This window comes from Rousettus aegyptiacus, unplaced genomic scaffold, assembly GCF_014176215.1.
Source record: "Rousettus aegyptiacus isolate mRouAeg1 unplaced genomic scaffold, mRouAeg1.p scaffold_m13_p_13, whole genome shotgun sequence".
Lineage (NCBI taxonomy): Eukaryota > Metazoa > Chordata > Mammalia > Chiroptera > Pteropodidae > Rousettus > Rousettus aegyptiacus.
In genome coordinates, this window is record NW_023416288.1 from 13,085,931 (window position 1) to 13,210,469 (window position 124,539).

A 124,539-nucleotide genomic window follows, 5' to 3' on the forward strand; every position below is an offset into this window, starting at 1 on the left:
GGATATTCTAAAGGTAAATTCCAATTATTTGTCCTTCCCATTTTTTTAAGTTCCATAATCACAAGAATGTGTGACATAAGGTGAGACTTCATCTCATCTCATGGTAGATATAAAAACTCTTAAAAAGTACTTGGAAATTTTAAGTGTTAGAATTTAATTTAAGTCACAAGCATGATAGGCAAAAACCAAACAAAACAAAAAACTGGAGCTCAAATTGTTAAAGGTACCATGATGAAATAACACTGAATAACATAACACTTTCTCTTTCGTATAAACCCATAATATTTTCTCTTTGATTTGTGATATCCTTTCTGATATATGAAGATTTTGAAAAAGCAGAATAATGGTTAAGTACTCAGAAATATTTTAAATAATGAACACCAATATACTTAAAACGTACATGTATTTTTAATAGGTAAAGTACTTTATAAGATGTGTATCAGAATATGAGGCATACACTAATATGAAATGCAAATTTTAAAAAGACAAAATATTCAGTGTGTTACAAAGGTAACAAATTATAAGTCACCTTCAAAATCTAATATTTTTCCCTTAGCACATAATGCTGATGGATAAATTGAAAATTTTTATATTGTTAATGGTACATATCATTTGTTAATTATCTAACACAATTAAAAATTGAAAAATATTCCTAAATTTTTTTTTTTTTTTTAAAAAGGTCACATTAAATGTCAGGTTGATCACCCAGAATTCCTTAGTTGACTATTTTCTCTGATTATTTTTCAAAGTTAGATTCTTGATAATTTGCCTAGAAACATATGGCCTGTTGATTAGCTCCCACTGATGTTTCACCAGAGGGCTAACCACGGTAGCTTTTTTGTAAACTATAGGGTAGTTATTTTAAATAAAACCGAATAATACTGGTTTCTTTTTAAGGCTACATGTACATCATTTATTTTCTTGGATGTTACATTTTGGAAAAATCTCCAGATACATATTAACATAAATATTATGCAATATGATTATAAACCTAATGTTATTAATAAATATTCATATTGAACTTCCCATTTGTGTGTGAATACTTTTTTTCCTCATATCTGTATAATTGAAGATATAGCTTCATGATAATGAAAAGACCTAAGAGCATGTACTTCTAGTTCACTAACTAGATTAGACTGGTTTCTCAGAATCACATGTTTAAACAAGGTACTCTGCCCTTTCTAGCTATGTTGCAAAGTGCCGTGTCCTTTGAAATGCAAGAGAGCCAAAATAAGCAAAAGAATCTTGAAAAAGTAAAACAAAGTTGGAAGACTCGAACGTCCAGATGGCAAAAAAAAAAAAAAAGAAAAAAAAAAGCAGTAATCAAGACCACATGGTACTGGCTACGACAGACATATGTATGAATCAAATAGAGTGGAAAGTGCAGAAATAATCCCTTTCATTTACAGTCCACTGATTTTTAACAAAGGGGCCCAATCAGTTCGATGGGGAAAGAATAGTCTTTTAAACAAATGGCACTTGTACCACTGGATTTCCACAAGCAAAAGAATGAATTTGCACCTCCTACTTCACGCCACACATAAAATATAAGTTAAAGTGGCTCATAGGCATAAGTATAAGAGCAAAAACTATACAACTCTTAGAAGAAAATACAAGAGTAGGTCTTTATGATCTTAGCTTAGGAAATGATTTTAGCCACATCAAAATCACATGATAAAAGACAAGATCGATTAGTAGGCCATCATTAAAATTAAAAACATTAGTACTTAGAAGGATACTATCAAGAAAGTGAAAAGACAACCCATAGGAGGGGAAAAAATATTTGCAAATCACATATTTGATAAGGAATTTGCATACAGAATATATAAAGAACTCCTACAACTCAATAACAAAAAGAAAATTAACCCGACCAAAAAAGGTATAAAGAATCTGAACAGACATTTCTCTAGAGAAGATATACGAGTGGCCAATTAGCATAGGAAAGATGCTCAATGTCATTGTCTTCACAGATATACAAATTAAGACCACAATGAACTAACATTTCCTATCTATTAGGATGGATATAATAAAAAAGATGGAGAAAAATAACGTTATTGTTATATTGTTATTGCTATTAGGATGTGGAGAAATCGGAACCCTATGAAGGTTTCAAATGTATAATGCTGGTGGGAATGTAAAATGGGAAGCCACTTGGGAAGTAGTTTGGCAGTTTTTAAAAGTGTTAAACATAGAGTTGCCATATATCCCAACAATTCCATTCTTAGGTATACACCCAAAATAATTAAAAACGTGTTCACACAAAACTTGTACATGAATGTTTATAGCAGTGTTATTTATAAAAAATAGTAACAGTCCAAATGTCCATCAACTCATGAGTAAACAAAATGTATATCCATACAATGTGATACTATTCAGCCATAAAAAGGAATAAAATCCTGACATATGCTACAACATGGGTGAATCTTAAAAATATTATGCTAAGTGAAAGGAGTCAGTCACAAAAGATCACATATTGAATAATTCTATTGTATAAAGTGTCCAGAATTGGCAAATCTACAGACAAAAAGTAGATTACTGACTGCATAGGTCTGGGAGGTAGGGGTAGGGGTGGATGAGGAGTAATTGCTAATATGCATGATGTTTCTTTTGGGGATGATTAAAATATTCTAAAATTATATTATGGTGACTGTATAACCCTGTGAATACAGTAAAAGCCATTGATACTTTAAATGGGTCAACCTGATGTCATGTAAGTCGTATCTTGATAAAGCTGTTAAATTTTTTAATAAATGCTTTGTTCTGTATAGTAATAACATTTTTTTCTGAAATATAAAAACATAGTTGTCTTAATTCTTCCCTAGGATTTTGGGGATAAATTTTTATGTATAGTAAACATCATCAAAGGCAAATAAATGATTAGTGCTGAACACAGACCCTTTGTATGTTCATCTTCTGTTCGCAGTGGAGCTCATTTTTAATGTCAAGTTGACTTCTCTGTACCTGGCATACTTTAATTTGCTTTGGCTGCTTCCTAAAATGACCACCCTTCTACTGCCTCCTTTCCGCCATTAAAAATAAAAGATCACATAGTTATTTCTTCAGCATGTTCATTTTACACATCAGAATGAAAGGTTAAAGATCTGTCCTGTAGATTATACTCCACCTAATTTCTTAGTTACAAGTCTTAGTAGTAAGCTAGCTATGCAAATCAAAATGTAAACCTCTAGTATTTTTATATTGTTCATGGTGGAACTTGTCCACATCCACCTACAAGAGCTTTTTCTATTCATGGTTTACTGAGAAAGAGCTACATAGGACTAAAAATGAAAGATCTTTTATGGCAACTTAAAAAAACTTATTATCCTTGTAGTACTTACAACTTTTTCTCCAAAAAAATATCCCTTATTTGCCTGAACATCTTCATTAGCCAGAATCTCACACCCCACTCTAAGAAATGCAGACTAGTTCAAATTTAACCTGAAAAGAACATAATTTGGAATCTGCCATTAAAAAATATATTATGCATTTTGAATAAGAACAAATCAGTTATAAATGTTTCTTGGGATTATTGGTACATATGCTTATTAGTATATTTTAAGAGATTATCTTTTCCACCCTCAAGTCTGTTCCATTCATTTTCATTCAGTCTCACAATTTTTTCTTTTTCCAAGAAACCAGAAATCTTTACAAAAATATCTTACTTCCCTTTAAATATCAAGACTAGGAGAAAGGGAAGCTAAGTGATCCTAAATTATATGCTACCAACAGACATTAAACATGGATAAACTTTTTAAGGAGTGCCAGAATTCACCAGAAAGGAGAAAAAAGAACAATGAAGGTTTCTGAGTAGCTCTTCATTATTCTGTTTAAGAATACTAAGCCAATTTCAATATTATCCACAACACAACGCTTATATACTGAGACAAAAGTTCTTTATCACTTCAGATGTTACTAATCCAAGTTTACACTCCCATATCTGAAACACTTTTGGCCTGACATTTTTAAGAATTCTGAACTTTTACTAGAAAGGTGTGTTTGCCATATATTTTTCAACACCTCCAGCAAGGGCTGGAGCTGCACTGTAATCAAAGCATTAATATTTCTGTAGAAAACTTATGAATATTCACGTCAAGTGACTATTCAGTTATATATAGCCTCGGTTCCATTCAGGTCAGATTTTACTACTAAGGAAGTTAGGAAAGACAGATAAAGGATTAGGACCTGTAATGACAAGATAATTTGAAGTCCAGTTCTTTATATTTGACATCTAGTTCAGAGCCGCTGTAAATTATCGGTATTTTCTTTTACACACACAAAAATGGACAGTGTATTTACAATGAAACAGTAAATTTAATTTCAAGAGGTAAATGTAAAATAGATTAATCTGTGAAACTAAGTTAACTACATTATGATCTACCTCTAGAACTTGCCTAGCTCCACTCTGGTTAAAAACTCCATTTCTTGGCGCTGTAGTAAAACATCAGATCAAAACCAAACTGGCAGTGTGAACATCTCTACAGGCTTCAAGGACCTTGGACAGCTTGAAGACTTGGAGAAGGGTACTGAGGCCTGGCATGGCGCAGAATGAATGCTGCAGCATGCATACGCTGGGCAAACCAAAGCCTCTGGATAAGTAAAAGAGAGGTCAAGCCGGTGTCAGTGTGATCCGTTTTCTTGCCAGGACACAGGAACAAGATTTCTTTAAAAGCCATTGGAATAACTCCTTGATTCCGGGCTGCAAAAACGATTGCACTGGGACGGGAATAGCGGCTGGTAAACCAGAGTTGGGACTAGAAGAGGAAGGGAAACAGGGCGTCCAGGCTTAAATGAATTGGGTGAAAATGGGTCTGTGCCATAGTTCCTGCCACCATCCGGGAGGGTTAGTACCCGAGTGTGCGGAGGGCAGCAGCGTCCCGGGCCGGGGCGCTGTGCCTGTCTGCAGCAAATAGTTAACTGCTGCCCAGCACATTTCGGACCGTTGACCGGGCGCCCCGCGAACCCTTTCCAGGCCCACAGTCGGAATCAAGCGCCAGCACAGGATGTCTGTGGGAGGAGGGGCCGGGTCCCAACAGACCGCAGGCCCAGCCCGCCCCCGACTTCGAGTACGGGGCGGGACCCTCGTGGCTTTCCGTCCAATTCCCGCCTCCTCGGCCACCTTAAGAGAGCGGGCTCGCGCAACTGTCAGCTGCGGCGGTGCGGGCGCAGGGTCCGGTGAGGGCCAGCTGGCGGGGAGGTCGCGCCCTCTTTTTCCGGTGATCCGCCGCGGGTGGGGGAGAGTTAAGTCTTGTAGAAAGGCGGAGGCGCCAGATGTCAGGTTAACAGACATCTTGCCTGCTGAGGTCGGAGAGGTACCCCTGTCGTTGGGCCGCTTGGCTGGCCGGTCGTGATGCTTGGTTGGATTTCTTTCACTTATTGGTCTCTCGAGTGTGCCGAGCAGCCCTTGGGCTGGTGGGAGGAGCCTCCGAGCTCTTGTCGCCCTCGGCGCAGCCTGTTCTAGAGCCAGATTTAGAACTTCTTGTTGCCCTGGTACAGGGCACCGGCATCAGATATCGGGCCACCGGGAGATTCGTTGTATCCCGTGGACTTGCCTAATGAAAGGGAGTGCTGTTGTCCGAAACTAGTTAATCCTATAGGAATGTGTATCCAGCTTTCTAGCAGATGGAGTTTTTGCATATATTTGCTGTGATTTCCCCAAAGTTTGAGTCTTGGGGCTTCCCAACCTGTAGATTGTCTGTCCTCCACCTTTTACTAGTTTTTGTTAATCCCCTCGCTCCCTGGCAGTTGTTAAACCTGTTTCTTCCTTTCCACAGTCAGCAGCCTAGTTCAGAACTCTGTGATCTCAAAACAGAATTGTTGCAACAGGCTCCTGGGGATCCTAAACAATTCATTTTGTGACTGGTATGTAATAATCTTTTTCTTTTTTTTTAATTTACTGTTCCTGATTTTCTTTTGCACTTTGAGTTTACATTTAATTGCTTCCAGGAAGCTCGCTATAATTAAACACGGGGTCATTTTCTTAACGCATATATAGATTCTTTTGGAATTGTATTTCATTTAATCTTTATGATTGAGAATTCAAAACAAATAATCCTTTATGAAAGAATTTGATAATTCCTATTTTTTAAAAATATGTACATCTCTGTTAAGACCACAGTAGGTATTGAATTGGTTTTCTAGAGTCTGTTAAACAGCACGGAGGTACACTGATAATAACTTCTGTTTCCTATATATGTGTATCAGTTTCCTCTTGCTGTCATAACAATTTATCACAAACTTAACAGGTAAAAAAAACACAAATTTATCACTTCACAGATCCGTAGTCCGGGTAGATTTAGCTGGGTACTCTGCTTAGCATCTCAAAAAGCTGAAATAAAGGTTTCTATAGTTATGGGCTGTTTTCCGGAGGCTCTAGGGAAGACCCTCCCACCCCCCACCTCCAGGCTTGTTGAAGTTTTTGGCACAATTCATTTCCAAGCGGTGGTAGGATGGAGGGCCCCATTTCCTTACTGGCTGTCAGCTGGGGCCTTTCTCAGTTCCATAGGACCACCTGCTCTTCAGAGCCAAACAGCAGCACCTCTAGTCCCTTTTATGCATTTAATGTCCCTGACTCTTCTGTTACCAGCTGGAGAAAGCTTTCTGCTCCTAAAGGCTCAAGTGATTAGATTATGCCCACCTGGATAATCTCACTATTTTAAGGTCAGCTGTGCTGTATATAATAACACAAATCACAATCATGGAAGTAATCTCGTATCAGGTTCTGGGGATTAGAGGAGGTGGAGTCATGGGAGCTGTTCATAGAAATTATGGTTGTCGCAACAAGATTTTTTTTTTATAATATGGTTTTGCAGGCATTTTTTAAAAATCCTATCTGACTATATGATTATCCTCTCTACAGATAAGGAAATTCAGTTAAAGTTAGTTGCCCAGGGGCACATGGCTAGAAAATGGTGGAGTTGGTATTTGAATCCAGATCTACACTTAGTTAAGTCTAAAGTCGTGTTTAGGGATGGTCAAAGTGAAGTGAAGCCAAAGTCAGATGGGAAGAAGCTGAGGAACTATGAGATCTTTGTTGTACCTCATTTTTTGATTATCTCTTTATATTAGTAGTGTAGGCTAAGCTCTTCTACCCTAACAAAGAAAGCCCGAAATAATGAATAAGATGAAAGGTTTCCCCCTGTATATGTAGAGGGAGCAGTCCAGGGCTAATAGGAAGATTCTGACAACCTGAATACCAGCATCCCTCATTTTATTGCACTTTATTACACTTTACAGATTTAGCATTTTTTACAAATTGAAGGTAAGACTCTCCACTGGCAAAATGGTTACAATTCAATTTACTGTGATACTTGCTTCGTTGTGGTCTGGAACCAAACCAGCAATATCTCCAAAGTAGTCTCGTACATGGCTTCCATAAATGGGTCCAGGGTGCTCATCTGGTTGACACTACCTGCTAGAAGTGAGAGGGAAAGAAAGCACAGGGAGAACATATGTGATCTTTCATAAAGGCATGACCAGGAGGTAACACATACATCACACAGCTGTACTGAGCTCCAAGGGAGGGTAAGAAAGATATAGCTGTATACGCCGCTAAAACTCAGAATTCTGTCAAGAAAGAAGGGGGAAAATTATATTGGCCGAAAACAGTGTCTATCACACCCTTGTTTTTGATAATGCTTTATTCTGTAACCGATGCTATTTGTTCTAAAAGGTAGTATTTGAAAGGCACATATCAATGTTCCTTGATTTCTTGTTGTTTTAATATATAATTTATAAAGGGTCTTTTTTGAGAAATATCATTTTTCATTTAGTACTTGTATACCTTATTCACATTTTGGGTTAATTTGAGTTCTCTGATGAAAATACATTGTGGAAAGTGTTCAAGATTGGTTTGGGATACTTCAAACTATTCTGTGTGGTCTTCACAATTAGGTTACCGCACTTGTCATGCGATTTTATGTGTTTTTTAATATTATGTAACTGCAGTAGAAGGTCTCCATACCTTCATACTTTGCTCTTCAAGGTTCTCAGCCCATCCTTTTCTACAGATCTGAATTCTGCCTACCCATTTAGACCTACTGCAGGTTCCCTCCCTCAGTATCACATAGCCTTGGTATAGAGGAAAGATTGTGGTCAAACAGATCTGGGTTTGAGTTTTTGGTTTGATCTTAGACAAAACTAAATCTCACCGAATATTGGTTTCTTCATATGTAAAATGATGGTGAATGCCACCTTTATGAAATAATATGAATATTAGGCAGATAACACATTTTTTTGATACCTACTCCAGTACTTGGCAAATAGTAGGTGCTCAATAAATGTTAATTATACTGGCCTATGATCACTCCTTGACTTCTAGTACTTTGAGTTGTGGGGGAGGAAAAATTTTCCTTCTGCCCTTCTAAATTCTGGTTGGTCTAATAATCAAATTGACATGAGACAGGTTATCAGGAGAAAATAACCAAATTTATTATGTATGTACATATGGGGGTTTTATAAGAAAATGAGATCTGAGGACAAATCTGGCAGTTAAGGTTTATATGCCATCTTGAAAAAAGGAGAAGTGGGGGTTGTAGTTTGGGACTTCAAAGGGAAATAAGGCAATTCACATCGAGGTGAAAAAGCAAATGTTTGGTAAATATTTGCTGGGCCATCTTTAATAAAACATGGAGAGGTCTTTGGTCAAATGCCTCATTAGGTTCCTTCCTGTCTGTCACACTTAGTTCATGTTAAACTATAGTTATCTGTGATAACTTCCTGGTGCAGGTCCTTTATCTAAATTATTTTAGGCAGTTAGAGGGAAGGTCACAGGTTTTTCCTGTATCTTTTCTTTCTAGTTTAACATAATATCCCAAAAAAGGCATATTTAGGGGTGGCAAACCCTGCTTCTCTTCAGAGTCTACCGTTTTTAAATTGGTTTTCTTTCTGACAAGTTTAGAAATTTATTAAGGACCCAGACTAAGTCCTGGATATTCTGTAGCCCCTAAATATTGATTTAGTGAATTATAACTAGCATGTATAAGAATGTTTATGAGACTGAAGTGAGGGCTGTCTTTTTTCTTTAGTTTTTCCTATTGTGATTACATCATGGAAAATCAATTGGCTAAATCAGTGGAAGAACGAACATTTCAGTACCAGGACTCTCTTCCATCACTGCCTGTTCCTTCACTTGAAGAGTCATTAAAGAAATACCTTGAATCAGGTACATTTGCAATCTTTTAGTATAACTATTGTTATCAATTTAGAAAATTATGAAATTATTAGAAGTCGAGAATCTAATTGTTTTTTTCTTCTAGGCTCATGATTAAATGTCCTTAAAATATCCAAAAATTTCTTTCTCTCTTGTGTTAATTTTTCCATAGTTTAAAAAAACAGATATCACTGTTAGGCTTACTGTAAAAAGTAGTAGTTCTCTGCCTCTTCCCCCTACCCCTGCAAATCTCACTCACCCAAGCAAGCATTTTCAAATATTTTATCGGTTTCTTATGTTGTTTATCTCCAGGTTTAAACTATTTAAACTTCTTGTGCTATTATTTCTTAGATTTTTTTTTTAGTTATTGATATTATAAATTAGTTCCTAAAAATTTGTGGATTTAGCTCACTTACACCCCCCTGACCTCCCCACCAACATATATGCAATCCAGCATACCCACATTTTCCCAATCATTCTATAAATATAGTTGTACAAATCACTGTTTGGAATTAAATTAGTATTTACTTGATTTAATTTAGGGTTTCACTTGATTTAAATCAGTTTTTATCTGAATTAATTTACCTGACCATTAGGGTTTATGGTTTTGCAGTTGTTCACCAGAGAACAATTCAGCGTATTTCATTTACCTTTTTAATGCATTTTTCCCCTCATTTTTTATTTGCTTAGTTTGCTTTGTATTCAAAACTAATTCACTCCCAAAAACTTCAATACACTGACAATTCCCAACTGTTTTTAAATATATAAGATATGTACTCTGTTTCATGCCATTTTGGAGGCATCCGTTTGGGGGCTCTCTACTTTCTTGCTCCAGTCAGCATTCATTTTCCTCGAACCAGCAGGACAGCTGTTACTCTGGGACTTTCCTTCAGCCATCATCCTGACAGTTCCCTTCACATCTCTCTTCTATGTTAGATTCTTTGGTTCCTGGATTCTCTCTTCCTCTTTTTTCCTCTTCCTTTTCCTCTTCCCATATTTGGGAATAAATCTTCAGTAGACACTTGAGAAAGGGTATCCAGAAAGAAAAGAATGTAAGACCTAAAAATGTATTTATTTTGCCTTCATACTTGATTGTTTGGCCGAGTGTAGAATTATGGGCTGGAAACGATATTTCTTAAGAGTTTTGAAGGCACTATTTGTTCTTCTTGAGAAGTCTGATGCTGTTCTGATGTTTAGTCCTTTACATGTGACCTGTTGTTTTTTACTCTGTGGAAGTGTTTGGCAACATTTTTCTTTATCCCTACCATTCTGAATTTCTCCATGATGTCTCTTAGCATGTAGTTATTTTCATTTATTCCTCTGAACACCCAGCGAATTCTTTTAGTTTAAAATGTCATATTCTTCAATTCTACGAAAAGTTAAAAATAATGGTTCTTTGATACTTTTTTCCTCCCTTCTTTGTTCTCTCTTTTTGGAACTCCTATTACTTAGATCTAGGTCCTTCTGAGATAATCTTTTAATTTACAAATGTTTCCTTTTCTTTATTAGTGTGTTAATTTCTGTTGAGTTCGTTCTGACTCTTGGCAACACTACAAATGAGTGAGGTCGACAACGTCCTATCCTCAACAGCCCTGCTCAGCTCCTGTAGACTCATGCTTTTGGCTTCTTTTATGGAGTCAGTCCGCCTCATGTTTGGTCTTCCTTTTTTTCTGCTGTCTTCTATTCTACTTAGCATTGTTGTCTTTTACAAAGAACCCTGCTGTCTCATGATATGCCTGAGCTAGGACACCTTCAATTTTGTCCTTTTTGCCTCCAGTGATATTTTGGGCTTAACTTGCTGTAGGACCCTCTCGTTAGTCTTTCTGGTGGTCCAGGGTATCCATAGAGCTCTCCTCCAACACCATGTTTCAGTTTTTTTTTCCTATTAGCCTTCTTCACTGCACAGCTTTTGCAATTGTACATAGTTATTGTAAGTATGAGGATGTAGATAACCTTGGCCTTGGCCTCTAATAACACATCTTCACTCTTGGTAATCTTTCCTAATTCTTCCCTTTCTGCCTTTCTAAGTCTCAGACTTTTCTCGATTTTCTGGCTTCAGTCTATTTGAATTGATGACTGAATCAAGGTAAGCAAAATCTTCAACACTTTTGATGTCTTCATTATCTGTGTTAAAGTTGTGTATTTCTTTAGTAATCATGATTTTTATCTTTTTGATGTTCAAATGCAGTCCTGCTATGGCACATTCTTTCACTTTCTTCAGAAGTTGTGAGAGATCATTGTAACTTTCTGCCAGTAAGAAGGTGTCACTCTGCATATCATAAGTTATTGATATTTCTTCCACCAGTTTTTAATCCTCCTTCCTCTGTGTGCAGCCCAGTTTTTCATATGGTAAGTTCTGTGTACAGATTAAATAAATAGGAAGATAAAATGTATCCTTGTCTGACACTTTTGTCTATAGGATACCATCTTGTCTCTCCATATTCTGTCCTGACAGTGGTTTCCTGTCCACAAAGCAGGTTACGCATCAGGACAGTCAAATGCTGAGGCATGCCCATTTATTTCAGAGAAACCAGTAGCTTTTCATGAGTGATGTAGTCAAAGGCTTTACTGTCATCTATAATACATACTAACCTTCTTTTGAAATTCTTTGGAGCACTGCAGTATCTAATGAATGCTTGTAATTAGATTTCAAGTACTTCCTTTTCCGACTTCAGCTTCAACACCTGACATTTCTTGTTCCACATAATGTGGAAATCTTTGTTGCATCACCTTGAGCATCACTTTCCTTGTGTGGAAAATTAGAATGATGGTCTTATAGTTACTACATTCCTTGGTATCTCTTTTCTTAAAGATTGGGCCGTATATTCATTATTAGTGCCTTTCTCTTTTTAGTCTTATTTACTGTTTGGTATCACCAATCCTTTGTTCTGCTCTCTGACTCTCATGTGAGAGGCTGTCCTCAAAAATTTGGCACTCCTTAGCCATTTGTATTTGAGTCAGATCCTAAGAAGCTGACTGAGAGCCCTGTGTGTGTAGGCATAGCTTGGCGACTAGTGGGCCTTACAGTGAGCCTTGTAGGGTAATTGGGCAGAGAACTAGCAGTCTAGTTAGAGCATACCCAAATACTAGTACTCTTTTCTCTTAGACCGATCAGTTTCCCCAAAGAAGAATCCTCTCATCATTTGTTTAGAAGACATTAGCCTGACCGCTGATGTTTTGGGAGCTTAGTAGAGGAAGGAGACTGGAAGAGGCATTGTTTTGGATGTATACTTTCTTTGTAATCTCTCTTTTTTCAATATGGTCTAGAATCCAGATATTCTACTTGTATAGTTCATCTCCTGAGAGTAAACCTTCACTTTCTACTGGCATCGGGTGGAAGTTGCCTGGCTTTCTGGAGTGGGAAAGGAGATCTAAGGGGCAAATGTGGATGGGGTAGTTGTCTGTTGCTTCCAAAGACTTTCAAGCACTCCTGTTTTCAGCCTCTTTCTGCTGCCTTTGGAAGTCCATGTCTCCTGAATTCTTGACTCTTTCTGGGATTATACCGCAGGAATTGGCTTTTGGTTTGCAGCTAACTCTATCTCTTACTACCTTCTGCTCTCCAGGCTTTAGATAGTTTCTCCATTTTACAAAGTCAATTGCCATTTTCTCATGTGTTTTCTAATTTGTAAAATGTTAACTTAAGTCGTCTGCTGTCCCCTCTTTTTTCATTTTCTTTGTCTTTAAGGATTATGCATTTTTAATTTCATTTTAATGAGTTTCTGGAAGTAGAGAGGTAAATGTATGTATTTAGTTTACTTTGTTTAAATGGAAACACTCCAATTTTTGAAATTCTTTTTCTCTTCATCTACTTGTATCTGGGAATTCTGGTATCTTTAAAAAATTCACTGATTATTCACTCTTTTTAATTATACACTTATACTCTATGAATACAGATATTTAAATTGATTTTAACATAATGCTTTGAAGAGGGAAAATAAAAAAGGAAAATGTAAATATCCCTAGATTTCTAACATTACTTCTATCTGTAGCTTATTTTTCAGAGCACTGGCTTTGATAGACTAGGAACCCTGTATCCTTTTTCCTTGTTCCTTTTTAGCTATTTGTATGTTGTAAATTCTAATTTATTGGATTGCTGTGAGATTGATACATAATTGCTTTATATAACTGAGTCTCAAGAGTTGTGTAATTATTGAGGTGAATTTGTAGTACTTCATGTCTAAGTACTTTAATGCATATTTTTTCTTTATAGTAAAGCCATTTGCAAATGAAGAAGAATATAAGAAAACTGAAGAAATTGTCCAAAAATTTCAAAATGGAATTGGAAAAAAATTGCACCAGAAATTACTTGAAAGGGCAAAAGGAAAAAGAAATTGGGTATTTATGTTATTATACTTAGAAAATTGATAATGCTTAAAGAATAAAAAAACATAAATACATATAGCTTTCATTTTTAAACTATTTCTGTAAAAATCTTTGCCGTCATTGTTGTCCTAATCATCATCCAAAAGAATTCATGAATCACTTAACTCTAAGAGTTTTGAGTGTTGGGGGTGGGCTCCTTTTTTGATCATATGGGAAACTTACTAAAATGCAGATTTCCCGGGACCAGTGATTCTGATAAAGCATCTCTGGAATGATTCAGTATCACACTGAATCTCCATGTGGTTCTGCTGCTGGTTCTCACACTTGAGAAACATTTTGTCCGGGTAATCATAGCCTAAAAAACCCTAAAGTACTACTAAAATAGACATGTCACATAGGTGGCCAACAACCTACGAAAAAGAGAGCTTTTACAAAATTGGAGTGGAGAATGATTATGAGTATTCTGTGTTTCAGTTATATTGAGAAAATGTTGGTATAATAATTATTAAGGATTTTAGTATCCACAAAGAATCTTCTTTGGCTTCTTCAGCTAAATTTCTTCTGTAGTATGAACCAGAAGATGGGTTTTTATAATTAAAAATCATTACTTTAGTCTAGAAATAATGATTGTAACTATCTTTTAGTTTTAGAAATAAAAAGCAAGCTGATCTTTTCATCAGCCATTGATACCTATGATGAAATAATAAAGTTTTACGCTAACAGATTTCTTCTCAGTCTTGAGTCTTAAGTGATTTTTGACTAGAGTAAAGGTAAAGAAGTCGTTCTGCCTTTATCCTTTTCGTTTATATCTTTTTCTGAATGACTGATTATAATGTCAGTTTCTTCAAAAAGAACAGGTAATTTGATGAGATCTGCTTATGTATGAAATTCAAGTGCATATTGTGAAAGAGGAACATAGAAAGCAGTGTCTTTGAAAAACCCATAGTTTGAAGCCTACTGAAAAATTTTTACATTCCTGATTTAGTATTTCAGTTTTTGCCTGGGAAAGGAAAATTGTAAATCCCTTAATAATTGTTTTAATTAAGCGAGGATTTATTAAATATCAGTTGTATCTCGGGTACTCTGAGAAAATACACCTGAGTACTTTATTGGGTACTTGTGACTTCATTGTGATCTGTCTGAAGGTGGTTTCTTGTTTTATGTTTCTGATAATGTAGTTAAACTGAATAGTATTTAAGATTCTACAGTTCCAAAGGAAAAAAAGAGAATAAAAAAGAATGTATAGTAGCTTTTTTGTTGTTGTTGTTAGCTGTTACACACTCATATATTATCAGTACCTTTAGGTTGATGTTCTTTATTTTAGCTGGAAGAGTGGTGGCTGAATGTTGCCTACCTGGATGTTCGTATACCATCACAACTGAATGTCAACTTTGCGGGTCCTGCATCCCATTTCGAACACTACTGGCCTCCAAAGGAAGGCACTCAGTTGGAAAGAGGAAGTATAAGTCTTTGGTATAACTTGAACTTCTGGCAGCTGTTAAGAAAGTAAGGATACTTATGTGAATTTAGTAATAAGAGATTTACCCAAAGTCTCAGGTAGCAAAAAGTTGAGAAGCTTAATTATTTGGGGATGAATACTACAGTTGTGACTGTACTTTATAAGTTATAAAATTACTTCTTGATCAGAATACTTTTTTTTTTTGTCTTTTTATTAATAGAGAAAAATTGCCTGTTGATAAAGTTGAGAATATTCCTCTAGATATGAATCAGTTCCGAATGCTGTTTTCTACCTGCAAGGTTCCAGGGATTACTAGAGATTCAGTTGTGAGTTATTTTAGGACTGGTAAGTAGAAAGTGCAGATACTTTCTTTGGTAAAGTCACTGGTGTTTGGGTAGTTTTGTTGTAGTTTCTACTCTGAGACTGTGGAACGGACTATTTTGAAGATATTTCTTATCGGATTTTGACTAATCAAAAGCTTTCTATGAGCCCATCTTTTCAGTCATTCTGATTAATTGGATTTGATTTATGGGAATGGATTTTCTAAACTGTGTCTTATATGGTTTTATATAAATCTAATGTTTACTTTGCATCATTTGAAAATTTGAATTTTAGTTAAAGAATAGGGTTATGAATCAGAGTATCAGGAAATCTGGAGCATATGATTGGAGCCTTCTATTTTCTACTCTCATTCCTTCTTATTCGAATTTTCTTTTTGAGTGTTTGCTTATATATGCTTTTTTCCCCTCTTACATGAGGTGAGAGCCTAATATCAATCTTCTTGAAGGCACATTGGTTCAGAATGACCCATCATAGTTTTTGTTTTTTGTGTCAGTTTAATGGCATTTTTTGGTAGGTGTCCTTGCATATCCTGAAATGGAAAATTATTTTGTAGTAACTGCTCGTTTCATTACTTCAGGAATTTTATCTTTCTGTAAATTTAATAAATCATAATTACTACAGAATATAATTATGAATGGGTTTTTTTACATAAAATTTTATTTAAAAGTAAAATTTCTATAGCTAACTTCACTTGTAGTGAGGGGTGTGAGGCTATTGTCATGTAGCACCCAGCTCCTCTTTGTAAACCTTTTTAGATGCTTGAGATAACTAATGTTCTCAAGCCCACACATGTTTATTTTGATACTGAAAGTGAAAGAATTAAAAGAAAGGATTAAGGAACCTGGTAATTTATGGCATAGAGTGTAATGCTCATATATGAGTGGAAAAGATAAACAGGAGAAAAGTGGTATGAGAATAGCAGCAGCAAAGAGAAACAATATGCACATCAGTTAAGAATTAATATCTAGACCTGGTTTCGAATTTAGTATTTATCATGTAGTTGGCATGTCCTTAGATGAGGGAACTCCTTTAAATTACAGTATGTAAATGGGGATTTATTGATTTAATAATGTGTCTCTCGATACAGTGGTTTAAGCTTTCACGGTTAGTGTATTCTTGAACTTACAGCTGTGTGATAGGTATAGACAGGAATAATGGTGAGGGAATGAGTAAACATGAAAAAATATCGAAGTTCGTGACAAATACAATATAGAGAATTCAAATAACATGAGTAACTAGGTGGCTGTTTTAGATTAGATAGTCAAGGAAAGGCCTCTCTGAGCATCTAAATGGTAAGATGATCCAGCACAGTTTTTTGGCTTTTTATTTTTGCCTTTGTTTGGTTTAGTTTGTTGTTTTAGTGTCCAATTGAGCCATAATAATGATTACTATTAGGGTGGTAGCATGGAGGTGGTGAAAAGTTATTAGATTCTGGATATATTGGATTTGGGCTTAGCATAATTAGCTTTTTTTTTTATCTGTTATACATTCACGTATTATGAATTACTCATAGATTGGTTGTGAGCTTCAAGAGAAAAACAGGAATTAGCGATGGCTTAAGATATTTGGAATGCATAGCTAACAGGGTAGACAAGTATGTTGGTTCATGAGGTGGGAAAAATTGAGAGGAGATATTTAGGGAGGAAAATCAAGAGGTCTCTTAGAATATGTTAAGTTTAAGAAGGCTTTTAGACATTTAAATGAGAATGTTAAGTAGACAGGTACAAAATTTGGAGTTTGGGAAGAATTCTGGACTGCAGGTAAAGATTTAGGAGTCATTGTTAGCAGGCCTAGAAATTGTTTTTAAAGCCGTAAGAGTAGTTAAGGTTACTTTTGGAACATATAGATGAAGATGATTGGGGAACGCGTACTGATTCTTATTATCATCAAATGCAGTATTTGGTGATTAGAGGAGGAGGAACCAGCAAAAGAGACCAAGGTAGGACAAAAACAAGGGCACTAATCTCCCAGAAGCCAAGAGAAGGTAGTATTTAATGTAATGCTTCAGAGAGGTCAAAAAAGTTAAAAGTGACCGCTGGATTTGTCAACATGCTGTCCTTGACAAGAGCAGCCTTAGTGGAAGTTGGGAAAGGGGAGCTCTACTGCAGGAGATAAAAGCAAACAAGTGATTACAACATCTGGGAATAATGCTTGTGAAAAACTTTTGTTCTGCAGTAGATTTAAAAAAAAATTTTTTTTAAAGGATGGATTATATTATAGGAATGACACAAGAGAAAAAGAAAAGTAGTCTTGAAGGAGAATAGGTAAGGAACTAAAGTCATTGAGAAGATAAGAGCTGAGAGGGTCAAGAGCAGAAATGGTAGAGGGATTGGTCTTTGACAGGAGCAAGGATGAGAGGAAACGCAAAATGTGTGTGTCTGGTTGCCAACAGATTGGCCAATTTTGCTGTAGGGAGTTAAGGAAGTCCTGTGTAGTCATTGTATTTTTCTTGGTGAAATAAGAACCGAGGTCATTAGCTATGGTGGAAGAGTTAAAGAGAAAGGAGAAGGTTTGAAATAGTCATTTTGGAAAGTGGGAAAAGCAAACATGCTGTGGAAATGTAGGGTGGCCGAACAGTGTTGAGTGCCCATTTGGAATGTGTGTTAATGAATTTAAAGTTAGGGTAGATGGTATGTTATGGTTTTTTCTTCAGCAACAGTCAGGAGCAGGTGCAGAGGAAGAGGGTGTGAATGATTTAAGGGTTTTTGCAAAGGGAAATTATAATGCTGGACCCTGGAATCTATTCTAAATAAGGAGAAAGTTGAAGAACTTATGTGTGTTGAGGAGGGGGAACTGTATGTTAAGTTTTGGCTAAGTAACTAGTCTCAATAAGGAGACAATAGTGAGAATAAGGTTTTTTGTTGTTGTTGTTGTTGTTGTTGAACTTATCACCTAAAAGAGCATTAAGACTAATTCAGTCATGCTTTTCATCTGTTTACCTAATTTTTCCCAAGAAATTCAGACTTCCCATGTCATCTCTCGTCATCTGGATTCATGGATTTGTGCATAGCCTAATTTGATCTGGGTTTCCTACTACTGTGACTCACTCCCAACCCCTTCTTCAAACCCCTTTGCTGTACTTTTTGGAGCTGACAGTCAGCAAAATTTATTATTTTCTCAACCTTTTATCTGAAAGTTCCTGTTTCCTTCTGGAAGGTACTGTTACTGAGACCTCATTATCCTTTGAGCTTACTACTTTCCCAATAACCACCTCAAGTGGAGATTTTTTTTTCTCTTACACTTTGATACTAGCAGGCACGTAGGAGATCTTGATGTCCTCTTTATTTCCCACTGCCCTTTCCAATTTTCCTTCTTCCTTACAGTTTGAGCTCTTGGGGAAAAAATGCTACCAAGTTATATTACCACTGCCTGTCATTGTTCCAGTGTCTTTCCTTTTGATCATTCTTCTTCATTGTTTTAACACCAATTTCACTGTCTTTCCATCATACTTCAGTCACATTCTCGATGACTTGAACTTCCAGTCATAGATGATCCATGGCCTCTCCTTTTCTTCACTTTCTCCCTCTGGGAATCTTTATCTCTACTCTCTCTCTCTCACTCAAAGCCACCCACTATCATGGTCATGCCTTAAACCTTGTTATTATAAAAAACTTCATCACCTCTAACATTGCGTATATAAACATCTCAGTCTAATATCCACCTTCTCTTCACAACTTGCTTAGTAGTCCACCTCAGCTGCTTCTTTGACCACTTTGTGACTTACAGTTCAGTTACCCTACAGTCCTTCATGGTTTCATCCCTCCCTCCCCCACCCCCAATTGTCACTTCTTTCTGTGGTCCTTCACTGTAACCACTCCCTTGCATACACATTGTAATTTCTGCCCATCTGCTTCCTCCCCACCGCACCCCCACTTTAACACTGTTTAAATTTCAGTCTTCTGTTCTACTTCCACATAATAAAGATACCTATTCCAGCAATTTACTTGGCCAGGGAAAACCACAAAACCTCACTTATTTTTTCTGAGTTAAAACTCAAGTGGTCCCATGGCACTATCTTCCCATATTCTTTTGACAGGTTATTTCCAGAAAAGACTGTTTTGTGTTTTTTTCCTTATTCTCAGCTCAAGAACTCTTTTATATTCTCAACAAATATAAAGCAATCTTTCCATCCCTTAATTTGCCAGCCTATCTAGTAGGCAGAAAACGTTTCTTCCCTCTACCCCCAGGATATCTCTTCTAATCCTTGAAATCTGTTGAATGTGTTAGGTTACATGGTAAAGGGGAATTAAGGTTGCAATGAAGTTAAAGTTGCTAATACATTGACCTTGAGATGAGGGAATTATCCTGGATTATTCAGGTATGCCCAAAGTAATCAGAAGAGTTCTAATAAGTGGAAGAAGGAGGCAGAAGAGAGAACCAAAGAGATGGCAGCATGAAAATGCCGTGATTCCTCTTTGATGGCTTCAAATATGGTGGAAGGGGGCCATGAGCCCAGGAATGTGGGCAGCCTCTAGAAGCTAGAAAATCGAAGAAGACAGATTTTCCTCTAGAGCCTCCAGAATGAACACAGATCTGCTGACACCTTCATTTTTGCCCATTAAGACATATTTTGAACTTCTGATCCACAGACCTGTAAGATTATAAATTTGTGTTGTCAGTGGTAATTTACTACTGAATTAGTGGGAATTTGTTATAGAAGTCATAGAAAAACCTACTCATTCAAGTATTTGCTCATCCTCCAACCCCCTTGCAATATGTTATTCCACTGTCATATATTTTGCCTTCCCCTTTAAAAAATGGACGAACTATTCTGACCCCTTAGGACAACTCTTCTGTGTGGTGCACTGGACCCTTCCTCCTCTTGCCAATTCAAAGACCTTGCTTCTGGATAATCCTCTCTCTCTGTGCTGCATTACCAGTTTTTCCTCTTTTGCCAGATTGTTCCAATCTGTAATATCTCCCACTTAAAGGGAAAAAAAAATGACCTCTTGTTGCCTTCAAGTGTCACACCCCAGTCAAAGCCACCTTTTAGATCATCTCACCTGGATCACTTCAGATACTTCCTAACTGATCTTGCTGTATTTTCTCATTATTCTTATAATCTTTTCTTCATATAGCAGCTGGAATGACCTTTTTAAAGTTTTGGATTGCATTATTACTCTTCTGCTGAAAATGCTCCACTGGCTTTCTTCCCATTACACTTAAAACTGAAAGCCTTTTCTAAGGCCAATATGCCTGGCTCCAACCATTCTACTCTTTTGTCTGTCTGCTACATCTGCACTGCCTTGTTTTCCTTTAAGCAAACCAGCTCTTTTTTGTCCTGATGCTTTTGTGCTTGCTGTTTCCTCTTCTTGCAGGTATTTCCATGGTTCGCTCTTTCACTTCACTGAGTCCTCTGCTCAAACATCCCCTCTTGGGCTCATTCGGAGGTGTCACCCTTCTCCGAACCATTTATTATTTTGGCATCAGGCTTACTGTTTTCTTTTCCAGCCTTAAATTTTGGATAGGGTGTGGTTAGTAGATGACATGAGTGAAAGGTAGGAATGGTAAATGTAAAAGGATATGGAGGTTTTTGAAGGGAAAATGGGTTGGGAATAGCTAAGGGGGACAAATAAAATATATACCTCAACTCCTAGGACTTGAGGAAATGAGGTGTAAGGGAAAAAATAGTGCTATCAGGGGATGGCCCTTCATAGTTGAAGAATAGATTTCATGAGATGATGTGTGTAAAGCATTTAGCACAGTTTTTTTGTACATAATATCAAACAGTAAATTTATTTCCAGTGGCAATATATGTCTTCTCTAATTTTTCTTTTTCTTTTCTTTCTTAGAGGGAAAGAGCAGGAGCAGGGGTTATATAGGAAGACCTTTGTCAAAGGGATTGGTATTAAAAAATGGGTCTAAATCAGAATAGTCTGAGGCTTACCACAAACAACTAGTTATTGGGGAGTTAAAGTCTGCCAAAGGAGACAATCAACTATCAGGGGCTTACAGGGTGTTATCAGAGCCTTAAGTAAAACTAACAGATTGGACAAAATTCTTTCTCCTTGCCACTCAGACATACAGTGCCCTTATTCTACTGAAAACTGTTTTCTTGAGAAATCTGAGCTAGATAGTACCGCAATTAAATTATCCAATGAGCAATGAAATTAAAATAATCCCAAAGAGAAACTCGTTAAATCAAATAGCTCTCAAATATTTCTTTGCTACCCTTTTCCCTTTCCCATTTCTATCCATAAATAAAACTAGAAAGCTCTTTAGTAGTTGTATTTATATGGTTCTTAAGGTGTACAAATATTTGAAACTCCCATGGATTTCTAGATGTTTCACAAGGATAAGTTTCAAGAGCATGTGTTTATATCATAACTGAAATTCTATCACCTTATTAAAGTATTTTTGTTCATATGCTATATTTGATGAATATATGATAAGTAAAATACTTTTTTTCTATTGGTCTTAAGTATGCAGCTTTACTCTCATTTCACTTTTAGAGGTGTGAGTCTTGTGTTTTCTGTTTCTTTTTGCAGAGAGTGAAGGGAGTTCCCCAAGTCACATTGCAGTATTGTGTCGAGGCCGAGTTTTTGTCTTTGATGTACTACATGAAGGATCTTTGATCACCCCACCAGAGATTCTCAGGTTTTCAGACTACTTTCTTGAATCTCATTAGGTCTTAAACTTTTACTTGAGTTAAAATTAAATGTTCAAAATTGCCTATTTATATGGTGACAAAAAAATAAGAATTTTATATATGCTGATTTTTAAAAAGTATTTCTATTTTATTTTTAATTTAAATTAATTTTTAATTTTACTAGACATATATTCTATTTGGAGAAAAGGAAAACATTGCAAATACCACCAATCTCATTCCCTGCCCCAGACTTAATCACTGTTGCTAGTTTGGTGTATTCTAGCCTTCCAGATCTACTTATATACACATATAGATTTAAAAAATATATATCTGTATATTTTATATGTAATATGTATTACACACAATAGAGTGTACATATAGTAGTATATAGTATGTATATATGGTATTATTTTGTATGTGTATTTTTAATAGTGTATTATGGAAAATTATAAAACTTGGAGGAAATTGTATAATGAAGCTCTTCCTTGTACCCATCCTCTAGCTTCAGGTTATCAACTCTTAGCTTTAACAACGATAAATTCATAGTCTTGTTTCAACTATTCCTCCATGCTGCCCCTTACTCCCCCATGGGTTATTTTAAAGAAAATCTTAGACATAATATTCTTGCACTATAAATATATTCTTAATTTGAATTTAGTCCAATTTATTAAATCTTTTATGAATTGTACTTTTTGTGTCCTGTTTTAAAAAAATTTTCCCTAACCCTATGTCAAGAAGATATTTTCTTATATCGTTTTCTAACATTTTATGTTTTATCTTTTATATTTTCATTATCAATCTGCCTAGAATTGATTTCTGTATGTGACATGAGGAAGGAATAGTTGCACATATTTTAAAAAGTGTCATTTTAGCTATTTTCTGCAGTTTGTTTCTTTTAGTCAGTAATAAGACTGATATTTTCATTTTGGAATAGATATATCTACTTTTTAAATTGTTGCATAGAATTCCATCACATGAACATATTATAGTTTGGTCATTTCTCCATTAACACACTGAAGTAGTTTCTATTTATTGCTATAACAAACACTGAACATTTTCAAGTGTGTCACTTTGCATATTTGGGAGAAAATACCTGTGGTTTGATATTAGAAGTGAAATTTTTGGATCGCAAAATACTTATATTTTAAATTAACTCAAATTGTCATCCAAAGAAGCATTGTGTTCCCTGTCAGTATTTTATGAGGATACCCACTTCACATCATTGCTGAAACGGTGTAATTAAACTTAAAGCATTTGAAAAACTGACACATGAAAAATGGTTTTTATTGTGGTTTGAATTGGCACATCGTTAGTGAGGTTGAATATTTTTATATATGCTTATAGGCCATTCGTATTGTCTCTTAGTTACTTTTGCCTGTTTTGTTACTGGCCATTTTTTTTTTTTAATTCCTATTGATTTGTACCAATTGCTTATGTCTGGACACTAATCCTTTATAAATTATATGTGTAGCAAACATTTTCTTCTAGTTAACTTAAAAAATAGTTTTGGTAATTGCACAGGCATTGTTAATTTTGATGTAGGCAAATTTATATATCTTTTAGGTATTTTGCTTTTGTGTCTTGGATAATATTTATGTGTGTTCCAGTTATATTTTTTAATTTGTTTGGTCCAAATTTGACATATGATTATTATATCAGGCTTTTTTTAAAAAATTTATTATTTAAATTATTTTTAAATTATAGTTGGCATACAGTATTATATTAGCTTCAGGTGTACAACGTAGTGATGAGACAGTTATATAACTTAAAAAGTGATCATCCTGATAAATCTAGTACCTATCTGACACCAGACATAGTTATTACAGTAGTATTGACTACATTCCTTATGTTGTATTTTATATCCTTGTGACTATTTTGTAACAATCAATTTGTATTTTTTAATCCTTTCCCCTTTTTCACCCACCCCTTCTATTTGGCACCCCTCAAAATGTTCTCTTTGTCTATGAGTTTGTTTCTGTTTTTTTTTTTTTTTTTAAGATTCCACAAGTGAAACCATATAGCATTTGTCTTTTCTGTCTGACTTACTTCACTCAGCATAGTACCTTCTAGGTTTGTCCATGGTGTTGCAAGTGGCAACACTTCATTATTTTTTTTTTTATGACTGAGTAATATTCCATTGTATATATGTACCACTTCTTTATCCATTCATCTGTTGAAGGACAAGGTTGCCTTGTTCACTGTAGTAAATAATGCTACAGTGAACATATGGGTGCACATGTTTCTTCAAAGTAGTATTTTGGGTTTCCTTGGATAAATACCCAGAAGTGGGATTACTGGTTTCTTGTCTCTGTTAAAGCCTATTTTAAAGTTTATTTTGTCTGGTATAAATATTGCTACCCCAGATTTTTTTTTCCCACTTCTATTTTCATGCGATATCTTTTTTCGTTACTTTCAGTCTTTGTGTGTCCTTTGATCTGAAGTAAGTCTTTTAGGCAGCATATGTAAGGGTCTTGTTTTCTTATGCATCTAGGCACCTATCTTTTGATTGGAACTTTTAATCCTTTTCATTTGAAGTAATTGTTGATCTGTAGTTGTCATTTTATCGTTCATACTTTTTATTTTTCTTCTTAAAGAAATCCCAATAACATTTCTTGTAATATTGGTTTGGTGGCAATGAACTCCTTTAGTTTTTTCTTGTCTGGCAAGCTGTCCTTCAATTTTAAATGATAACTTCACTGGTAGAATGAGTAATCTTGGTTGTAGGTCCTTGCTTTTCATCACTTTGAATATTTTGTGCCAGGCCTTTCTGGCCTGCAAAATTTTTGTTGAGAAATCAGCTGATAGTCTTATGGGAGCTTTTAAGATTCTCTCTTTGTCTTTAAGCTTTGATATTTTAATTATGTTTCTTGCTGTGGGCCTCTTTGATTTCATCTTGTTTGGGACTCTGGGCTTCCTGGGGTTTTATGTCTGTTTCCTGTACAGCGTTAGGAAATTTTCATCATTTTTTTTCTTTAAATAGGCTTTCAATTCGTTGCTCTCTCTGTTTTCTTTCTGGCGCCCTTAAGATGCAAATGTTGGTATGTTCGATATTGTCCCAGAGGCCCCTTAAAGTATCCTCATTTTTTTAGATTCTTTTTCTTGTTGCTGTTCTGATTGGGCGTTTCATAGAGTAAATCCTCTTTTAAATATATATGCACATAGGTTTTAGTTAGATAAGATGTGCATGATATTCGTGAGATTATTTACCAGAATATATTCAAGTTCTCCATTGTTTAAGGGGTGTTTACTTGAATCCCATAAGTGCATGTAAATTTTGAAAGTATATAGTATATCAGCCAAACACCAAATTTATTTACTTAAGTTATTTTCAAATACACTTTTGGTGTTAGTAGGCCACATAATCACGTTAAGAAAAATGTGGTGTGGAAAATAATTGCTATTGAGATCATAATCCCTTTCTTTGGGTAATATATAAAAACATTGAAAAACATTATGACCTATTAAAGGCCAAAGTAGCTAGTGATTTTGCCTTGCTCTTTTTGAATCCTCTTTCTTTATCTCCCTTAAGGCAATTGACATATATCTACAAGAAGTGCCATAATGAACCTGATGGACCTGGAATAGCAGCATTAACTAGTGAGGAGCGGACTCGATGGGCTAAGGTTATAATTTACACTTTAATTTTTTTTATTGAGGTTTAATTGACATATAACATTGTATTGTTTTCAGGTATACAATGTAATGATTCATTATTTCTATACATTGTAGAATCATTACCATAAGTCTAGGTAACATCTGTCACCATGGTTACAGATTTTTTTCTTGTGATGAGAACTTTTAAGATCTACTCTCAGCAGCTTTCAAATATGTAGTACCATATTATTAACTGTAATTTACATTTCTCTAATGAAGTTTCCCCTATTTTGAGATTTTCTTGGATATTTTATATTTAATCATTATGCTTTTGCCCTTTAGGCAAGAGAATATTTAATTAGTCTTGATCCAGAGAACTTGACTCTGCTAGAAAAAATCCAGAACAGTTTACTGGTATATTCTATAGAGGATGGCAGTCCACATGTAACACCAGAAGATTATTCTCAGGTACTTAACTATCTTGTTATGTTATTTCTTCCTACCAGTTTTTCTGGAGGATTCTTGTATATATTGAACATGAGAAGATTTTTTTGTTATATGCAGGCTCTTGAAACTTTTCATAGCTATGATATATACATGTACCAAATTGAGGCTTACACATAGGTAAATAATGCTTGGTAAATTCTTTCCACATTGTTTAGATCCATTTAGATATATCTTATGTTGTATAAATAAGTGCGACTATTTGTGCATGACATATCAATGTTTCACACCCTTTTTATTGAATACATATACAGAAAATTTGCACAGGTCACTTGGCCAAATAAGTTTCTCTTGCCAAAGGTGACATGAGAGCCTACCTATAACTCACACTAGTGTGCCTCGACACCTTAGTGAGATCTAAGAATTATATTACTCTACAATTATATCAACTATAAATAATTGTATCATTTGATTTTATTGAACATACTGACTTTAGTGAGTTCAGGGGTAAATGTTACCTTACTTTTTCTTTTTCTTTTTTTTTTACTCTCTGTGGTAATATCATTTCCTGGGAAATAATAAAAGGTAATAGTCATACTTGTAGAAGTCTCGTAGTCTTTCGAAAACACTTAAATTATTTCAGAATGCAATGTTAAATGATAGGAATAAAATAATATAGGACTGAAAAACCTTGTAGCTAAAACTAACTTTTCTTCTTCTTTAGCTGTATTTTTTTAATAGAAGAATCATCAAACTTCTTGAGGAAAAATATATTTTAATGCAGTGTTCAAACCTTTTTTAACTGCAACCTACAGTTAGATATACATTTAGATTGTAGCCCGATAAACACACATGTATAATAGAAGTTTCACAAAACTAATTACTTTTACTATCTGTGACATACTCTGTTATTTATTTTATTCTTTCTTTTTGTAAAGAATGTTTACTGTGATGCATTAAATAATTTCATGACTCACTATTGGACCACAACCTACTGTTTGATAAATAAGTTTAGTGAGATATGAATTCTCAAAATATTTGCCTCAAAACTAGACTTTAATGACTAAACTTATCAAGGCCTCTTACACTATTCAACTTGCAAAATGCTGTCTTTTCAATTGTTTCTTCTCTAAACATCCATGAATATTCTAACAGCATTGTCTTTTATGGTAGTGTTTTCTGAGATTTTAAGAAATATCTAAAATCAGGGGCAGAATTATTTTTATCTTTTGAGTATAACCATTATCATTTATTAAATTTGGCTAACCTGAAGAGGAAAAATGAGACTGTATACACACACATACACACACAAATATGTATACACATATACACATATATACACACATATGTGTTTAAGATGTAAATACTTATAAACCAATATTAAACTCTTTTAATTTGGAAATACTAAATTTATTTTAGTTATCTGCAATGACCCTTACTGGAGATCCAACAGTACGCTGGGGTGACAAATCCTATAACTTGATATCCTTTTCTAATGGAGTATTTGGCTGTAATTGTGATGTAAGTAAACTACTGAAATTATTTTTTCCTTTCAATCTTTTAGGTTAATTTAATGGCAATAAACTACAATACTTATGCTGTGCTGTGGTAGTCCAAATAAATACTTCTTTTGTTTTATGGCATTATAATAAAAGGTTTAGTTATGAATTCTCAGTGAAAATATTGGACAAGTTATTTTCATCCGTAGAAAGGCTAATAGTTTGGTGTGAATCTGCAAAGTGGAATTCGCATGTATTTTTATGTGGTATAAGCTCTTTAAAATCTACAATTATCTGTTGGTTGAGAATTACACCCTATTTTAAAAGAGATTGATTGGATAACATATATGTTCTATGTACAGAGATATATATTTGGACATATTTCTAGATTTACCTAGTAATTTTATAACTATTTTCCTAAAATGACACATGATATTTGGAACATTATTTATTTACACTATGGATACTAAAATGTTTGGTACTTAATACCTTTTTTTACCTTCATTAGAAAGAAATTTGTTTCTATTCTGTTCTCATTTGGTCTTCCTCATTAGCTCTACCTTGCCATTTTCTGATGGACATTCAGGAGATTTATGAACCAAGAAAATTTAAAAATTAACCTAAGTCAGAGTTGCAATAGATACTTGTAATCTTGTAATGCTTTTCATAAAGTATATAATTGGTGTAAAACAGTATCAGGTAGATTTTTTGTTTGCTTTTGGTGGCTTTTCTCTAAAAACATTTAGTGACCAAAATACTAAAAAGACCTCTTACATTGATCTGGGTTCAATAGTTGTATTAATTAGTATTATTCAGTTTTAGGTAATAGAAATCCAAGTCAAACCGCCATTAGCTTAAAAAGGTATTTGTTGGCATAGGGGTGCAACTAACTTTGGGTAAGGCTGACTTCTAGTATCCAAATGCTTTCATTAGAAATTACTCCATTTTGGGGTACTACCTTACTATGTTTGGCTTTATCTTTAGGAGGCTACCCCATGTGGGTTTTGTATCCATAATCTCATATCTTCACAGCTTTCTTCATAGATTAGTGTTCTCCATGGCAATAACCAACTTCCTTCCCATACCACCCCCTGCCCACACACACACAGGGTTCCAGCAAAAGTCCTGGGAACAATGCTCATTGGTTGTGATTGGCATATGTGAATCATGTGCCCATTCCAGGGAATCAGGTGCTCTGATTCACCTGATCTGAGTTACATGCCAAACCTTGGGACCTATGGGGTAGAATTACTCATTCAAACCACCACAGAGATATGTGGTAGTTTCCATAGTTATTTTCACAGAAGAAGCCGGAGTAGTTGATGAGCAGGTAATAAAACTAGGTGTCTATGAAGAGCAGCTTATCAGAGTGAAAGGCTCCCATGAGTCATTTTGAAGATTTGTTATCTTTGCTCTTCCTGAAAGTGCACTGTTGACAAAATGTTTCTTGTTAATTACTTCAGTTTTCTTCAGTGTCTTATTTGATTTATTTTACTTCCTCAAACTGGTTTATGTCCTTACTGTTCCCTAGAAACTATCTTTTGCAAAGTAGCTGACTGCCCTTTGCCTTCACTTTTTCATTGACCTGTCTGCTGCAGTTCATTACCTTCTTTTTACTAATCTGACACTGTCTCTTTCCTCTTAACAGTCTTCTCCATCTGTCGATACTAAAACTGACCTTAATATTAGTCATACTTTCCCCCGTGCCTACTCTTTCCTGGTTTAGTAGTTTCATTGGCCATTTTTATATAGGTAGTTCGCAGTTAAAATTTTCAATTTTTTACCTATTATTCTCATTTTGAGAGTTTTGTTTCACCGTATATTAAATTGTTCAAACTGGATATTATATTGTTACATGAAGGTAAGTTGCTCTCATTGAGAACTCACTGTCTTGCTTTTCTTCCTCACTCCTAACCCCCCAAAAACCTCACACTACTTTGATTTTTACTAATACCACTAACATCCTGCTGTTTGCTCAAATTCAGGATGAAAATAATGATCTTTTCTATCTCTGAATAAAGGATATAGGTCCCATAATGAGCATATATCACAGCACAACTGAGTTGCTTTTCTGTAGTAAGTGTATGGACATGTTTTATGTGTATGCATTAACACCTATATATTTTAAAAATCAATTTGATTATCTCCACTTGATATGCTTTCAATTCAATGTAGGTTTCCCTTGTAACCTAAGATGATCACAGAAAATGAAGTTTAACCTATAAAACATCATTAGTAAAGTATATATACCATAAAGCTGTTCTTAATTCAGTGCCATGTTGCTGCTCTCTTCCTTTGGTGCTTGAATATTTACTTTTGTGATTATATTAACTGCATTTCTCTCTTGGGATTTAAAATCCTGGGGTTAACTAGTTTGCTGTATATAGGTTTTATTATAGAGCTTCATGAAGGGTACATAGGAAGCATAATAAACAGCTGTTAGAAGTAATAGCAGTTAATAATTATTGCTGTGTGCCAGGTTTTTTAGCAAGCACTTATAAGCATTATTAAAATAATTTTTCATAACAGCTGTATGAGAATAGGTATTATTATCCACACTAACAGATGAGGCAGTTTACTTGAATTAAGTAACGTCCTCATAGTTACACAGTTAGTAAGTGGTGGGTTTGGACTCAGAACCCAAAGTCCACATTTTAAAACAGTATGTTAAACATTCTATTTCCTAACTTATTTTTTAACTGATTATTAGCTTTCCACCAGGAGATGGGTAGGTAGAAGAGACACATTCTTCGGTCTTGCTCCTTCTTAGTGATTCCAGAAAAATAGTTCAAGATTAATACTGTTGTCTTAAATGAAATAATGTATATGATATCTGAAAATTCTTTGTAAAGCTAAAATGTACTATATAGTTGTGAGATGCAGTTAGAAAAGGGGTTCGTTAGTGACTCGTGATCCTGTTATGTTGTGCTGTTCCTAACAGGTGGGATGAGCTGCTCATGCATCTTGTATTGACCCCTCTCATGAGACTTTCCTGATGTTGTGGCTGCCACCCACTTGATAACAGTATGCACTGTGCTTCTAGGCTCTTTTGGGCCATGATATAGAGCACCAGAGCTGTGTAATGTTAGGGTGATATTTAAGACACCTAATTATTCCCTTTGAACCAGGAAGGCTGCGTTTTTATCTTAATCTCTCTTCTTTCTCCCCAAGGCTAGCAGCGTCATATTCAGTTCATAAATGTTAACTGTGTTTAATGTAAAGTGGTAGCAGTAACAGAAGAAAACCGTCTGATGTAATAATCATCAAAGGAACATGAAGAAAATAAGGCAAAAAGTTTGTCCTTAAAAATAAATGATGGAAAAATGTACTAGCTGCACTTCCTTTCTCTAAAAATAGCTGTCCAAACTATAACAACCTGCAACTCAGCCTATCTTTCCCACATTTCTTAAGCATTGAGAATTATTTCTGCCACATCTGCACACTTGTAGATGCATACCAAAAATCATTATGCTTTTTAATACTCATCTAGTGGCCTATTGTCTTTATCTAAAGAAGGTCATACTCATCCTTAGGTTAGCCTTCAGATAGTCTGCCCTCCCTGTCCACTTTTCCACAATGCTCTTACAATTCCAGAACATCTTAGCACTGCATACATACATACCCCTGCTTTGACTGCCAGTACTTCCGTACTTTATTACATACACATTGACACTGGAGGAAAAGTGAAAATAAAATATCGGATAAAGTATAAATTTGATAAAAAGTATTCAGAATCTTGTGTATTTTCATTTTAGCATGCTCCTTATGATGCAATGGTTATGGTAAAAATCAGCTACTATGTTGATGAGAAGATTTTTGAAAATGAAGGAAGGTGGAAGGTATGTTATAACAAATATTTTATCCCCTTTTTCCTCATATTTTTATAGATATAATTTTTAAGTTCTTCCCTACTTTCAGGGTTCAGAGAAAGTACGAGATATACCACTTCCTAAGGAGCTTGTTTTCACTGTGGATGAGAAAATATTAAATGACGTCAACCAAGCTAAAGCTCAGTTTCTCAAGCAGGTAGATTTTCACTTTTCTCTTAGATAGTGATGCTTTCTCTTAACTACTATACATAAAAATTTAGCTATCATCTAAGCATGACAGCATGAAACATTTTAAAATAATAGCTTTAATACCTTTATTTATGTCTGATAATTACTTTAATGCAAATGATAATTGATTATCTTTAGAGTATTTTCCTCAGGTCATATATTTCACTGTTCTCATTTAATTCTTTTCGTTAGGCATCTGATCTACAGATTGCGGTGTATTCCTTTACATCTTTTGGCAAAAAGCTAACCAAGAAGAAGAGGCTTCACCCTGATACGTTTATTCAGCTTGCACTTCAGCTGGCCTATTACAGACTTCATGGACGGTGAGGACTATTTAATTTCCACTTTCAGAATCTTGAACTCCAAGGGTATATCTTTATCATAGCTATTTTATCCTAACTCACAGTGTTTTTCCCTACTTTTTTCTCAATTGGCGCCATGTCCGAATTTGTACTTGTATCAACAATAACCAAACAATGGCAGGTTTCAATTTGTGACACTTTCATAGTCATTCTTTGTTTTTCATTACCTTAACACTTTTGAAGTATCTGCTCTCTTCTAAGAGGGGTTTGCACATTCTTTGGAATTCAGATCACTTGGTTTTCTTGCAGCCTAGTTTTCAGATGGAGTCATCAAAAAAGGTATGATTTTGTAGATTATCTAGTCTTTACTCATTTTTAGGATAGATAGTATATTGTGACTTTCTACATCCTAAGCAGAAGTGGAAGCTCCATGATCTTGCTTGTTTTAATCCAATCTGAGAATATCTATCTGTCTTTAAATGGGATGTTTAAATCATTTACATTTAATATAATTATCAGTAAGGTTGGGTGTAAGGCTACCATCTTGCTGTTTATTTTCTCTTTATCCCATCTATTTTTGTTCCTTTTTACCTTCTTTTGAATTCATAATTTTTTTAATTGTTCTATTTTATCTTTATTATCAGCTATATGGGTTTTTTTTTTAAATAAAACTAGCCATTTTAACCATTTTTAAGTATATAATCCAGTGGCATTCACTAATATTCACAGTATTGAACAAACATCACCACTATCTTTTTCTAAATTTTTTTCATGACCCCAAACAGAAACTATATGCATTAAGCAATAACTTCCCATTCCCCCTTCTGCCCCAGCCCCTGGTAACCTCTAATCTACTTTTGTCTGTCTAAATTTGCCTGTTCTGGATTTTTCCCATAAGTGGAATTATATAATATTTGTTATTTTGTGTATGCCTTATTTCACTTAGGTATGTTTTGAAATGTGGAAGTGAGAGTCCTTCACCTTTGGTCTTTTCAAGATTGTTTTGGCTATTCTGAGTCCCTTGAAATTTCATATGAATTTTACGATGGGTTTTTCATTTTTGCAAAAACATCATAGGATTTTGATAGAGATTACATTGTATCTGTAGATCACTTTAGGAAGCATTGTCATCTTAACAGGTCTGCCAGTTAAGATTCCAATCCATGAACATGGGGTCCTTTTCCATTTATTTATGTCTTTTAAATGTTCTTTTTGCAATGTTTTGTAGTTTTTGGTATATGAGTCTTTTCACCTCCTTGGTTAAATTTAATCCTGAGTATTGTATTTGATACTATTGTAAATGGAAATTTTTTCTTAATTTTCGTTTTAGCTTGTTCATTGCTAACGTATAGAAATTGATTTTTATGTATTGATTTTGTATTTTGATACTTTACCCAATTTATTAGCTGTAACAATTTTTTGTAGACTCTTTAGGGTTCTCTAAAGATCAGGTATCCATGAATAGAGATAGTTTTGCTTTTTCCTTTCCAATTTGGATATCTTTTATTTTTTTCCCCCTGACTAGAACTAGTACCATGTTGAACAGAAGTGGCAAAAGCAGGCATCCTTTCTTTTTCACTTAGGTGGAAAATTTTCAGTGTTTTGTGTTAACTATGGGTTTTTCGTAAATGCCATCATGTTGAGGAAATTCCCTTTTTTTTTTTGAGTGTTTTTATTGTAGAACTGTGTTGGGTTTTGTGAAATGCTTTTTCTGTATCAGTTGACATTATTATGTAGGTCTTTTTCTACATTCTGTTAATGTTATTGATCGTTGAAATACTCTTGCATTGCTGGGATAAATCCCGCTTGATGATGACGTATCATCCTTTAAACTGCTGAATTCAGTTTGCTGGTAATTTGTAGAGGATTTTTACATCTGTTTCATAAGGGATATTGGTCTATAGCATCTTTTGTTGTAGTATCTTTGACTAGTTTTGATATCAGGGTTATGGTAGCATCATTATAAGTGAGGAAGTATTCCCTCCTCTTCAGTTGTTGCTGTTGTTTTGTTTGTTTGTTTGTTTGGAAGAGTTTGAGAAGATTTGGTATTAATTTTTTAATTGTTAGAATTCATCAATGAAGCCATCTGGTCCAGGACTTTTCTTTATTGGGAGGTTTTTGAATACTGATTCATCTCCTTGTTATTGGCCCAGTCAGATTTTTGTTCTTGAGTCATATTTGATAGTTTGTATTTCTCAGAGTATGTCCATTTCATCTAGGGTATCCAATTTATTAGTATACAGTTGTTCATAGTATTATAATACTTTGTATTTCTGTAAAGTCAGGAATAAAGCTCTCTTTCATAACTAATTTTAGTCATCAGAGTCTTATCCTTTTTTTTCTTAGTGTAGCGAAAGGTTTTTCAATTTTGTGGATCTTTTCAAAGAACCAACTTTTGGTTCAGTTCACTTTCTGTTTTTTATTTCTGTATTGTGTTTATCTCCCCTCTATTTTCCTCCCTTTGCTAGCTTATGGTCTAATTTGTTCTTTTTTTAAAATTCTTTAAGGTGTGCAGTTAGTTTATTGATTTGTTATCTTCCTTCTTTTTAATGTAGGTATTTACAGCTATAAATTTTCCTCTGAACACTGCTTTCGCTTAATCCAAGAAGTTTTGGTGTGTTGTGTTTTCCTTTTCATTCATCTCAAACTATTTTCTAATTTCCCTTGTGATTTCCCCCTGACCAATTCGTTTTTTAAGAGTGTGTTTTAATTTCTTTATACTTGTAAATTTTCCAGTTTTCCTTCTATTATTGCTTTCTGGCTTCATTCCATTGTCATTGAAGAAGATACTTTGGTATGATTTCAGTCTTTTAAAATTTATTGAGGCTTATGCAGCCTAATATAAATTGACTTTTCCATGTGTATTTGAGAATTTTTATTTTGCTATTAGTGGCATATTCTATATATGTCTGTTAGATCTGGTTATTTATATAGTGTTCAGGTCCTGTTTTCTTATTGATCTTCTATCTACATGTTCTATCTATTATTGAAAATTGGATATTGAAGTCTCCAACTAGTATAGTAGAGCTGTCTAGTTCTCTTTTCAATTCTGTCAATATTTGCTTCATATATTTTAGGGTTCTGTTGTTTGGTGCATATATTTTTATAATTGTTATATCTTCTTAATTAAACCATTCAATATGTCTTGTTTTCCTCTTTTAATCTTTTAACTTAAAATCTACTTTGATAATAATATAGCCACTCCAACTCTTTTTGTTACTATTTTCATGGAATATTTTTTCATTCTTTTACTTCTAACCTCTTAATATCTTTGTCTCTAAAGTTAATTTCTTGTAGACAGCATATAGATGACCATGCTTTTATAATCCATTCTGCTAACATCTGAATTTGATTGAAGAGTTCAGTCTATTTACATTTAAAATAATTATTACTAAGGATAGATTTGCTTTTGCTATAGCTATATTTTCTGTACGTCTTACATGTTTGTTTCTTCCTCAACTTCTCCATTACTGCCCTTTTTTGTACTTAGTTGATTTTTTGTACTGTATCATTTTGATTTCCTTCTTTATCTCTATATTCTTTAGCTATATTCTTTGTGGTTACTTTGGAGATTACAGTTAACATCTTAAATTTATAGCAACTTGGTTTGAATAATACTAGCTTAGTTTCAGTAGTATACATTCAGCTTCTATACAATATGAACCACCCTCTTTATTTTGTTATTGTCACAGGTCCTATCTTTTTACATTATGTGCCCATTAACATAAATTTATGTAAGTGTTTTGTGCACTTGCTTTTAAGTTAAAAAATACTGTTAAATATGTTGCTCTGTCTCTTGTTTTCCTTATAAACTGGTATTTAGATCTAGAGACTTGAGAACAATAATCAGTTATTTTTATTATTTTTTACAACAAAGAATGAAATAGTCAATGTTACTAATTTTCTATTTTATCCTTTAAGAATGAGAGTGGGTTCAGTTGTTAGCCAACATCCATTATAAGTTTACTCTCTGAGTTTTTTACCTAATGTTTTAGTAACCATTGATGATTATTATCAAGATCTGTTATTCTGTTAGAGGTTGCAGAGTAGAGATAGTTTGTCATTCATTTTTATCACTTTTATTTTTAATGTTTTTTAAAGAATGTTATTTTAGTTCTATGTTATTTTAGTTTTATGTTTTTATTTGCACTTTCTTCACATTTTGAAAGGATGCTATTTTATTTCAGGAAAGACTGCCTTATAGAAACATGGAACAGAAGAGGCTCAATTACTCTGTTAGAGTCCTCTTAGGTCCCACATTCCAACCTTTTACTCTCACTCCATTTAATCTCTTTAACTCAATTCCAACTACCAAGAAAGTATGAGAGCTTTGTATCTAAAATTGTTATGTCATTCTCCAGCCCAGGAAAACAATTATCACTCTAGGGAACTTCTTAAATCATGCTCTTACTTAGTTCTACAGTCATTTATGTTTTATATAAAGGAACTAAAGGCTAAGGACTCTGTATTACCTATTGCTGTATGACAATTTACCCTAAAACTTAGTGGCTTAAAACAATAAACATCTTTTAGCATCTCACATTTTCCGTTGGTCAGGAATTCATTTGCAACTTAGCTGGGTGCTTCTGACTTTGGGTCTTTTGTAAGGTTGTTGTCAGGGTGTCAGCCAGGACTATGTTCTTATCTGAAGGTACTCCTCAGAGAGGAACGACTTCCAATCTCACTCACTAATAGTTATTAGTAGGGTTCAGTTCCTCCCAAGCTATTGTCTAAAGGCCTCCTTCAGATTCTTGCCATCTGGGCCTCTCCATAGGGCAGCTTTCATCATGGCAGCTGGCTTTTCTCAGAGTATCAAAGTAAGAAAGTGAGAGCAAGAGAGAGTTCTTTTTGCAACCTAATTTCAGAAGTGACATTTCATCACTTTGGTCATATTCTTTTTATTAGAAGTAAGTCACTAAGTTTATCCTCTACTCAAAAGTGAGGGATTATACCCAGGGCATAAAATAGCAGGAGGCAGGGATCACTGGGTGGCATCTTAGAGACCATCTACCACAGACTACAGTTTACTATATAAACTGACAGCAGCTAAGCCTTTGAAATGTTCCATATTATACCAGGCCCTGTGCACCAAAGTAATTTTTGCTCCTTGATTTTGAAAATGGCCTCTTTGTTATTGAATATTAACTGTAGTTAATATTGTAGAACTTAGTCTCTGACAAAACCAACTTTATTAAGTAAGCAAACTCTCTTTGTAATAACATTAGAGCATTTTCTTTCTTATGTTAAATTCTCTTATTCTCATTTTTTTCTTGTAGCCCTGGTTGCTGCTATGAAACAGCTATGACAAGATATTTTTATCATGGTCGTACAGAGACTGTGCGATCATGTACAATAGAAGCAGTCAGGTGGTGCCAGTCCATGCAGGATCCTTCTACCAGTGTGAGTATTTGAAAGAAAAAATTTACAGCATTTGTTTAATTGTTCTAAAGAACGTTGGCCCTTGAATAAGTAACTTCTTTATCTCAATCCCCTGGATCAGTAAAATACTTTCAGACATTCTTCTTTAAGTTTTCAAAAATTTTGTTCATTTTCCAGTTGACTATATAGTTGGAAAGAATAGGAAATTGGAAGCCCATTTGTATCATTTTCTAGGCAAAGTATCTTCAATACCTTGAGAATTTTGCTACTATTGATCTATATTTAGAATAACACCAGTAAAATACAGACTCTTCCAAAATACCTTTTAAAGGAAGCTTTTCTTAATGTGGTTGAACATTTTTGAAATTACAGATTCTTGTTTTCATGAATTAGTATCAGAACAGTTTTATACGTTTTATTTTATACCATTCTTTCAGAAGCATTTAGAAAACAGGGTAGTTCTTTCCCAGTGCTATTTTGGCATTGCATTTGTTTCTTTAGTTTTGATAGACATAGTTATGTACATGTCAATTTGTTTTCATGGAACTGCTTCAGTATCGTTTTTGTACAGCTATTCTCTAGTTTGAAATCATAGTTGCTTCTTTCTTTATACTTGTTAACGTCACTTCAGTGCTACCCACAAGTTTATGTTTTCTTGTACTGGGAAAGAAATAATCAAGGTACAGGGCATATAGGAAAAAAAGGTAGTGGAAGCAGGGAAAGACACAGAAGCTTGTGTCTCAAGGTCTTCCTAAAAACTTTTTCATTCCCAAATTACCCAAATCCTAATTACTTTGAGATCAGGTTTTTTTATTTATTTGGTTTCTGTACAGCTCGTTATTGAAGTATCTCTTGATTTTTAACACAGCTTTTTGAACAGCAGCAAAAGATGTTGCAAGCTTTTGCAAAACATAATAAAATGATGAAAGATTGTTCAACTGGAAAAGGTACTTCTTTGGAATTATTTTGACTTAAAAAAAAATTCTCAGGTTGAAAAATTTTTTCCAACTGCGGTTTTGGGGTTTCATTGCAGGATTTGATCGTCATCTTTTAGGTCTTTCACTCATAGCAAAAGAGGAAGGTCTTCCTGTTCCAGAACTCTTTAGAGATCCACTTTTCTCCAGAAGGTAATACATTGTAGTGCTTTATAACTTTACCAGTTTCTTTCTTCCTGAATGTTAAAAGCTCTTCAGAAACAATGTAAACATCTGTAGGCCTGGTATAATATCTTTTATTTGTGTTACACAGTGGAGGAGGTGGAAACTTTGTTCTTTCAACAAGTCTGATTGGTTATTTAAGAGTCCAAGGAATGGTGGTTCCCATGGTACACAATGGCTATGGATTCTTCTATCATATCAGAGAGGACAGGTGAGGCTGCTCTTTTTATTTTTACTGTGCTACAGAGTAAGAAAGCTATCACTTTTCTTGTTTGAATGTCTTTCCTACACTGTGATTCTTATTGTACTGTTATCTGTCACTTGCTAACGGGTAATTATTTTTACCACTAGATTTTAATGTGTATTTGTTTCTCTGTCCTGCTTTTGAGACTTTTGTCAAATTAGTCCTTTAGGTGTTTTGTGCAGAACACTGTTTAAGGTTGACTCAGCGATCATATCATCATCCTCCTCAAAAAACCAGTGTACATATTAGCATATTTGTTCTGTCCAAGGTATTTTATAGTAAGTTCAGGTAAAATTAGCCTGTAAATATGTAATGGTTCATGGAGTTATAGATAGCGCTCATGAGACCAAGATAAGAGGCTGGATGTATGTTTTTTAAAAAGTTTTACCAATTCAGATGCATTTCATTTGGGTTGTATGGGGTTTGACTTAAATGTGTAGCAAGAGTAAGAAAGAAAATGTTAACCTGGTAGGGGAAAAAGAGTACAAGATAATGTGGGATTGACAGAAAGGCATGGAAAAAGGTCCTCGTTCATGCAGTCTGACAGTATCTTCAGGAGTCTTTCAAAGCATGGGAGGTTTTATTATAGGAAAATAACAATAAAAAATAATAACAACAAAATGTTAAAAAATAAATAAATTTTAAAAATGTGGCTGCATTGAACACTGAATAAGAAGAGTGCAGGATTAGAGGCACTTCCAAAGGAATGTGAAAAATTGGAATGATAATATATGCATGACATATTTCAGTTTCTAATATATTGTTTTTATACTTTTCCCTTTTTAAAAAGTTTATAGTGTTATTTTTTCAAAATTTTATCGTCCTCTTTCATGCCAAGTGTGATAGTCTGTTATACCAGTAATGCTTGAATTTGTTGGCATCTAAATCCTTGGATTATATATTCCCATGATATTCAGTTTGTGTACATTAATATACAAATTAAAGGTTGAATGAGAAAGATTAAACATTAATCTTATCATTATTTCTCATAATAAAGGGTCAGAGGTCTAAAATTATTACCAAATACAGAGAATAAGTAAGCATTCTAATAGAGTCCCCGACAAGTCGAGGGTCCCATATTGCATGCAATAATAAATAGCCTGGCTCTGATTTTTTTAAAAAATACATTTTTAAGATCCTGGGGCAGAAGTTACATTCACTTATTCAGAAAGTATTTAATGAGAATTTATAGTGTGCCAAGGATTTAGGTACTAAGGACATAAGACAGATAAGATCCCCCCCCTCTTATGGAGTTTTACATTCTTTTTGAGGAAAAGGGAAAAAAGCAAACCCATAAGCAGGATAATTTCAAATACTGATGAATGCTGTGAAGGAAATAAGCAAGTTGATGTGGTAATAGAGACTAACTGGTAGGGGGATGGAACACTGCTTTTATATAGTGTGGTCAGGGAAGGTGTCTGAGAAGTGACAAGGAAGATAAGATGTTAAGGACGAGAAGGACTTAGTCAAATGAATATCCAAGAAAACAGCTCTCCAGAATCTGATTACTGCTTACTATGCCCAATGCTGCCACCCAAGCTGAGCCACTGTCTTCTCCCACTTAGGTTATTGCAACAGGTTCCTATGTGGTCTTCTTCCACCTTTCCTTCCCTACAGACCATTCTCTACACAACAGTCAAAATCCTCCAGGGACTTTTTTTTTTTCACTCACAGTAAAATTCAGAGTCCTCCTGTGAGATCCCACATGCTCTAGCTCTCACCTCGCTGACCTTAGCTCCTACAGCTCTCCTATTTCACTTTACCCCAGCCACACTGGACTTCTTGTACCTTGAACAGACCAAGCAAGTTCCCTCCTCAAGGCATTCACAGTCACGATTTTTTTTGGCCTAGTATTCTCTTCCTTGAGACATATGTAAGAAGCATTCCCTTTAGACAGATATTTGGTGCCACCTGAGAAGCCTTCCCTGACCATTTAAAATAGCACTTCCTACTTCCTCGCACATACCTGCTACATTTTAACACTTGAAACTACCCAATGCGTGTGTGTGTGTGTGTGTGTGAATGTTGTGTGTCATTTATCTCCCTTCCTAGATTATAAGCCCACAAGCCCTGTAACTCCCTCATAAATGCGGTACACTCAGTAAGTGTTTTCACAATGATATTGTTGTGGGACATAAGTATACAAGTCCTGGCGGAAGGAGGAGCTTGGCATTTATGAGGAAAAGACGAAGGCAGTATGGCTATAAATTAGCAATTGAGTGGGAGGGTGGTAGAAACAGTTGAAGAGAGGTAGTCAAGAACTAAATCCCGTAGGGCAGTATTTTCAACCCTGAGTGCCCATTAGAATCATCTGCAGAGCTTTAAAAGTAATGCTTCTTTAGATACCGATTTGTTGGGGTGGTCAGTTGATGTAGGGCCTTGTAACATGATAGGGAGTTTGGATTTTCCCCTAAGAATAATAGGAAACGTTTATCCAGTTTTACGCATGAATGTTACCTGTTTTATTTAGATGTAAAAAGGACCATAGGCTGCTATACAGAATATAAATTAGGTAGACAGTAATATGGGCAAGAATGAGATGAGAGAAATCAGGAAGCATGGATGATAAGTTGAACAAGGCAGCTGTAATTAAGTGGAGATAAGTGGAGGGATTCAAGATATATTTTGGAGATAGAACCAATAGGACTTACTGACAGCTTGCTGATTCTGATGGTGGCATTTACTGGGATGGAGAAAATTAGGGGAGAAATTGGTTTGGAGACATGGTAGGGTATAACTAAGAATTCTGTTTTGTACATGTTGACTTAGAGATTTCTGCTAATTCAGGAATTTATTATTTATATACAGGACAATTTGTCAGTAGGCAGTTGGATATACAAGCATGGAGCTCAGAAAAGAGGTCAGGGCTAGAGGTGTACATTTATGAGTCATTACTATGAATACACCCAAAATAATTTTCCAATGAAATGCATGGAAATGGTTTGGAAGGAATTTTTCATTCATTGTTAATTGTGAAAGTTGTATAACTTAGGAGATATTGGTTTATTTTTGAAATAGCATTTTATTTTAAATATACTACATGCTCATAAAAAATTTGTAAAATATCAAAAAATTTAGATCATATTATAAATATTTTAGTGTTCTTTTTGTGAATTCATTCTCACTTTTTATTTCAAGCAATTCCCAGTGCTATTAAATATGCTTTGAGGTATCTTAATGGTTGAATAATGTCTAAAGGATTTATATAATTTAACCTCTTACCTACTATTTCCAGTTTTTCATTATTACAAATAATGATAACATATCCTTTTTTATTTCACCACATCATTTCCAACTCTAAGCATTATAAAACATTCTTTACCAATTTATAGGCAAAAATAACAATTTCTTATGAAGTAAAACATTTTTTTGTTACTGGCATCTGTGTATATTATGAAAGTACTTATTTCCTTCTATAATTTAGAAAGATTACTGATTTTTTTTAATTAACACTTAAATAGCAATTGTTCATCTTTGCAAAGAAATATATTTAGATGTATTTGAGACTTATATGCATAGTGTAGCTAGAAATTAACTAGTGATATGAATCACTAAGTGTAAAGAAGGCAAGACTTTTGTAGGTCCCTGTATATCTTTCAGCAAATATGATCGACTCAAACAGTTTCATCATTGTATAATGAGACAGAGCATGGTCATCCACAAACTTTATATCACACAACATTTTGGTTTTAACTTGAGCTTAATGTATGTTTTGCTATAGAAAATTTGAGTGTCTAAGAAAGGAGAAGGCTAGGTCCAAGAGAGCTAGTAGCCCAGTTTCTGCTCTGAGCCCACTGGAAGCCAGGTTTCTTTCCTATTTCCTTCAGTTTACAGGGCCATTTTTATCACCCGCCAGACGGGATTTCTTCATCAGGACCTGGAAGGAGATAGTTCCAAGAGAGTTTCTCTCTGGATTTTCTAGAAATAGCTTTTTCTCCACTTATATTTCTTTATTTTATTATTATTATTTTTTACTTTTCAAGTACTATATTCTTCTTTAACCCTTTTCCCATTTAGAAGAAGAAAATATAGCTTGCTGCCAGTGTTAATTTTACATAAACACACTCTTTGAGGCTGACCCAAATCTGTCTGGTTTTCAATGTGAAAATAAAATATAAAAATTATTCTTAGAGTTATTTCTAAACGGAACCTGTCTCTAATCCTAATGTAACAGAAATGTATACATAAATCGGATTCATCAAATGAATCTTTGGCTAACAACTGTTCGAAAACAAAGTTAACATCACATGTAGGAATGCTGCATTTTCTAGGACTTGACATCTTTAGCAACCGAGAATTACTATGTTTTGTAAATGGAAATATCACTACTAAAATCAGAATGCTATAATAGAATGATGTCATTTATTTCCAAAGACTATGGATATACCGGGAGTGAATTGAAAATAATGAAAGTGAGATAGTTCATGGCAGATTTGAGGGGTAAGGTTAGGACTGTAATCCATGAGTTATCTCGGGGTAAACGCTGCAGCCACAAGTGCCACCAGCGAGTATACTCTGGGCAAATGGGAAATGGGTTAAAAGTAGTTCCAACTTTCATTGCAAACAGTGACATGAATTCATATTCCACCTTATTCCATTCAGAGCACCTTAGGAGGGTGTTTTTTAGGAAGAGTTGTGTTTAATACAGTAATACCTTATTCCAGAGCACTCTTGAACTCTGGCTAGTTTTATTGTTCCCTGTTGTCCTTAGTCTCTAGTCATAGTAAATTAGGCGTTCCTAGCATTATATATAATTGCGGGTTTACTTTCCATTGTGTCAGGTTACATTGATCTTATGTCAACAAGAATTCATGTTTCATATATGAACAGCCAAATGGAATAAAGGTCATGGGTGTAGTCACTATCACCATCTGGAGTCTTTTTGCATTGTGATTTTTGCATAGTACTTAATCACTTATTATTTCTGCTTTACAGGTTTGTCGTGGCCTGTTCAGCCTGGAAATCATGTCCGGAGACTGATGCAAAAAAGCTAGTTCAGCTGACTTTCCATGCTTTCCATGACATGATGCAGCTGATGAACATCCCTAATCTTTAGAGATTAAACATTACACACTTAACCAAAATATCTTTTAAACTGGGTGCTGGGAGTAGGGCGGTGAGGTGAGATAGGAAGGGATATTGACTTGAAGGAAACCTGTTAAATGTAGAGATTAGTAGAATCGCGCTCTCTAAATTTACTCTGACATAGAAAGTAGAAATATATTTAAGCTTCCTTCAATGCAGCAGCAATGCAAATTATGACATAATGAATATAGAACTATGCAAAGTTTAAGATAAGCCTCAACGATGCAGATCCACAACTTTTAACAACGCAGGTCTTACTCTAACTTTTCAATACAGTTTTGTACCTGTATAGTTTATAAATTCTCTCTCAACGTCATTGTAGAACCTGTCTTTCAAGCACTTTAACATTTTTCTAGTTGCGTGAATTACGTGATTAGATGCTAATTTCTCTGAAATCAATGTCTTCCACTTTCTCTACAGGCATACAACCCTACTATGTTTGGAAAAGACTACTACAATTTAATGGTTATCTTAAAAAAAAAAAAAAACAAAAACAAAAAACAAAAGTAGAGCCTGTCAGAAGAATTAGATTGTAGTAGAGAGGTTTATACCGGTGCTCTGACACACAGGAAAAAGAAACCCTAACAAAATGCATCATAGTATATTGTAATTAGTATTGTGAATAAAAAATTAAAGCACTTATATTTAAAATTAGTTGTCAATGACTTTGAAATGATTAAATATGAACTATCAGATTCTCAGGATTTTACAGTTCTTCTCTGTTCGATTTTGTAGTTTCTACCACAAAATCATATATTGTTTTCAAATAAGTGATTCATTCCTGTTTGACCTTATACTTTCTGATCTAACTTATGTATTGTTATATAATAAACTGCCCCAAACTTCCTGTCTTTGAACAATTTATTATTTCTCATGATTGTGTATGTTGACTGCCCATTTGGATGGTTCCACTGTTGTGAGTTGTTTAAGCAGCTGCACTGTAGCTGGTAAGTTCAGATGGCTTCACATACTGCCTGGAGACTTGGTGGCTGGGACTCTCCACGTGTATCTGATCATTTGGTATTTTAGCCTGGACTTCTGTACTTGGCAGAGGGAGTGTTCTAAGAGGGAAAGGTAGACATAGACAGAGGCTGAGGCTCTGAAGTCACATTGAAGTTACATGATGTCACTTTTGCTTTCTCTTGGTTAAAACAAGTTACAAGGGCAGTCCAGATTTAAGAGATGTTGTGGAGGGAAACTCATCTTTTGATAAGAGCAGCAAAGTCATGTTGTAAATAACTAAATGTAAATGAGTGGGCGTAAGAAGGAACATGATTAACTGGGGGCTATTTTTGTAGCAATCTACCACATAAAGATTACAACATAGTGTACTGGTTATAGATGTCCTTTCTGTTGTTCTACATTTTCATATGTTTTGAATTTGATAAGACTGGTTTACTTTTTGGTGAAAAGAGTTGGTTTCTATGGCATTTGACATATCCTTAACAGTTACTATAGAATAGGAAGATGAAATCTGAACTACAGACCCTTTTCCTCACTAGTATAGTTTTGTAGACTAAATTGCCAGGCCCTTTGGAATCATTTGGTTGTTTTTAAATAATATCTAAAGACTTGGGCATTTCGTAAACTGATTACCTCCTGCAGAAAAACATCTTTTTGCTCTTGCTTTAACACGCTTCCTTGTATTGCCTGAAGTTAAAAAGTCACTTGCAAAACTTTTTAGAGAGAGATGGCTGGGCCTCAGTCCTGACCTACTGAGTCAGACTTTCCAGGGGCAGATGCCTCATGATCCTCATCAGGTAAGTTTGGGAACAACTACAGAAGAGTAGATTGAACTCACCTTCAGTCACTGTGCTAATGTACCCCTTGCCCCATTATCTTGGTTAATCTGAAATTTAGTCTGATAGACCTGGTCACATTTGAAACTTTTTTTGGTAATACGTGGTTTATTACAGATCGAAGAACTTGGTTTGAATAGTTTACTGACCTAAACAAGATGTCACAGCAATGAGAACTAATATTGCTGCAGTAAATTATGGGGAAAAAATGCTTCAGTGTGATTAGTTTCCAAATGCTGCCTAGAATATTTTTTTTCTTCATTTAAACATATTTCTTTCTTGTTAGAGTGGATTCATGTTCTGAAAACAGTTGGAATTTGTAAAAAAAAAAAATGCAGTTGCTATGTAAATAGCATTTTATCGTTGATATTTCCAGTGATACAAATTGCACTGAGATAATGTGTAATTTTTGTGTTTTAAACATTTTTTAAAGAAATATGTCTCTGTTGCTTTATGAAACGAATGTATTCCTTCAGAGTTGCCTTGTATAAGGAAACTTTCGTTTTCTCTTTGGACTTTGATGATAAAGCTGGGGACAGTCACTTTTAAAAACTTTAATTCCTCCAATAGAATAATTTGGAAACCTACCAAGGGAGAGAATACACTTTTTAACAATTTATTTTCCCTTTGTACTTAGGAAAATTGTTTGCAAAACATCCTGTCATCTACAACTATTCGGGACCATAAGAATTTTCCCTACGTCTGTAACTTCTGTTCTCCAGCTTCATATACCTGAACTTCGCTCTTCTTTCTCTGGATATTTCTGATAACTCAGGAAAAGCCAGGTGATTTTCATCAAGAAAGATGTCATTTTTAACTGAAATTTTAAATGCTGTAGTATCAAACCCCAAACTGGATATTCTAAATTGGTCTGATGTAAGATGTACCTTTATTTTTTGATGACTTAAACTTTTTTTTTTTACAAGTCTGCAAAAGCTATAGAATGATTTGAGTTTCTTTTTAAGACATACTATAACAAGAGTTTATAAGTTCTGGGTGCCAGCCTGGACAGTGACCATGGAAAAATAGATGCCTTTCTGCGCCAGCAGCTGTTGATGTGTGCCGTGCTCCTTGATTTTGCCATTCTGAAACACCACTATTAAGTCTGCATTCTGGATGGTGGACAGGCGGTGAGCGATCACAATGCAGGTGCGGCCTTCTCTGGCTTTGTCCAGGGCTTCTTGGACAATCTATTGATAAATCGGAACAGAAGCCTTATCTTAAAAAATTGTATATATAAATTTTAACGTGAAGGGAAATTAAACATTTTTATCATTTAAGCAAGAAAATTTATTTTTTGTTTATCTCTGAATCTTTGGCTTTATGCATTGTATTTATATAACTTGACGTAGTTATGTTTTTAGTTATAATAAAAAGATTCTCACTGTAAATAATCTTCACAAATATTTAAAATTTCTAAAAGTAGCACATGATTATTTTAGAAAAGTTGAAAAATACCATAAGGGATAAAATATTCTACCTCAAAATAACCACTGTCTAAATTTTTATTTACTTTTTTCTTTGCTTACATTTTTTTTCATGGTTAACAGCACAAAAACTTCTATTTTACAAATTAAATGGAACATGAGATGGGAGGCCATACTTTTTCACTCTCAGTATCCAGAGCTGACGTAGCTTCATCCAGGAGCAGGATTCGAGGTTGTCTGATGAGGGCTCGGGCAATAGCAATCCTCTGTTTCTGACCTCCTGAAAGCTGAGTTCCCTTATCTCCCACTCTCGTTTCATATTTCTGCAAGTTGCCATTAATAAAATTAATAAAGTTCTAACTCCAAATACTAATGCTATATCAAATAAACTTATACTTAACATTTGATAGTTCCATGTATAAGGAAAAAATATTTGGAATCAGAAAGTTTCTATAACACTTACATAGGCATTCATTTAATGTTTTCCATTTAACAGAATGTTCATTTTCAAAATCAAAATAGAAAACTAGTGATTTCAGATCTCAACGTTATTCTGCAACAAATTCTCAAATTCCTACCATTACCATATGTCAATTGATCTAATGTCACTGGAGTACTAAAAAGGTTAAATGTTAGTTTAAGCTTTAAATTTTTTTTTTAAATTTGCTATATACATATGACCCACTAGAGCCTACTTTATTCTCTTAAACACATTTATTCACCTAAACGTTATTAAGTATCTCTTATGCTCAGAACTATGGGCTGTACAAAAATGAATTCAACTTTGTTCCTACCCTGAAGGAATTTATAATGTAAAGATAAAAAATACATATATAGCATTCACTATAAGGTCAAGAAAGTACCAAATAAGCAGTATACACAACATGCTATGAAAGATAAAAGGGAAATAGAAATTGTGGAGATAAGGTGGGAGAAAGAAGAAAGAGGAGATAAATTAGATACCTTTGTAGAGAAGTTGGGAAGCTAGATATTGAGAGAACATTCTAAGCCAAAACATAGAATGAATAAAAATACAAATTGAGTCAGTTCAGTTTAGAATGAACTGAATTCAGTATATATATATCATGTGAACATCCTAAAGTCCAATGTCAGTTCAAGCCGAAGCTTTAAAGTTTTTTCCATTTCCAGTTAAGTCTAATACTTGATTGAAGTCAATGACTATATATATGTTAATGATCGATAAGGCTAACCAACATGGAGGGTTTTAAATTTTGTGACTTTGATTTCTAATCATAGCACAATATATCAGTAAAAATTTAAGCTGTATTTCAGTTTAATCTAGTGGAACCATAGATGCTAGATAAGTGCTACAAAATGAATGATCTCTGCCTTCAGTTTTAGGGATCTCAAGTCACTGTTCCAGGGCCACTCATATTTACCAGTTACTGAAGAAAATTGTTTCATTGAACTCTTACCTTAGATATTTTTCAAATCCATATTGACTTCACAGCACTTTGGCTACAGTCATAGCAGCTACAATGAGGTGATGGGGAGTGTTGGGGACCATGGAAAGGAGAGTATGTGTCCTCTCCAAAGGAATACAATGAATCATTAAAACAACCTTATACCAAAATTAACTCAAAATGGAGCACGGACATAAATGTAAAGTGTAAAACCATAAAACTTTTAGAAAAAAAAAAAATCTTTTAAGACCTGGCACTAGACGAGGAATTCTTAGACTTGACACCAAAAGCACAATCTATAAAAAGAAAATTGATAAATTGTACTTCATCAAAATTAAAAATTTCGGCTCTGCAAAACACCCTGTTAAAAGATGAAAAAAGGCAACAGACTATGAGAAAATATTTGCAAACTATATATCTGACAGGACTAGTAACTAGAGTATATAAAAATCTGTCAAAGCAACAGCAAAAACAAATTCAAACAGAAAATTGGCACAAGACATGAAGAGACATCTAACCAAAGAGGAAATATAGATGGAAAATAAGTATATAAAAAGATGTTCAACATCATTTATCAATTGGAAGTACAAATTAAAACTACAATGAGCTATTACTATATGCCTATCACAATGGCAAAAAAAAAAAAAAATAGAGACTGGCAAATACTGGCAAAGATACAGAGAGACTATCACTTTTACTTGCTGGTAGAAATGTAAAATGGCACAGCCACTTTAGAAAATAGTTTAGCAGCTTCTTATAAAATTAAACATGCAATCACCATACAGCCAAACAACTGCACCCTGGGCATGTATCCCAGAGAAATAAAAACAGGTTCACACTAAAACTGGGACATAAAAATTTATAGCAGTTTTGTTCTTAGTAGCCCCAAATTGGGAACAACCTAGGTATACTTCAACAAGTGAATGGTTAAAAATGTTTATATAACATTTTTAAAATAGAAAATTGCAGAAATGGAGAATAGTGGTTGCCTGAGGTTGCGGGGGAGTGAAGGCGAGAAGGGGAGTGTGGCTTTAAAAGGGTAACATGAGAGATCTTTGTGGGGACAGAAATGTTTTGTACCTTGACCGCGATAGTGAATACATGAATCTACACATGCAATAAAATTGTGTAGCCCTAAATACACTCATATACAAATGCATACAAGTAAAACAGGAAATCTGACATCAGTAGATTGTGTCCACATCAATATCATCGTCGTAGTTTTGCAAGATGTCATTGGAGGAAACTAGGTAAATGGTACATAAAATCTCTATTCCTTACAACTGCATGTGAATCTATAATTATCTCAAAATAAAGTGTTTAATTAAAAAAAAGTACCATAAACCAAACATTCCGAATGCAACCCCAAAATCACCAGTTTGCAACCTGAGATACGTTGCATTGACTTAGTATCGCCTTATTTGCTTCTCACTACATTTGTATGAGATAGGACTTAAGAAAAGTTGGTATCATGGATTCAGTGTCTTATCCAAGGTCGCAGTGCTAGTAAACAGATACATTCCATTACAAGACTTCGTCAGAGTATGACTTCAGGAACTGCTTTGGGGAGAAAAACTGTATAGTTGATTCTGATTTCATCCTAAGAAATAAGCAGTTAACTTACATGGGGTAAGGTCTCAATGAAAGGATGTATGTTGGCTGCTTTGGCTGCATTCACAATTTCATCCCGTGATACAACCCGGCTATTGTCTCCATAAGCAATATTCTCAGCAATGCTGCAGTCAAACAGAACAGGCTCCTGGGACACAATTCCGAGCTGGGCTCTGAGCCACTGGATGTTGAGTTTCTTTGCTTCTTTACCATCTAAGAGCTGAAAACCAAAGTCCACAAACTATAAGAAGGGCTTAAAAAGGAAAAAAAAAAGAAAGAAAAACTAAGCAGTAACTTACTAGATTAACTATTTGGAGGATTTTGTTGCATTTGGGCATCAGTAGTTGGTGAAATAGCAAGCCTCACAGCCTGTAAGCACTTATACTGCTGCAGGGCAACATAGCCAACAAAATAATCTTTATGTTGATTAGGCCATCCCTTTCTTGGTCTAACTGACACAAAATGGTAGCATGTTTGGCCCTGTCTTTCCACATTCCTCTCTGTCCTTACCTACCCCTTGCCAGGTAAGTATACCACCTCTGCCTTCCTGTAATTAGTTATCCTACTCACATCTGCTGTCCTCTGAATGGTTCTAATTTTTCATCGTGACTTTATCCCTCTCCTGCAGGCACATCAGAACAAAAGGCAGATCAGTAGCACAGCCTAGATTTTGAAAGTTGGTTATTTCATATCCACCTCTACCTCTCCCCTGAAAACTACCAGCCTAAACTTTTCTCTTTTTCACAGCACTAAGGGAAAAAATTCAATAGAAAGTTAACAAGGTCAAAGGGCAGTGTCTTTGGGAGAATGGTTTTGTTGGTGATAGTTTTATTTTTTATTTGCTATATGCAGGAGGCATGATGCTTCTACAGGAGCCTTGTGATGTGGTGACTGAGAATGCAGCTTCCTGAAAGGTTAAGTTCACCAATAAAGGACCAAACATAAGTCCAACTAGTCTTGACCTCTCAATTAAGGAAGAAATTCCCACTGTAGTGTTAGCACAACATACCTACAGACTATTGAACTGGTTTGCCTGCATTCATACCAGCAGAGCAATTGTAATAGTGGAAGCTTAAGATTTCCCAAGAAGAAACAACTAAACAAGGATTAACACTTTGGTGACTCACTAACTGGGGGTGGGCTCCCAGAGCTGGGTCAGTGGTAATGGGAGTGGCAGGCATTATCAGTAAGAGCCACGCCTTTGCTTATGGAAGAGAGCCAGGGGCTAGATACCAGAAAATCATTGATGAAAGCCAAATATGAAAGCACTGGAGGTGAGGATAAGAGTCAAAGCCAGGGAGCCTGGAGTTCAAGGTTAGAGAGAGAAGGCAAAGCAGAAGGAGGTGGGGAGGGAATAGCAGGCCTCTCCTGGGAGCCTGCTTAGAAATCTGGCAGGAGTTTGTGGCTTACCTTTATACAACAGGAATTGAGAGTTCACTTAGAAGAATCAGCCTGGCTCCAAAGGCCCATGACAGGGTAGGGGTCAACTTTATATTCAGCATTTTCTGAGCTACAAATTCCAGATGTTCTACCCGATTATCTCCATATATTTGTCTGACTACGGGAGACAGTGCAAGGTTTCTACAGTGTGGTCACTGTATCAAGAAGGATTACAATCTTTACTTGTCCAGTGTTTCCCATTATGGGAATATTAGTTTAGCCACTTGAAGGATAGTCTTTAATTACTAATTTAAGAAAGTGTGCTCACCACTGTTCCAGACAAGGGGTCGTAGAATCGCTCGAGGAGCTGGACCACCGTGCTCTTCCCACAGCCACTGCTGCCCACCAGGGCCAGCGTCTGGCCCTTCTTCACCTGCAGGCTCAGCCCCTGAAGCACTGGGATGTCTGGCCGCGTGGGATAGTTGAACCTGACTTCATTAAATGTCACATGTCCTTCGAAGTTACCCTAAAAATTTTTTTAATGTTGCTATTATAATCGATCTGAAAATTATTGTAAAAAAAGCTATTATTTCAAGGAAACCTTACCAAAAACTAGGAGAGAAACATAAAATTCACATTCAGTACAAATGCTGGTACCAGTTTTAGTGATAGGAAGTTATAGAAGATACAGATAGGGTTTAGTTTAGATAGTCATATTACAGAGAGTTGTTATCTAACCTCAGTTTCTGGGTCATTTAAGACCAGTATTTAGCTTTCTTAAATGATGATTTTGAGGCTGGATGCAAATCAGTAGCCAAAGGCTCAGAAGCTTGGGAAATTAGAACAGTTGCTACCTACAGTCTCAGTGGACAGCCCTTGTCTCAAGCCCTGGCAGACTCTTTCTATCTCCTTCTGGGCATAGCAATTTTCTTACATGAAATACCTGACAAAGTCTCCAAAAGATTGTGTAAGACTCCATTTCTTTATCCATAGTGTATTTTTTGTGTGTGTGTGCATTGAAACATGCCAAGGCTTGTGTCATGCTAAGAACACTTAGATCTAAGTTTGGGTTAACTTTGGAGATAGTAGAATATAGGATTAGTACTCTTACTGTGAATAAAGTGGCCTCCTTACCAATTATAACTCAGTCACTATAAAATGTTATTAAAGCCAAATTGCTAATTGCATATGCATTATACACGGAGCTTGATGCAGAAATGACTAACAGTTTGCATGAAATTTATCAAGTTCCAGTATATCTGGATTTTTTATTTTTTTTACTTTTTGATGTGAACTTCAAAATCCTTGAAACATCCTATAAAATTTTAAAATGCCAGGAAAGTTGGTCAAATATTAGCCCTACAAATATCATAAAGACAAATCAATGTCAGTGGAATCTCTTCAAATTCATTCTGTGGTTACAATTTAACAGACAGCAAACCTTTAGGATAAAATTAACCGAGTACTATGCAGGCAGCAGAGAACTCACAGGGCGCAGACCTTCTTCACTATAGCTGTCAATCAAAGGCTGTCTTTCAAACAGCATGAATAAGTGGGCTGCAGAGAGTTTGGCTTTAGCATAGTCTGGAGCAAAGGAACTAGCATGTCCAAGAGCCACTGCACCAAACACAATTGCTGAAAACACCCTAGACCGGAAGAAGAAGAAGAATTAAAATATTAGCTTAGATAATTAACTCCATGACGTTTGAAAGTCTAAAAGCATACCGCTAACCAGTATTGATTTTTTGTTTTACCCCCACCTCACACAACATTTCCATGGAATTCCAGTAACAAAGGAAAGTTAGAGGAAAGGAGGATCACTGCTGAGGGTTTTTTTTTTTTCCTCTATGGGCTTCTGGCTTCCCTTGAGTCTCTAATTCCCTAGAGTTAATGTAACTTTGAAAAGTTCTTCTCATTTATAAAGTGGCTTATAACTGAATCTGATTTGTGATCGCGAGTAATTTTAATAGCTAGTCGTACCCTTTGGAGAGCTGAGGGAACTAAAGCTCAGATGGGCTTGATCAGCACCAGCAAGGAGTGATGTTTCCTATTGATTTACGGCCTTGACTTCCAGTTTGTGGTTTCTACAGTCCTACACAAATGACAGTAATCAGTGTAGTAAAGAATTTTTATTAGGGAAAATAAGCCTTTACTAGAAATAGCGTTTTTCTTGCAATTAAAATAATTATTGACACTGCCCTGAAAAAACAACTGTTCTAAGCTATTTTCAGTTACATATTCTTTAAAGAATGAATATAGAGTATAACAGCTTTTAGGAAGGGTTAAAGATTCTGAGGATTTACATTTCCACAAAGTTATTTATTTCTGACATCAAAGCTCCCCCAGCGAAAGGGGAGAGGAGGACAATTTCTATCTAATAATAATGGAGAACTTAAATATTTTATCTCCCAAACTTCTAAATCTAAGGTATTAAAATGTGTTTTAAGTACATGGGGACAAGAATGGTAGGTATAGTAAGTCTCTCCTCTAAGTACGCGGTAAGGTTGGTTACCAAAAATTAAATTTTAAAATAGTGATGAACAACTGACATATAGCTGCCTAACTTTTCTGCATAGCCTATCATCAGGCTTTTAGCATGAAAGATTAAAAACACTGTCATCCAATTATCTAGAATTTAATATTTTAATGGTAAAAACAACAAAAAAGCAGGACCAATTTTCTCAGTGATATTTTTCTAGACAATAAAAAATGACTCCAAGTTGTAATTCCCCGAGCTGGATATTTCTGTTTGACCCTCCAAAACCACTTTTACTCTGTACCCACCTCTATTTTGTACCATCACAGCCTGTTGAGAAGCTGACCTTCATGGAATGCATCAAAAGATTTTCTTGTCCTCTGGCTTCTGATGGAATTTGGCAATGAAAGTCGCTAGCAGGGGATAGGAAGGCTAGAGGAGGGTGAGGCCAGGGTATTTGGTTGGCTTCTTCCTTGTCAGATTATTGTGTTGTTGGTGTCCCTCCACTGAAGACCACAGAAGGTCCTTACACTGAGTTATGAAAACCTTTCTCTCCTCTTGCCCTTTAGGTTTAGGATCTTAGCAGTTCCTAGCTGGGAACCAATGAGGTGTTAGCCCCCCTGGGTGCTGCTGTCCTTAACACTTCTCACACCTTTGTAAATACATCCTTTAGCAAACTTTCCCCTGTTATCCCATTTGCAATGCCATTTGTTTCCTGTTGAGATCCTGACTGATACAAAGATTATATGTAACTTTTTCATGGTTATTTTAATTTTGGATGCAAATAAAAGCCCTTAAGCACTTTTACTTTCTTTGTCTTGGCTGTTCAAAAAACTTCACTAGTGCTTTAAAATCATCCCATTGGAATAAAAATATGCCAACTGATCTTAAAAAGAATAGCTTTCCTTTCTCAAGACTAGACTGCAAGCTAATTGAATGTACTTAGCATATTTTGAAAGGTGGAATGCATCAATTCATAAAGACCAGAGGCTAGTCTTGAGAACCAATAAAATAAGAAAGGCTGATAGCAAATATTGGCAGGGTCATCCCAAGCCTGGTTACTAGAGAGACTTTGCCAGACTTCAGTCAAGTATTCCCAGCCCATTGTCAAGGCCAGCTGTGGGTGCGGATAAATAGCAAGTGATTTAACCCTCAGTTTTGAGTCTATGGTCACCAGCGACTTTCTAATTATGATTTATTTCTGCCCACATTCTACAATAAGAAAATTTGGTGTCCTCTTGACTAGAGTTCTATGTACTACTAAAATTCTGGTTTATGATTTTTTTCATAAGCTGAGTTAATTTTAGCCCACTCAAATAATTAAACTGTACTTGGAGAATTGACAATATCAGACTTCTGTGGTTGATTCAACTCATAATTCATCTTTGAACAAAAGGGGTTTTTTTCATGCTCTAAACTTTTGCGTAGACCTATTCAAATCCTATTATAAAATAATCTTAATATTTTTAAAGTTACTTACAGAATAACATCTCTGAAGAGCATATGTCCATTCACAATGAGATAGGCACCAAATCGAAAACAACCAGCATAGGAAAAATACATAAATGCTTGTGAAATACTAAAAGTAATTCCATAGATGTGTGCCTTTCGCACAGAATTCCTGAAAAGCAAATTAGTGTATTCATTAACCATCTCTTCGAGCACTCTTAGCACTGTGGTATGGAAAGAGCACAGCTTCTAAGTCTAGTTGACCTGGACTTAAATTCTGCCTCCAGTTATAGTTGAGTAAGTGACTTAACCTTTCTATACATCTCTCCTGATTTGTACAATGGTGACAATCAGTATGATGTGGAATTGTTTTGAGAACTAAATAATATAAATGTCTAGCATTAGTACGTAGCTCATAGTGTTATTCAACTGATAGTTGCTATTATAACATGTTGATATCTGATAACTCAGAAATTCAAACTCTGTGATGTAAACATGATTATTGTGTCAAAAATATCAAGGATGTCAAAGTTAGAATTAAAGTTTGAATTGTCTGAATGTGATTTCTTTAATATTACCTGTCTTCTGTGACTAGTTAGAGTCTCTTATGTCAAAATTCATGTTTCAGATTCAGAAAAGTAGGGTCACTGAGGTTTCAACAGACACATATTGGAAGTTCTTCCCTGAGCTTGGTCCGACCAGGTCCAATATAAATTTTTTGTACCATTTCTAATTAGACCTTACGCTCTACTCTATTAGTATAGCTACTTTATTATTATAAATCTTCTAAAATAACAATTTATTTACTCTCAGATTAGAAGGAAGGCATTTTCCAAGAGGGAAAATTCAAAGTATTACCGATTTGGATGGTTTAACTTATGTGCTGTAAGCGTGGCATTAAAATATTTAATATTACTGAAAATTTACACTGCTACTGAATCTTTAAATTATAATCAAATTAGAAACTAGTTCCAGCTTTCTATTATTCCCTAATTCTCATGAAGTTTAAAACAAACCATAAGGTCACAGATAACAACACATATATATTTATATGTTGAACATCAAATGGACAGAAAAATATAGTTGCATGAAGTATATACATACATAAGGGGAGGAAATAAATTGAGAATTTCAACTATCCTTTTTCAAATTTGTAAATGCTCAAACTGTAGTACTAGTCTACAGGGTTGTAATCTAAATTGTATTTAATTTTGTTGGTGTTAAAATATATTCATTTACAAAAACAGGCCTTGGTTGGAAACAAATGGCAAATAGTGCCACTGGAAGTTTCTTGAATTACTCAAGTATAAACCAGTAGAATAGGCTATGTGTCTTTATTTTCAGAGCAGGTTGGTCCTCATCCAGAGAAAAAATGGAATACAGTAGTCCCCCTTATTCATAGCGTTATGTTCCAAGGCTTCTAGTGGATGCCTGAAATCACAGATAGTACTGAACCCTATATATTTTACATTTTTTCCCTATATATACATATTTATGATAAAGTTTAATTTATAATTAGGCATTGTAAGATATTAACAACTAATAAAACTAATAATAAAATAGAACAATTATAAAATATACTGTAAGAAAACTTATGTAAATGTGGTCTCTCAATATATCTTATTGTGCTGTACTTCTCCTTCTTATAATGATGTGAGGTGATAAAAATGCCTCATTAAGAAACTAGACCACCTTCTTACACCGTATACAAGAAAAGACTCAAAATGGATTAAAGACTTAAATGTAAGACCTGAAATCATAAAACTTCTAGAAGGAAACATAGACAATAAACTCTCTGATATTGCTAACAGTAATTTATTTTCAGACATATCTCCTTGGACAAAGGAAACAAGAGAAAAAAATAAACAAATGGGACTATATGAAACCAAAAAGTTTTTGTACAGTAAAGGAAACTATCGACAAAACAAGAAGACAACTGACTGAATGAAAGATAATCATTTATGATACATCTGATAAGAGATGAATATCCAAAATATATAAAGAACTCATACAACTCAACAACAAAACAAACAATCCAATTAAAAAATGAGCAGAAGACCTGAACAGATATTTCTCCAAAAAAGAAATATAGATAACCAATAGACATATGAAAAGATGCTCAAAATCACTAATCATCAGAGAAATGCAAATTAAAACCACAATGAGATATCGCCTGACACCTATCATCAATAAATCAGAGAACAAGTATTGGCGAGGATGTGGAGAAAAGAGAACTCACATACACTGTCGGTGGGATTGCAAACTGGTACAGCCACTATGGAAACAGTCTGGAGGCTTATCAAAAAATTAAAAATGGATATACCTTTTGACCCAGCAATTGCACTTCTGGGTATTTATCCAAGGAAAACCAAAACAATAATTCATAAAGATCTATGCACCTGTATGTGCATGTCAGCACAATTTACAATAGCCAAGGTATGGAAACAACCTAACTACTCATCAACAGACAATTGGACAAAAAAGTTATAGTTCATATATACAATGGAATATTACTGAGTTATTAAAAAAAAAATGAAATCCTACCATTTACAACAACATGGATGGACCTAGAGTTTATTATACTGAGTGAAATGTCAGACAGAGAAAGATAAATATCATATGATTTCACTTATATGCAGAATCTAAGAAATAAAAAGAGCAAACTAGTCAAAAACAGCCTCACAAATATAGAGGACAATCTGATGACAGCCAGGGGGGTTGGGGAGCTGGAGGCTGGGAGAATGGGGTGAAGAGTTGAAAAAGTACAAATTAGTAGTTGACAGATGATCATGGGCATGGGGAGCACGGCATAGGGAATGCAGTTAGCATTGATGTAATGGCTATGTGGAGGCCCAGAGGAGAGACAGAGCAATTAGGGGGTTCATTTTATAAACTATATGAACATCTAACCAATGTACTGTGTACTTGAAACTAAAAATAAAATAAAATTTAAAAAAATTTTAACAGCTTCTAAATGTAAAAAAAAAAAAAATGCCTCACTAAGTCAAAAACTTTTACCTTTCCACTTAAAGGAAGCACTTTCCAGCTTCTCTTTGACATATTAAAATTGCCAGGATCACTACTCTTGAGCTGTGTGGCTACTATTAAGTAAAATAAGAGTTACATGAACACAAGCACTGCAATAGCACAATGGTCTATCTGATAACCAAGACTGCTACTAAGTGACTAACGGGTAGGTAGTGTATACAGCGTGGGTATTCCAGAAAAGGGATGATTCATGTTCTGGATTCCTGGGTAGGGCAGAGCAGGATGGTGTGAGATTTCATCACACTACCCAGAGTGGAGCTCAATTTAAAACTTATGAAATAGGTGAAGTCCAAGATGGTGGCACAGGAAGATCCTGAACTCACTTCCTACCACAGATGACACACCAAACTTACAACTACACGTGGACCATTTCCCTTGGAAAATTATCTAAAAACTAGTTAAACTGCTGCTTTCCACCTCAAAGGATAAAAGGACCACATCAAGACAGAAGAGGCAGAGAAACGCTCTCACAAATACCCACCCCTGGTGTGGTAGCACTCAGTAGGGTGCAACCTCACCAGACAGACACTTCTAGAAGAACAAAGAGTTGGTGCTCCATATCGGGCACACCAACCCTAAGTTGTCCACTGGAGAAATGAGTTCTTGAAACATCTGGCTTAGAAAACCAGTGGAGCCAATGTTGACATCTAGGGGACCTGAAGTGCTATGGGAAACAGACTCCCCTCTTAAAGGGCTCATGTGTGGTCACACTCACACAAAGACCTACCCTGACCACAAAAAAACCCAAAAAAACCAAAAAACAAAAACAAAAACAAACAAACAAAAAACAAAGAAAGAAAACAACAACAACGACAACAACAACAACAAAACCTAACAAAAAATTATCAGTTGGAAAAGTGCCCAGACTACATGTAAACCTAAAACCATTGGCTGGAAAGGAGGGGTACAGTTGAAAAGCTCCCCAAAGACAGAGGAGCTGGTGGATGCCATTATTGCACTGTCTACCTAACCTGCTAACTCAGGTGGGTGAGTGAGGGAGACACTATCTCACTGCCTTGCTGAAACCAGAGAAGAGTATAAGGGGTTACAATACCCTCCCACTCCTTGGAAGCAGTAGGTGATTGGGAATGTTGGGCATTCTCCCGCGCCTTAGCTGAAGTCCGCCAGTGCCAGTGATTGCAAACTTCCCACGCCCACCTGCTGAGGCTGGAAAACAGTTGTGGCATTCTCTCATCCCCAGCCTAAAGCCTGCATACACACAAACAAAGCACTCTCTAGCTGCACTGCTGAAGCCCATGGGCATAGGCAGTGGAGATGTTTTCCCAAAGTCTTCCTGAAAGCAGCAAGCAAGCCCCACCCCCTACACTATATAGCTACTTTGCTAAAGCCAGAGGGGTGTGCAATCCACACAGGCGATACCCAGTGATGCCTGACACTGTGGCTAAGAGGACTGGCATAACTGAGCTCCACTGGACTGTAAAAATTCAAAAGACAGTTGTTGGCAGATCGCCACCTCCAGGGCACTGCATAAACAGCAAACTAAAACCCAACGCCTATTAGCCTGGAGCTTCAGCTTGGAAAAACAGGCTTCAGGTTTCCCACATACCTAGGAGCTAAAGGAGGTGCTTTCAGGGAATGAAAGCAAAGCTACAACACCCTTGCACACCTTCTTGGCCTCATTACAGCTCAAAGAGACATGAGACTTGTGAAAGCTTAACACTTGTTTAGGGTCCCAATTTGGGCAACTGTCGCCCAGGGGACACCTCCAGGTCTCCTGATCTGGAGGCCAGCAGGGACAAAGATTGTAGCCCAACAGGACTATGTAAGTTTGTATACCATAAAAGCTGCTGCCTGAGGGGTGTGCAATCCACCCCTCCAATCAGCCTGAAACAAGGGGCAAAATGAGATTTCTTCCCTTGTAACACTGACAGGTCCTGGTACACTACCAACATTGAAGGCATATAATGAATAACTTATCAAGACTAGACAATCACAAAGGTTCAAGAGACAACCAAGAACTAGGGCAAAGGTGAATGAGAAAGATCATTGCCCACACAAAGCCACTCCTTCAACATTGAGAAAGATAGCTATTTACCTAATACATAGAAACAAACACAGAGAGTCAAGCAAAATGAGAAAACAGAGAAATATGTTCCAAATTAGAGGACAAAACAAAATCCTAGAAAAAGACTTTAAGAATATGGAGAAAAGTAATCTACATGATAAAGAATTCAAAGTAATGGTCATAAAGATGCTCACTGATGTTAGACAAAGAACGGATGAACACAGAGAAAACTTCAACAAAGAGATAGAAATGTAATAAAGTACCAAACAGAACTTATAACTAAACTGAAGAACACATTAGAGAGATTCAGCAGCAGAATGGGTGAAATAGAAACATGATTCAGAGAATAGGAAAATAAAGCAATGAAAATCACCCAGAGTAAACAGCAAAATGAAAAACATAATTTTAAAAGTGAAAATCATTAAGGGATCTCTAGGACAACATTGAGCATAATAATAGCATTATTGGCGTTCCAGAAGAAGAAGAAGAAGAAGAAGAAGAAGAAGAAGAAGAAGAAGAAGAGAAAAAGGGCCAGAAAAATTATTTGAAGAAATAATGGCTAAAAATTACTCTAATTTGGTGAAGGAAACAAACATCCAGGTCCATGAATCCCAGATAGTTCCAAATAAGATGAGCCCCAAAAAAAAAAAACACACAGACACATTATAATTAAAGTAGTAAAAGTTAAGGATAAAGACAGAATCTTAAAAACAGCAAGAGTAAAACAATTTATTGCATGCAAAAGAAACCCTATAAAGCTATCAGCAAATTATTTTCAGCAGAAATTTTACAAACCAAAAGCATGTGGCATAACATATTTGAAGTACTGAAAGTGAAAAAAAATTACCAAGAATTCTCTGCCCAGCAAAGTTATCATTCAGAATTGAAGGGGAGATTAAAAGTTTCTCAGGTAGGCAAAAGGTAAAGAAGTTTATAACCATTAAACTAGCTTTACAAAAAATGTTAAAGGGACTTCTCTAAGCTAAGATAGAAAAGAAATTAATAAGAAAAAAATCATAGAAAAGTAAAGATTACACCAGAAAAGCTAAATAAAGGTAGCAGATCAATCATTTATATATCAAGCATGAAGGGTAAAAGACAAAAGTAATAAAATTAATTTTAAAATATAACAATTAGTTAAGGGATACATAAAATAATATGTAAAATATGTCATAAAATATAAAATGGTAGGGGATAAAAATGTAAAGTGTTGGAATGTGCTTAAATTTGGGTTTTTATCATCTTAAAAGACCCTGTTATATACATAAGATGTTATATGTAAACCTCGCAGTAACCATGAAGAAAAAAACTTATAGTAAATACACAAAACAAGAAAAGTACCTAAACACAAGTCTAAAGAAAGCCATCAAGCCACAAAGAGAGATAAAGAGAAGATGGAAGGAACTGAGAGGAACTCCCCCAAATAGTCAGAAAACAATTACAAAATGGCAATGAGCATATGCCTATCGATAATTACTTTAACTATGAATGGACTAAATTCTCCAATCAGAAGATATAGGGTGGATGAATGGATAAAAATACAAGACCCATCTACATGCTGCTGAGAGAGACTTACCTCAAAACCAAAAACACACACAGACTGAAAGTAGAGGAATGGAAAAAGATATTCCTTACAAATGGAAATGAAAAGGAAGCTGGGGTAGCAATAGTTATATCAGACAAAATAGACTTTAAAATAAAGAATGTAACAAAGACAAAAAAGAGCATTATATAATGAATGGTAAAGGAGTTGATCCAATAAGACGATATAACATCTATAAATATTTATGCAACAACACAGGAATATCTAAATATATAAAGCAAATATTAACAGAAATAAAAGGAGAAATTGACCACAACACAATAATAGTAGGGAACTTTAATATCTCACTTACATCAATAGGTAGATTTTCCAGACACATCATAATTAACAGAAAATCATGAAACATTAGCCTTAAAGAACACAGTAGAGCAGGTGAATTTAATTGACATATACAGAACATTCCATCCAAAAGCCACAGAATACATACTCTTCAAGTACTCATGGAACATTCTCCAGGATAGATCACATTAGGCCACAAGTAAGTCTCAATAAATTTAAGAAGATGAAATCATATCATGCATCAAACACAACAAATGGTTGCAAAATTAGAAATCAATTACAAGAAAGAAACTACAAGAAACACAAACATGTGGAAACTAAACTACATGCTATTAAATGACCAATGAGTCAATGAAGAAATCGGAGAAAAATTTAAAAGTGCCTTGAGACAAATAAAAGTGTAAACACAATTTTCCAAAATCTTTGGGATGCAGCAAAAGCAGTTCTAAGAGGGTAGGTTATGGTGATACAGGCCTATGTCAAGAAACAAGAGAAATCTCGGTTTAAAGTTACATCTAAAGGAACTAGAAAAAGAAGAACATACAAAGCCTAAAATCAGGAGAAAGAAGGAAATTGTAAAGACCAGAGCAGAAATAAATGAAATAGAGACCAAAAAAAATAAGAAAAAAATCAATAAAACTAGGAGCTGATCCTTTGAAAACACATTTTATAAACCCTTAGACAGTCTCATCAAGAAAAACAAGAAAAGGCCCAAATAAATAATTCAGAAATGAAAGAGGAGAAATTACAACTGATACATGGAAATAGAATGGATCATGAGAGAATACTATCAACAATTATACGGCAATGAATTGGACAAATAGATAAATTCCTAGAAACATATAACCTTCTAAGACTGAATCATGAAGAAATAGTAAATCTGGATAGACCAATAACCAGTAATAAAATTGAATCAGTTATCAAAACCTCTCAACAAACAAAAGTTCAGGTCCCCATGGCTTTACATGTGAATTCTACCAAACATTTAAAGAAGAGTTAAGACCTAGCCTTCTCAAATTATTCCCAAATATTGAAGAGAAACAAAAATTTCCAAACTCATTTTAAACGCCAGCATTACCCTGATACCAAAACTAAGCAAAGACGCTACTAAATTAATTAACTAATTAATTAATTAATTAAATTACAGGCCAATATCCTTGATAAACATAGATGCAAAAATCCTCACAAAATATTAGCAAATCTAATTCAACAATACATGAAAAGGATCATTTGCCATGATCAAGTAGGATTTATTCCAGGGATGTAAGGATGGTTTAACCTCCTCAAATCAATCAATGTGATACATTGTGTTAACAAAATGAAGGATAAAAATTATATGATTATCTTAATAGATGCAGAAAAAACATTTGACAAAATTCAACATCCATTAGTGGTAAAATTCTCAACAAAGTGTGTATTAAGGAAACACACCTCAACATAGTAAAGGCTATATATGATAAGTCCACAGTTATAATCATCTTCAATGGTGAAAAGCTGAAGTCTTTTCCTCTAAGATCAGGAATAAGATAAGTATGTTTACTCTTTCCACTTTTATTCAACATAGTATTTGAAGTCTTAGCCACAGAAATTAGGCAAGGAGAAGAAATAAAAAGCTTTGGAAGTGGAAAGGAAAAAATGAAACTGTCATTATTTACAGATGACATGATACTACATAGAAAACCTTAATGACTCCACTGAAATATCATTAGAACTAATAAATGAATTCAGTAAAGTTACAGGATACAAAATTAATATACAATTTTAAAGAAATTTGTTGCATTTATATATGATAATAACAAATGATCAGAAAGAGAAATTAAGAAAACAATCCCATTTACAATTGCATCAAAAAGAATAAAATGCCTAGGAATAAATTTAACCAAGGATATGAAAGACCTATACTCTGATAAAACATTGAAGAAAGAAACTGAAAGTGACACAAATAAATGGAAGGCTATTCTATATTTACAGATGGGAAGAATTAACATTGTCAAAGTAATTATACTCCTCAAAGCAAGTTCAATGCAATCCCTATCAAAACACCAATGACATTTTTTTCTTTTTTTACAGAACTGGAACAAATAATCCTAAAATTATATTCGGGCCCACAAAAGGTCCCAAATAGCCAAATCAATATTAAGAAAGAACAAAGCTGGAGTTATCATATCCCCTTTACTTCAAAATATACTACAAAGCCATAGTAATCTAAACAGTATGGTACTAGCAAAAAAGCAGACACATATATCAATGGAACAGAATAGAAAGTTCAGAAATAAACCCACCCACATATGGTGAGTTAATCTACAACAAAAAAGGAAAGATTACACCATGGGGAAAAGACAGTCTCTTTACAAATGATGCTGTGAAATTAGACATGCAAAAGAATAAAACTGGACCACTATCTTACATCATATACAAGAATAAACTCAAAATGCATTAAAGACTTAAATACAAGACCTGAAACTATAAAAATCCTAGAAGAAGACGTAGAAAGTAAACTTTTGACATCAATCTTAGCGATATTATTTTGGATGTCTCTTCAGGCAAGGGCAAGAAAAGCAAAAATAAACAAGTGGAACTACATCAAACTAAAGAAGCTTTTGCACAGCAAAGAAAACCATCAACAAAATGAAAAAGTAACCTACTGAATGATTTATCCAATATATGGTTAGTATTCAAATATAAAAGAATTCATACACCTGAAACTAATATAATATTGTAATTCAATTATATTTCAATAAAAAATACAATAAAATTTGTGAATTGTTTATTCCTGTAATTTGCCATTTAATATTTCAGACCATGGTTGACTGTGGGTAACTGAAACTGTGGAAGGCAAAACTATGGATAAGGAGGGACTACTGTACTTTAATTAACCAAATAACAAGCCTCATCTTTGGTTCAGTCTACACAGTCTGAAGAAAATAAAGGTTTGAGCTATTCCTTAAACCAATGTTTATCCTGAACCATCCAGATGGCTTTTTATTTTATATTGCCTGCACTGATGAACAAACACTTGCATAGTCCTCTGTGCCTTTCAGTTCTTGGAGACCCAATCTATTGTTTTCACAGGATATGTAATAATCCAACCTTATGGCCCAGTCACATCAAAAAGCTACTATTTTCAATGAGATAATTATTGAAAAACGTCCTCTTCATAGTCATATTATTGGAACAGCAGAATTATATTCTCTTTTGGGGACAATAATTCAGCCTTAGAAAAGCACTAGGTACTTAATAACAATCATATGCTCATTACCTGTAAGCTCCATACAATTTTTCAACATACATTGATTCAAATTTTCTTTCCTGGGTCAAGGACACAACTGTCCTAATATTTTCTATTGCCTCTGTTGCAATCTGTAATGTAAAGTAGATCTGAATTAGAAATGGGGATTTTATTTCTGAAATAATGAAAAATATAAACCTTAGGGCTCTGTCAAATCCTGAAAATTATGTTGATGGTTTTAAAAATTCCTCCAATTTTTAAAGTAAAGGTATAATGTGCTCTTTAAGATCAACTCTGACAAAACTGTCAATCTTAAAAGCACCTCTAGTGGTGCCGAGTATGGTGGGCAAGTTTTTGTATCCCCAAGGATACTGACCAGCTTATGCAAGAATGGCTGGAGCAGGAGAAACCTGATTCTATTCCCAGCCCTGCCACCAAGCAGTTACTTAAGTGGCTTTAGTCACATCTCTATGTGGCTTTTGCTTTCTTCATAGGGTAGGTTCCTAGAGAATTAGGCTAAGCGATTTCTAAGGGCCCGCTGGAGGTGTCAATCATTTCCTTTGTGAGTATATCCCTCCCAAGAGAAATTGTTTGCCCGTAATTGGAAAGATGATTCAAATTGTAAATAACGTGATCCTGCCTTAAATCCCTGATTGAACCAGGGACAGACACCTGCCTGATCTAGGCCAATCAGATTCTGTTTCCTGGACTTGAGGCAACTGCTTGGACAGAGAAGTCCTGCGGATGCAAAAGCTAAGATCACCAGAGTACATTTGAATATGTAGCAAGAGAGAGTCACTATGGAAAACAGTATGGAGGTCCCTCAAACATTTAAAATAGAACTACCATATGACCCAGCAATCTGTGTAGAGAACCTCAGAGACAGTAGAGCTTATAGCTCTAAAATAGGAGATGCTGTTGACTTTCCGGTAACATAAACCGTGGATATCCCCTGTACTTCTATGTGTCCTTACATCATATCTCTTTTACCTAAACCAGTCAGCGCAGTTTTCTGATTCAGACAGCCAAACCACCTTGGAGTGATGTTAATTGTCTGTGGCAGCTAGTTAGTCTAAATCATAGATTGACAGTTGTCATCTAAACCATTTGCACAAGAAACTTAAGATTTTAATTTTAGGTTTTTGTTTTATCAGCTTTACAACTTTTACCTCACTTCTAAGCTTCTGTAACCAGATAAAAGCAAGATATTTGCTACTTTAGATATTTGGCTGAATAACCTTATATCTTTATTATAAATGAAAAATCTGACAGTAATAATAGAGAATACTTATTGAGCTTTTACTATATGTCAAGTATTACCTCATTTAACCCAGATGGTCTCATTTAGTCTCACAACAACCCTGTGAAATAAATATTATCATTCCTGCTTCCACGGATAAGGAACTGATACACAGAAAAGTTAAATGACTTGACTAAAGCTCTTGAGTTAATAAGTAGGCAAGCGAAGATTCTTTATCAGTTTATCTGATGCTGAGTACACGCTCTTAACCCATTATTTTATGCTACTCTCCCTGCTTTGTAATTTTACACTCAACACTTGATTAACTGCTTTAAGGGTTAGTTCTGGTTCAGCAGGTCCCTAAATGCAATAATCAGGCAGGGCCTGTGTCAAAAAGGTTGCTATGCAGCCTACCCCTCCCCCTTCCCAGCCTAGCCAACAACACCCTCGTTACACAGCCCTTTTTGAAAAATGAAAATGAAGAGAAACCCCACATCCCAATGTACTTGAACTATGATTACTCTGCACCCACATAAATGACAACTTTTCATTTTGAAAAAATAGTGGTGTGGGGAGTTTTCCAAGACTTCTTTCTAACCATTATTCTGTGTTAATCAAGAGTTGACTAAGTAAACAATATTGAACTATGATTAAATTGTTGATAATGAACATTTACTGGATTTCATTAACCAATGTCACAATAATAATAATAATATATATATATATATATATATAACCTAAAAACATTTAAAATTTCCAACTGCTCATATATATTTTTCAAGAAACACCTTATTAGGTTCAAGTAGTTACTAAAAATAATTTCAGGCTTGCCAATCTGAGTTATTCATTCTCTATTCATTCTCTGATCCCTGGAATGACAAAGTATTTATTAGCTGAAAAGAACTTGGGACATTATCTGGTACAATTTCTTATTTCATAAAAGTGGACTAGAGAAATTGGGGCCTTCTTCAATATCACATATGGTGAGTAGCAAGGCCAAGACTAATAACCTAACATATTTTTTGTTTGATATATTGCTCAATTCTAACTGCCCTACTCCTGCTGAAATGCTGGCAACTTTTAGTGTTATTGGCCATTTTTAATAGCATTAAGACTCTTTTATCTCAACTAGATTCAATATGCTTTCTTTCACGTAACTAGTCTAAGAAAAATTTATCTTCATTCTAACTACTGACAATTTTCCCTTCTGAAAAGTGAAAAGAAGCAGGGTTCAGAAGGAGAAAGCAAACCAAATGAAAGGCTGTTTTTTAGCAGTTGTGACAAACGGAAGTCAAGGAAATAATGCCCTAAAGTACTCACAGCCAGTAGCCAGCAGGATCTTCAAAAACTTTGGACACCCAGCACTTCTTAAGTCTGGGAACCATACACTGTTCTGGAGATCTCTGCCTCCAGGAGAGGACACAGGGTGAACAGGAGAAGGAAGCATCCTGATGGAAACTGGGGATGAGTGATACTACATTGAACTCAGCTGATGCTGGTTAAGACAGAAGGAGCGAGGATTTCATCGGATATAATTGGTTTGGTGGAAATACGCTTAGTTGGAATCCTAATCTCACCCCTTATATGCTACATAAATAGAGCAGTCACTCAACCTATGAATGCTTTCTTTGTGAGGTGGAGATGTTATCTGTCCCATTTCACATAAGTATAGCAAAGGCCACTTGCAGAAATGTTTGTGAGAGGGCTTTGTAAAGTGTGCTATAGAAACTATATCACAATTTATATTCATTAACTGCTTCATTTCCTAATATTTCAATGAAGGATAATATTTACATAAATAAGAGTTAAATTTTCCTGGCTGTAATATACATTTAAACATTTAAATTCATGTACATGTAAATAAAATGTTTATATATAGATTTATACACATCTTAACATATATAAAGGGGCTGTATAATAAAGAGCTTTGAACCTCAACCATGCCTTTAATTTGTTTCTCAAGTTCCACATTTCTAAAATTGGGGTAACATTAGTACCGGTTTTACAGGATTAATGTGAAGATATAATGAGTTGGAGCATATAAATACTTAGAGTAATTGGCACACAAGTGTTCACCCAACTGCCATTATAGTTAAGACTACAAACTGAAGCATTACTGCCAACTGGTGGCTGCCCACCTCAATTAGAGAAACCATAGCCAAGAAGAAAACTGTCTCTTAAGTACCAGTAAAGATCCTCCCTTGAACAATTCACTTGTATTCTCTGCCTTAAGGACTCCTTCTGTTAAATAGGGGTAACATTTGTTCTAATGATGGCATCAGAATATAAAGTAAAAGGTAAAATGAAATATAGGAATTCAGAGATTCTTTATGATAACCACACGTTCAGTGCTAAAAGCTTTATATCAAAGACCCCCTCAACCCCAGGGCCATGGACCAATACTGAGCAATGACCTGTTAAGACCTGGGCCACACAACAGGAGGTGAGCAGCAGGCCAGCAAGCAAAGCTTCATCTGTATTTACAGCTGTTCCCCATCAATAGCATCACCACCTCAGCTGCACCTCAGATCATTAGGTATTAGATTCTCATAGGAGTGCAAACCCTATTGTGAACTGTGCATTTGAGGGATCTAGGTTGCACGCTCTCTATGTAAATCTAGTGCCTGATGATCTGAGGTGGAGCTGAGGTGGTGATGCTAGCTAGGGAGTAGCTGCAAATACAGATTAACATTAGCAGAAAAATCTGACTACAAAGGGACCGTAACAAATCAATTGCTTGCAGACTCACATCAAAACTCCATCAGTGTGTGGCAAAAGATAATTTGCATCTGGTGGCAGGCTTTATAGTGGCAAGTGAATTAATGTACTTCGATTGTACAGCTGCATCTGGTAGCATCTGATTCTGCATAATGGTGAGTTGTATAATTATTCCATTATATATTACAGTGTAATAATGATGGAAATAAAGTGCACAATAAATGTAATGCTCCTGAATCATCCCGAAACCATCCCCACCCTCTAACCCCACCACAGGTCTGTGGAAAAATTGTCTTCTACGAAACTGGTTCCTGGTGCCAAAAAAGTTGGGGACCAATGCTTTACATTAGTCTATGTTCAAGTTCTAGGCATTATTAATACAGTAAACTATTTCATGCAGTGTTGACAATTATTAATTATAGTGAGCACATTTAACTATTAAAACGTGCATGTTATAATAAACAATTCAAATGAAACACATGTCTAAAAATACTCATACTCACTGAAGCCTTATTTGACCCACCTTTCCAGCAGTTTCCAGTTCTTTTTTATGTCTTTTGGCATTTCCAGCCAACATTTTCATTTCAACAATTCCTGATACAGCCATAATTGGAACAACCGATAACAGCAAAAGGGTTAATTGCCAACCATAAATAAATGATATGATAATACCAGTTCCAAGGTTGGCTGTGTTCTGTGCAATTAAAGCCAACCTGGTCCCAGTGGCCTGGAAGAAAGAGAGGCAGTTTTGTTTTAAGTTGCAAATCCATGAGCTGTAGGCTTAGGCTTCCTGGTCAGAAGATGAGAGGATTTTGAGTCTCCAGCTAACCTTGCTCCCTTTCATTACAATAAGTCCAAAATTCTTGTACTTAACTCATGAGGCTCTGCAGATTTTTCTTTGTTCATGTCTTTCACTTCTCATTCCTCCCCTGCCCACAGGAATTCAGCATTACAGAATTGAGTAATCAGATGCTCTGTTTTGGGAATAGGCTATGGGGTACACATGCTTTTTCATGAAGGCAAAGTTTACAGAGGAAACTAACCCCAGTGTACTCTGGTCATTTTAAAGACTGTTGGCTTCAAACGTATAAGAGGGAAATTTAAATACTCCGAGACCGTATGTTATAAAGTGTACATATCCTAAGAAACCATTCACTGTGAAGCATACATGAAGATGAATTACTACTTGTACCTTTCAGAAAACAGGGCTGTTATAGTGAACACTGCAGTTGACTTTCCCTGCTCTCCTGGGTTGTGTGGACTCAGTGAGCTTCACAGCAACAGACCACAGCTCCAGGTGCAGAGGGGGCAAGCCAGGGAGAGTGTGGCATTACCCAGAGACAGTCACTGGTTCAGGGTCTGGCATATGACCCAAATTAGCCCAAAACAGTTATGGGAAGGGTGTTCGGTTGTTGAGTTACAGGTGTGTACTCTCTTTTACTGGATGGGAAATGAGGAAGTTTGGGGTGCTGGTTGCTACTGGCAGCCATCCTAGGGCCATGAGGTAACAAGCCCTAGGATGAAGCCAGTGCTGAGGACTAAAAGCCACACAAGACAAAAGGAACCTGGGTCTTTTGTGACATATTTGAGCCAGTGGATCAATCAACCCTGAAGTCTAACCTTCCTCTTTACTGTTTAGGCAAGTTTGAGTTTTCCGTAATTTCCAGCTGAAAGCAACTTAATGGATGCAGCTATACTATATGTTTATTTAAAACCATGTTAAAGAAAAACAGTAGTAGAGTCTACCTACTCCTTGTACTTGGGAGGCATCAGTTGCAAGCCTTGTAGAAAGTGCACCAGTACTGTTTTTATGATCATCAAACCAGCTGATGTCCTACGGTACAAAATACACCTTTAAATTAGTTCGAAATTAAAGCCAGCAAAGAAAATCAGATGAAATCTCTCAGACCTTCAATGCTGAGGAAAACCCCACATTTAACTTGGGTCCAGGCATTTAGGGGCACCCTCCCATGCAGCATAGAGCCCTTGTCCCTGCTCTGAGCACACACCCTTGGAGTCTATTAGGATCCAAGCCCTGAGGCTGCTGCATCGTGACAGAGACAGCACCACTGTCGGGGGCTGGGCAGGGCTTCTCCAGACTGTAGCTGTGCTCCCTGCCAGTTCCACCTGAGGCTGTGGGTACATGTGGGCATCCATCACCCACTCCCCACAGCTAGGGACTAGAAACATTCCCTCCCTGCTATGAGGTGTCCCTCATAGAGGATGGGGGTGCTGTGCTGGATGTGGCTCTTTTTTATACATAATAGGCATAAGAAAATCAGCCTTGGTTTTTCACCAGGTTTTTGTTTTGTTTTAAACAAAAATTAAGAGTGTATCTTAGATATGATTTTAATTATAAGCTACTCACCTGCAGTCTTTTAGTTTCAAATAAAATAATTTTCCCTACATAGCAACAGTTTAAAAGATACTAGATTTGCTAAATTATGATATCTGCTATGTGCCATTTTACAAATAGGAATGTAATCAATTCCTGTCAATTGGATGAATAATGTTCTGGCCCTCTCTTAAGCCTTTTCTATAAAAATAGAGAATTCGTGTTTGCACATGTCCCCACATTCTGCACTAGAGGGCAGAAAATGCGTTTTATAGTCCCAGCTACCAGCATTCTGTCTGGGACATAGTAGGGAACAATTATGTGCATTAACAAGTGAATTAGTGTGAAAAGAGAGCTTAACAAAGACAGAAACAAAACTCAGTTACCACCATTTGGGAAAACCTATAGTTAGTATGGTTGCTTGTGGTACATGAATACTACCAACCACCTTTTCCTATGTTTAAAGGTCTTCTGGAGTCTCAAATGACTCACTGGGGCCTGCATAGAATCTAGAGAAGAGATACAGGTCCTTGAAATGCCAGTACCCACGTGGATATAGTCACAAAATAAGCCAAAATGCTACCTAAAGGAAGTCTACTCCCGTGAGAACTCTGAGAGGTCTTTGGATATTGAAGGACCAGAACGAGTTGGAGGGCTCGGACCTGTTCTTGTATGAACACCCTGGGGTGAGGGCATGGGAAACCACAGGAACTACAGCACACCAACAAGAACAGGGAGAGGCACACACCTACCTGTCTTAGCATTGCTTTAAAAGCCATTGACCGAAGTCTTGTGGTGAGGATCTCGCCAGCTTTCCCAAATGTGAAGCCCTAGTTGAAAAAAAAACTCTTGTCCTTTTTGATCACCACTGGTGTTCTGACACAGTGAGTATATTCACACTGATGTTGCATTACTTATGTATTAATCAACTATTCAAATAACAAAAGTCTGTGACCAAATACTAATTAAAAGACCCTGTTTAAAATTCACATACTACAAAATCATTAGTATAGAATCAAAACATAAGACCAAAACCTTAAAAGTGCCCAGTTCTGGCTTCTGAACCATTCTAGATAGGTTTCCTTTTCAAAACTTTCAGTGACAACATCCCAGTGAGAACAATACTGTATTTAATTACAACTTTCAGTGTGTTCCTGATACTTAAAACAGTCAAAATAGAAGTTAACAAAATTCTGTGCAGGAAGATATTTTGGTTCATGTAACGTGGCAGGAGGGAGGAAGTGTGTAGTAAGAAGCTCCAAGTGAGTTGGCTGGTTCTCTGCCACAGCTTCACTTGCTCTCAGATTGGAGAACAGTTAGGCCACTCTTCCTCCCCAATTTCCCTCTTTCTAATTTTATCATGTTCAAACTGGAGAGTAGCCCAGATGTCCACAGCTGGGTTTTCTTCTGGGGCGCCTGGGATGAATGGGAGGACACACCAGAAGTGTTTACTAAACCAGAAAGATGTATGATCAGTGCCCAGGGTGAGTCCAGGACTAGACTGGCCCGGTCTTCTACTTCCTTTGCCGGCAGGTCGTTCAAAGCCAATGTGGGTACCATAGTTCTCTCCATCAGCCCTCTGTTCATGCAGACTCCAAAATATATTTATGTAACTAGCTCCATTCTCAAACATTCTGGGACTTGGGGTTGGATGGGAAGATTGAGTTGCTACTAGCAAGGCAATGATTTCTAAATAAAAAAGCTTGGCTTACTTTTACCATTGGTTCAGTAATGGTAACAGAGAAGCCTGCTGGGCCTGACTAGGAAAAATTTTGCTGACTTAATAAATTGTATTAGAAATGCCTGTGCAGTGCTCACTGAGATAGACAAAAGATACTCGGTAAAAATCTAGGTAGAAAAGTACAATCTGAGCAAGGTTTGCTAGTTCATTTTGGCCAGCTCAGTGGCCATCAGCACATGAAAACCTCCACCAGGAGGGGCCACGAATGTGACCTACACCTAAGAGCCAGGCTCCTTCCTGTGCCACCTGCCAGCCTCATAGAGGACGTGTCAGGCTGCTAAAGGGCAGGCAGAGAGCCAGAGCAGGCTTTTCAGCCACCTGCCCAGGCCACACCAATAAATCACACCCAAGGCAGATGAATGAATTAAATAAATAAATAAGTACAAAATAATGTATGTTCTTTCAAAGAGTTTTTCAATTAAGGGGGAACAAATCAGAGAAGTTACTTGATATTGTGTTAAGAGTTAACAACAAAAAAGAGTATACTACTGCACTGATGCTTTTCCAGTTTACCACTAGTTGAGTTTAACTGGTTCTAATTGCTCCTGTGAACTCCAATCTATTTTCTTGGTAATTAATGTTTGCTGAGGGCAAACCTATAACATGATGTAATTTAGCACACAGAGAAGTTACAATTCCTTTTGTTCTGGATTCTGCCCTCTCGAAAGGCCCTGTGCCAATTGTTTCTGCAAGTCATTTCAGTCTAAGATTTAAAAACTCCATCAGGTCTTGGTTAATTGATAATTAATCAATCTATATTAAAAAGAGTTAAATCTAATTAATAGATAATTAATTTATATTCTCTAATTGAATCTAGACTCGAGAAGACCAAATCATCGGTACCCACCTGAAGGAAGAAAGTAAAAAAGGAAGTAATTCCTAGACCTAAAAACAGCAATGAGATCATGTTGCACTTCTGCTGCTTCACTTCATCATCCCTCAGTCCGAAAATCTACAAAAGAACATTTCGAATACCCGCTTAGATTCTAGGGTCCTTGTTTATTCCTCCCCTTAGTGGTGGCTTGAGCATCATGTTTTAAAAACTAGGTTTTGAAATACGTGGTTTATTTTATTGTGATAAAATTACTTCACATAAAATTTATTGTTTCAACCATTTTTAATTATACAAGTCAGCTGCGTTAAGTACATTCACAGTGTTGTGCAACCTTTACCACTATCTGTCTCCAGAACTTTTCACCATCTCAAATGGGAACTCGTTGAACAGCAACTCGCCATCACCCCCTCTCTAGCCCCATCGGTACCACTATCCTATTTCTGTTTCTGTGACTTTGAGGAATATGTGGTTTTTAACATGAGTTGAAACTGTGCACATGGATTGTCTGTGGTTGTACATTTTGGTGTTTGTTTCCTCTACACTCACTGTTCCCTCAACTTGAACTCCTCCCTGCCCTGGGCCCAGGTCTCTACCCTTCACTCTGCAGGGCCTCTGCCCAGGGAGGCATCTCTTGACCAAGCTACATGAAACAGCACCCCCATCTCCAGTCCCTCCATTGCCAGATCCTGCTTTTAAAACACTCATTATGCCTTGACACATTATATATTTTATTTTGTTTTGTGTGTTATGTATCCATCCCAATAGAAAGTAAACTGAGAACAGGAATTGTTTTATTTTATTTCCTGCTATATCTCCAGGGTTTGGAGCAGTGTTTTGCACATAGGAGATACCCAAAAATATAGATATAGTCCACATAGCTCTTGAATTGCAAGAGAGCCAAGAATTGCTTTATTTTTTAAATTTAAAAACATTTGAAGGATCTTTTTAAATTTATTTATTTTTATGTCACAAGCATAATAAATTCTTAACATGATGGAAAAGAATTCATCTTTAACAAAAAAGTCTCTCCAAATAATGTTAAAGGTTGACTAAGTTTATACAATACAAATACCGGGTTTTATGGAACCTTAGATATTTCTGACAATGTCCTATAAATATCCCCCAATGAAATTAACAGTTGGATAACATGAATTTTCTTTTTTCAGTCTTGGACCCTCCCCACTCCAAGCCTTGGAAAGATTGCTAAAATAATGATGAAGTGGCTATTGCTTTTTGAATATTTACTATGAGGCGGACACTCTTAAATGCTTTCCATACAGTTATCTATATAATCTCTTTTGATCCACAGTCATCCTATGCAGTGAGATTATTTTATAGACGAAGAAACTGAGGTACAGTTTGCCTAAGTCTGCATAGCTTTTAAGTGATGAGGCCGCTCTGTGCCCAGATCCTGGCCTCTTAAATGCATGACTTGAACTCTTCCCTCCTCCACCCCATCCCAGCCTTCCTGTGAGACTTGCATCTCCTCTCCACAAATAGGATGGAGATCACTGCCTGATACCAGTTTCATCCAAATGAACAGCTCATTAGAATGCCTCCATTAATACCATAACTTTGAATGTTCAAAGTCTATTTATTCTTCTACTTCACCGTTTTCCTCAAAAGAAAATTTAAAACATTGGCTTAGTTTAATTTGAGGCTACTTTACTCCCAAATGGACCCAGTGGTGAGGCTGTCATGAGGACTGATTTAATAATGAAGTGAATTAATGCAAGCTGTTAAATGATGTTTTCAAACTTACCGCTATCATCTCTGAGAATATGACTGAAAATGCTGGCTGAAGCGCCCCGTTGGCAATGGCACATACTGTTCCCACCACAAAGTAGGGCCACTCTGTTTTATTCAGTTTCAAGACCTTCAGAAAAGATACTGGTGGCACATTTTCATCCTAGAATATATCAGGATAGACTGGTGATAACACGACAGCAGTTCCAGAGTTTGTTTACATAGAAAAGAAGCCCATCTCAAAGGCATCTCCCTAAAGAAACTTGCAAACTAGGTGCAGAGAATGGCCGGTGTACAGCAAACTTCATGCTAGAGAGTAGGACAGTATATTGTAAAATGTCAACAATGTTCACTGATTACACAGTATAAACTGAGTATGAGTTGTTCACCCAAGAAGCATTCTTTATGGTGTGATCAGTCCAGTTCTATTCCAGCCTCAGCAGAGTGAGGGGACGCAAGATCTGGTCACAAAATCCACTAGAATATAAGTCTCAACTCAGGGATGATGTTGGGGTCAAAGGAGGCAATACCCATGAATAGATGGGTAAGTGTCCTTACAATGTAGGACACCATTATGAATCTGAGAACATTGGCCTAGTCTCCTCACCCCAAGAACCCTGCTTGGTGCTGCCTTTTCTGTGACATGTTCAACTCACAAAATCAAATTAATTATGCCCCTTTTCTCTTACCACTGTTCCTTGTACAGACTTATCTTGTAGCTTAGCTTGTTTTTTTTTTTTTCTATTGTTTATTTATGTGTCTCCTTTTCTAATGCGTGAGCTTTTTAAAAGGTGAGGGCTACGTCTTCATATCCCTAGAAAACAGTCCAATGCCTAGCACATCTCAGATTCTCGGGAAATGTTGAACTCAATGTCTGGTCAGGCATGAAAGAATTAGGTTACATAAAGGAGAATATCCTGACGATAGAGCTAGTTTAACATTAAACTGCCTACAAAAGCTGCCTAAGAAATCTCATAGCCATATGGTCATTTAAATAGGTCGTTTTTGTGTCTCGGTAAAAGAGAACATAGGAGTAGGTTATATTCAGCCCTCTTTTTTCAAACCACCAATTTTCTCTGTATTTTGATGTAATTTTTCTCTTCCCAGTTAACAATGTCTTTAGGTCCTGGTCTACAGCCTGATAAATGAGCCTTTTTGTCAGGTTGCTGTTCACCACACACAAATGGGTTTTCCCAGGTCCCTCTCTCTAATCAGACTTAATTTCTCCCTCCCCTTAACACATTGTTTATCCTACTGTGATGGTACTTAAGACAGCCTTAATTGATTGTGGCATTTTCTGCTTCTGCCTCTGCCTCTTCTCTCTGGTTTTATCCAAGAGAAGTGCTCATCTGAAATACCAGACTAATGATTTAGCAGCATAATTCTCAAGATAAATAAGGAATTGAAAAGCGGATACTTTCATAGCCAAAAAAGGAGGAAAGTGTTTATCTTCTTGTGGTAATTCAGCTCCACAATAGTACAATTGTTGTTCTTTCTATAAATATGTCAAGATAAAAACCTCTAAGAGAGCCCTTATAATTTCTGCAGTAAATAATATTGTGGACAGAGCAAACCAGATTAGATGAATTCTCAGTAGGATTAGTTTCTTCAGGCTAACACAAAAGTAAAAATAAACCCAGCCTTTATTAAAAAGTAACATCAAAACAAATTAAGACCATTTCTTGAAATAAGAAAATATCTAGGAATGGATTCCTCTCTATTATAAAAGTTTCTATTAACTTGAATTACTATCTCAAGTCTTCAGGTGAGAAATGTTAAAGAATGCACAATTTCCCTATTTCTGGCCATTCTCTCCTCCTTTTTTTAGTAAGAGAAATCCAATATAATTCAGAGGTGCAATACATACAGCAAAAAGTTTCATTTTCTACCTTCCCCTGTAGCTACGTATGGCCATCTAATTGAGTTATTGACAATCACATGTATGTAAAAGTATGGTGTGGGGATTCAAGAAACTCTCTCTGTTTCTTTTGTTTGTTTACATGTCTCCTTTTCTAATGTGTGAGCTTTTTGGGAGGTTGCATATATTGATATTTTTAATGATGTCAGGCAAAAAATGGTGAAGACTACATCTTCATATCTTAGAAACTAGTCCAATGTCCAGCACATATCAGATTCTCAGCAAATGTTGAACTCAATGTCTGGTCAGGCATAGAAGATTTAGGTCGCATAATGGAGACCTTGGGACATGAACGTGATGACCAGAGCTTCAGGAGTCATTTTATATCATTGAAGATGGAAGCCACATGCCAAGATAGTGAGGATAAAGGTGACAGAAGCCCACATCCTTGGTAACTGCAGAGCTACCATTTTAGCCCTGGGTTTCTCACCACTAAGATTTTTTCATGTGAAAGAGAAATAAAAACTTTTAGTTTCTTAAACTGGTGTTATTCTGGGTTTCCTAGCATAGGCAATCAAATGTAATCCTACCTAATAGAATATGCCAATATGAGGGTATCTTACTTTAGACTAGCCTTATAGTCATACCTCGTTTCATTGCACTTTGCTTTATTGTGCTTCACAGATGTTGTATTTTTCACAAATTGAAGGCAAGGCCTCTATCCTAAAAGGATTACAACTCACTTTATTGCAGTGATGTGGAGCTAAATCTTCAATATCTCAGAAGTATGTCTGTGTTTATCTCTGGATCTCAAAGATGAACGGAATATCTAATTTTAATTTTAAACATCTAACACAAAGACTAAGTTTTTGGATTTTTTTTTCCATTGGAAATCCATTTTAATTGGAATTGATTTCAATTCATTGTCAAATATATTTAAAATTTGAAATTTCTTTTTTTTAAAGAAGAGTATGGCTCACAATGGGAATCACCTATGCCGGCAACATACTTGTAAGGCTAAGAATTTCAACAGTAAAACTAAACATTAAAAGATTTAATCTATGTGAACAACTTACAAGTTCGTTGGTTTCCACATCATGGCCATTCTGATACCTTTGTGAATTCCTAAGGCTTTTATGAGTAGAATTCCTAAATGGGTGAGATTTCCAGCCATTTGGGGCCATACCCGTGGCAGCCTTTTCATCATTTAGTCCAACTTCAGATTCTTCCGACTGGATCTGGTTTCCTGATGTCTGAAAGAAGAAAATGTTAAAGCCAATGTGTGTGTGTGTGTGTGTGTGTGTGTGTGTGTGTGTGTGTGTGTGGTGTGTGTGTGTGTGTGTGTTTCCAGATCCGTCTAACTTCCAAGCTTAGAACCATAAAACTATTTTCAATATTACTTGTGTCAAGACTTTTAGATTCCATAAGACCATCTTAATCAAGATTAGTTGAAAAACTGTAAAGAAGTGTTAAATTCAATTTGAATAATATAAAAATGAGAGTATAAAAGTGTTTTCTAAAACTAAAAGGCAATTATTTCATCATCTAGCAGGTATGTAGGAATTTCCTCAATATGTAAGAATCCAGGGAACAAGGCATGACCACCAGGAAAGGGAGGAAGAATAAGGAGAAACATTACCAAGGGCTCACTTTTGAAGCTACAAATAAGAAAAATCTAGTCACTCCCTGATAGGAGGCAATTAAACTGATTTCCTTGATTGGCTGAGTGCAATCATCATCTTTCTTCCTCATCGTCCTTCTCAGAACCACACCTCAACCTGCAGGCTCGGCCTCAATGCCAACTTTGGAATCAATTTTCTTTTTAAAGGAGAGGAAAGGGGGAATTTAAGGACCTCTAGCTAGCTTAATGCCAGGCAAGAGAACATCAAGCCAACCTCAGTAGAGTCTAATTTTGAGTCTGGTTCCGTTTGCTCTTCCATGTCCAAGTACACATCTTAATGGGTTGTCCAGGACCTCAGTCCTTGTAGTACTGTCTTGTTCTTGCTCTCTCCTTCAGATCATGTCACCCAACCCAATCCTATGTTTAGTGCCTTACTGTACCTATAGCGACCTATCTTGATCTCTGCATATTATCCGATCCTAGCTTTTCATCTATTCTTTCAACACCTCACAGAATGTTGCCTGTGCACCTTGAACCACACTACAAGGCTATGTTCTGTTTGGTGGACTTCCTTACTTGCATATGACTGAAACTGTTTTATATCATATCCCAACCAAACCCAACCTAAAGACTGAGTCTTGTAACTGATCCCTGAAAACTCACTTCCATCCATTCCCACACTGCTACCAGATTTATTTTCCTAAAGGGCAGCTCTGCTCAAATCATACCCCAGCTCAAAAATATTCCACAGCTTTCCATCACATGCTCAAGCCTGGCTCCCCAAAAATTTAGTTCATGGCAATTCAAACTGGACCATCTCTCACGAATGCCTCCCCTTATATTTCCTCTTTTTGTAATCTCATCCATCTTATCAAGGAGTCCATCTCAATGGATAGTTCTTTCATTAAGCCTATTCTTATTTTAGTCTCCTCCTATGATCAAATGAACATTCCCTCTCCTCTTCCTCTCCCTCCCTCTATCTCCCTCTCATAATATTTTTTTCTGTGCCTTACCAAAGCCCTCTCTTAGTGGGTGCTGAGGTAATTGGGCTCCAAAGCCAAGACAGCCCTTTTCACCAGGTGATATAAAGTATATTTAAAACCAATAGCCCTCAATTTTTACACCTGAATATACTTCAGATGGCTCAAATATTTAATTGTAAAAAGTAAAACAGTAAGTGTTGAAAGAAAATATGGGTGAATATCCTTCCTAAGAATGACCCCAAATCCTGAAGATATGGAAGAAAAAAATTATAATCTAATCGAATACAATTTTAGAACATTTTTATGGCAGCCAAACCATCAACAAAGTAAAATTAAAAGAACAAAGTAGGAAAAAATATTTCCAATACATGCAAGAGAAGAGCATACTTCTTTTTATGCAAGGAGTTCTTATAAATCAATAAAAATATTATAAATAATCCAACATCCAAAAAACCTAATACAGGAAAAAATTCTTTTTCAGAGGGAAAAATACAAATGGCCAATGATATGTGAAAACATGCTCAATCTCATGAATAATTAAGAAAATATGGAGATACTATTTTGCTCTTTTAGGCTAGCAAAGATGAAAAGTAAATACCAAATTGCTGCCAGCAGAAGTTTGGGTTATGAGGGACTTTCAAATTTCTAAGATATTCATATTTAAATTTTTTTAAATGCTTTGCTTTTAAAAAATAATAATTCATTACATTTATAATTTGAAAAAAATTAAGGCACAATTAAAAGAAACAACTAAGAGCCAACAGTATACCTATAGCAGTGATCATTTCTGTTTAGAAGCAAAAACAAGACAAGGTTGTATTAATACTAGTTTGGTCTCTGTAGTTTGAAAAAAAGGAAGCAGCATTAGCTTGAGCATTTGTAAACAACCAAGATTGCTATGGCCCTTTCCTTCATCTTGCCAAAAACACCAACAAGTACAAGTTAAGGAAAACCCCAAACCAGAAGTGAGAAAGGTGTGGGTATCAAAGTGGAGAGGTTCAAAGGGCATAAGAATCATAGACTACCAGAGCTGGTAGAAACATCAGTGGTCAGTGCAATCTCTGCTCATTTAACAAGTGAGGACACCAAAACCCAATGACTTGCCCAAAGCCATTGCTTAACTGGTGGCAGGCCTTTTCTGTTACACTAGGTCACTTGTTCAGTCTTAATCATATAATTTTTCCTGGGGAAAAAAGCTTAGGAAATACGATATAGAAAGGCGAGAGCTGTCCTTTTACCCCTTGGCAGTCCCCCAGCCTAAGTCCCAAGGGGAATAGAAGGTCATTTATTTTTTCAGGGGCACAGAAATAGGCTAGCTAGAGGCGAAAGTGGTTACCTCATTTGAAGACCCAATATATCATCACAGGCAAAACCACAGATATATATATATATATATATATATATATATATATATATATATAGATAGATAGATATAGATATAAATAGATATAGATATATAGTGTAACTAGTGAAATGATAGAGATCATGTGATGGCTAGGTCATATAAAAGCAATTAGCAAAAACACTGTAATGAATCATCTCCTGCTAGAGAACATTCTCTGGAAAGTTGAAGCAATTATAAAACTTTCTATCATTTCATTTGATATTTTCACTTTGGGGACTTTTCAAATTTTAATAACAATCATTTCTCATGCATCTATATTTGTTCGGGTGCTTTTAAAAAATGAAACGGTCTTATTAAGACATAATTCTCATACCATAAAATTCACCCTTTTAAAGTATATGTTTTTGTTTGTTTTTAGTATATTCAGGTGCTTGTTTTTTAATCTTATAACATGGTAGGTTATAAAAAATTGTGGAAATTGAGGCTCAGAGGAGTTATTTGTCAGAAAATGAAGCAAATTTTTGACAACTTTTTTTTTTTTTACCTATGTGTGCTCCAAAAGCACACATATTTACAGTAGAGAAATACTGATAACAAACTAAGTATCTGACTTTAAAGAAATGACTAACCAATTTATTACACATTAATTTAATGGACTTCTGAGAATCTATTAAGATGATAATTTTAAATGATGTATATCTAAAATATTAAGGAAAAAGAACAAAAAAGTATGTGTATACTAGTAACAGTTATATATTAAAGCAAATATATATTTTTATAAATATAAGAATCATGTTTATAAAGATAAAATGTATTCAGTGTATTTGTTTCGAAAAGTTGCTCAAGCAAATAAGCACAATAAAATGTCTTATTCAATAAGACAAACCAATTATTACCAATATCACCTGTTTTAGTAACTAGAGTGAATAATTGTTTATTTGTTTTTTTTTTTTTAAGAAAAACAAACTATGGGCATACCTTGTTTCATCACACTTTACTTTATTGTGCTTCATAGATGGCACAATTTTTACAAATTGAAGGAAAGACCCTCCACCAGCAAAAAAGATTATGACTTGTTTTATTGGGATACTTGTTTTATTGTGGTCTAGAATTGAACTCACAATATCTCTGAGGTGTGCTTATATTCATTTCCTATAGTCATCAATCTTGCTATTGGTTTTATTAGGATCATCACGTGAAGCATTTTAAAATCACATAGAATGTCTCCCAACTACTAGAGATCCTGGCGTTGCCCTCTTCCCCCTACCACTGCCCCAATCCACCCTAATCCTATGGTGGAAAGGACTTGTTTGAACACGTTCCCCGGACAATTAAGAATCTCTGTCCTAAGTAATAAGTTTAAAATGTTTTTGACATTTTCCTCCCCACTTGCCTTCCTCTCAGGGTTCTTTCACTAATTCTGAATTAAAGTCCCAAATGTATATTTTTAGGCATCTTCCTGAATATTTCTTATTCCTCAGTATGACATTAGCTGCATGATATTAATATGTAAAGAATACTACACTACGGAGCAAACAGCAGAAACAATTCCTGGGAAACAGATACCCACCTGCATGTTGACAAGCTTGAAGTACAGCCCTTCCTTCTTCATCAGTTCGCTGTGGCTTCCTTGCTCCACAATGACACCATCCTCAAACCCAGCGATGACATCTGCATTTCTGATTGTAGACAATCGGTGTGCGATCACAATGGTGGTCCTGCCTTCTCTGGCCTAAAGGGGCAAAGGACAAACGTGGGGTAGCGAGTTTACAGTGTCGATGCACTGCCGATTAACACACACACACAATTAAGCACTTGGATGGGAGTGTTTGTAGTTGATGAGACAGTAGCCAATCCTCCCCATGTGATTACAGCACAAAAGCATCATTCAGCTATGGAAGGTTAAAGCAAGACGAGCTCCGGACCAGACAGGAGGCCAATCCCTTCAATATGAGGATGAATAACTCTGGAAGCTTAAGTAATGTCAGTCTTTACTAGAGAAACACAAGAAAAGTTTTGACCCTTCTCAAGTGTTTTCATACTAGTTCTGAGTTATATGCCATACTAGTGACTTTAGCAGAAACATGTTAGGGGAGTTGTTGCTACATACAACACTTCAGTAGGTTTCTTTTGAAGTGCCTGATTATACCTGTAATTCTAATAGATGATATGAAAGCAATTTAGGAAAAAAGGAATCTTGGGATCTGGATGGTTCAAAATGTGCTTCAAAGACCATCCAAATAACAATCTCTGGAGTGGAGCCAGTAACTCTGATTTTTAATAAGTGCCCCAGGTGATTTTTCTATGCATGCTAAAATCTACAAATTACCCCTCTACATAGTTCAGTGAACTCATATATTGGCTTCGTAGGTTCGTGAATAGGCATTTAAACACTGGAAAATGCTCATCGAATTATTCATGTTATGTCATTAATAATGGTTACTCTTCTTGATAGTCATTAGCCTTATTAGGCTAATAGCTTCTTAAGACTATTCCTACTTTGAGGCAATAAAACCTCATTGTTAGGATAGTTATTAGAGTAAAGCCTAATTCACCTAAGTCGTTAAACATATAAATTAAAAACAAGAGGCTAGATTCGAAATCAGCAAAAAGTGGGTACAATTCAAATGTTCATCAGTTGATTGAAGGATAAACGAAATGTGTAAATACAATGGAATATTATTGCACCATAAAAATGAATTCTGATGCATATTTCAGCATGGATGACCTTAATAATATCATGCTAAGTGAAAAAAAGCCAATCACAAAAGACTACACATTATATGATTCGATTTATGTGAAATGTCCAGTATAGGCAAACTCATAGAGCCAGAAAGGAGATTGGTGGTTGCCAAGGACTAGGGTGAGTGTGGAATGAGGAGTGACTGCTAATGGGTACAAGGTTTGGAATGATAACAATATTCTGCAATTAGTGACAATGGTTGCAGAATCTTGTGAATATACTAAAAACCAATGAACTATACATTTTAAGGAGTTGAACTTTATGGAATATGAATTATAGCTCAATTTTTCAAAAAAGAGCAGCCATGAAAATTCTGAAAAAGAAGTTAATGTGAGGAGGAACATCTCCACCAGATATTAAAACAAAAAGCTATAGCACTTAAAATAGTAAAATCCAAAGGAAGCTATCATATGAGTAGGCAGTTTAGTCAACAGAATGAAATAGAGTCCAGAAATAGATATAAAACATTTAAGAATTAGTATATGATAAATATGACATTATCTGTCAATAGGGAAATGATGGATTATAAATAAATGGTATTGTGCCAATTGTGTAGCCACCTGCAAAAAAATAATGTACTCTCACTACTTCAGTCCCTACTCTAAAATAACTAGATGAATCAACTGTGTTTAAATAAATATAAAAGAGTTAAATCATAAAAAGAGAGACAAGATCACAGCTCTACTGGACAACATTTAAGACTATTCTTTAATTTTTAGTATAGAGGATCCAAAGAAGTATTCACAAATATCTACTGATGTGGAAGTTGCATGGCTTGGTCCATGCATGATAAAGCATATGGGAAATAATTTGATCAATATAATTATATTCCTGATACTAATAGTGATGAGTAAATTGCTAACTATATTATCATTATAATAATAGGTTGATGCTATATCAATACAAACAAAGAAAACCCAGAGGAATTGGAATTAGAGGCATGCAGGTGAAACAAAGTATATTTGTGAATTTAAAAGTTAGCAACTGTCACCCATGACCAAGAAATTTTGGCTAGAGTAGAGATTTGACATAAAGAAATTCATTTTCATATCTCTCAGACACCCCAACAATGACAAGACATTGACAAATAGCCTAGATTCAAGGATGTCAATTATTAAGAAATTTGGATCTTGTACTAGTTTTGGATATGCAGGGATGAAAGGCAGGCCCAAACAAAGGGAGTATTTACCAATTAGCTTTTCTGGAACTTCTGGGGGAAAAAAACATAAAATGAAAGCTTGTGGAGTCATTTCATAAAATCGCCATGAAGGCTAACTTTTAGTTCTTTTCCTACCCCTCCTGTATGGTAACATTATGAGTAGGAGAATGCATATAGGTATAAAATTTTGTGGTTATTGATTTTCTTTTTAAAATATCTTTCAGATCTTATATTGAAAAACCTATTATTTATTTTTATAAGTAGTTGTTATCTATTGAATCAAATGCTGGTATGGTCATTAAATTTTTTTTAATGTAAACATGTATTATCTCAATGAGGTGGACTATGGTAATATTTATTTAGGCTCCACTATGTAAAAGGCACTGTACTGAATGTTATAGAGATACAAATATAAACCATTTATTAATTTTGCTTCTTAGGGGGCATTTATTCTTTCCAAGAGAGAGAAGGCATATGTAAGTACCACATGCTAAGCGATTGCGCCACTGGAGCTCCGAGAGAAGGCATATAAATAAATGGCTATCTACAATAAATTGAGGCCACACAAAAGGTACTGATAAATGTATAAAAGATCCACAAGAGGAATATATTATTCTTCCATGATAGGTAATCATGGACAGATAACAATAGATATAATACTGTTATGTCTTTATGCTCTTCTGAGGAAAGATAATAAATTAAAAAACAACTTTCCATTTTTAAAAGAAAGTTGATTTTGAACTTAGAATGACTGGCCAGTTGACTGACTACAATCCTTTTAGACAGTACACTAACAAAGAATTTCCCTTTCAAAGATGGTTATTATCTGCAAAATGTATCAGTTTAGCCTGCAAATTATGGCATCAACTGAGTAGATTACAAACTATTCACAGTAACTATGGGAGATTAAACATGGCCACAAACACTTTGCAGCTACTTTATTCACAGAAGGAGCCTATTTGTCCACCTCCTCAAATCTGGGCAGGGCTTTTGACTTGTTTTGACCATAGAAGAGTGTGAAGGAATTGATGTTTGTGTAGTTTCTGGAGCCTACGCTTCATGAGGCCTTACGGTTTATGTGTTTGCTATCTTTGAATGTTACCTTGAAACCACAGTGAAAGGAAGCTTGTCTAGTCTGTTAGAGGATGAGAAGCCTCATGGAGAACCCAGCTCGTTCAGGTAACAGCCATCACCAACTGCCAGAGTGAGGTCATCTTAAATGTTCCAGCCCAGCTAACCCGGAGCTAAAAGTACCTCTCTGAGCGAGACCAGGTGAAACCAACAGAGGAACCACACCAGCCAAGTTCTGGCTTAAAGAAATTGATATGGAAATTGGTAATTAGATTGGGATGCCTCTGTAACAAAAACCTAAAACATAAGACATTGGCTTTAGGATTGAGATGTGAGTCAGTGGCTGAAGGGAGGTGATGATATTGTTAGTGGAAACTGGGAGAAAAGTAAGGAAATTGCTATTGGGAGGCTAGAAAGAGGGTGACCTGTGTTATGCAACCTTGGAATAACTGGAAAAATTTTTTCCTGCAGTAACTTGGCAGAAAGACATTTTATCTAATGAACTTGTACATTAAGTTAAGGAGATTCCAGATAGCTCTAAATAGAATGTTGGAAATACCAATTGGATTCCAATGGCTGTATGTGATAAGGTATGGTATGAGAAGATCTAAAGAAGAAGCTATTTGTTTTTCAAGGTGAATTTAGAGGCAACAAAGAAGATCAGTACTTGGTGGGTTGGAAAATGAAGTCTTAGTCATCCAGTGAAATGAGGCCAAAGATCAAATCAGGATGTGAGTACAAGATTTTTTTGGTTAAAATCTCTGAAAGAGTTAAGGCAGATTCTAGTATACATGCTCAGCTATATAAAAGGGCTTCTAAGATTCTTAAGTAAGGGTTTTCTCATGGCAGTTTCACATGCAGCCCAAAATAGAGGCTTGTCTTAAAAAAAAATAATGGGTGTAGCTTTGGAGACTTGAATAAACCACAGTCAGACTCCAAGCAAACACAGTCTTTAAGAGAGCCCATCAGCTTTGACTAAAAGAGATTGAGAAGAAAAAGAAAAAAATTAAAAAAGAGAGAGATTGAGAAAATTCAAAATGTAAAGTGGCCTTTGTGTCCCAAATTCCTATGGGCACAAAGCACGCTGAGAAAGCTAGTCAGCTGCAGGTGCAAGCCATTTCTTTTGTAAAAGGAAAGACCTCTCAGAAGGCAGATCCAAGAGCCCAGAGGATGGAGCCCAGAATTAAGAAGCACAATGGACTAGAGAACCCACTATTAGGGGGAAAAATTGGGCCTCAATCAGGGAACATTACCTTTTCCTGGAGCAGTGGGTAATTGGCAACATGTATTTGACTGCATTTCAGAATTGCTATGGACCAGTAACTGCTGTGTGCTTCCCATTCTTCTCTTCTTTGAACAAGAGTGTCTATTACCATTATCCTGTCCCTGCATCACCATTATGTGCTGGGTGTTTGTGTGGAAGATAACTTCTCTCTTTAGTTCATAGTCTCTGGATCAAAATGAGCTTAACATGAAGAAGAACCTCATCTATATCTGGACCACATACAGATCTTCAAAAATGGGACTTAGATCTTGATGTCATAATTGTGAGCCTGAGTCAAAATGTATGAAACTCTTGAGGGTCATGGGAAGAGATGAATTTATTTTGCATGTGGGAGAAATGTAAACAATTGTGGCAGACCGTGTGCTGTGGAAGATTAAATATGGTCACAGATACTTAACAGCTCACTCATCAAGAGGTGGAATTTATTTCCTCTTTCCTTCTATCTGGGCTAGCCTTGTGACTTGTTGTGACCAACAGAATGTGGTAAAAGTGACATTGTATAAATTCTGGAGTCTAAGCCTCTAGGTTTCTTATAGCTCCTGCCTCTGGGTACACTGGACTAAGACTTCCGTATAAAGAAACCAGGTTAGCCTATTACATAAGTATGAGCATGAGAAGCCACATGAGATGCCCAGCCAACAACCAGTATGTGAATGAGACCATCTTGGGCCATTCTAGCTAAATCAATCCTCCAGGTAAATGTCGCTACATGCTCAGGTGAAACTAGTAGCAGATCTACCCAGCCAAGCTACAGAATTATTGTTTTACATCTGAATTTGGGACAGTTTGTTATGCAGCAACAGGTAACTGATTCGGCAGTCAATTAAGTCAATAATAATCATGGTAATGGTAAACAACATAATAATAATAGCTAACAATATCAAGTGTTTCCCATGTGCAAGGCATGTACTAATAACTTACATGCAATATCTCATTTAATCTTTTCAATATCCTATAATGTTATGTTTCCCTCTCTCCCCAATTACTTCTGCAGTACTCAGGCTTAGAGGGGCTAGTTAATATGCCCAAGGTCAAACAGCTAGAAAGGGAGAGAGCCAGGCCTCCAACCTCAGCTGGTCTAGCACCAAAGCCTATGCTGTTAACCATGACCTCAAGCTTCTAATGACTTTTCTTGGGGATTCTAAAAAATTATGAGTGATTTATCAGCTATTTTTAAAGCCAATACACAAAAGATTGTCGACTGATTGCTGGGCCATAGTTCTACAGAACACAAATTGCTAAAACTGAGTGGTGTAATTTGTACAAATAAGAATTAAAATTTCCAAGGCCACATGCAGGATCCATATCACGAAAAACAATATCTCTAATAATTCTGTTCTTTTAGCACAATAAGGGCTAATATATCGAATATTTATATCCTAGAAAGTATTGGGCCCTGGGCCCTAGGGTTGAATGCGACTTTTTGCCCCCATAACTAGCTCTCTTATCCTACTGACTTTACACTAAAAAGTCTATGTTGACACATGAGTACCCATTTATAAGTTTTAAGTTAAAACTAATTGTTTAATTTATAAAATTTTTATGATTTATTGCTTTAAGTCATTTCTAATTAACCAACCAAATACCGGTCTCTTATATTTTATATATGTGGTTACTTAATATTGAGACTTTACATACATGAAAACAATTTAATTAAGTACAAGAAATTTTGAGAAATAATTATTATCTCATTAATCATCATAAAATGATTTAAGATAAGCCAAAATAGCAATCTGATAAACCAAGAAGCATTGATTAAATATAGTTTACAGCACACAAAGCCGTTGTAATTATTTAGGATTCAGGTATAAATTTTCCTGAGAAAATAAGATTTATACAGCTTGTCTCTAAAATTGCAACAGGTAGTTTGGATAGAACCTGTTAAGTAATTTGCATATTTTATTACTAAACTTTCTCAAATCAAATATATTTTATATTTATCTGTTTGAAATCCATTTATATGGTATCATTTGACTCAAGTTTTTATACTGTGTTATTACAGATGACATCATCGCTAACTGCAGAAATGTCCCAAGATAAGGTACTTCTTGTGAAGCTTCAGCTTGAAGAGATAATGAGAGATTTAGAAACACTTGACCCAGGTACATGAGCTCGGCACCCTTAAAAAGTGTTGCTTATGTATATGTTTAGACAAACACACAAGTTTAAACTTCATTTCCAAAAAGGCATCCATTCACCTTCGTGAATAGATAAAAATGATGTTACTGTCTACAAAATAAGGCAAGTATTTTAACTGTTTTTCAGTTGGACCAGTATTTAAGTAATTAGATTTTTTAAAAAATATTTGTACACAACTATTTTGGATCAAAGTAATAGCCTGTGTGCAAGAAAAAATCAAAGATAAGTGGCTCATTGCACAGGCTTGGATTTGAGCTCTCTTTACCTTAGTCAAAGCAAACCAGTTAATGGGTCATCCACCTCTCTGCAATATGACCTGACATAAAGGAGAAATCAATAAAGTCTAATGAGTAAGTTTTATTTGCTCTTATGTTTATGCTTTTCAATGTAGACTTGCAAAACACTGGCAAGAATTTTCAAAAAGTTTCAATCTGTTAGTCCTTCGGGTGTTTAGCATCTACTGACCTTATCCAGAGCCGCCTGTACCTCAGCTTCACTTTCAGTGTCCAAGGCTGAGGTGGCCTCGTCTAACAGGAGGATCTTGGGGTTGCGAACCAGAGCCCTAGCAATGGCGATTCTCTGTTTTTGTCCACCACTCAGCTGAGCCCCTCTTTCTCCAACCAGGGTGTTAAATTTCTATAACAGAAAACATGGAGGAGCTCTTGAAATATTTTAAATAGAAAAGGCTATGGAGTCTAGAAATTCAGGAAGAAAAACTGGAGCTTCATTTTTACTGCCGCAATGAGTCATAAATTATAATAAAATAAATGAATACTGAATTCTAATAAACTACTAACACATACTCGGTATAAAATTTTATATGATTTATGTACCAGGCTATACTCCTTAAACCTCCAACTGAATAATTAATTCGAGGGATTTAACGTAGGAAAGTTGCACAATCTTGCATCTCCAACATTATTAGCTTAACCTTTGCAGAAAGAACTTGGTTACATGAGGCAAAATTCTAATTTTGAGGGCAACTACATTCACAAAGCTTGTACCTGTGGTAACTTCATGATAAACTCATAGGCATTGGCTTCTTTGACAGCTTTCTTTATCTCATCCATGGTTACATTTCCACGGCCATAACGAATATTTTCAGCAATTGTGGTAGAAAATAGCACCGGCTCCTGACTCACTACTCCAATTATTTCTCTCAGATACCTTACATTAAAGGTCCTAATATCCTTCCCATCAATGTTAATCTGAAAAAAAAATTTTTTTCATTAAATATTTTAAACCATCTGATATCTAAAGCATCAAGACCCTTTCATTTGTTATGAAAAAGTCTTAGTTAATATTTAACTTATTTCAGTGGTTAGAAATGAGAATTAGAAATAAATGGCAATGTGCAAGAATAAAAACAAAAAAATATATGCTCTCCATAAATGATATTGGGTTATATTTTTTTAGCATACTATTATTTTTGCTTACCATTATTAAGGTTTAACAAAAATGTCCACTTACCTACCTAGTCTACGTATCACTTCGATGGCATTATGATGTTTTACTATATGTACTACATCATAATTTACTTTAGCATTTCCCACCTGCTGGACACTTGGCTTCCTTTAAGCAACACTGAAGGACAATCGTTGTAAAAAGAGAGAATTACCGGGTTGGAGAGTATCATTTCTTTTTTCTTTTCTAATAACAATTGCTTACCTATACAATGACTGGTATATGTTGGGCATTTATTATTTGCTGAACAAAGGTTGAAAAAACAACCTGTTAAAAAGATTTTAATAATTTGCAATATCAGTAGGAATATATAAACATATCTGCTTCACTATAATTTACCAGCTCTGAGTTTTATCATTTTAATTTTTTTTTAATTAGTAGGTATCAGGTGGTAGCTTTGTTTTAATTTGTATATATTTGTATGTGAAGCTGAACATTTCTTGAAACTTTTTACAAATCTATATTTATTCTAGAAAGATTTGCATATTCATATGCTATTTCAGATTCTTATTACAATTGACCCTTGAACAACTTGGGGGTTAAGGGTACCGAACCCCCACGCAGTCAAAAATCCACCAATAACTTTTGACTCCCCCAAACCTTAACTACTAATAGCCTACTGTTAACCAGAAGTTTTGACAATAAGATAAACAATCTATTAATACATATTTTGTATGCTACATTTATTATATACTGTATCTGTACAATAAAGTAAGCTATAGAAAAGAAAATATTAGGAAAATCGTAAGAAAGAGAAAATACATTTACAGTATATTGAAAAAATCTAAATATAAATGGACACACATAGTTCAAACTTGTTGTTCAAGGGTAAGCTGTAATTTCTCAAATATTAAATATAAGTTTTCCCATATATATCATAAATCATTTGTTCTAATTTATTGCTTTCTTTTATTGTAGTTTTACCATTTTTTATTGGATAGAGCTTTAAGGAAAAATTGAATTAATCAACTATACTACTGGCATTTCTTCCATTGTTTTAGTAGTAGAAAATTGTTAAATCATGATGTGAACCCTCCAAGTTAAAGAATTTCTAAAGGGTTTTTTCCCTACTGACATGTATATTTTTTAAACAATATGTATTGCTCCAGTAATAATTTTAAAAATAATATATTTTCAAATGTGTATATTCAATGGTTAGCATTTTGCTAGGTTTTATAGAAAAAAATGTTCATGCTTTAACCAACTTAGAGTTTGCTTTAGTAAATGAGAATGTGCCTATGTTCCTCCTTAGTAATATTAGATTTTTCCAAGGACGTTTAATAAATTTTATTAAATAAATAAATAATTCATGTACCCAAAAGACTTTGTATTTATTCCTGTAATCTCTGTTATAGCTCAATGCCTTTTTATGTTTTTGTTTTGTTTTGTTTTGTTTTTCTTTGTAACTTGTGATTTTCTGTTTTCATAACAATACATTTTAATGTCAGGTAAACTCATAGTCTCAAAATTGGTACAGTTGAGAAAATCTGAATATATACTGTGGGCTAGTATTGTATCGATGTTAAATTACTGACTTCGATAATTGTTTTGTAGCTATGTAAAAGAATATCATTCTTAAAAAACATATTTTTAAGTACATAGGATTCAATAAAAACATGTCTTTAACTTACTCTCAAAGGTTCAGAAAAAAATTCATGTATGTATGTGTGTGTGTGTTACATGTACATACATGCGAGGAGACAGAGATAAGACAATAAAGCATGTGGGTTAAAATATAAATAATTAGTAAATCTGAATGAAGGATATATATATGAGTTCCCCGCTTGCAACCTCTCTGTAAGTCTGAATTTATAACAAAATTTTTAAGAGGCAAAAATATATACCCTAGGCTATTACTTTCCCCATGTCCCCAGAAGTTCCTTAAGAAACTGTTCCACTTTCCCCTTCGGCTATTCTAACATTTAAGAAAACTGAACTAATCTTTGATGAATTGAATTACTGTCCTAAGGTTTCTTGTGACCCTCATGACCCTGTTGTCAACAATTTCCATATGGACTATTTTTGACCAAACAAAATATCTCATTGCAAATAATCCTTTCGGTGGTTTGGATGACTGTTTTCCAGTCATTTAGCGATTATGAAAAGCTTAGTTGGAACATAAAAGAATGTTGTCTAGCTTCTTTGGCTTTTATCATCTTGTATGCTTTTGCTAAATTAGCCCAAGGGTTTGAATGCATTATCCAGAGGCATTGCAATTCCACAGCCCTTTTACCAAAATTGCATTCAGATGCAAATTTGTTACTAAAAAACAATTTCAAAGGGCTAATTGGTACCGGCTTCCGCTTTGGAGAATTTGATTCTTCCCACTTACCATACCCTCATCAGGGTCATAGAGCCTCTGTATCAGCTGAACTGTTGTACTTTTCCCACAGCCGCTGTTCCCAACCAGGGCTACTGTCTGCCCACTCTGAACCTGCAGGTTGAGGCCCTTCAAGATCTGTGAGAGCAAAGAGAGAAAAATAACAGACTTTACAAGAAAACCCTACAAGGGGAATAATTTAATTCAATTTTAAATTTGAAATAAGTATTAAATAAGGGAATATAATCCAGAAAGGAAAAAGCACGTAAATATCAAAAGATCAGAGACTTCGGATTCTTTTAAGATGATAAACAATCGGTTTGATTTAGGAATCCTTCTAAATACCTTGACATTAGCTCGAGCTGGGTAAGAAAAATGGACATCACTGAACTCCAAATTCCCTTTGATGTTGTCTGGCTTGTGTCCTCTCTCTGAAAAACTGTCAATTTTAGGATCCTAAATAAAACAAAATTCAATAACTATTCCATCATGGAACAAACAATTGCAATTTTAAGGAATATGATTCGGCAGATTCCAAAACTAAGACCTGGAATGGCACAATCTCCCTCATATGAGACAGAACCCAAAGTAAACATCCTGTGTGTGTATGTGTGTGTTTAAGGAAATATTCATTCTCAGAAAACAGGTATTTCCTCAAAAAAATGTAAGGGATATACTCATTTCATTTTGTACAACATTTCATTTTAAGGTTTTGTCGCAGCCCTATAAATTTTCTAACTGGTCAGAAACACACGTTTATACAACTGTAATAACAAAAAATATTATAATTGATACAGCCTGGTATTTCAGCATTTAGTAAAAATTAGCTTCTTCCTAAATAATAAATGTAATGGATTGGGTTGAGAAAGCTGAATGAATAATTCGTTAGGGCCAAGTTATTTAGTAACAATGTAAACTTTCAGCATATTGGGAAGCTGAGCAATTTTCCCGTGACTTAGATCAATGAAACAGGAGGAACTGTTTGGATTAAATGATCAAACTTAGTTTATAAGTTAAAACTATTTTCTTTATTTCACTGCAGTCAATACAACTTATTTAATATAGTTGATTCAAAATCATATCAAACATGCAGTAATCACTTTTTTTTTTTGAGGGAGGCAACCCATAGCGAAACATACAGTTAATTTTGGTCCCACCAATAATTTTCTATCCACTGATCCTATATAGAAATCATAATTGTCTCAGTCTGGCTACAACATGAAAGAGAAAGGGAGGAAAACTAGGAAGATAAACCTCTTTGCTCTGAACTCTAATAATAATACTAGTGCAGATGTACTTTTCCAAAATGAGATCAATGTTATTATATTACTTAAAAGTAAACTTTTAGAAATATTAGTGAAGCATTTTTTTGATTTATTACTAAGAAGAGGTTGTTAATTTCACATAATTAATTTCCACATGATATTTAACCTAAAGCAGATTTAATTACCCAAGCCTCAAAGAATTTTTCAGCATTAAAATAATAAAGAACTCACGTTATCTATAATATCAAAGATCACATATGCTGCTCCTCTTGCATTGGCAAAAGCGTCAATACATGGAGTAGCCTGTCCAACGCTGAAAGCTCCAATCAGGATTGAAAAAAAGACCTGAGCAAAAGAATATGAGGAAAAATTATAAGTACCATTCTGGCATCCATTATTATCTCAAATATGATTTGTCTGAGAAACACATTATACAAAAGGTTGAGTTTAGGTTTATCCATTATTTATTTTTTTTTTTTTTTCGCAAAAGAGCAAAATTTACAAGGTTACTATAGCATTTCATTTCACAAATTCATATCTTCAACCTCAAAAATATATTTTTGTCTGGCTCACCAAACTATCTGTTGCTCTTCCCCTGAACTTATAACAGAGTTAGAAAGGTTTTCAAACCTATATTCTTGACTCTGAAGCTAATGCCACTAGAAGGAAGCATTTTCCATTAGTATTATTATTCAGTCCTATATGATTTTCTTTAACATTGTATTGAATTACACAGAATGTTCAAGATGAAATGTGATAGATTTTGACCCCATGGAATTGTCCTTAAAAAGTACCATTTTACATACATATTTTGATAAAATTTTTAATATAAAGGGTAATAATTCATATGCTATAAAACCTTAAATCGCTCCTGTGTGCACTGATTAATAATTCCTTTACATAGTTATTCTGTATTATAACACAAAAAGCTTAACACATTTCCCTTCACATACTTTTTCACTAGGAAAATAAGTTGATATAGAAAAAAGCCAAGACTATAGCTTCAAGAATCCAGATTATTGCATAACTCAACTGAAGAAAACAAAAATGAAGAGGAACTACTCCTTCCTCTCCTGGTATGGTGAAACTCTATACATAGTCTGGCTTTTCTCAGAGGATAGTAACAACAACATTTCATGTATCCAGAACTCAAATATCCCTCATGTATCTATTCACTATCTGCAATACAGGTAAGAACCAGTAAGAAAGCAAGAAAGTCTCTATCTAAATATATGTCATAAAGTTAATGCACTAGAGCCCTTGATGAACAAGGTGTTGCTGGGCTCCCTCTGCACCACAGGAATCACTCTCCAGCCCCACTGGGGAGATATCACTGTCCACATGCCACAAGTGAGGAGACTATGCCATAGGGGACACACTCATCACAAAAGGTGAATGGCAAAGTCAGGATTCAATCTCCCTTCTTCATAAAATTTAGCAAGTAAGGAAGCGAGGAAAGGTAGAGAGTTTCCAAGCTGATAACCAGAGGAGACCAAAATAAGAGGGGAAAAAAACCAGCACAGTAATTATGAAAGTTCATCTAGCCAGACAGCCCTCAACTCCTCAATGGAGTATGCAGATACCACTCTAGAAAACATTTTGAAGTCATTCATTTTCTCAATGGCCCTAAGTCATCAGCAATGGGCCAAATTGTTTCAACATCTTGTGTTTAGAAGGATACTTCTGTTTAGAAAGATAGAGAAGGACAAGTTTTAAAAGATTGCTAATTGAATGGTTACATGTTGTTCTGACAGTCACTGATATGGAGAGTCACAAAATATTGCTAGTTTATAAAAATGGTCACAAAATGGAATCCATGATACGATTCCAATTTTGAAAGAAAAAAATGGGGTATCTACAGAAAATGATCTTGAAGATAGATATACCAAAAGTTATCACTAAATGTCGATTATTAGATTATAAGTAATTCTAAATAACTCCTAATTTTTAAAATGATGTATTCTAAACCTTTTTGTAACTAGTATATATTATTTTTATAATTATAAAATAAAACCATCTTCATTTTCAAAAAGAAAAACAAACTAAAATAACTTCATCTTGTATTTTAGATAGGTGATGTTCTATATAATGTAAATTTAGCAATCTCTCACACTATGACTTATCTATAATAATGTTTACTTTCTTATATAATGAAACTCAAGGGCAGAATGATGACTCCAATCCATATTTCTTCATTCAGAAATTCATTCAATTTTCATTTTCTTTTATTTATTGTATATCTTTCTTAATTGGTCTTACTACATGCTATTTTCTTGGTCCTCTCAAATTATGCCTTGTGTATTCTGGAAGGCCAGCTCTGCCCACAGGACAGAGCAAAGATTCACCAAAAGAAAAAATCCTGTATTCATGGCTCATCCTTCAAAAAAGAAGGATAGGAATGTAAAGAAAAGGTAGATGAATAAATAGTATTTGCAGGTCCTTCATAAATATTAGGAAAAGTACTCACAGTCATTGCGTTTCCAAGAGTATATTCTTTTGATATAACTAAAGTGGATCCATACCAGAAGGCCAGAGCATATGATGCATATATTAACAGGAAAGCAATGCCCATGGAAATGTTTGCTGAGATAGCTTTTTTAATTCCAATCTTTTTGGCATTTTCTAGATGTTTCTGATACCTGTCAGAAAAAAAGAGGGGAAACGTTATCATAAGAAATCAATCTGTAATCTGAGCCATATTAACCTCCTGTATAGTTGGATGTTTAAGGAACAAAGTCATCAAAGTAAGAAACCCCTGGTGAGACCCAGCTTCCTGGGAACTGAACCAATTCAGGATCAGCCAGGACTAGAGCCAATCTCAGCCTTCTTTTACTGGCCTGGACCCATCTCCCTTGGTCATCACCAGTATAACCACTGTCCCTGTTGCTGTTCCAAAACTGAACCCTCACTCCTGGGATATGGAAAAACATCATTATCACCTTCTTGGTCAGCATCACAAATCAAGGGTAAGATGGGAGAGAAACCAAGGCAACCAAGAATGGCACCAAAATGTAAATACTATTCAGGACTCTTAAAATAGATTTCTTAATACAACTCAATTTCTCTTCTCCAGAGAAAATAAAATACTTCTACTGTCCTATTGGGTGAGGGACAGACATTTTACATGTTCTTGTACTTAAACTTGGGCCTTTGCTTTTTTGTTTGGTTTTGCTTTATAGTGTTATTTTTTATTTTTTATTTTTTTGATCAGGTTGACCTTCAACTGTCAAGTCAGGATACAAGGTTATAAAGTAGTCACTACTTGTGGGGTATGGCTGTAGATTTTAGTCTCATCATTTCTAAAATGAAGTGAATAATGCCTCCCTTGCATGATAATTGTGAGGCTGACAGATACTTAAAAGTAGTTAGAGCAGTGCTGGCACATAGTAGACAAAACCTGATAACTCCTATTTCTATTATCATTACTATTATTGTTTTAGAATTAATCTCTTTCTGAACATTGCTCATTCTGTTATTAAATGTTTGAATAGTAATTAAAATTAATGTTACTAGGGTTTAATACAAAGGTACAAATGTCTAGAATGGTTCTGTTAAATTACAATTCTGTTAAATTACAAATGTCTAGAATGGTTCTGTTAAATTACAATGTTTTTTACATCAATTTAAATTAAATCTTCCTTTCCACATTAGACACAGAGAGTGTGTAATATTTAATTTGGCTCCCTAATTTGGGAAAAAATCCAATGAATATACAGTGAGACTTTGGAAAAATATCATATAAAATAAGGTATTTCTGTTTATAACAAAAAACAAACAACATTTTTTTTAGTTTAACCAAATGAGATGTTGAGAATTTATTAGTTTGTAAAGAATGTACACAGCCACCAAAAGTCTGTCTTTTTAATTACTGAAGCACCCAACTCTTTAGCGAACTTTCCTCAGTGTTGGGTACTGCACTCACTTAGCAGAGCTGCGTCCCTGGGGAGACAAACAGCATGCCAGGCCCAACACTAGGATGAGTCCTGGGATGGGCCTCAAGGCGTGTGCAGGGAGATTTACATCGGCCCCAATGTGACGCAAAGCTCCGGTGACAGTGGTGGACATGCTGTAATTACCTTCACTTAGGCGGCTTGCTTATTGCAGCTAATGGAGCGGCACTGATTACACTCACATCCTGAGGTCCAACTGAGGGTTAGTGTGGTCTGTGTGGACTATTGTGTACAGGAAGCAGCAGTAAGAGAGAAAAAGGGAGAGGTTAGAGAACCAAGAACACGGTGGTTTTGAAGAGGGCTTGAGGAATAGAAAATAGAAAATGAAATGGTGGAAACCAAAAAAACTTTGCTTTTAATGATGGATAATTTTCAAGAATTTCTATGTCAAAGAGTTCTGGGTACCAGGAGTCCCATAGAATGGCAAAATAAAATACACAGAATTATACTTTGACTATATATTAGGAGATTTAAAGAAAACTGGTGTGGGGACATTTAAGTAAGGTGCAGGGAGTAGTCTTTGGCAGTGGGCGTTGTTCTGGCATTTAGGTTTTCGAATATCAAGTTCCTTTGAAGCAGGAGTACTTGACCTGGGATCTAAGATCAAGGAACTTGAATGGGGGGAAAATTATTTATTTTCATTAACTTCTATTGAAATTTAGCATTTTCTTTCATTATCGACACAGGCAACAAACTGCTGTATTAGCAGTAATTGTGACTTTGTTGCCAATAGAAATCCCAGACCATTTTTATGTCATATTACAACTGATGCAATTATCTTGAAATATCTTTTACCCACATCTCTACTTTGGAATTATAGTAGTGGTGCGACCTATAGTTAGCTCTTATCATTTACTATGTTAACAAAAGATATAAATATTTGCTCTATCACAATTTAAAAGTATTTCAATAACTGAACTTCAATATAATTGATTTCCTTTGTAATCTTATGTATTTTGTTTTATGCATTTAAAATTATTATTCTAAGAAGGGAGTCCACAGGCCTCATCAGACTGCCAAAGGAGTCCATGGAACATAAAAGGTAAGAACTCTGATTTAGAATCTGACATCAAACACTAGCCTATAACGATAAAAGGTGCCTATATTTTGTGTGGCAGTTATTAATATTAGGAAAAGGAAAGTAGTAAATGTATACCAAAAAAGAATGAGCAACAAAATGTAAAAGTGGGTTCTTTGAACCAGTGAACAAAGAACTTTCCTGACCTTTCCTGCTCTTTGTTCTGGCCCCCAAAAGCTATCACAGTCCGGATGGCCCCCAGAGCCTCTTCTGCCACAGCACCTGCTTTCGCATATGCAGCTAGTTCTTTGTCACTAAATGCCGAGAGTATCTGGACAGAAGAGAAACATTCAAAATTTTTGTATGGGGAGAAAAGTTAAAAGACAGTCTGATCAACTCTTAAAGTTACTTTTTCTTCCCAAACCCTATCCTTTACCAAGCATTGAAATCATGAAGCTAACAACACTCAGTATACCAGGTCCAATGGCTTGCTTCTTCCACCCCTACACAGGCCGGATCTGATCTACCCCTGTGATATAATCCTCCAGAAGTAGTCAGGAAAAGGAAATTCACACATAACTCTCTACAAAAAGTTTTCGGGAACAGTTCAAGTTCCACATTTACTGTTTTTTCCTCTGTTAATTGCAAAATAGCCTAAAATAAAACCATCTTGTTTTGAAAGTATTCTCTATCCTTTCCTTCACTGCGTCACAATTTTTAATTACTATGAAAACAATACTTTCAGATCTACTCATGGACATTCCACTGAATAATAAGAGGGCTATGCACGATGTTGCAGGAGAAAGGTAAAAAAATAATCCAAACAAAAGAAATCCAATAGTTTATAAAGTAAAAACATCAACCCCGGAATGAGCAAAAATTGCCAGTAAAACTTCTCATATTCCCATATTGGCTGAAGTAGACTAGGTTATGTGTATTGTACTATAAGGCAAAATTGGCAGAGTGGCACCTAACTATCCATTAACAATAAATGGAACAAATCCAAACTTTATTTAAATTGTTTATATTCACACAGTAGTTTGAAAATATATATATTTTAAAATTGTTTTTCCTTAAATAAGGATATATAACCATGTAATTTAAACTACTACACCAGAAAATTTACTCAAAGAAATAACAGCAATGCAAAAAAAAAAAAAAAATTCTATAATTGAGGTAATAATTGTAACATTTTGAATCACATTAAAAATAAATTCCCTTATTAAAGCACCATGTTAACAACATGTTTCAAACTGTGGTTTTAACTGACATTTAACACAGATCTGCACAACTACAAATACCAGAACACTGCAACTTAAAAATAACTTTGCGTGTATGTGTGGGTCAATGCACATGAAAATGCCCAAATTTCACATACCTTTGCCCAGACAGCTGCAGACAGTCCCAGGACAGGGCTGATGGCCATTATCACAAGGGTGAGCTTCCATCCTCTGATGAACCCCACTATGAATCCTGCAAAAAACGTGGCTACTGCTTGAAAGAACATTCCAACCTTGTCACCAATTCCTTCACTGATTTTGGAGATGTCACTAAAAAAGATCACACCTAAGTGGTTACAGGCAGGAGGTCTTTAGTTAGAAAGGCGAAGCAGACATCTATCAAACAAATAAACAGATAAAACTTATTCACACTACTGCAAGCCTCTTTCAGAGTCTTAGCCTCTCGAATGATATTTTTTCCCACCTAATTATTGTACAAAGGGAGAGATCCTGGATTCTTTAATTTCTAAGAAATCAATGTAATTAAAGTTGATACTATTAAATTCGTTAATTCTATTAGAGAAGCATTAACATTTTGAACAGGAGTCATTTTGTTTAAAAGCAAAAGTTAGAAAGAGCTCCTTGCTTCTATCCTTAGCCATATTCTCAACCCTGTCTATTCTCAGTACGGCAGCCAGTGTGTGATCCTTTGAAAACTGAAGTCTGAACAGGTTACTCTGCAAACGAAAATGTGCAGTGGCTGCCCATTTCACTGAGTCAACGCTGAAGGCCAACCAGGTCCTAAATTCCTTAATCTTCCCTCCTTTTTGAACTTACTACACTCTTACCAGGACCTCCAATAAGAAAAAGTTTATCATCTATCTCCCCCTGCTGGAAAGTAAAGCAACTTGAGGACAAAAATCTTCGTCTTTCTGGTATATCACAAACATCTACAACAGTGCTCGACACATAAAAAGCTCACAATATTTGTTGAATAAGTGAAGAGTCAATAATTACTAAGACAAGTCTCTTTGGGAAGTCATTCAATCATTCACTTATTCGATCATCATAATTGAGTATATAACATCTGTAAGGCCCTGTGGTAAGCTCCATGAGAGAAAAACAAATATTTAAGGTGAGCTCAGTTCTCAAATAAACCTACTAACTGAGGAGAAAAACTAACAGATAAGGAAAATACACTGTGGCATAGGCCGTAAGTGGTATAAACAACTGTCACATGTTCTACTTCCGATAAATAGCAAACGCCTAATCTATTAACTTTTTTTTTTTTATTTAAAACCTTCACACAATTAGCCGTTAATTTCTTTATGAAAGTGTGACATTAGCAATATACTTACTCTGTTAGCCGTGTATTGAGTTCAGTGGTGTCGTTGGTGTCAAACCAACCTATTTCTTGTCTCAGAATAGCATGAAAAAATTCTTTCCTAATTTTCCTGATCTGTCGGGCAGCTGCCAAAGTCCAGAATGACACTTGTATATAGGCGGCAATGAAAACTCCAGCACCTAATCCTGAGTAATAATATGCATATCTGGAAAATAATTAGTAAGTTGCTTTTAAGTATTGTCCTTTACTCATTTCTTTCAGGAGTAATCTTCAGAATTGGGAATTAATAAATTTACTGAACTGACCACAAGGATTATGTAGGACATTATAACAAATGCACATTAAATTTTTTACTTTTCTTAAGTATAAGAGGAGAATAACACATTTATTTGAATTAAAAGCTAAAGAAAAATAAATTTCTGTGGTTATACAAGAAAAAAATAGCAGTGTTAGCAAAACACTTTTAAACTGATATTGACAATGTGTTGATACAATTTGATATTTCTTTCATAATTAATGTTCTAGATTTGCATATCTCATACCAAACATTTTCACTACTATTCACATATTGCAAATGTAGGAATAAACAGATTGAGCATGCGTAATGGTTCTTAGTCTAAGATTTCTCATATTGTTTACACATAGACCCAAAAAACACCTCTCCTGTTTGGCAGAATTTGAAAAGAAATTTTTAAATAGTATGGTAAAATGTCATGAATTCAAACATGACATTTGGAGTGAAGGCTTAACTATATTAAAGGAAAGTTAGTATCTATAAAAATAATAAATTTTGTTTCAGTACTTTCAAATATATTTTTAATATAATTTAAAAAACTTTTTCCAGACAGAATCCTTTCAGGCCTGCTATAGCATACAGATAGTACTCATTTATGTCAGCAACATTAACTGATATGTAAACATACAAACGTTATGTTCCAAGCTTAAGTGACATTAGCCTGTCTATTAAGAAGGCTAATGATGTGGGTGAAGAATGCCATAAATGACATTATTGGATCAGCTGATAAAATTGGAATACGGATGGTAGATCAGATCAAAGTATTGTATCGATATTAAATTTACTGAAGTTGTTAACTTTACTGTGGTTATGAAGGGAATATCTTGTTTTTAGGAACCACACTGAAGTACTTATTAGTAAAGGGCCATGATGTATTCAACTTACTTTAAATGGCAGGGTCAGGAGTGGTGTAAATGAGAACAATAGGTTAAAGAGTATAACAAAAAATAAAGAGTATATATATTAGCCAATTACCTAGTCATTTCTTCTTCCAGAATTCTGCCTGGATTTAACATTGACAATGAAAAATTCACTAAATAAAAACAAAATGAAACAAAAATAAGACATTTTTGAAAAGTTAAACTATTAATAGATATTGCCAGGTTTAAAAAATCTTTTTTCTCTTTTCATTTTCAAATGCATTCTTTTCACTTTACTCAAATAAAGAGCCCAAGGGTTTAGGCGCAGGACATCTAGGGTCCAGATGGGGGAAGATAAGCCCTCCCAGATTCTTCCCTCATCGTGGTGGTCTGGGGTCTTCAGCAAAGCAGCCTCCTAAGGCAGCAGAGAGGAGCCACAGAAGGCAGAGGAAGAAAAAATAAATGGTCCAAATAGAAAATACAGGATTTAAGGGGCACTCTTTTTCTTAGTGGCTCAAAGTACTTCACAGATACTTGTGAGTGCAAATTCATTTTAATATATGTGTGTTTTCCCTGATGCACTTCCTTATGACCTAAGTAATAGAAAGACTGAATTACTTTCATTGTAAAAGAAGAAAAATTAAAGACAAGGAAGATAACTGAGTTGCTCAGAGACAAGTCAGTGGATCAAATAGCCATCATTGTCGTGTATTCCATGTCTTGTTTACTAGCAAAACTTCTGGTATTTTTAAAACATTATTAATTGGCAGAAAAGACGTCGTCCATTAATTTGAGCCAATATGATAAAAATGTCAGTGTGTCTTTCCTGGTTTTCATAATAGCTGGCATTTATTATTTATTTTATGACAGGCTCTGTTCTGAACTCTTTATATGTATGAATACATTTACTTTTCATACAACTTATGAGTAAGACTATTTTAGAGATCCCCATTTTACATAGGAGGAAGGAAATTGAGGCACAGAGATAAATTAACTTACCCAAAATCACACAGCTAGCAAATAGTCTGCGTATCCTAACACTATGCTATAAAGCTCCTAACACTATACCACACTGATTAATTTGTGTGGTAATGACTTATTTTAACTTTTGAAAACACAAAGTGAAACATAAAAAGAAATAACTCATATCTACTGTATTTACAAAATAATAGGATAAAATATCACCACAGCATTGTTGAGAAAACATACTAAGGTAAGTAGTTCTCGTTCACCATGATGCTAGGAAAGAAACTAGTCTTTGTTCCTTTATCATGTGTAAATAACCCGGAGGTCATGTTTTCTGGGTGCTATGTATCTTTCTTATCTTCTTTCAAAGAAAGATAAGATTGACATTTATTTAAAACTTAAACTACTGTCAGAATCAATTACCAAGCATAATTTCCCCCTCAGGATTGAACTTCTACTGATGTTCACAACAAAGTATTTCTTCTTATTACTCTTGCTCCTTATCAGCTATCAGATCCTTGAGAAATCATATCATTTTATTTCTGTTCTTATTAGTTCAGTTCTGCATGCTGATTTCCTTCCTTAGTTCTTAAATATGTACCTTTGATATGCCAAATCGGAACTGTATTTGGAATTAGAAGCAGACAAAATATATATTTGTAAAAATTATTGTTCAAAACCTTGGAAAACCTCCAGATATATGTGTACAGGGCTAGTTGTTTCCTTGAACTTAGGTAAAATCTTAAATGAGTTTAACTCTCCTCCTACACCTACCTGAAACTTTTAAATTCTCTCGGTAAGGATATTATAATTCAGATTGATCTTCCCTACGAGGAAATAAGAATTTATGGTCATTCCGAACTTGAACCCCTTCTTTCTCAGAGTCCCAGGCCAAGAATGGTAGTCTAGTTCTAGGTTAGTAACCCTAGGAGCCCCAGAAATCCCAGGAAACCTGGACGAAGGTAGGGCAACTACATGTTGATGTGTTCCCTAAAGAGTTATGGGACTCTAGATCTGGAGTTCTAGAGCTGGAAATCTCATGAGATTCTAGATCTAAAAAGGGCATAAACCTGGTCTTCTCAGGTGCTACCTATTATGCTTCGGTCTCATAAAAAATTTCCAAATAGTTTTCTGGTTCAGGGATTCCCAGGTGCTATCTGCCTGTTAGAATCACATTAGGAGCTTGAAAAATACAGAAGCCCAGGTTCCACCCAAGAGCATAAATCAGAACTTTTGACTGAATCTAGAGATCATATTTCTAAAAATACCCCAACCGCTACTTGATTCTAATATGGATGAGAAAATGCCCACTCTCACCCAGCTTGATGCCTCCCAAAACAAGGAAATGGGGAATTCTTGAAGCTGCCTATTCATTTTATAGAGCTCCCATAGAATTAATTCACTTTATAGATGAATAAACATAAATTTAGAATAGTTGTCTTATTTCTAAGTTCTTACAGCTAGTTTTCCCCAATATTCATTGATCATTTACTATGTTCCAGACACTTTACATAAATCATCTTATTTAATTCTATCAGTAAGTTTAGGATTACCTTTCAATGATGAGACCAGTAAGTATAGAAGTTAAGTAACTTTTCCAAGATCATACAGCTGGTGAGCGAAGGGCCTAAATAACTGTACAACTTAAGGCTTACTTAAGGAGACACTACATAGGGAGTACTGATGAAGATCACTTTTGAGCTTCAAATTAAGTCAATGTCTCCCTCAATTCTGCCTAAAACTTCCTTCGTCATATGGAAATATTCAGTACAAAACAAAGAGGTGGTGTTTGTCCATGGGGCTTAGGCAGTATGGGCAGTTAATTAAGGTAACAAGGGGCTCAAAAGTGCCTTTTTTCTCTCAACTCCAAAGCCATGCAAGGACATGTAGGATATATCAATTTTCCCACAGAATTTCCTAGATTATTACAGTCACATAGACTCGGGACAAAATATATCAGGTTCTTGGTACTCTGCAAAAAACTGTTTCCTATGACTCTGTCCTTAAGGTTTGGATGCAGAATGTTTTATGCATAGTTTCTGCACAACTGAGTCATTGTGAGGGAACAACCTTGTCACAGAATGACTTTATTCTGTTGACAAGAATGTGCTGTGTTCACAATAAATCATTGTCAGCCCCTCTTTTAATTTGAGCCATTTTCTTCTAACATTCCCTTCTCATTTGGCTCCCATTAAGTCTAGCTGTCCAAGAACTCAACAATTCTAAAGACTAGACTCTAAATAAACATCATCTCTATGAGATGAGCTAGTAAGCTCAGCTCTATCTTTCATATTCTATCTTCTTTCAACCGCCATGATTGTTGCTAAACTATGACTCTAAACATACCAATGAGCTCTTTGGATTTAGAGTGAGTATGAAATTTAAAGATTTCATTTCTTCAAGGAGGAATGAGAATATTACTTTTAAATATTACCAAAGAGTAGACATTGGAAATTAATAACATTAGAGGGACTTCCCATTCTAGTCCTCCAAGACAGCCAATAAGGCCTACTGACAAACGTGGCTGTAGAAGACGAAGTGTCATAACGTTTGGAGGCTACTGAAACTAAGCTGGCAACTCTAGTGGTTCTGGCATTCTAGCAAGCACAGGTCTGTCAGTGACTTGTTTGTGCCATTCCCCAGAGAGACCTTGAGTTAGGCCCTAGGCACAGCACATGGCACCTCCCTTCCTGTCCAACTCCACAGCAATTCAGTTGCATAATTAGAAACAAATAAAAAGCAAGCAAACTGCTCCAAATAAGAAAACTGTGGAATTACTCTGGTGTTCTAAAAACAGGACTAGTAAAAGTGGTACAAATGCTAACTTACTTATGATAAGTGTGTTGCATTGTTTTAATCTGATTTTTTAAAAAGTTTAAGTGTGATAAAATACACATAACATAAAACTTACTATCTTAACCGTTTTAAGTTCAGCAATGTTAAGTATATTCACATTGTGGTACAACCAATTTCCAGAGCTTTTTTACGTCGCAAAACTGAAACTTTATGCATTAAACAACTCCTCATTTCCTCCTACCCCTAGTCCCTGGTAACCACTATTCTACTTTCTGTTTCTATAAATTTGACTACTCTAGACACCTCATATAAGTGGAATCATACAGTGTTTGTATTTTTGTGTTTGATAGACTTGTTTCACTTAGCATAATGTCCTCAAGTTTCATCCATGTTGCAGCATGTGTCAGGATTTCCTTTCTTTTTAAGGCTGAATACTGTTCCATTGTACAATATATCATATTTTGTTTATCCATTCATCCATTAATTTGACTCTTTTGAATCCTGATTTGAAACTAGTTTTTGACTGATGTGTCTGAATATGAACATCACCCTGCTATATATATGTATAATGCATAATAATCTATAGAGCTTCTAAAAAGTCAAAAGAAAACAAATAGAAAATTCCCACCCCTCATTTCCTTAAAGGCTTTCTAAATGTTTTATATTACTCCAACTTTACCTTTATGATGTTTATGTTAAAGTTTTGGTCACTGGTTAAACACAGTAATCTATTTAAAAGTTTCCCAAACATATTTTTTTTAAAAGAGGAAGCATAATTATTTACATTGGCAGTATCATGTGTTTATATGGTAATGAGCATGGTTTAGATAATAAGAAAACTCGGATTTGATTTCTGTACTAACACTCACCAGCTATGTAACTTTGGACAAGTTATTTATCCTCTCCGAGCCTCAGATTCCTCATATGTTAAGAAGAACAGTATTACCTACTATGTAGGACTGTTTTTATGAGGGTTAAGTGAAATAGGACTTAACAGACAAGAAATACAATGAAAGATTACTATTATTGTTGTTACTTTTATTATAACAAGGGTCTTCTCAGAAACACTAGTATTTGAGAATACATAAATTGTGTTTTTGTAGGAGCTTCTTTTTTTTTTCTATTCAAAGGACGCTTTTACTAGTTTTCTAAAAGGTATTAATGTTTATCAATATTTATGTAAACAGGTCCTAGTGTATAAATCAAGCAATCATATTCTCTTAGGTAATTACACATAAGCCCTACACTGCTAACCAAATATACAGTTCTTAATCCATGAACACTGAAAATTCTTACTGAATTTTATCTAAATTATAGGGTCCACTTTTTCTTAGGCATCTTTGCTATGAAAGCTGCCTTTTCTTTATTGGTATTTTTTCCTTATATTCCACCATCTGTGTACCAATAAAGCTCCACTCAATCTTCTCTAATCTAGTGCCCAAAAGGTCGTTTGGGAGGAACTGAGCCTCAGGCCTGGTAAAAGTTGAAACTGCCTTTCTTTCTATGTGTAATTTGGCTAATACGAAAATAACTATGTCCATTGGAACTTCATCCCAGTTTGTCAGAGTCCCTGTTTAGAGACATTAACTTATGGGACTCTGCTGGCTCATCAATAATTATAGTCTTCTGGGTGTGTTTCAAGGCACACCATTCTCATATTGAATTCATTCACTTTTTAGTGCAGTGTTATAGCAAGGTCTGGCTAACCTGGTTTAGCCAAAAACTTGAGACAGAAAGTGCCTGTAATAATTTAAAAAAAAAAAAAAAAAAAGATGACAGGAGAAGAAAAAGAAACCAGAAACAGATCTACAAGCTGGACATAGCTAAGAAGTACTGCCATATTAATTGGTATCTTTTACCAGTAATCACTAATGGGATGAATATTGAATAGGTATACTGTTACGGTTCCACTGTCTTCATGCAGAGTGATTTCCCTACTTTATTTAGGGACGAACATTTCTATATATTTCCTTATCCTGTCAAACAGCATACACCCAGTTCTTGAAATTTGAGTATTCGAGGACTTTTCTGAAAATTTCACAATTTCTTCTGTAATACCTGGAGTCACCGGATATCTAAATCATTAAACAAGTACATGATGAATAGCAAAATCAATTTTTCATCTTTCACCTAGTTAAAAGAGTATGATGCATTAAAAAAAGAAGTAGAGAAATGCTTACCTGGAAAGGAGAAGTTTCCTGAAGTAATAACAAATCTGTCAGTCATATCTCCAAATACTATCATCATAAGGGGGAGGCCTGATCCATGAGCAATGGCCATGATTGTGCCCAGGGACATAAATAATTTATCCTGCCAATCAGAGTATCGAAACTGAAACAAACAAACAAACAAACAAACTTATCTTACCTTGTGGTATAGAATTTCTCTTTTCCACAATTATATGTTCTTTGGATTTTTATTTAAGGTCAGTATATTTGTAACAGTTGCAAATAAATGTATTAGGTAAGAAGGAGAATTTCAACCCAAATAATTGACAGACTAATTTCATGATTCTATTTATTTTATATTCTGTGAAGAAATCAATCTGATTCTGTTTAATCAGTATCTTATTTGCTTGAATGACTGTAATATAATCAGAAGGGATAAAGGTTTGGTTCTAATAAGAAATATTGTTTGATCTTCCAGAACTCCTGAGGTAGTGAATTAAGGGCAACCAGGAGCACACACACACACACACACACACACACACACACACACACACACACACCAACAAACACATGCACATATGCACATGCACACGCACACCACATTCTTTAAAATGACATTCAGAATTTTCAGAGGGCGAATTACAAGTGGGAGAAACAGGCCTTCTGAGTTTTGAGAATAAGATCCCCTTAAAAGGTTTAAGTTCACTTTTGAAAGGCAGCTCAGTAGTGAAGTGCAACAAACATTACGGAGTGCTTATCTGTGTACGTTAGAGCAGTGGTCCCCAACTTTTTGGCACTAGGGACCAGTACTCCTATGAGAATCTAATGCCTGATCATCTGAGGTGGAGCTGAGGTGGTGATGCTAGTACTGGGGAGGAGCTGCAAATACAGGTGAAGCTTTACTTGCTTGCCCACCACTCACGTCCTGCTGTGTGACCTGGTTCCTAACAGGCCACAGACCTGTAAGGATCTAAGGTCTGGGGCGGGGGGCGCGGTTGAGAACCCCTGCTTTAGAGAATTCTTGCTCATGAAAAGGATGCTCATTACAGAATCTTAAAGGGTAGGAGGAGTTAGCTGAAGAATTGGGGAATGCACAGGAAATAGGGGATGTTTAGGCTTAGAAGAGCAAAGTGACTAGAAACTGCATAGAGTTTTCAGGCAGCTCCACATGATGGAATTCCTTAAGTGGACAGTACAGAGTGTGGAGATGATATTAGAGAGAGGTAGAAAAGGCCTCAAGGGCCACACCAAGGATCTTGGTCTTAACTTAGTATCATCCATGTACAATGTACTTAGTATTATCACTTAGAGAAGGGACACCAGTTGTCACAGTGAAGTGTGTAACACCCACAAACAAAAACAGCTGATCGATGTCATAATACTCCAAAGACTTTTCCTTCACCGTTTTTCAGTCTTCTCCAATTTCTCACTTTTTCTTCTCATTTTCGATTAACTGTTCTTTGGCTCTCTATTCTCCTTTCCTCCTCTTTCAGACTACATCGTCGTTGTCTTATTTTCCATTTCTATACCTTCCCCTCTGTCTCTTGCATCTCTCCTGTCTTTCAAACCTTTTCCCTCTGTCTATTTTCCTCACATCACCCCACCTGGTCTTTTGGGGACAAGGGACAGTCATCAGGAGAATGGATGAGTCAGACTTGGTAGAGTGGGGTTTTTAAGAGCTGAAGCTGAGTCAGATAGGGTCAATACCCCAGGGCAAAATGAGGTCAGACACACATGGTGAGGTGGGGAGGAGGAAAGTGTGTGCAAACTTTCCTCAGAGAGGTCCAGAAGTTCAGTATGGAAGGGCTAAATTTTATCATCAAACACACAGGGCGAGCAAGAGTGCCAAAAGAGACAAAGGGTCAGAAGCCAAGTGAAGTTTGGAACAAAAAAAAGGGGAGCAGGTAAAGTCAAGAGCAAATGGGGAAGGGTCCCTAAAATTGCTATAAAAGAGACTAGTGTCCCCAGAGTTCAATTCTGTGGCTCCTAGTGAAGGAAGATAGAGCATTTGGGTCTGTCCACTACAGTTTCAAGCACAGGGTCAGGTCGTCATATAATGTTCTCTTTCCTGAACATTTGCATGAAATTGAAGAACATTTTAAATGCTTTTCAAACTACTTAAATAAAATTTCCTTGTTTCTAAGCTTAAATTTAAAATTACATGAATTTCACAGCAATGTACTAAGTATATAGCTAGATTGTTTTCAGTGATTTTTCAACAAAACAATACATTTCTAATTTCTGTTGGAGTAGTTTTATAAATGTCTAGTCACTATGTAGTACACCTGAAACTAATATAATATTGTAAGTTAATTAAATTGAACGATATGAGAGAGAAAGAAATTTTTTTAAAAGTACAGTATTTTTCCTGAATCTCTTTTGAGACAAAAAAATCTATTCAGAGTCTGAAAGATTACATTTATATTTAACTTAAATTTTAGCTTTTATATTTAAGAAAATTTCCACATTTCTACTTTAAGGTTCATGGTATTTTATTTTATGTAGGAGGCAGATTTAAAGCCTGTGCATCAAAACCAGATTTAGTTTTACAATTTATCCTCTAAAACACTAAATTAAAAAAAAAACTCTTATTGAGACTTTTAAACAAAACATCACAAGAATAAGGAAGAAGAGAATAAATAGGGGCTTTGTGGTGACATGAGAAATCTGCAGCGATGTTCAAGACCTAGGATGTTTTGGTTCTTTTCACTCATTTACTTATTAAGTTGGAAATTTCAGCTGAATAATGGCTATCATAGTTTGAAAAACATTATATTTACCAAAAGTGGGCAAACACTTTCTTGGGTCGCCTCTCTGAGACAAATGAAAAACAGATTAGACTTCTTCCAAAAATATGTTGGCTTGCCTTGTGCCAGCAGAAAGCCACCGAGAATTGTGCTGAATATAATCTAAATCTCTAATAGTTACTCTATATTTAATCGATTATCTTGGAAGCCAAATGTGAACACAGATTTCTTAATTGTTTTAAAATTTCTATAGTTAACAATCACTTTACACATACAAGTTTATTTTAAGCTAAATGTGTGGGGGGTTTTGAAACAAATGTAGAGATTCATTTTTCTAAAATTGGTTAGTTCGTCTGGTGCTACAAACACAAATCCTATTTTCAATTTCACTGTAAACCAGTTAGCTCTGTTCTGTTTCATAGCCAACCCACCCCTACCTCTTTTATCATCCATCTTGGGCCATGACTACAATGAGCTAACCTCAGCCAGCACAGGTGTAGCAGGGAAAAATCTGTCACTGCCTGTAGACAGTCTTAAAGTACTGGCTCTATAAGTATTGATTTGACACCAAATTTGAATGAAGGACAGAATTATTCACATTTATTATTTTACAACTTACCAATGTTAATGGTCCAATCAAATTCACTTTCTTCATCTTTTTACTGTCTTGTTTGCTGTAAAGAATATAATCGTTTGAATTCAAAACTATTACAAAATGCTTTCTAGTCAACTGAATATAAATGTGAGATGTTATCACATTCAACTATTATAATATTTTCAAATATAAAACAGTGATGTCCACAAATTGTCAAAATTATTCAGTTCAACAAATATTGTAAGGCAATCATCAAGTAACTGAAGTAACTGTCCAAGGTACTACAAGGATATCTGGATAAACAAGAAACAGTCACCTTCCTTACAGAGTTCACATACTGGGGGAAGATGAATGTATTAATAATGTCTGCCAAGTCAAGTACACTCTCCCCTTACCTGCAGTTTTGCTTCCCACAGTTTCGATTACCAACAGTCAACTGTGGTCTGAAAATATTAAATGGAAAATTCTGGAAATAAACAATTCAAAGTTTTAAATTGTGCACCATTCTGAGTATTGTAATGAAATCTCTCTCTGTTCTGCTGAAGACATAAATCATCCCCTTGTCTAGTGTATCTACGCTGTAGATACTACTCACCTCTTAGGAGTGATCTCAGTTATCAGATCAAGCATGCTTGTGTTCAAGTAACTCTTATTTTACTTAATGGCCTCAAAGCCCAAGAGTGTGATGGCAAAAATTTGTACATGCCAAAGAGAAGCCATAAAGTGCTTCCTTTGAGTAAAAAGGAAAAAGTTCTCAACTTAATAAGGCATTTTATCATCTCACATCATCATAAGATAAGGAAAGGTGAGTATAGTACAATAAGATATTTTGACAGAGAGGAGAGGGAGAGAGAAAACATTCACATAACTTTTATTACAGCAAATTGTTAGAACTATTCTATTTTATTATTAGTTATGGTTGTTAATCTCTTACTGTGTCAATTTTTATAAATTAAACTTTATCACAGGTATGCATGTATAGAAAAAAAACAGAATATATGTAGGGTTTTATACTATCTGAGGTTTCAGCATCCACAGAGGGGTCTCGGAGTGTATTCCCCATGGATAAAGGGAAGCCAGTATAAATTCTTCATTTGCTGAAAAAAAATACATGTTGATCTAAGTATAGTAAGGGTCACTCTTCTGAAGTTTTATGGCAAGTGGTGTCAGGAAGTCCTGTTTGTTCTACGTTCAAAATATATCCTGAATTCAACCACTGCTCACCAATTTTACCACTACCCCAATAGCTCAGGAGAACTCCCCACTTCCCCTTATGCTTTCTTTAGTTTATTCTGAACACAACAGCCAGAGTAATCATTTAAAAACTCGAGTCATATCACACTACTATTCTCACTTTTCTCAGAGTAAAAACCAAAATTCTGCATTGGCTTCTAGAGCCCTACGTGATCTGTTTCCTTGTTGCCTCTATGGTCACCTTGCCCACTTCCATGCCTGCTTGCTCTGCTCCAGCCACCGTGGCCTCTCTGCTGTCCTGTGAACACACCAAACATTTTCCCATTGCAGAGTCTTTACATTTTCAGTCACCTCCACCAGGAATGCTCTCTCTTCAGACACCCACAGAGCTCTCTTCTCTCATTTCTTTCATATCTGTGCTCAAATATTGCCTTCTCAATAAGACCTGCTGCCTTATTTAAAATTGCAAACTACTTCCTTCTTGTACTCCTGATTTCCTTGGCCTCAATTAATGGTTTTCTATAGCATTCATTACCTTCTAACATTGGTTGTAGTTTACTTATTTAGCATGTGTATTATGTCTGCCTGTCATAAATAAACCCCATGAGGGCAGAGGTTTTATTTTATTTTTACCTAAAATGCATTTATTTAGCTTAAATTTCCAGATAGGTGATAAAGTTTTAGTCATAAAATTTGATCCCAAATTATTTAGAACATTTGCTAAAATCAAATGACAGATGTCTGCCGCTAAGTATATTCAAAGGAATGTGCCACAGGCAATAGCAGTATGATTAGAATAATCATATAACTAACTCTTAATTTGCCCTAAATAACTAAAGTGAGTTTAACTTTCTTTGAATGTATAAGCTTTGGTCTGCTTTTTGTAAAAATTAGTCTCATTTCATTTAATTTCATAATCTTACAGCCTTAATGTATTCTTAACTTTTCGTATTCCTCTTTTTAACTGTTTTCTTCTTTCCAATAGAAGGCTGTGAGCTCCACTTCTGAGACCTTCCTTAGGTTTTGGAGTGTTACTCCATTTTTCACAGGGATAGCTCCTTTGTACACTCATCAAATGTTCAGCCAGGGCAAGACATAAATAGCCTTCCTCGTGAAAATGCCATCTATTTATAGATTCACAGTCAATCCTAGCCTAAATTGCCAGTTGATGAACACCACATCTTCCTAGTAGAAATACTACCATCCATAGGTTTTTCAATTCTATAGGGCGAACTAAATTTTCTGTGAATGGGCACCATAGTACTTAGAAGGAATAGAGCAATATCACTGTATGAAGAAGTTAACAGTCTAAAATAATGCTTCTGTTTAAACATCAGATAGGCATATTTCAGTTGGCTAATCAGGTCCTTTGCAGCTTGAGGACACACTTGATAAATTTGTCCCTCTGGGTGATTACTCCATGACACAGGTCAATTAGTTCTGGATGGCCTGGTGTGAACTTAGAGACCATAACAACCTCATAAACTATTTGAAGCTAAAGGCGAAAATGATTCACTATTCCCACAGTGAAAGAAGAAACAGAAACAACACACCATTGACTGGTTGCTTCTGCTCCTACTAGAGCCTGTGAAGTGCTCTTACTTAACAAGGGCCCCTGGGAACCAAGAAGACAGCGCGGGGAGAAAGACGCGCTCGCAAAGGAAACACTGAGGTTTCCGCCTCGCATTTGAACAACATCTGATTTGGAAGCGCAGGTTACAGAAGAATAAGCTGCCCGAGGACCTCCTCTCTACCTCACTGCCCAGAACGAAGAAATACGGAACCCGGCTGGCTCTGGGAGGAGGGGAAGGGGTAAGAAAAAGAGGAACAGGAATGAGGGGGAGGAGGGAGTTTTTTGCTTCACGACCTCTGTCCTAAAAGCACAACCATCAACAGGAGACGTCCGATGCTCTATCAGCATGAAAAATCAGATGATATTTATGAAAGTTATTTGTAAAAGTTTTGAGTTATATCATTCAAGGGATGTTATACAACGCAGATATCCATCGAATCACCCTGCACAAAGGGAAGCGGGCACTTTTAAAGACAGCCTCTTCTTCCCGAGCCTGTTGCAAAAGAGGCATCTGTAACATTCCTTAAGAAAGGTCAGAACCTCAGACAAGACCCTCCAAAGAACCTCCAAAACAAAGGCCAAAGGCATCAAACAGATTTTCTCAACTTCTTTACGAGGCCGAATTTGGCCCCGCCGATTCCCGTGCAACGGAAAAACGGTGCCGGGTGATGTACCTGCTGCTGCTCACTTCAAAGTCACCTTCTGCTCTCACGGGGCGCCGGGCAGTTCCGTTGCTTCCCGCCTCGGGATCCATCTCAGCCTGGGGAGAAACCACAGCTTCAGGTCCAAATGCACTCACCCCAGCTCGGGGAGGACAGCCAGCCTCCTAGCAGCCCCCGCCCGAGGGGCGCGAGCCGGGCGCGGGGGTCGCGGCCCAGGGGCGCCGGGTGGAGGTCCCGCTGTCCGCGCCTCGAGCCCACCGTCCCGGGGCTTCCTGGCGCTCCCGGGCCTCGCTCACCTCAGACCTCGCGCGTCTCCGGCCGAGCCGCTGGGCGCGCCGGGCGCTGCGACCCAGGGGCCTGGACTTTGCTCGCGCGGCTTCGCCTCCGCCCCCCGTGCGTGTCGGGCCCCAGCGACGCCTCCCGCCGCCGCCGCCGCCGGGGCGAGAGCCCCGGGCCGCAGGAGCAGCTCCCGCCGCCCGCCGCGCTAGCTCCGCGGGCCAGGCGCGGCGAGGGGCCCAGCGTGCTGCCCTCGCCGCCCACCCCGGCGAGCAGCCAGCCCCAGCCCGGCCGCGCCAGCTGTGGGCGATAAGCCCGCGGTCGGCCTGGTGCCGCCCGCTGCTCCGAGAGCCTCTCCTGCAGCCCTCCCTCCCCGCCCCCAAAGTGACTGTCACACTTACTCGGCGCTCAGTTTTCTTTTTGAACACATGCGAGAACTGCTCCTGGAAGCTCAACAATCAAGGGACTGTCGAGGACCAAGGGAGAGCACTAGACTCGCTTCGCGTTTCTGCATACCCAGGTCTGGTACAGGTGGCACCGAACCCAGCCATCTCCAGGGATTACAGGGACTAACCAGGGGCGGGGTTCACATTATGCTCTTTGGAGAAGAAGAACGTCGTCAGTGCCTTTTTAATATGTAGAACTCTAGGGCTAGAGGAGGCTTTAGAGATTCCCTGATTCAAAACCTGTGGGTTGTTTTGTTTTGTTTTGTTTTACAAGAAACTAATGCCCAGAGAGCTTAAGTCCTGCCTGTGGCTGCATCAGCGGGATCAGAGTTCTGTCCTACCCCGGCTCCTTGCACTTCTTTCTATATTAAATTGTCTCTACACCTAGTGCCCACCTAAATCCCCCTACAGTTTTCTTGTCCCTTCTGATTAATTTCTCCGCACTCATCAAAAAGGAGAGGGTTAAAACAAGGAGCCATAAGTCATCAACGCAGGGAGGGCACTGTGTAAGAGAAGGAGGTGTTGGGCAGACAGACCCTCACCTCTGCCATTCACTAGCTGTCTAGCTTTGGTCAATTTATTGAATTCTTGATTCAGTTTTTGAATGTTTTTTTTTTTAAGAGGGGAGTGTTATTAGGATTAGACATAATGTGGGCAAAGTGCCCAGCACATAGGAGGCACCTAACAAATGATAACTAGAATTATAGTTAAAAGATCTGAAGAGTCTGTTGAAGAATAGGAGCCGGCAGCTCTGCCACTCACTCTTAAATGGGCCATTTATCTCCATCTGCTCTGCCTATTACCTTGAGCTAAGCAGAACTTGAGAGCTAGGCAGAACTTGAATTGAAGAATATGCTGAGAATTGATCGGAACTATTGCATGTTCTGGAATTATGTGATAGAAATGAATTTACTTAAGTATTTTTTTCTCACAAATGTTTTTCTGCTTATCCAATCTATCATAACAGTAAGGATTTTCTTCTTTGATCAAACAGAATTCCTCTTCATCGGGAGTCTAATAGTGGTCAGATCACTATTTTAAGATACTCTGGTAATAAAGCACTTAGAATTGAAAAAAGGATCGGTTGTGACCGGAGGATATTATAAAATTCAGGCAATATAAGGAGATGACAGCCTCTGTATTTTCTATAAAAATCTTGAGTAAAAAGGCGGCTACTCGAGGAAGTAGGAAGCTGCTGAACTAAAACCAAAAACAAACAAAAAGTAGCCAGTATGAGATGTGTCTTCCTTTCTCAGTCAGTTCACAAAGTTGTCCTGTCAGAATTGCTCAAGGCGGAAGCAAGAATGTCGTCCAAGTGGATGCTTATGGAAAGAGAAGCCAGGCTTACGTGATAATTTTTGCATGTTTGCTTCTGTTAGAGCCAATCCCAAGGGCTCCTTTTATATGTTTGACAGCAGAGAAGCAACCCACTTGGTACATCCATCTGTTTATTAATTTATTAAAAAACAATATTTAAGCTACTATGATAAACTGAGTTGCTCAATGACACTCATGTAAGAAATCTTAACTTTCTCTTTGTGGTAGGAATATTCAGATACTTCTGCTTCGTTCTCATGGATATAATAGAGTTAAGGCCCTTCCACCACTCTGTTATCTTACTTTTTCTATTTGCTCCATTGGTTCTATTTCTCTTTTTTAATTTTAACTCTTGCCTTCCTTTTTATCAATTGAATGTTTTTATTATTTAGATTTCCTTTCTTTAAACTTGTTAAGTAGACATTCTTTTATTATCTATTTCATTGTTAATGCCTTTCTAGCGATTATGACATGTATCTCTGACTAGTTATTGGTACTTCTCCCTCTTCCAGGACAATGCAAGGATTTTAGAAGTCTCAAATCTCATTTATCCACCTCTGACTTATATACTATTGTTGTCATGGACAGTACTTTCATTTTCTCTATTTATGACCCTTTTGATATTATTACTTTATACAGTCAATATTCATTTAGATTTATCTTTATATGTATCCTTTTCTTACTCTTTTTTCTTCCTACAGCTCAGAGCCATTAACTTGAATCATTTTTCCTTTACATGAAGAGCACTCTTTTGTGTTTCCTATAGTTGGTGATAAATTTTCTCAGCTTTTTTTCCCTTAAAATTATTTCACCTTTATTTTGAAAAATTATTTGGGGATTTGCCTTACTAGATATTGAGACTTTTATTATGAAATTATAGGAATTAAGGCAATGTGTTTTGGACAGGGATAAAGAAAATTAAAGTGGAACAGAACAGAGATCTTATAATTGACAGAGCTAGGATCCTACTTTGGGCAATATTCTTAGCCATCACCTCAACTAGGGCAAGTGGGGATGGAGAAAATGGGTTAAAATATCAGATGGTTAACACATTCATCCCCAATCCATTGATCTTACCACCTTTAAACTGTTCTTCACCCCCTTGATGTGGTCTTTTCCTTCATAACCCATCTTGCAAACATTTGCAAACCCCTTGCCCTCTCTCCTTATCAGTCTCCCTTGGTAAAACCACAACCCTGGCTAATTTAAATTATCCTACTACTGCCAGTCTCCACTATGTAGTAAAACATGGCTGAAGAAAAACACGAAACCAGTAAATGGCCCTTGACTATATACTTAATATAAAAGGTATGCTTATTATTTATTATTATTTGTTATTTATTATCTACTCTGTGGATTGCAATATTCATAAGGACAATGATTTTTTTCTGGTATATCTAAACATTTGCCATTATAAATATTTCCTTAGTTCATTCACTCTTCCCCTTTCCTAGATAATTAATTTATACCTGTTCTTTCTTCCAACTTTGATCATTCTTTCCCTATCTTCATATTTGCTGAAGTATTGTGCTTCTTATATCACTGATAAAATCAAAGTGTCCAGAAGAGAACTGCCATAATCTCCCGCCATGACATTTGCCCGCTTACCAGCGTCTGTACCCAACACTCTGCATTCCCACCTTTTTCTACAAATCAATTATCTGTGCCTGTATTTGTAGCTAGTCCTTCTGTTTGTACTTTTATATGATAGATCCCATTCCCTTGAGAATGACTTCTTAAGGAGCTATTATTCCCTCTCTCTTCTGCATCATCAACTTTTCTGTCCCTGTTGAATCATTCCTGTCAGTATACATACAGGGTGTTACTTCTAGAGATTTAGATTATGTTCAGCACAATTCTCCTCTTCTCAGCTAACCTCAACTCTTCTTAATAGAAAGTTATCACTGTTACTTTCTCCATTTCCTGTCCTCTTCTTCTCCCTTAAACACAGTCTAATCAGGAGTTTGACTTTTTCACACCAACGAAACTGCTCTTGTAAGGGTCATTGATAACCTCTACATTGCTAAATCCAAAGGTCTATTCTTTGTCCTTATCTTATGTGACAAATCCAAGCCATTGACAAATTTATCTTTTCCTTAATATACTTTCCTTACTTGGATTCCAGGGCACCCCGTATTTCTTGAATTTTCTTGTGCTTTACTGGTTACTCTTTCTCAGTTTCCTTTGATATTCTTTCTCTTCTTTCAACTTCTTAACTAACATTTGATTGCACCAAAGCTCACTTATTGGATTTCTCTGTTTATTCTCATTCCCTCCGTAATCTCAGCCAGTTTCACAGCTTGAAATAGCATTTGTATCCAACAATTTCTAAATTTTTATTTCTAGCCTAGACCTCCCTCCTGAATTCCCAACTCACATATGCAACCGCATTTTTGACATCTCTATTTGGATGTTTAATATGCCTGACCTTGACTCCTGATCTTTTCCCCAAAATCACCTCTCCAACAGGCTTCCCCTTCTCAGTTGGCAGCTTCGGCCTTCCATTTGTTCAGCAAAAATATCAGAGTTGTCGCCATTCTTTTTTGTCTTCCATACCTCATGCTCAGTCTGTCAGGAAATCCTATTTGCTCTACCTTCAAACCTGACCACTTCTTTTTCTCCAGTCCTACCACTGTAGTGCAAGGTGTTATCAACTCACTTATTGCAATAGCTTCCTTATGATCTCTCTACTTCTGTCTTTGCCCCTCTTCTGCTATCGTCCGTTCTCAAAGCATCCACGAGAGTGGTTCTTTAGAAACGTGAGTCAGATCATGACCCTCCTCTCCTCACAATTCCCCAGTGGGAGCTGTGTTTTACAATGGTCAGCCCTCTCCACCACCTCTCTGACCTGGTTTTCTGCTTCTCTCCCTGCCTCAGTCCATACCAGCCACACCAGCTTCTTGGATGTTCCTCAAACAAGAGAGGCAGAGCTAGTTGTCCCTCTGCCCTAAATTCTCTTTCCCCAAATATTCACATGGCTAAAACACTCATCACCTACAGGTCTCTTCTCAATGATTTCAATGAGACCAACTTTGATTTCCCTTTTAAAATTTGCATCCCATTCCTCCAGGTCTCTTGGTCCCTCTTACTCCATTTTGACTTTTCTTCCCACAACATTTATCACTTCCCAGGATGCTATATAATTTATGAATTTATTATGGTTGTTGTTTATTATCACCCCCACCTTTGACCTCTTTTCTCCTAAAAAATCATTTCCTTTTGGTTTCACTCTTTATTTGCTTGGCATTAAATTCATCTAACTAATTTGGCCCCAGTACATTGGAAGGCATTTATAGTATGTAAGACCCATGAAAGCAAATATATTTTCGGTGTTATTTACTGAGCTATCCAACATTTGCTGCCTTTACTTGCTATGTGCCAGACCCTGGGTTAGAGTTTGAGGATATAAAGAAAACAGGTCATAGTTCCTGTCTCACAATGGACTGAGAATACACCAGTACAAAAATCGTTCAGAAATATAACGTGCTTTATAAAATCACAGAACCCATGACACACGTATTTTCCCATTTGATTTTCAAAACAATAAGCATGTTTAAGGTGAGGAGCTATTATTCCTAGTTAAAAAAAAATGAAAATGTGGAAACTGGAATTCCTGAAGAGCAAGTGAATTTCCACATGGCTAAGACACAATAGATTTAGGGCCCAACACTGGCCGTGTGACTCCAGCTGCTCCTTTAATATCCCTGGGGAAGACTACTGCCAGGCAGAGACCATGCCTATCTATATTTCTAGTCCCCACAGCACTAGATGTGTGACTAAGCTCATTAGATGTGTATTGAATAGATCAATATTATAAATCTATACCATAAAAAATTCATATTATAAAAAAGTTTAATATAACTAAGTGTTAAAGGAAAGAACAAACTCCATTGACCAAAGTATTTAAAAATATAGTATATTTAAAATATATTATATATTACTTAATAATATTGTTATATTTAATATATTACATGTAAATGTAAATTAATTTGCAACAGTTTTCCCTGAAGAGAGTTATAGGGACTCGATTCTCTCTCCAGTTGATTTTTAGCTTGATGATAATGTGCTTCGTGATCTTTTCCCCATTATATTTTATTTGCGGCTATCTAACAATTCTCTGACATTTCATCTCTGAAGACAGTTAGATCCAATCTTTGACTATCATATTTGAGTTTGGCCACACTGAACTACATTCTGTTTCCAAATTTTCTGCTACCGATACTTTCAACCTCTGCCTAAATCTTCCATCTTCTTCTCAATTTATAGATCTTGCTTTCTCCTGTCTTCATTTCCTTCAAACCATGTTAACTCTTAAACTTTTCTCCCAAAATTCTTTTAAAAATATTTCTCACTGCTTGAAAAACAAAACAAAAATCCCTCTCCACCTTTTACATTTTTCCTCCTACAACATCATTTCCTTTTGGTCTCACTCTTCTTTTGCTTATAAAATTCACATAACTAATTTGGCCCCAGCACCTTGGAAGGCATTCATAAAATGTTGTAAATGAGGGTAGTGCTGATTTGGCACTCTGTTTTCCAATGAATTCTTCCTTCCACTCTTTTAAACAAAGGTGGACTTACAAAGATATCATTAAAAAATTTAAAGAAGCGATTTGCTATCAATTACAATGTCATATCATTTCTGCCAGCATAGAGTAATGACATATTGAGAGTTCCAAGGTCAAATTGCCTAATGGAATTCTTGTGTTCTATGGGAACTGTTGTTGAGTGGACAGGGAAGTCTGCAGGGTGCCAAGGTCAGAGATTAAATAAATAAACTCAAGCTAGGGTCACTATGCTTTAGGTCACTTACGTTGACTTACTTTTAAGGTTATTATAAAACCATACCTTTTAAAAACATTGTACTTTTCTTTGCTATGGATTAAAATATTTCCTAATGTCATACCGAAGTATTACAAGTCATACAACAAAAAAGAACAGTAACATCAGGTTTGCGTTTGATGTAAGTTTTTAGTTACTCATAGTACTATTTCTTAGCCCTAAAATTGTGGCGTCTTAAGGAGTCTTCAACAACTTTAAAGCATATTATGAAATGTTCTGAAATCTACTGAAGCAAAATTAATTCAAGATGCAATCATCTGTGTAACAGCTTTGGGACTCTACTAATATTAGATAGAATCAATGATTCTCTTTATTTACTCTTTACTGTTTTTTTTTTTTTTCAACTAAACGTTTTAGTTTAAGACACACAATTCACATGCGGTTGTAAGGATAATGCAGAGAGGTCTCCTGTAGAGTTACTTAGATTCCCCAACAGTAACATGTTATATTTGTGTCTAAATTCATAAGGGATATTGGTCTGCAGTTTTCTTTTTTCTTTTCTTTCTCTCTTTCTCTCTTTCTCTCTTTCTCTCTCTCTCTCTCTCTCTCTCTCTCTCTCTCTCTCTCTCTCTCTCTCTCTCTCTTTCTTTCTTTCTTTCTTTCTTTCTTTCCCATCTTGGATTTTAGTATCAGGGCAAAACTAGAGGAGATTGTGGGTTACTTGAACATTTTTTTTAGACTTCCATTTTAATTTACCTGTATTGTTCATTACTATGACTCTTTGTATAGCTTTTTTAGTGGTTCTGAATATTACTTTATATATACATAACTTCTCATAGTCTACTATTGTCATTGTAAAGTCTGGAAATCTCATTTCCCTTAAATCCATTTACCCTCTCTTATGTAATAAACTGATCGTCTTATATATTTTCTCTATATATGTTTAGAACCATATCAGACAGTATGGTTAATTTTTTTGATACATTTTTGCTTCAACCATCAAAAATATCTAGAAAATACAACAGGAGAAGGAAAGTCTATTGTATTTACCAGTATTTTTGCTTGCCATATTCTTCTTTCCCAATAT

At 35.7% G+C, this 124,539-nt stretch overlaps 2 protein-coding genes across 8 annotated transcripts; one reads left to right on the plus strand and one right to left on the minus strand.

The window, feature by feature from the left end:
- Positions 1 to 5,066: 5,066 nt before the first annotated feature.
- Positions 5,067 to 44,470, plus strand: CROT (carnitine O-octanoyltransferase). 3 transcript variants are annotated; one of them, XM_016148019.2, is made up of 18 exons: positions 5,067 to 5,172; positions 5,772 to 5,859; positions 9,024 to 9,160; positions 13,359 to 13,483; positions 14,796 to 14,977; positions 15,151 to 15,275; positions 21,761 to 21,869; positions 25,391 to 25,484; positions 25,798 to 25,923; positions 27,319 to 27,420; positions 31,154 to 31,237; positions 31,317 to 31,424; positions 31,649 to 31,779; positions 37,035 to 37,158; positions 38,006 to 38,084; positions 38,171 to 38,264; positions 38,386 to 38,505; positions 43,474 to 44,470. In XM_016148019.2, exons 3-18 carry the CDS (start codon positions 9,046 to 9,048, stop codon positions 43,592 to 43,594), a joined length of 1,839 nt encoding a protein of 612 aa, XP_016003505.1. In that variant the 5' UTR covers positions 5,067 to 5,172; positions 5,772 to 5,859; positions 9,024 to 9,045; the 3' UTR covers positions 43,595 to 44,470. The 3 variants fall into 3 exon arrangements, with proteins under 3 accessions (XP_016003505.1, XP_036086205.1, XP_036086204.1); XM_036230312.1 differs by having other exon boundaries at positions 5,149 to 5,167; XM_036230311.1 differs by lacking the exon at positions 5,067 to 5,172 and adding an exon at positions 5,291 to 5,309.
- A 1,822-nt stretch (positions 44,471 to 46,292) lies between these two features.
- On the minus strand, positions 46,293 to 117,454 carry ABCB4 (ATP binding cassette subfamily B member 4). Of its 5 annotated transcripts, none has more exons than XM_016148012.2 (28): positions 117,309 to 117,454; positions 116,644 to 116,729; positions 113,227 to 113,281; positions 109,873 to 110,023; positions 104,046 to 104,103; positions 102,789 to 102,980; positions 101,589 to 101,760; positions 100,417 to 100,541; positions 97,710 to 97,881; positions 95,474 to 95,587; positions 94,323 to 94,433; positions 93,990 to 94,115; positions 91,198 to 91,401; positions 90,659 to 90,829; positions 83,367 to 83,528; positions 78,924 to 79,100; positions 76,006 to 76,152; positions 74,256 to 74,360; positions 72,420 to 72,497; positions 71,083 to 71,166; positions 69,856 to 70,059; positions 65,405 to 65,505; positions 55,221 to 55,361; positions 52,754 to 52,910; positions 51,593 to 51,790; positions 49,898 to 50,104; positions 47,026 to 47,172; positions 46,293 to 46,612 (listed from the first exon to the last, which is right to left on the minus strand). In XM_016148012.2, exons 2-28 carry the CDS (start codon positions 116,721 to 116,723, stop codon positions 46,406 to 46,408), a joined length of 3,846 nt encoding a protein of 1,281 aa, XP_016003498.2. In that variant the 5' UTR covers positions 116,724 to 116,729; positions 117,309 to 117,454; the 3' UTR covers positions 46,293 to 46,405. The 5 variants fall into 5 exon arrangements, with proteins under 5 accessions (XP_016003498.2, XP_016003497.2, XP_016003499.2 ...); XM_016148011.2 differs by lacking the exon at positions 117,309 to 117,454 and adding an exon at positions 116,928 to 117,034; XM_016148013.2 differs by lacking the exons at positions 116,644 to 116,729; positions 117,309 to 117,454 and adding an exon at positions 113,598 to 113,622.
- Between the last annotated feature and the right edge of the window lie 7,085 nt (positions 117,455 to 124,539).

Bases quoted from the DNA above. Each gene is read 5' to 3' on its own strand.
- CROT (XM_016148019.2), top strand. From the start codon at position 9,046: ATGGAAAATCAATTGGCTAAATCAGTGGAAGAACGAACATTTCAGTAC. The intron at 13,484-14,795 runs GTATTTATGTTA...TCTTTATTTTAG, and splicing joins CAAAAGGAAAAAGAAATTGG to CTGGAAGAGTGGTGGCTGAA. The intron at 37,159-38,005 runs GTGAGTATTTGA...TTTTTAACACAG, and splicing joins TGCAGGATCCTTCTACCAGT to CTTTTTGAACAGCAGCAAAA.
- ABCB4 (XM_016148012.2), bottom strand. From the start codon at position 116,723: ATGGATCCCGAGGCGGGAAGCAACGGAACTGCCCGGCGCCCCGTGAGA. The intron at 90,830-91,197 runs GTACAAGCTTTG...TTTCTGTTATAG, and splicing joins TTATCATGAAGTTACCACAG to AAATTTAACACCCTGGTTGG. The intron at 79,101-83,366 runs GTGGGTATCTGT...TTCTTCTTTCAG, and splicing joins TCAAGCTTGTCAACATGCAG to ACATCAGGAAACCAGATCCA.